General features: G+C 46.4%; 6 protein-coding genes and 1 pseudogene across 11 annotated transcripts in view; 3 read left to right on the top strand and 4 right to left on the bottom strand.

Annotated features, from left to right (window-relative positions):
* The window catches only part of LOC8034107 (protein C12orf4 homolog), a 106,968-nt gene extending 92,148 nt beyond the window's left edge, over positions 1 to 14,820 (bottom strand). Inside the window, exons 1-3 of one of the 3 annotated variants that reach the window (XM_029966659.3) lie at positions 14,253 to 14,820; positions 8,158 to 8,300; positions 1,281 to 1,462 (exon numbers count right to left, since the gene is read on the bottom strand). In XM_029966659.3, coding sequence (XP_029822519.2) covers positions 1,281 to 1,462; positions 8,158 to 8,300; positions 14,253 to 14,418 — 491 coding nt within the window. In that variant the 5' untranslated portion in view covers positions 14,419 to 14,820. Of the gene's footprint in view, positions 1 to 1,280; positions 1,463 to 3,920; positions 4,339 to 8,157; positions 8,301 to 14,252 lie in introns of those variants that run through there. The other 2 variants (XM_042294402.1, XM_042294403.1) reach the window with 2 other exon arrangements.
* An 82-nt stretch (positions 14,821 to 14,902) lies between these two features.
* LOC8034108 (ribonuclease P protein subunit p40) lies at positions 14,903 to 35,350 on the top strand. Its single transcript, XM_002407849.4, has 7 exons — positions 14,903 to 15,298; positions 19,015 to 19,156; positions 19,235 to 19,303; positions 23,267 to 23,362; positions 23,815 to 24,190; positions 27,759 to 27,899; positions 35,127 to 35,350. Exons 1-7 carry the CDS (start codon positions 15,185 to 15,187, stop codon positions 35,317 to 35,319), a joined length of 1,131 nt encoding a protein of 376 aa, XP_002407893.3. The 5' UTR covers positions 14,903 to 15,184; the 3' UTR covers positions 35,320 to 35,350.
* Positions 35,351 to 47,954: 12,604 nt separating this feature from the next.
* Positions 47,955 to 48,984, bottom strand: LOC8034103 (NTF2-related export protein 1). Of its 2 annotated transcripts, XM_040205268.3 has the most exons (2): positions 48,259 to 48,984; positions 47,955 to 48,118 (listed from the first exon to the last, which is right to left on the bottom strand). In XM_040205268.3, the coding sequence occupies exons 1-2, from the start codon at positions 48,643 to 48,645 to the stop codon at positions 48,074 to 48,076; spliced, it is 432 nt and encodes a 143-aa protein (XP_040061202.1). In that variant the 5' UTR covers positions 48,646 to 48,984; the 3' UTR covers positions 47,955 to 48,073. The 2 variants fall into 2 exon arrangements, with proteins under 2 accessions (XP_040061202.1, XP_002407895.2); XM_002407851.5 differs by having other exon boundaries at positions 47,958 to 48,984.
* Positions 48,985 to 49,041: 57 nt separating this feature from the next.
* Positions 49,042 to 61,228, top strand: LOC8034104 (probable ATP-dependent RNA helicase DDX56). The gene is made up of 3 exons (XM_029966699.4): positions 49,042 to 49,876; positions 53,831 to 54,076; positions 59,992 to 61,228. Exons 1-3 carry the CDS (start codon positions 49,499 to 49,501, stop codon positions 61,057 to 61,059), a joined length of 1,692 nt encoding a protein of 563 aa, XP_029822559.2. The 5' UTR covers positions 49,042 to 49,498; the 3' UTR covers positions 61,060 to 61,228.
* A 9,079-nt stretch (positions 61,229 to 70,307) lies between these two features.
* Positions 70,308 to 120,194, bottom strand: LOC8034106 (ubiquitin domain-containing protein UBFD1). 2 transcript variants are annotated; one of them, XM_029966700.3, is made up of 10 exons: positions 120,144 to 120,194; positions 111,562 to 111,711; positions 96,460 to 96,603; positions 92,339 to 92,374; positions 81,991 to 82,137; positions 80,667 to 80,695; positions 78,008 to 78,073; positions 75,220 to 75,325; positions 74,160 to 74,242; positions 70,308 to 70,673 (listed from the first exon to the last, which is right to left on the bottom strand). In XM_029966700.3, the coding sequence occupies exons 1-10, from the start codon at positions 120,175 to 120,177 to the stop codon at positions 70,575 to 70,577; spliced, it is 894 nt and encodes a 297-aa protein (XP_029822560.2). In that variant the 5' UTR covers positions 120,178 to 120,194; the 3' UTR covers positions 70,308 to 70,574. The 2 variants fall into 2 exon arrangements, with proteins under 2 accessions (XP_029822560.2, XP_029822561.2); XM_029966701.4 differs by having other exon boundaries at positions 111,562 to 111,708.
* LOC121045886 lies at positions 85,568 to 86,618 on the bottom strand. Its single transcript, XM_040499314.1, has one exon. The coding sequence runs from the start codon at positions 86,456 to 86,458 to the stop codon at positions 85,568 to 85,570; it is 891 nt and encodes a 296-aa protein (XP_040355248.1). The 5' UTR covers positions 86,459 to 86,618.
* Positions 120,195 to 120,358: 164 nt separating the features above from the next.
* On the top strand, positions 120,359 to 136,876 carry LOC115308646 (annotated as a pseudogene). Its single transcript, XR_003916558.3, has 4 exons — positions 120,359 to 120,578; positions 129,427 to 129,575; positions 133,596 to 133,716; positions 134,256 to 136,876. The product of XR_003916558.3 is annotated as a methionine-R-sulfoxide reductase B1-like (transcript).
* The last annotated feature ends 5,817 nt before the right edge of the window (positions 136,877 to 142,693 follow it).

Genomic DNA, 142,693 nt, shown 5'->3' with positions numbered 1-142,693 from the left:
TTCAAAATTGCGTCACAATCCTAATTAAATCTGCGTGCTGCTCAAAAACTGGTAGTGTCAAAGTCAGCCGTTGTCAAACGCAAGTGAGGGAACGGGTCAAGGTTTGTAGCAAACTTTTCTTTCCTTTTTTGGCTAGATTGTGCACTTTTTAGAGGTGTGCGAAAGACGCGCAATTGGCACGTCTTTCGCCGAATATAAAAAATATTTCAGTGACCAAACACTAGGAACTCGATTCGCGAATTGAATTATTTGGGAACTTTGTATCCAGTTCACATTCATATATTCGCACACCCCTTAAAAAAAAGTCAGGATCAGAAAACAAAACTAAGCATCTCTTTGTTTTGCTTTCCTCATTTCCGTGGTACGGGTTCTGTTGACCACTTTTTGTATTTTTAATGGAGATGATGCCGAGTCGAACACACTTTCATTTTCTTAACCGCTGAAAGCTGCAAACTTTTCCGTTTGTTTAGTGCAGGAAGTGCACGGGCAGCCGCGGTCTAAGGCTTGAACCGGTTTGTGTTTGCTGAAACCAGTAACCGTACCGATATTTTGAATGCATCACTGAACCAAAACTAAACCGGAAGAAAATGTAAAGCTATTGAATTCGAACTCAAATCGAACCAAAATAATACCCGGTTCGACTCCGACTCTTGCAAAGACTGTACGTGACCGGTGGCTGACAGGGAAGCTGCTTGCGCTTTAAGCAATTCCATGCGCTCCAAGTGGGTCTTTCATATTGGTGGAGACGGTACATGTACATTTACTGTGACTTTTGTTCAGCCGAATCCCCCAACCTTGTCGGGCTCCACAAAAGTTGACCCGGTTCAAAACTGCGGACAGCCTTCAATTCTAACGTTTTGCACCTTTTTTCAGATGCATAGATGAGCCCACGTAAAAACAAAAAAGGCAAAACACTAAGGGACACTGGTGCATCACTTTACACTTGTATCGGAGGTTTGTGTGACTGCGTGACAGAATCGTTCGTGCAACTCCGTGACAAACTTGTGACAATGACCCACAACCTGAATCTGCGCGACACACAGGCAGCTCCTGTCCCAATGTCGCACAATTTGGGGATTTTCGTAACAGACGCGAATATAATCCACGGGACAAGCGTACGGCAAGGGCGCATCACTTTGTGCTCGTGTCATGCGTCACGGCATGCAACCCGAGAGCACAAAATCGACGGTGCGCTGGCGCATCGTGGAAGAAAACAGGGACACGGCGCGAACACGTGCTGGCGGCGGGGGACGCCGAGAGGTCCTAGGGGTGTGCAAGACCTTTTCTGCAGCCGGCCGAGGGTCTCGTCGCGCTCCCGCACCATGTCTCCGACGGCCACGGCGTACGTGTGCTCTAGGTTCAGCACGGTGTCCAACGCCGGGGAGTGGATGAGCGTGTGGTACATGTGCGGGAACCGGGAGTCGGGCGTCTCCTCCTCGGCACTCGCGTAGCACAGGTGCTCCTGAGATCCAAGCCAGAGAAAAAAACACCGGACAGACTTAAAACTGGTTCAAACACTCCCATTTGTTTACGACCTCGCCATCTCTCACGACGTGAGAACAGACTGGCACAGTCCAAGAGGTGAACCCGCAATTCACTAGAGCAAAGATTTTGCAGTATCTGTAAGATCAAATGTACATACCGTAAAATAACCTAAAAACTGGGTTAATCCAGACGTGGGTGCTTGTCCGACTAAATCAGGTGGCTAAAGTATAATGTGCAGAATTCCCAAGTTTGAAAAATGTTAATAGCGGGCGCTTGAACGAAGTGGGCACTTCTGCGGTATATTACGATACATACTACCTATGAGAAATGATCACTTACGACATTGTCAAAAGTTTGCCCACGATGAAAAAATGATGAGAAAAAAAAAGGAAAACATATATGGAAATGGCAAGTGTTCCAAATCTGCAACAGATGGCACCAGTGCTTTCTCTTGTCATATGAGATCACAAGGAATTTTGACCAGGAGCGGATGCAGGTGTTTTTAGGGGGGTGGTGGGGGTCAGCATATGAGGTTCACAAAACTATCTTACGACAAAAAAGTTGTGTATGACAAAACCTAACAACTAATTCGTATTCGCGAAGCGAAATTATCGTAAATTTTGCATAGATTACAACGGAATCTTATGGCAGCTCCAGAGGTGTCTTTCTCACTTTTCATGATAAAATTCATGTGTCCAAAAACATTGCTTGCTTACGTCATTCTGAAAACCAACTTTCCGGGGGTAAAAGCCCTAAAAGCAATGGACTAGTAAAAGAAACGAACAACAAAGAGCACTTTTACCCTTGGAAACATGGATCACCACCTAGCCTAAGTGCATACCCTTCTACTGAAAACCAACAGGCATTTATTTTTCTATGTGCTCTTCGCACACGTCCCAACTTTGAGCGGCAAGAAAAAAAAAACACAAGTACTCAAAACTGAACGCCGCGAAGACTAACGGTGAAAACGCAGATACCCAAAAAAAGCTACAGCGGCGACGATATCACCAAATGCTAGGCCTAGCGAGGCAGTTTGGTGCAACGTTGCTCCGATGTTCCTGGCTAAGACCATCTTCCTTCAACCGGCTGACTTGCTGAATAGAATATGCTCGCACGACCTTTGTTGACCCTTCTCGAATGAACAAGTTGAACCCTGACTTCTATTTTTTGGGTAAAAGGGTTAGTTAGTCGTCTCCTCCTCCTCCTCCTCCTCCTCCTCCTCCTCCTCCTCCTCCTCCTCCTCCTCCTCCTCATCATCATCATCATCATCATCATCATCATCATCATCATCAACCCCCCCCCCCCCCCCCTTCCAGAGGCATACAGTTTAGAAAAGCTTTAGTGAATGCTGTCTTACGAACTCCAGTTTATCGAATCCCTTTAAAGAAACCTAGTTTCGAGAAAATGGCAATAAGCCTTAGCGAATTTGGCCTCCGTGGGGCAGCGTCTACAGTTGGGCCAGGTGGGTTAACATTTTTGTAATGAGCCGCCGCAGGCTGTCGCCATGAAGTGGCATAAACAGGGGCAGCTGGGTGGGTCAACATGCGCTGCAGTGATAAACGCGCGAAGTAGGAGAGCCCTTTTTCTAAACAGTGTGCCCTTTTCGAAAAACGCCAATTCTCTAAACTGAGGCTCTGCTTTTTTTCAACCAAGCTCCGATAAAACATGCCATTCTCTAAAACCCGTTTCAATGAAACGGTGTTCGGTCAACCACAGTAAACTTATCGCCCCCTTGTTTTCAGAGGCAGCAGTGGTGAACGCTCTTGTCGAAAAGGGACATTCTGCTCAATGTTATCTTCCTTCTTGTGTGTTATAGAGCTCAAATAAACACCATACGAATTGCCTTTGCAACATGGGTACATACACTTTCTTAAGTATGTCCCCTTTACTCCAACATGACGGTACGTCAACACATGTCGAGTCACAACAATTTTCGCGAGCTACGCAATGCGGGTCCAACCTTCCTCTGCCAAGCGTCACATCAGCTTCGAGTTGGAATTGTCTAGTGCCCCAGCGACTCGTATAATTGTTTGTAAAAGATTTTTCCCGAGGCAGTTACCAAGACGCAGTCCAACAGCATGGTGCCAGCGTGGTTTCACTCCCAATGTGAACAAGTATTTATGTGGCTCTTGCTGGCACTCTCGTAGTTCAAGCGTATCATCCTGGACGTCTCCGAGGCCACGAAAAACGCCACGGTGATTTGTTTTCCTGTGTGCCACTTTGCAGAGCGGTACGGGCCATCCCTTTTTAGCAACTATGGTAGTTGTGTTGACGTGGTAGCAGTCGACAAAGGCACTTTCATGTCCTCTGCGCAGCTGGGTGTTAGGGTCCGTTTAAACCGACATTTCGTAATGTCGACATTAGACCATACGGACACGACCCCAACCAAGCGTTGCCGGAAGGGCCACCTATGTTTCTTGCGATCCAAAACTCACGTGTTCCAATCACGTCAAGCTCTTCGATTGGCTGTTTGTGTTGCCGAAGGCGCTGTCACCATAGCAACAGGCCGCTCTCGCGGTGATGGGGAGCTCGCAGGACACCAAAAGTTCTTATTTTCCCGTACAAGAATATTCCTTTCCTAATCTCAGTTAAGAACGCATCCGTGAATACCAATTTCTCCACTTCCTACAATTTTCATAACTTACAAACTCCCCAGCTAAGTTTTTACCAGCCTAAGAAGTTCTTCATGAATCTGGCCTCAAATGTTTGAAACAAACTCGCTACTACACAAAGAAAAACAAGTCCCGACGCAGACTGTGCAGAGAAACTGAGGCCGTGTTCCAAAGTACACTCAGTCGCGCTCAAGGGTAGAGGTTTAGTGCCTTGGCGTTCGAAAGCCTCGGAAACCTACCGCATGCAGTGTTGCTGCAGTTCTGTTGTCACGTGACATGACCCGCCGGAATAACTCGCAGTAACTCGAATCCATTAGAAAAGTATTTGGGAACACATACGCTTGCTGGCAATAGCGATGCAGCTATACTGTGCACAGAAAGTCTTTTTTTTACTAAAACTACAAAAACAAAATCTAAAAAAAAAAAAAAAAAAGTTTGGAGTTTGGTTTTTTTTTGGGGGGGGGAGATTTGAGGTTTCGCCCGTACAATCGGACAACGTGACCGGAATTCGCGACTTCAGCTACCAACAGGGGTACTAATAGAGGGGCCAAAGGGTTATCTCAAGAGTGGCGGCAATCTGTTCCTGTGACATGAGAGTTTGTAGCGGATTCCCGCGTTTTTGTCCGCAACCTGTATGCGCAATATTGATTCCCATAACATGCGAGTTGGTCCCGCGTGTATATTGCATTCTGAAATATGATTCTGCTGCGTCCGCAATCTGCAGTATTCGTTCCTGTGACATACAAGTTTGTATCGGATTCCCGCGTTTTTGTCCGCAATCTGTGCGCCCAATATCGGTTCCCGTGACAGGCGAGTTTGTATTGGGTTCCCGCGTGTTCACTACACCTTAAAACTTGAATCTGCTGCGTCCGTGTTTTGCAGTATTCATTCCCGTGAGATAAGAGTTCTCGGCGGGTTTCAGCGGGTCCTTTACACGGTAAAATGCGAATCCGCTGCATCTGCACCCTGCGGTATCCTTTCCCATGATACAGGAGTTTGCACCAAATTCCCGGGTGTTTATCGTATCCTAAAATGTGAATTTCCGGTGTCCACAATCTGGAGTATCAGTTCACGTGTCACGTTGTTTGTAGCAAGTGCCCCATTGTTTATCATTAATTTTTTATAAAGTTTTGCTGCGGCCTCCCCAAAGATAGAACCCCATATAAATGGATGGCCTTCTTGACTTGCACTTCTTGAATCAATAGTTAACCAGGCTACAAGATGCGAGACCCATACCTTGGAGGGAGCTAAGCTCTTCTGCTAAAGGTTTTGTGTTAACAGATATATCGGTGCAAGTGATAGCTCATGGAAGTACCTCATGTGTGCAGAAGTACCAGTCACAACATCATAACTGGGGTTTCCTATTTTGAAGGTACATTTTTCTTTGAATTTGGGAGCGGTTCTTCAGGACTAATTTTTTCCTACAAATTCGTTGTTTTTGGTGTCAATATTTGGTATCAGACAAACGAGGACGTTTATTGGGGTTAACGTCAATGAAAACCGAACACGGGCAAGGGATTCTCTAAACTTTTAGCGAACATATGCGCGCGACCCAAATATTTGGAAAACGTCCCGGTACCGATAAGAGAAGAAAATTAAATAAGGCATTCCGAAAAAAGAAGTAGCCTCGTGGACAATTCGGTCTGTTCTGGGTTAACACAGAAAAGAAGTGAAACTTGGATTAAAACTTTTGTTTGGGCAAGCTGGTTCATACTGATTTAAAGGGTTAAAAAGTGCAACAAAACAAGGACAATAAAGAGACAAAGACGATAGGATGGGCGCTAACTCACAACTGATTTTATTAGAAAAAACACTGTCACTTTTATACACAAGACCGTATGCCACCCCCCCACTGCAACCAACCACCACTCTCACAAGCAGCTATCTAGAAACATTACTTCTTTCTGGAACAAAAAGAGAGAAGGCAAGCGAACGCATTTGTCATCTTTCCTTTTGATATAAAACGCCTCTATAATCTCTCTCTCGGTCTTACCTTTTGATTTCTTTAAAAACTTTGTTTCAGCCAAAAGAGGCTTACAGTCAGCACATCGCCTGCAGTGGTCTGCCAGGTGTCCCCCCGAGTTGTTGCGCACAGAAAGATTATGCTCACGTGCCCTATCGTTAAAACAGCGCCCGGTTTGACCAATATAAACTTTTCCACAGCTTAATGGAATTTTGTATACAACATTGGTCACACATTCAGTGTACTTACTGTACAGTGTGCTTCCTAGAGCAGAGTGCTTTTTTCTGCTGTGTAAGCATCAAACAGATTTTTTGAGGGTTTGCAAGGGGCCGAAAAAACAACATTTACATTGTATCTACTAGCTATCTTTTTAATATTGTGAGACATTTTACGCCAATAACGAATCACATGTACACGTCTTTTAACTATTTGTCTGGCTGCCCCCTTGTAAGTTAGTTCTTTTTATTTCTTGAAGTAGGCTCTCACAGCAGCTCGAAATTAGGTTGGGTGGGTACCCTACATTTTCTAATGTTTTTACTTGCTGAGCAAAACAGATGTCCATCTGATGCTTGCAACTTTTTGCAAGAGCTGCCTGAAGACATGTTAACGCGATACCTCTCTTGACCAGTTTGGAATGTGCACTTTTGTAAGAAACGAGGCTTTTGTTGGAACACGAACTATACTTCCAACAAACATGGTCGTCGGAAAACATGACCATAAGGTCAAAAAAACTAATGCAGTTCAGCACGGGCATTTCCCATGTAAACTTAAGTCCACCTGACGCTTCTTTAAAAACATTGACGATCCCCGCAACAACCTTATCCAAGCCCGAATTTGTGTCTAAAATTAAAAGATAATCATCAACATGTCTGAAGACTTAACTACATGCAAGTCAGGTAGGCATTCCGAAATGCGCCTGTTCATTGATGTAAAAATGTATTACATAAAACAGGGGCAACCGACGATCCAATACAAACACCAGATTTCTGCGCAAAAAAACGCTCATTGTAACTGACGGCAGTGGACTGGAGGTAAAAGACCAACAACTCTAAAAAATGTCTGCTACTAATGCCCGCAGAACTTTGAAAGTTGACCTCTCTGGACTCGTCTATTTTATCCCGAACGACTCGGAGTAACCCGTCGTGAGGCACAGAATAATAGAGGTACTCAACATCTACAGAGAAAGCCGAGAGGGCACTTTTACACCCCTCTCTAAACACGTCAATCACTTCATCTGAGTTTCGTACAAGAAAAGGGACACCGTACAAGGGACACCTGGCAGACCACAGCAGGTGATGTGCTGACTGTAAGCCTCTTTTGACTGAAACTAAGTTTTCAAAGAAATCAAAAGATAAAACCGAGAGAGAGATTATAGAGGTGTCTTATATCAAAAGGAAAGATGACAAATGCATTAGCATCTATTCTCTGTTTTTGCTCCAGAAAGAAGTAATGTTTCTAGATAGCTGCTTGCGAGAGTGGTGATTGGTTGCAGTGTGGGGGTGGCATACGATCTTGTGTATAAAAGTGAGTGTTTTTTCTAATAAAATCAGTTGCGAGTTAGCGCCCATCCTGTCGTCTGTGTCTTTATTGTCCTTGTTTTGTTGGGCTTTTTAACCTTTTAAATCAGTGTGAAACTTGGGTTTTTCTTATACAAGAACTCCAATTCGAGGATTGTAGGTTTTTCCCAATTTTCATAAAACTGGCCCAGAGGATAATATTGGGGTTTGGTCCCAAGCTTAAGGACTGACGACCAGTTCGCGCTCTCCACTTTTCCCCGGCTTCCTCCCCTCCCCACTTCTACCCAGTCCACCGTTGCCTGTTTCACCCTCCCCATGTTGAGGAGGATCTTCTGCCTGGCAGAATCTTGCATATGATCGCCAGCCTTTAAAATTAGCTAGTTGGTTTATTGCTTACAGTGGTCCAGCTGAACAAAGAATACATCACATACACAAAACACCAACATTCACACTGTTGGTGAATGTAGGTGCTTTGTGTGTGTGCAGTGTATTCTTTGCTCAGCTGGCCCATCGCATGTAAGGAATTGGGGGTTTATTGATGTTTACCGAAAACACAGAACCCTGAAGAAAACAGGCTTGCCTCTCGAAAATCACGGGTCCAGCGTGCTGTCAACGCCTCCACGTCACCATCGCGTTGAAATTTCTCTATGGCTGTCGACGAAGTCTGGTCAAAGAACTGTTCGGTCTCGTGGGCAATGAAGTCGGACAAGCTGGTCGTCAGATCTGTGTTGGAGAAAGAAAAATATCCTAATAAGACATAACGACTTGTCGGCATAGAGCGAGCCAAATTTTTATTTATTCAAGACTACTTGTACGAGAGGCAATAAAAAAAAAAAAAAAAAACCTTAGGATATAAATATACAGACAGAGATGAGGTACAATGGCAATGCACATACTGGGATATAATATGTACAAAGATAGCATATCCCAATGAAGCACAGACTGGCATTAAATATAGAAAGTACAAAATTTATCGCTAAATACCATCAATAAAGATTCCAAAAAAATATATCTTCCAGCATTTCTTGGGAAAGCAAGATAAAAACAAAATGGCTGCAGAAACCGCTATTGTTGGTTTTCTATGAATTGCGATAGCATTCGTCATGAGACTCGCGACGCAGCTCACTGTGAAAACGGCGACAAAAATTTTGAGTAAACACTTTTTTTTATGATTTCAATTTTCCCACTAATTAAGCAGGGAAACTGAATTGGTGCATAGGTCACGGGACGTAAATTTTCTGCTAAATCTAGCGGGGAACCTGAATTTGTCTGTAAGTCACGTGACATCAATTTTTCCGCCAAATTTAGCGGGGAAACTGAATTCGTGCTTAAGTCACATAACATTAATTTTTCAGTAAATTTAGCAGGGAAACTAAATTTGTGCATAATTCACGTGACATCAATTTTTTCGCTAAATTTAGCGAGGAAACTGAAAAGAAGGAGGCCAAAAAGGTCCACGAAATCGAGTGGGGAAATGGGGGGTTTCTAGAGAATGCTATCACATTAAAATAACCATGCTAAATATTGTTAAAATTATTACCTGAACATAAAAAGGAAGTTCAATCTTTGTCAAAAGCTCTTGGCCAGCACTGTATGCAGGATAACTGTTCTATGTCTCAGTGCACATTCCATTTTTCTCAAATCTATATGCTAGTGCAGCACCAACTAGATAATACAAGGTCCACTGACATCCCTTCCACCACCACAAAATGTCAGGGCCCTTCGCCCGGAGATTTGGACAAAATGATTCCGGAAAAAATGGCCCCAGACAAAATGGTCCCAAGTGCAAACCCAAACAAAATATCGTCCCAGACAAATTTTGAGGCATAGTTTCCATTCTCTTCGAAGGTTATTCCATTGTTTTGTACTTGACACAAATTGGTAATAGAGAAATGAAAATGTTTTACTGGTTATGAAACATTAAGCTTTTTAAAGTCTACACAGGGCATTTTTCTGAGCTATACATATTTGCTTAACAAAAAGCTGCAAAAGCTACACTAATGCAGTCTGCACAGGTGAGTTATATGGCCAGAGGCAGTGGCGTACCAACTTGTTTTCGAGTGGGGGGGCAAACCAGAACCCCCCCCCCTCCTCAGGGCCGGGGGGCAGTGCCCTTAGTATCCCTTGGGTGCCACCGGCCAGTGTTTGCCCTGCCCAGAGGCAGCTGTTTCAGGGGGGACAAAACACATGCCTTGCCCCCCCACTTTGAGAACTGGGGGGGGGGGGGGGGGGGGGGGGGGGGGCAAGCACCCTTTTGCTCTCCCAATTAGGACGCCCATAGCCAGAGGGACATAATATAGGGGGATAATCATTGCCGTAAGTCAAATAATTAACTACAATTTGTTCATAAACTTTAATTAGTGAAAATAAACATATGGCTCTAATTAGAAACTTGCTGAATGTCATGGAAAACCACATCAGCATCAAGATCGTCCGGTGGGCTAGTTGATAGAACATCCTATGAATTAGATAGAGCAACAAGACAAGGAAAAGAAAAAGACTAAGTGTGCAAGCGAGTTGGTGGTAGCCAATCTGCATCTGTTCCTTCGACTAAAACTTTTTCTTTTCCTGCACCACAGCCTCGGGTGTTAAACGACAAGAGGAGGAATAGGAGAATCCTTCTACTTTCCTTGTCGTGTTGCGCTATCTAATTTATAATGCTCTAAATCATGAATTTTCAGAAAGACTAACCGCCAGCCTCATGCTACGGGCACAAGGCTGGCGGTTAGAAAACATGGATGATAAGGGACAAAAAAACTGTGCGTGCACATTCTCGCACCGGCTGCTTTGCTTCTGCTGCTCAAGTGATAACTTTGGCACCCCATCGTGCTCCAAGTCTTTTTAAAGTTGACTGATATAGTGGTCAAATCAAGTTTTATCAAATCAAGTTTTATTTGTTGTCACATCTCTTCTTCAATGATACTAAGCAAGTTTCTAATTGGAAGCATATGTTTATATTCACTAATTAAAAAGTTAACATTTTTCACTTAATTAGCCGACATATTGTGACCATAAGCCCCCTATATAATGTCCTTCTGGCCGTAGAACTTGCCTGCACAAACTGCACTGTGTAGCTTCTGCGACTTTTTCTAAATAAATCTGTAAAGCCTGAAAAACACCCAGTATATTCTGTAGACCTTATTCACATTTGTGCACCATCTGTCGGACGTTGCGCCAACCTTTTTCCGTAGCCCCGAACATGGCGACCCATGTTTGAGGTGACGGGCAGAGCACTGCCATGGGAAAGTGATGCCGCACTCCTGCCGTGTCTCGCTGCACAATCAATGGATAAATAAGAAGCCAACTGATGTAAATATATGGATTGTTTTTCTTTTCAGTCTGAAGTTTTTACGGCGAATCTTGAAATAATTGTAGCGTCTTACTGGGACTATGAGAGCGGCAACTGAGTATTTTCGATTATTTCCTCTTTGGAGACCACGTACATTAATGAAAGTGTGCATGACACATATTATCAAATGATGTATCTATACTATTTTACATATTTAGCATAAGAAAAAGAAAAGGTTGCTTAATAACACACCATCACAAATATGTACTATGTGCATGATAATGACTGAATCATCATCTACATGCACTTTCTTGCAGCTCCATTTCATTATTCTAAATTCCAGGAAATACTTTTGCAAGATCTGACTATTTTCATCCCACACTAATACAACATTTCACTGAAGTCAGAGGTAGCCGACACGAACGCCGGAGTTCTATGTTTGGCTCTCGCATTCAAACATATTTGACAAGCGCGGTGGAAACAAAAGCAGCTTACTATGCTTTGGTGTCTCATCCATCCAGTCACTGACTATAGCGCTTGTGCCGTCTCTTACTTTATGTCCTTGTCTTGTGGCGCTTTCGTCAAAAAGGAACAATGTACCAACTGGCCCCCCTCTAACTATTCATATAGTTAACAGATTTTGACACCGAGTTTCAACGACATATTTTCGAAAGGTGTCTAGGCCTTCAAGCCCTATCACTTCGTCGAAACTTGTTTCGTGTAATTACTTTTCGTGGACAACTTTTCATGGACACACGTTTCCTGGACACACATTTCATCAACACGATTGTTTCATCGACACTCGTTACGCAAATTGCACGCTGTAGGGACAATTTGTCGCACGTGTATCACTGGGGTGAGCATTAACCCACCCCCTCGCCCGAGTTCACGCCACTTCGCGGAGACAGTCTGCGGCGGCTCATCACAGAAAGAGTAAAGCTATACACTCACTCATGTTTACAAACAAACCGGAGCGCCCCTAGCAAACGCCACCGACGCTGCACATGCGCGATGGGGGTGTGGGCAAGAAACTCGCCATCGCCCATAAACAAACCGTTGGAATGGGATGTTGTCAACGTCGGTATGAGTCCCCGTGCTCTTTTTTGCGTTGGAATTGTTGATTCTACGTCTTCCTGGCGATGTCTGACTACTTGAGCGGCCTCAGCGAAATTAACGAGACGCTTTACACCGCAAAACTTCGCGTGAATAATGTGACATGGGGCGATAGCCTGATTCACATGGTGAGGTTCTGCTCACTATTTTCAGTCATGACGTCGCTCGGGCTGCAAAAGCCGGAACCGTAGCTGAGATGTCGACGTCGATACTGAAAATCGCAAGCAGAATCGGACCGAGTGAATCGGGAATAACAAGTCGGTGATGGCCACTGGTAACAATTATCAACATCTTATTTCTACTGTTTACACCGAGCCTACTTACCAGAAGCAACCTTCAAACTTAAACGTTTTTGAGGTCTGCACCTCTTATCGCAATTATCGGATCGACGTTTGGTCTACGGGCCGCTGTCGTTTGAACGAGCAGACGACAAGCACAAACGTATGAGAGAGCAGACAACAGCTCGAACAATGAGGCGGCCGTTTACACGTGACGACGCACTGAACGCAGTCCACAGGTGGTCTGTGTAACTTTACGGTTTTCCCGCGTTCATGTTGGAACAAAACAAATAAATCTGACGACCACAAGTGTACATGAACTCAGTCCAGAGTGCTTCCCACCGAAGCAATCGTGGTCCAACGGCGTCTGTTTTTCCTTTTTCATGGCCCTTGTTCACGGTCTCGGACGAACCGAGCAGGCAGAAAACGCATGAAAACTGACTGTGAAACCTTTCCCGACTCTTTTGCTGCAGCCCGTCGCAGCGTTTTGATGAAAAGGCAGGTTTTTGTCCCGTTTCTTCCAAAGTAACGCAGGAATGCACGTGCCCCATGGCGACATCCGCCCACAGCCCCAGACCGGATGTGCACCCGACGCGCCACCACCGCGCCATGACGTAACAGAGATGAGTTCGTGTATACGTACTACGTAGTGCACTTCGGCGGAAATGGCTATACACACTACATGGACTACATGGAGAGGTCATGCCATTTGGGCCACCCTTTTCGGATGGCGCGTATATCACTGGAGAGCTCGTTAACAGCCGCCGCCTCGCCTCCTCCTCCTCCTCCTCCTCCTCCTCCTCCCCCCCTCCCCCCCCTCCCCCCCCCCCGCCTGCGTATAAAGGGCCCCTTCGCAGCGACAGTGTGCGGCTGCTAATTACAAAACTTGACCCGTACATGCCGCTTCGCGGCGTTCAGCCAGCAACCTAGGCCCCGCTGTCCCCGATTGCACCTCTGGAAAGGGAGTCCCATAGCATTTAGTTCTGCGAAGTTTCGCCAATATCGCCAAATGCCTCAACTAAAAAAAGAGTAAAGCTATACGCACTCTGGAGTGCGCTTCGCGCGGAAATGGCTATACGCACTCCTCCGAGAGATCATGCCGCTCGGGCCACCCTTTTCGAACGGCGCGTGAATCACTGGGGCGCTCGTTAACACAGCCCCCCGCCTGCGTTCACGGCGCTTCGCGGCGACAGTATCGGCTGCTAATTACAAAGCGTAACCAGTACACGCCGCTTCGCGGCGTCCAGCCGGCAATCCAAGGCCCGCTGTCCCCGATCGCACCTCCGGAAAGGGAGTCCGATACCATTTAGTTCCGCGAAGTTTCTCGACAACATTCGATTTTTTTTTATTTTATTGTTCATCGCAAAAAAGGAAATGTCGTAAATATCGCCAAATGTCTCGACAAAACAAAATGTTCGAGGAAAAAAAAAAGTAGGCCCACCGCGGATCGAACCCGCGTCTACGTGCGTATGAGGCGGACACCCTAACCCCTATGCCATGGCACCGCTTAGGAAACTCGTTGTGTCCACTCTTTTTATACGAGAAAAGCGGAGTGCGTATAGCCATTTCCGTCCGAAGCGCACTCCGGAGTGCGTATAGCTTTACTCAAACAAAATGTTCGAGAAAAAAAAAAAAGTTGACCCACACCGCGGATTGAACTTCCGTCCACTTGCGTGTGAAGCAGACACCTTACCACTACGCTACGCCGCCGCTTTGAAAACTCGTTGTAACCATTCGTTTTATACGAGTTTCGCGTTGTGCGTATAGCCCTTTCCGGCCGAGGTGCACGACGGTACAAAAATACTAACCCACCTGGCCAACCCGTACACACCGCTTCGCGGCGACAGTCTCATGCAGTTTATTACAGAAAAGAGCTAATTTGAGCTGTCGATGAAACATCGCGTGTCGATGAAACGTCGTTCGATGAACCGATTGTCACCGCACCAGGGTCGCGTTTCGATCGACCAGCTCGAAATCCAGCGAAGGGCAACTTACCGTCTTCGACGTAGCAGGGCAACTGTTCCTCTTGCATGAGACGGAAAACGATTTCCTTGACTGGTAGGTCGTTCGGGACCTGAACGCTACGACGGACGCTGAACTTTCGGTTGCCGTAGGGAGCCGGCGACCATACAAAGCTCTTCTCCACTGAAGCGGTAGACATCGCCGTCCCTAGAGCACCGTCTCCTCAGGAGGTGCGTGCTAGCAATTACATATAAAATTCGCGGAGCTCGTGGGGTACATCATGCGTGACAAATATTGGCAACGGCTTTCAAAAGTTCGGTGACTGTTCGGAAGCGGTTCAGTTGAGGAACAGACGGAAGAGACAGTCAGTTTCGGAAGTGTAAAGCCAGTCGCCTCCATCCAAGAAACCCAAAAAACACCATGAACACGCCTCCTCGATGGATGTACGAGCACGGTGGCACCTGGTGGCACGTCGTGCAATGACATTTGCCTTGCGGGAGAAAGATGCAACCTATGTAGTTTTGGTGGGGTTTAAAATCGTGCTGCATGTTTTATGGTTCATGTTCAAGTTTATTTTTACCCAATTTAAAGACATCCCAAGGAGGCTGAGAAATCCTCAGTTTTCATTGGTCAAAGCACTGATAAAGGGTAAATTAAAACACACTAAATAGGTAGCGCGAGATGCCACCCAGTTCAATAGTGCCTCGTTTGTTGTACTTATTGATCTATTAATAATGTACACCACGGTCGTCCACGTGCAGTGCCGCGTGTTTGTTGCTGTTTGCCGCAGATATTTAAATCATCGTCAAAATATCGAGTCGCCTAAACATAAATAAATTAACATGTTACTGTCGGTGGGCAGGTGATACAGACCAAGTGCGCCGGGACATTACTGCCGTGGCGGCTTGCAGATGATAGACTCCAGCCAGCGAAGTTCTGTCGGCTGTTGACATTTCGGCGTAAATATGTGGCCCGATTTTCCGAGCCTGTACTGGGACGTTGACGTGTGTGTCTCGCACTCTCCAAGCACCACGTGGGACAGCGAAAAGTCACTCGGGAGCCTCAACTTCGCCCATGCTGTAAGTCCGGCGGCGGAGCGCTTTCCGGTGAAAAACTGGCGATACGCGGGTGCATCGGGCGGCGGAGAAAGGCTCACCGCAAAACTGTCCGATGCAAAGGAAAGCTCACCTACGAATCTAAAAATGGAGCGTTCGCTGAAATACGTTCACGCAACTGAAGTATGCTGGGATACCCTATGCGCATGCGGTCATTTTGCACTTCACTAGCAGAATTTATTTCAAAGCGATAGTTCCACGGGCGACACTTTGCGGGGATTTGTCATCGCCGCGCGCGCAAAAATGAGAGAGAAAAAAAAAACTTTTTTGTTTATGGCGCGAGGCCAGTGAAATCGGGTTTTCCCGTCGGCCGCACAGCGCCGAGAAAGAGCGGGGTGCCCCGGCATCCCACCAGTATCGACGCGACGAAGGGAGAGTCGTCCTGTCGTCTGCTTGAAACTTGTTTTCAAACATTACTGACGTTATGTGAAATCCCACTTTGGCAGCATTCAGTTGCTACCCGTATGTTCGATGATTTTAGAAACTTCAACCGCGCTTACCGCTGAGCACTCGTGGCAGTCGTCAGTGGCATTCTTGATGCCAACCACGACAGCTATGAGGATTAACCACGTTGCACTTACGTCCTCAGGTATGTGACATGGGTCCATATCACAAGAGCAAACGACATTTTAGCGAACAGCGACATTTGAGCGAATGGACGTTTTAGCGAATGACGGGGGCGCGCGTCAACCCATCCTTCGCGCTGCGCTTTACGCCGCTTCGCGGCGACAGTCTGCGGCAGCTCATTACAAAAATATCAACCCACTTGGCCCACCTGAAAACGCCGCTTCGCGGCGTCCGACTATTCGCTAAAGTGTCGTTTGGTGAAACGTGGGCGTTCGCTAAAACGTCATTCGATCAAGTGAGTGCCTCCCATGTGACATCACCATTCACCACTCCACCTGCATTGCGTGAACGTGCTACAGCTATTGCTTTCGTTTCTTCGCACTTTGTAGGCGTGAGGTGTTGCCCGACAAAAAAAAAATTAAATAATTTCAATAGAATGTTTTTTTTTAAAAAACAAAGGGGGGAGGGGCATCTTGGCATCTTGAAAACGATGCCAAGACATTACCCTCAAATTTCGAAACTTGGGAATTCAGTATTTGTAAAGTAAAAAAACAATTTCCAAATGCCGAATTTGAAGTTCCTGCGCGATCCGCGCCGGTGCAATGACGTCAAATATTGCGGAGTCCTGAGAGTCCACTTTCTTTCACAACTTCGTGCTGTTGCCATCGCGACCCAAAGCAAGGAGGAAAGGAGCGAGCGCCGGCGGACCGGTTTTGAGCGGTGTCGCCTGTTTTCCGTGGGAGGATACAAATCCAGGAGACGGCACCGCAACGAACTACCGATTTTTTTGGTATTTCAAAAAGAAGGGCCGTAGTGCGTTCGCAATTGCGTTAAAAACATGTTTTACGTTTGCCGTTATTAAATGTTATAGAAATGTCACCTGCAAAGCTTCTAAATTTCATGATCCTGACATCATGAATCAAAAGAAGCGAGGAGGCTAAAGGCGGGAGAGGATAAGAACAAAAATAAAAAAGCACGCGCGCGCGTAAAAAATTTTTTTTTTACAATGCCTTTTTTTTTTTGCGTGTGCATCGTTTTAGACAATAAAACAAATAAGACCCATTGGTGTGTCACTGCCCCTTTAAAGTACATTGTGTCCAAGGTACTTACTATTTTACTTGAAGTACATAACTTCTCATTTACTTTGTATTTTATTTCAAGTACTTTTTAGGTGTACTTTACCCAGCGCTGCAATTCTTTGCATTTCACCATTTGTTTAAGAAACAGTGGTTTCGATTCTTACCTCATTCAAACAGAAAATAAAAAAGGTTGCATTTCCTCTATCCTGGCTATGTCAGAATTGAATATGGTAACCCACATTTAATGGGCTCACAAAAGCGGAACAAAGGCTACAGCCAGGGTGAAGAATAAAAATCATGATGACTTATGACGTTATTTATGTCAGACCGGGCTTACTGGGATGATTTAAATCAAACCTTTCCCGCAAAAATAATCCCAATTTCTTTTTTGTTTTTTTTAATAGTTTGTTTATCACTTGATGCTTTCAATGTGTGCATATGTTCTGTATTTAAATCAAAGAATCATCACATAAGAAAGATCTGTATTGAACTTAACACGAGCAAAAAGCAGCGGTCTTTGGAGCAAATCGATGCACTGAGCTTTATTTCTACTTACGACTTCTTTCATCAGTTACGTCACATTTCTTTTGCAATAAAATTAAAGGACAGAAACGAAAATCGGGAAAGTATTGGGTTGCAAGAAAATCAGATCGTGAAAAAGAAAATCCATTACAGCTTTGTTGCTGACAAAATACTAAGCTTATTATGGCGGCGTTTTTATGAACAAATAGTTGTTAATATTGCTGTAATTGTTTTTTCCGCATTAACAATAATATTCATAATAAAGGTGCAGCTAACTGAGGATGGCAAAGCCCTTTTGAAACCCAACAGCTCAACTGGTAAATCGGATTATCCTAATGTTCAGAATTGAGGGAACGTCATTTTTGAAAACTGCCTCATCGAACATTTTTTGTCAGGCAGTTTCTAGGCGCGTTCATATCGTCAATTATGGCAGGTCCCCATCATGATTGATGATACGAACATCAATCGTACAAAATAGGTTCCAGAAGCTTTATTCTTTATTCAATGATTACCCTGCATCGCCCGAAGGCATCGCAGCAGGGAGTTACAGTTTTGCAAAAAAACAAGTCTTCATTGGCAGAGGATACTTTCTCTCCAGATGGCCGGTTCCACTGTTAATAGTTTTAACAAAAAATGAATTTGCATAAATGTTTGTCTTGGCATGGCATTCTCTGACTTTAGAGACATGTTCATTCCAATGAGAAACATAATATGGTTCTTTCAGATAAGTTGCACTATTGAATCCTGTTTTGTTATTAAGTATAATAAAAACAAGAACTTTAACCGCAATTTTGTTCATCAAGATTTCATTTTTTAGGGACACTGTCCTTCCGCCCTTACCGCCCCAAGACAAACCAAGCAGCTCTATTCTGTATTTTTTCCAGTTTATCAGTCGGAATTTTTTGTGCAGGGTGCAATGGCACAGGCATATTCTAAAATCGGCCTGAAAGATGTTAGATAGGCAGTATTCTTTAAGGCAGTTTCTGAGCACTTTAGATTTTTCTGAATAAAGTTGAGCGCCCTACCGGCTTTAGCAATCATATCATCTATGTTAGGATTGTAATTCATTACGATAAAACAAACTACACCGACTTACCAAAACTAACAATTTCGACTTGGAGTATGCATCGACCTTGGTGCTTGAACAAAGGTGGGGCCCACGAAGACACTTAGAGTCATGGTGCATCTGTAATGAGTCATTGGCCTGCCACACCACCTGCTGTGTCCTTCCTGAAGTGTGCGTGGACCTCCTTAGCTTGTACTACAGGTTGTGTCCTCTCATTCGTGCCACCTTGGCATCACTGATGATGTCTCTATTTTCATTAAGTCAAGTCGGTCCATTTCGTCTTATCATCAATCGTTTCATCACTTATGATGATTGAGGTTATGAGCAGGTCCTTGATGAAGTGCGAACTTGCCACGGATTCACACCATGTGTAAACACTGTACAACCCATATCTAAATGTTCCTTTCGTGCAACCCATATTTTATGCCAGTTTTCGTGATTTTCAGTTGCAGGTGTGCATTCCGAATGCATACAGACTGCCAGACTATGTGAGGAACCTGTTCTTGGCACAGCAGTACCAGGTTGTGCGGAGCCTGAGCTTGAAGGAGCTCGTTGCCTGGGATTTTCTGGTGGCCTTTGTCAAGCGAGGTTGGCGCTTGCTACATTACCGGAGTTCGATGCAATCCATGTCGTTCACTACATCAATGTTCTTTCTCTAACTTGCAGGAAGCTTGTTTGGACTCTCCGTGAACACGGACTTGTCGACTGGCCAGTGCGTTGCCGTTACGCCCGATGGTACTGAAAAACATTTCTTGTAGCTCTCCAGCTAGTACCAGGCATTCACCTTGTAATCTATAACAAGCTAATAGACTTTTCTGCAATGTTGGGTGTTGCCCCTTAGTAACAGTGGTTAGTATTTTCCTGTTTGCTGGAGTTGCCTAGCCCTTTCAGGGTTGCCGCTGAACCTGTATGTCGGAGATAACACAGTTTTAGCTCCCGCCTGAGCGGGAACTAAAGCTGCATGCACCCTGGGAGGTGGTGATGTCTTATATCTTGGGGAACTATAGTTGTTATGTTTGCACCATGTTTCGCTTTGCTGGGGCCTTTATAGCTGCGAAATGTGACTCTCCGCACAAGTGATACGCTCGAAGTGGCCACTTCACGTGTTAGTTCTTCAAGGGATAGTGGCTATCGGAGCGATGGCTCTTTCGATTCAGACTCGATGCCCCTCGGAATTAAATAAGGAGGACGAGAGCTTACCATCCAATAAAGAGGCTCTGTAAAGTTCCTCCGGTTCGGAGTTTGAGACTGAGAATGTGATGGAATCAGACTCGCCAAAATTTAACTGTATGGAAGAAATGCGACAACCTTAGGTTTTTACACGTTTTCATTTTATGCTTCTCGATCTGAGCAGCTTGCAACTACTATACATTCTCCCATTAGATAATCTTTTAAAAATTCTGTACATTGACTTGCTCTTTGTACTTTCCCTTTGTAAAAAAAAACAACCAACCACTAAAACTAATCTTAAGGAAAAAAAAAAAAAAAAAAATATTGGCCATTAAAGGGTTAGAAATTAGGCACTACTTTCTTCTGCTTTTTAGTTGTTCCCCGGTTGTCCGGAAAGTTACCAGAAACTAAATGTGTGATGCCCGACGATGTCTTTGCCTCCTTTACAGTTCCAGCAAGGACCTGTTTACTTTGGAAAAATCTACAAAAGTTGTAGTACAACTTTGAAAGTAAAACCAGAAGTTTGAGTTAAGACAAACTATTTTTCACTTTTGGAGATGTCCATTTGGTGACACCACTGCTGCATTCCGAAACCTGCTCGAGGGGAGTTGCTCTGGGGGTCTGTCACCTGACAGCACAGAAAGTGCCAAAACAACTCCATCTAGACTAGAAAGGCACTCAATCTCCGTCGATCTACGGCCGAGCATTGACCCATATTGGACCTGCGTTAGCGTCAGACACAAATCGAGACAGCTGGCCCAATCACTGAGTCAGCGCTGTTTGTAGTGCAGAAAGAAAGATGGGGCAGTGAACAGACCTCGAGTGAAGGTGGGGTTGGCCGGACACTTTTTAAATGCCACGGTACAAAGATTTTACTCCCGAGGGAGGTTGAGTAAATTTGAGGATGCTGCGCATTTGTAGCGTGGCTAATGCCACAGGGAATGAAGCTTCTGAGGTCTGCCAACAGAACATATAGAATGCCGGCCTTTTGGCTCAACCGAGCTTGCCATTCGTGCAATTTAAGAAGAATGCAATTGCAAGAATTTTTATGGGCAATTCATGTACTTGTACATAATGTTCTGGAGAACTGGCTTCAGAGGAAATGTTTATAAAAAAAACAAAACTATTTGCAAAAAAATGTAATGTTGGGTTTTATTGTGTTTTATTATTTCTGAATCTTTATATTTGATGTATAAAAAAATAATTAGTGCCGCTTATAATCACGAGATTGGTCAAATATGCATTTGAAGACCTCCAAGCAACCTAGAATGCCATAAATTTGAGCCATTTTTCTCTGCGTGGTTCTTCAAGTTGCGACGTTGCCCGCCATCGCATTTGCACTGACAAGTAGGCCTAGCCGTCTACCCTTCATAGTCTTTCGTAGCTTCCATTTCTCATAGAAAGTTAACAAAATATTACTTTGCATACCGCAACCGCGTTTATCTTTTTATGTAATTTTGAGGCATCTTCATGGTTTGTGCACAAGAATTTCTATTCTCAAAGGGGCACTAAAATCATTTTTGAAAAAGGACATTTTTGATCTTTTATTGTTAAAAATGTGTTACTTCCCACATATACCAACTCCTAGGTTAGAAAACCGCCGACCGTAAAATCCCGAGAGATGCCCCACCCATGAAAGATGGCCCACCCCTATTTTTTGGTTGATTTGCTATATTTTTTAAAACACCGAAAGACAGCCCACCCCTAGTAATAGTAGTGTTGGGATCAGTGATGGCCTCGGCATAAATGAGGCTAGTTTGTTTTGGCGGGATATTAGGGAACATTGCTGACTGGGAAGTACAGTCATCTTTGCTTCGTTGCCCCTCGCCACCATAACAAGCTTGGAAGGGACACACCTAAAAATAGCAATTAAAGATAGCAATTTTTAAACTTTTCTTGATTGTACACCGATAATTAGCCCACTCCATATTTTCAGCCAATTTGCTCTTGATGTTAGGTGGGCTATCTCTCGGGATTTTACGGTATTCATCGCAGGGCAATAGAAAAACACGTGGACTCTTTTTTTCTCGCGGACAACATTGTGTGGACCAATGAAAGCCCTACAATACGCACAGATTCCGAATGATTTTATTATAACTCGTTTTGAAGAAAGTCTGATGGGTACACATTCGGATAAGTCTCCTCTTTTTTTCCCGGGGGCAAAGCCATCGCTTGCAACTCGCCGACAAGCGCCCTTCGTCGACCATTCCACTCTCTAAAAGGGAGTGTCGCGATATTTGAGCACGCTTTTAAAGAGAAAATAAGCTACTCACGATTGTAATTTCAGGTTTGTTGGGATGCTTAGAGCGTCTAGATTGAGTTGTCGCCACAAAAGGACAATCTCAGAATCAACTTCAGCGTCCCTTTAAAGGGCAATTTCGGTCGGAAACGAAACCAAAATAAATAACTGGTATCGCTGTAGTGGCACTAAATATGATCACAGCCGAAATATTACATCAAAGTGAAGCCACTAAAACCGATTTTAAAGACGCGACCAGTTGCTCTTTAGCGGGCGGCAAACAGGTTAGCTTTTGGCCAAGGAACACTGGCGCGGCACCCTTGTGACATCACGTCGCGGTGAAGCTGAGGTTGGTTTGTTGCACCATATTCCGCAGCACCCTTGTGGAGTCACGTCACAGCTGTATGGCTGATGATCAGTGTTGCCACCCCTCTAACAGGTAGTTTCAGTTGTGCTGTAGACGTCCGAAACCAAACTTTGGGCCATGATATTTATATATAACTACACACAATATCGAAGAAAAAAATTATACCTTGTAATTGAGGGATACTGCTCTAGCTGCAAACAGTTGTAATCCCAAATTAAAAAAATATTGACCAGAGTTTCCCTTTAATATGGTCCTCTCACAACCAAATTTGACACTTTAGAATATTTAATACAACTATCTAGGTTTGGTTAGAATGTATATTTTTTTATATTTATGAAAAATTTAAGAAACATTGTTAGCCCTTCGAAAATGGCACTTTTGCTATTTTTAATTATTTTAAAATTGAAGAAGTGTCACACACATTATTTTTGTTGTTCATTGCACTCAGTTGTTTAAGAGGAGCAAATTAGTTTATTTTACTAGGCTTTCTTAAGCGTGTTGCCATGCCTCACATGTACACAAGAACATGGTTTTTCTGCATGTACATTGCATCGGGAGCCTAAAAAGCAAGCAATATTGAATTTAACGCCAGATTTATAAAGAGAAGATGAAGCACTATAAAGAAAAATTAAATTTCAATATCGTAAATAATTTTTTTTTTATTTTTCCTTGGCGCATGGCCTCTCAAATTGAGTAGGATGATAGGCGTTAGGGCACAGAAGCTGCAGTAAACTGAATAGGAGCTCTAAAGGCATGCAGAGTGTCTTGCGTTGTGCACCGTGCCGTGATGCATCGCATTCGTAGATTTCATCCCATTGTTGAAAACGATCGTTGCCCCCTGTGTGGGCATCACTGTAAAGAGTCCCTCCTAAATAGCGGCTCTAATTGATGCCTGGGAATTCATTTGTTTTTCTGTAAATAGGAAAGCTCCACCTGACATCCCAAGAGGACGTCTTCCACTCAACGGGCCTTGAAGGCTCGGTACGCGCCAAGAGCTCAAAGAGCCACAAAGTTTACGGTGAGTCTGCCGCTTGCAACGCCCGCCGGTCACTAACGTTATGGTGGTTGGAACCCGTCTTAGACCGGCGTGTTTACCGTTCTATCTTTTTCATGCATTGAAACGGGCCCCAAAGGGGCAACAGATTATGTTGCGGGAGCCACACTGCTGGGTGTCGCAATCCTCATGGATTGCCGTACGAGTTACCTCAAAAAACAAAGAGTAAATGAAAGTCACTTCCGTCGTCGTGTCCTGGTTGCTTCGGTTTCCATGGAGTGTCAAGCTAGAGGGCAGCCTGCAGCAGAAGAGGCATCTGCCGCACTTCCCCCTGCCATTGGCAGGCAAGACCGTGACTCTCTTGTGATGTCTAATAAAAATTAAGGAACCAAAAATGAGGACATCGTAAACACATCAGTCGGAAACATGTCCAGGCACCGTACTAAAATACCATTTTGCATTCTTTTCTTTGCCAGAGTCTACCATCGACCTCGTCAGGGACTGTTTCTACCCCGGAAAAAAGAATTATGAAAGGGTGGTGCAGGCACTGACAAGAGGGGAAGCGGACTTAGTCTGTGACGTCGCTTTCGTCTGGCAGCCGCCCTCGGAGTCTGGGAGCGTCTCGCCGCTCTCGGTGGGAGAGTACTTCCGAAAGAGGGGCTACTCCGTCGACCGCTGCGAGCCCGCTTACGCCTTCGCTCAGCAGTTCTCGCTCCCTGTACCCAAGATGGCTGCCATTTTGTCGGATGACGCGGTTGCTGACGGCAAGACAACAGACAAGTTAGCAGACGACGAAACACTGCTTCGAGTCCAAGAGTGGCTGGGAGCTGTCGTCTGCGGCGTAGATTGCAGGTTGGTCTGCCTTTGTAGCTCTAAACATTTTTTCTAGATAGGAAAACAAGTGAGACATTGACTGGTGGGCTGTTCTTGTGAAGGAGGCAACTTTGTGTACCTTGTTGCAACTTAACCCGTCACTAGGATATGAAATCGAAACTTAAACGTAGAGGGGACAGAAACAGGGAAGAAGAGACGTCTCTAACGCAGCTAAAAGATTTATTCTGTCCAACCCCCATATATACACACAGTCACAGGGTCACCAACCGCACAACTTGCCCTTTGCTAGGACACAATACACCAAGACAGATAAAGGAACTACCAGAACAGGACAAAGGGATGCCCTTTCTAAAGGATAACAGCCAGGACAAACTTTTCCAACTTAAACAAACCCACCACTTTTATAAAAAAAGTTTGTTTTGTGGAACATTTGACATTACACCTGCTAACAACATTGACCCAACCATAAATACGAACACCAACGCCCTAAAAAAAAAAATAGTAGAACTGGAAAGAAACCTCTGACTATACCAATTTGAAACACCAACTTAAAAAACAAGAACACTCTGGATTTACATTAACAAAACGCTGTTGCGCTTCCTCTTCAAAAAAATTGAAAAAAGAACACGCACACACAGACATACACAATTGTTTACAGTCTCAAAAATGCGTTGGCATTGTACCCCAGCTGCAACGAAGGCTGACTGGTACAGTTGCCATCGATTTTATTCAAACGATTTCCCTTACTAGTCTTTTACTGTCATTCACTTCTCTGTGTATTATTCCCGTTCCTGACCGCAAAGCAGTGCAGTTATTACAATCATTTATCTGCTGCTTTGCTATTTCCGAATTGGTTGCATTAATCCTTACATTTCTCCTGTGTTCTGTCAATCTATCATTAATACACCTCAAAGTTTGGCCTTCTAATGCAAAACCATATGCCATCGGAATTTCGTACACTACACTATTCTTGCAAGGGATCAATTTTTCTCGGTGAACTTTCCTACACTCATGCACTCCCGTTTCAAAAAAAGTTAGTCTAGACAATTAAAACTTTGAATTGGGCTAGTGGGGTTCATTGGGATTTGCCTCAATCAAATTAGTTGAAAGTTAGCGCCAGTCCATGTTGTATGTGTCTCTTCCTCGTCCAGGTTTTTTTCACTTTCTTTTAAGTCCTCCACATAGTCTACTCAGCCTGAAATCAGAACTGGAAACAGTTTCCACTCCAAACTGCTTAGCACATGCCTTCAAGTAATGTGAAATTCCATGAAAATACAGGATCGCAGCCGTTCATCTTTCCAACATGTTTTCCCTTCTTTTTTTTCTACTGTGTGTATGAATTCAAATGCATTTTGATGAACTCATCTTCATTGCCTACCCCACCTAGTCTCTTCCATTGTGTTAGAAATTAAACTCTGTTTAATTTCTAACACAGAAATGCAGAAGTTAAAAGTTAAGCTCTGTTTAGGAAAGTTGGAAGCTGGCAAGTGCCAAGTTTATAGCAGCAGTGAAGGCCCCTCTTTTCACGTCTAAACACTACTGTAGTAGGGTGGTCAGTTGGGTGTGTTGCTATTGATTAAGAAAAGACACTACTTAAGGAAAAAAAAAATATATATATATATAACTTTTTTTTTACTTAAAAAATTTATATTTTCTGAAATTTATTTTTATAGTAACTGGCAACAGGTGTTCCAGTATGCATTCCACCAGAAGAATATCTGGTTATCCACACCATTTCTCAACTATAGATTCATTGAGCAGATTGCATGCTTTACTTCGTTCTGGGGGTACAGTACCTCATAAAATCGGTTCGCAGGGCTGAAATTTCGCATGCCCTCCTTCTATATGGCTACAAACACCACCTGCAAACATACACCGATTGAGTGAGTGGTTTGAAAGTTGACATTCCCAGGTAGTGTCCCCACATGGATAAAGATGCAACCAAAAGACAAGGACTGAGAAGAGAGACACGTAACCAACAGACAAGCACACTCTTTCAACTCACATGTATTAGAATTAATTAAGAAAGAAGGAAAGAAAGAAGTACAACTGGCAGCGGAAACCATACAGGAACGGGCACACGAGCTCGATGGGGGCACTCAGATTCAGCCAGGTGAAAAGAATTTTAAAAAAGCCATTTCCTTCTTTGTTAAAGACACAGACGGCTTTCTGACGCATCGATCGCCCGAACTATGGATGTTAAATGCTGCTACGATTTTCCAGGTGTGTTTGTCATGATATTTGCCTGTTATCTTGGTTTCTTCTAAGGATGATGTACACGACCAGGCTTTTTCTTCTCACTCCTTCTTTTCTTCTCAGTCCTTTTCTTTTTGTGCACATCTCTAACCGTGTCTAAGCATTACTGGTGTTGTCTGAATAGTCACTAAACTTCTTTTATAAGTGTGGAAAAAAAAAAAACTTCACATGTTTCTAACATGGAGGCTGGTGCGCAAGTCTATTTGTTAGAAACTTACCCTATGTTTGGGTAGACATACCGTAGTTGACTGCTCCATCTTAAGATATACTAGGGACCTTTTCCTAAATTACCCAAGCCACAGGGAGCATGCCGAAAGTATAGTGATAGTGACACATGCTGCATATGCTGGCATCTGCAGAAGCTTTTCAAAAGCAAATTGCACTTTGCACATGCATTAGTCAATGCCTTATTTCGATTATTTACTTCAAATGTTTTATACTGATAAGGCAAGCACACGCAGAATGAATACCCACGTTCCCAGCCTTCCCCCTTGTCCTTGGGTGATTCGGCAAAAGGTCCATATGCAATGAGCAAGTTTGTCTGCTCTTGCACAGCGGGTACAGTGATGCCAGTGCGCCGAGCTTCGATTGCAAGGATAGTAAGTATATACTCAAAAGCTAGCTTCCTTTGCCTCTACTGACTCTATCCGTCTAGTGGGAGCGAGCAAGAGCCTCATCTGCTCCTTGCACAAAAGAACCAGTGGCATCAAGGTAAACGTCTGGACGCCAAATGCCAGCATCATCTGCTAGTAGTAGCAATGGCTGTCTTGCCTTTTTTTTACAGCTTTTGGAATTCCACTGGTTCTTTACGAACGTGGACTTTGTCTTTGAGAAAGGGGAGACAAAATACTTAGAAGGGAACATTGTTTTTTTGTTGACAAACAAGTGTCAGCGTGCTCCAACAAATGAGCAAATTTCGGCCTAGATGCCATCTGCTCTCCATTGCTACCACCGTCGAAGAGCAAAGAACAGCTGCAGGGGCGGAGCTTTGCTGCGTTCGTCGAACACACGATCACTCCCTCCCTCATATGCGAAGAACCGTGTTAGGTAGACTTGCTATCTGTCTTAGGGAACTGAGGGCAGCAGTAACAGCCCTTTGGTTTTTAGAGCACATCAGCTGTGGGAGTGGAAGCGCCTGCACTACCTATGAATGTGTGCCAAAATAACTTTCATTGCGTTACTGCTCTATGGTTTGCCCGAGTAGTTTTGACACTCTATTTTATGTCAGAACTGACTGGTTTGGATGGTCTACTACTCTATGGCTGCGCCTACTACACACAGCCTTGCGTCACTTTGTTTGGGCTCGTAATGGAATTTGGGGACCTCACAGGCCATCCAGCGAGGATGCTGAGGAGTTTGTCAGCTCCTACAGTTGCCCGGAACCCAGCGAGGAGATGGGACAGCTGTACGTCGGACAGTGGTCGGGCTTCTTCTCGCGCACATGCGTTCAGCAACTTCTTGATGTGCTTCGGTATGTATTCATGCCCCCCTAAAAAAAGCATTAGCTTAATACAGTCTCTGCTCGTTACAACAGACCTTGTTACAACAGACATTTGGATATAACATACTGATTTGTGAAGTTCGGTTGGTTTTTCTCTCCATACTATTGACTCAACTTCGTATCTGCATACAACATACTTGTCTTACAACAGACCGAAATCTTGGTCAAAATCAAGGTCTGTTATAACGAGCTTAGACTGTATTTGCCTTTTGAGACTTATTTGAGCAGTTCTGAAAGCTGCTTCTTTTTCGAGGTTGAATTCTAGAAATAAAATCATGTTTCGAAATCGGTCCTAACTCAAAATAAGTCTTCTGACCTAAATATTTTGCTAATTATCTTGTTTTTTTGGGGGATGTATATGGGGACATAAATTTCATATTTCATTTCGTAGTCAGGCAGTAAAAAAAAAATGTTTTTTGGGGAGTTCATTGTCTAAAACCTGGGGGTTAATATGGAAAGGTCATACTATATGCAGGTTAGTTTTGTGGTGCCCATCTTTGCAAAATATGGACCTGCAGAAGTACCGTTTGGAAGTGATACATTGAATAAGCTGCATGGTGCTGGCTATGTTTGTCTCTGGCTTGAGGTTGTCCTATTTTGAGCATCACTATATTCTTTAGTGTTCTTTTTAAAATGTCCCTTGGCTAATCACGGAGCTGGGTTTGCAAGACGGTAGCTGTTCGAGAAGGTCCATGTTAACTATTGAGGGGGAGGGTCATTTAACTATACCTGAGCACAAGCTTTCTTCTTTTGGTGACACTTTGTTGCATGCACAGCCAACACCTGGCAGAAAGCAACAAACGCGTGCCGTAGGCAGTTCTTTGCCTATCACTGGCTATAGGATTGTCTCTCGTATTGCGAGTACCGAGTTCATTTTTGTTACGCAACCTTTCACAGATCTGTTTCTAAAGCTGGCTGGATATACTGCAGTGCAACACACATATAATGATACCACATACAACGATGTACCACTTATAACCGTCAGTTTCTAGAGGACCATGCCTTTTTGCGTTGTGTATCCAGTCCAGATACAACGATAATCGCTTATAACGATTGCATTTTCGGGATTTCTCATTATCGTTATAAGGGGATTGCGCTGTCTGGTATTCATTTATATTAGTTTCTTTAGGGCCCGATGGCATTATGGGGGAGTTGGATACAAAGTATAATGTCTTTGTGCATATGTTTATTCTAGTTCAGCTGGTAATATGTGAAGTATGAACCATTAAGCTCAGCTTAAGCCTGTTAGAAAGTATAATGGTCAAACTAAAAAAATAACAAATCCTAGAAATGCAAATATGCATGCTTCTTAAAAAATGCTAAAATATTGATACCGATTGTTAAGGTAGTTTTTAAAATGGAGGCTCGGGCAAGCTAGTAATAGATACTGTTAGAAGACATACAATGTAAAAGGATGCTTACGTCTCTCTTTGCTTCTCATCCTTTTTTGCACTGTGCATCTTTTAACAATTTTTTTTTTTTACCGCAGATGTTAGAAAGCGAATTCATAAATATGTGTGTGGTTTGGTGTATGAAGAAACTGGGAAACATATTTTTCAAGGGTGTATGCACATTTTGTGTTGGTGATTGCAATGTTACGATACATAGAAAGAAGGTGCTGCAGTGGCTTGTCACCCAAAAGAGGTTTTACTAGACAAACACAAATGAGATTGCTCCTGACCTGGTGCAAGAGAGAACAGGTTCAAACTTGATTTCATGGATATTATGCTGGCAGTGCGGTGGTAATTAGTTAAGTAGGAAGTAAACACAGGGTGGTTCAGCTGCACCATTTGCGCCATTTTGATAAATTCTCACTGTCCTGCTTCTTGCTGCTCTCAAGGGGAAAAATGGCACGAAACTGCGCCAAAGCGTTTATCTGTGAATGGGTCGTTCTTTTGGAAGTTTCTGTTTTTATCTGGCAACCGTAGCAACCCAGTTGCAAGTTAGTCGTCCTTGATGTGCACAAGGCTTTCTCCCGCACTCCCGGAGGGGGAAACAGATTTAGCCAGAGCGCTGGTGTTTGCAGACAAGAATGGAAGAATGGATAGGTGCATTTTAATAACAAATAGGTGATTGGAAGACTGGTGGAAATTATCTAGGGGGAATTGAATGGCGTACAACTAACTAGCACAGCTGGGGACAGGCGGGACAGAGGAAAATTGGGACTCCCTTGCCTGGGGGGAAGAGGCAATTGGGTGATGTTTTTTAGTTTCTTTGCCCGATCCCTCAAAGGTCATCCTGCCGGTATCCCACACTGTGTGGTGATAGTTGCAAACTTGCAGAGGGGGAACCAAATTGGCTTAGAAGGGCGAAGGGAGGAATCTTACTTTTGGTTTTCAGTTTCTAGGCTAGGTGGCGCAAGCTACTGCCCGTTATATAGGGTACAACCGTTGGCCTCCGTCCATTCATTTAGCTTAGGCATCACAATTCAATCCAGGTTTCGTATTCTGCATTGGGCTCCATGGCATTGTCACAACCGAGGGACGTTTCTTTGCCTTGGGCTCCATGGCATTTCTTTGCAGTTTCAATGCATTAAATATCCTTGTTTGTGAGTAAACACTATTTTTGGCAAGAACACCATAGAAGTCCAGCTTTCATATGGAAAAGACTGTGCACATGGACGAGAATCGGAAAGCCCCTCCTAATTGAATGGGAAACTGAAACTAAAATTGACATTCGTTTATAGAAAGTCACGTGGGCTTGCTTGCTTTGTTTCTTGACGATTCTTGCCCCACCCCAATATCTGACGCTGGTTCGTGTATTGCAAGCATATCCAATTCCTCGCTCGTTTCACAGTGTCCACACGCCGACAACAAAATGACACTCAAAGAAAGCGTTCAAAGCTCGAAACTCAGCAAAGGCATGCAGGAGGCCGGGTGGGCGTGGAAGGCTCCTTTTAGTTGCTACCACCGCCACCGGTGAAATCAAGTGTAGTGGTGTGGAAACTTCAAATACTGTAATATCCAGAGAGATAGCCCGCCTAAATTTGAAGGCAAATCGGGTGAAAATATGGCTTTGACTAACTTTCGGTATGCGATAAAAAAAAGTTGAAAAAGTGGTCGTTCTCAATTTTGTGATCTGTAAAGGCTTGTGATCGCAGGGATGAACCAAAGACGACTGTCCTTCCCACAATGTTTGCTTATCTCCCGCCGCGGCTAAGTGACTTATCTCTGCTGAGGTTACCATTGGTCAGGGTTCCACAATTACTAAAAGTAAAGCATCTCGGTGTTTCCGAAAAAATAAATGGCGAATCATGCCAAAAATTAGGGTAGGTTATCTTTTAGGGGTGGGGCATTTGTCAAGACAATACATAGGTTTTTCTCAGTTTCACTTTTTTGCAGCAACTTTCATTTTAGGAAATCTATCATTTCAATGATTTGCCAAATTTATTATAGTAGAAAAACTCAGAGACGAGGAGCTAAAAAGGACAAGAACAACATTGTCTCAGAACCAGCACAACAATAATTTAATTTGACACAGTCTTCCTTCTTCTCTTCACATATCACAAGCACAACCCCCGGTCATCGGCAGGCATTACATTTGAAGGTCTCAAACAAAAAGACAAGTGCACGACTGCAGTCTTAAGTGTCCGGTGAATTCATCAACGCTAGACCTTCAAAAATGGCGGTGTCTCATCGTCCAAAACAAACCTTAGTTCCGAAACAACGGTTTGGTACAATTTCGTGATAAACGAAAATAAAGAAATCATCCCACTGGACAAAGAAAATAGACTAGAAAGACAAGAACGTCTGTGTCTCCTCAACCTAAGTCAAAGAAGGACTACTAATACAATTTCCGGCGCTCGTAATCCTAATTGTCTTCTTGATAACCCTCTTGAATGGATATTTTTCTTTGCTAACAACTGTTGTCTCAGCCTAGTCTGGGTAACGATTATTGCACTCACTGAAATTGTAAACCATCTCAGTGAGTGCAATAACCACGAGCCCTCCAGCAACCAGCAGTGTGCCACGGTCCCCCGGCCCCCGACTACAGACACGCCAAGGTGCCCGTCGAAGTCCGGGAAACAACCCATATCTACGACCAGCTTATTCCAGCTTGGAACAAGCGAGCGATTTGTAGAGAAGTTGTTGAAGAGATTAGGAAACTGACAGGAAGTGTAGATTTAGGAAACCTATCATACGTTTGGCATTATTTGTCATTTGCACAAACACAAAAATAATGGTGGGTTTGTGCTTTTTGTTTGAATCTCCAGCTGACTCTACAGACCCTTTTAAAAAAACTATTCCACTTGCCAATTAGCTTTAAACGTGTTGCACATGACATGGTGGCTGTTTCAAAGCTGAAACTTATGAACTTGATCCCAGAGGACACTTGGTTTGCAGAGGAAGCATGTTTTTTGTGAGTGGTAAATTAAAACACATTTGTGGTTTCTCCTTGTGAATCGGGAAGTACCCTAGAATACCGCGCATCCGCCCATTCCACACCAAGTGCCCATTCCCAAATGCGTAAGATCTGAGAAAATATGCACAGTACTACATTGATATGTAAAATTGATGACCGGGTAAGCACCCATCCCCCATTTTTTCGCAGTTATCTCAATTTTGAGTGGGCGCTTGCCTGTTATTTTACGATATATACATTAAGGTGTACAGTGCGTCCCCCATTTGTGACACTGGAGGAAATACTTTTTCAGAAGTGTCTGTTGGAGTGCTAGCCATTCTCAAACTATGCAGAATTAGTGTAGCGCAACTGTTTTCTGCTCTGGCTTTGGGAATTTCAGGTGGCACAGGCTTTCTGAGCAATTAGATCTAGGACACCGAGCTCGGTTGCATATACCGGGAGAAATCCACGGTAGAAAGCATGAAACAGCTTTCTAAATTCTGTGTGACTCGGACATTCAAAAATAAGGAGTTGATGTTACGCTCAAACTTCACCCGCGTACAGAGTATCCGTTCCACGCGTGAAGCATTAGGTTTTTATTGACAAAATTTTATGGTTCTACGCTGTATTGATCCGACAAAGGTTGGAAGAAACCTAAGCACTTGTTATGAGTTGTGAATACGAATGCATGAATGTCCGACGATGTAGAGCTAGAGGCGGCGCCGTGTTCGTCGGCGTCGAGACCAGCAGAAGCACCGCCGACGACGTGGATGTTAGAGGCGACGAGACGAGCAGAAGCCTTCGAGCGCGCACCAATGTGTCCGTTTTAACCGGCGCGGGGCCCGTAGTGGCATGGGGTTGCAGCGGTTAGTTTTATCGGCACTGGCGGCACGGACATGCAGCACTATCTGGCGGCAGTCAATGAAACTGACGCGCACAGCGGCCAATGGGAGCCTCGTCAGCGCGCCAGCCAATGGGATTTTTGGGATCAGGGAAACTAGGTGCCATTTTCGCGCTTCAAACTGATAACGTCGGCTCGCTCCATGGGACCCAGTTAATGCTTTCGCATTAAAAAGTCTCATTGTTCGCTTTGCAAAAATGTGCCATACAACAGGAAAAAAGGTTTTGTATCTCGTGATAAAACAAGCATTGTTTTGTATTGCTGTCTTGTCCCATAAAGAAAGGTTCTGTTACTTATGGTATTATGGACCGTTCCAATAATCACCTTCTTGATACCGCCATCTTGGTCTACTGGGCCATCTTGGTCCACTGGGTAATTCTATGAAACGAGTTTCGACAAAATGATACGGCACTCACAGTTCGGCCATGCGGGGGAACACGCAGCCAGCTGTTTCTGTCCACCCAGCCAGCTGGCTTCTTCGTTTTGCTTCTATTTTGAGCAGGGACATTTCCCAAAAAACACAAGGATTTCTTCTAGCTTTTTTTTTCTTGCAGCCGCGCTTTCGCTGTTTTTGTTGTTTTGGCAGTCTGAGCAATCGCAAGGATCAGGTAATTGCTTCCGTGGGGAGAGCCGAAGCGTGAGGCGTGGAGATGGTCTGCGTGAGACGAAAGCCCCTCTTGAACGAGGCACTGCCTTCAGATGTAGCAAGTTGAAGGAATGAAGTATCCCAGCTCCCAAGACAAGAGGAGTTGAAGTGCCACTATCACGGTGGCCGTTGGAGACATCAACGAATCGCAGCATTCTCACCTGTATTTCTGCATCTAGTTTTCGAAACACCATTCGGTTCTTGGCGAGCCAGCCTGCTACGTTCAGGCGGGCACCCTATTATGCGTCCAGACTGTTACCCTTTTTTACAGCGGAACTGTTAAGGGCTAGTTTTCCCAGGATCATGTCCCCCACAAAGATATGTCAACACAAAACTCTGGACAGCTACCGCCATCTATGAGCGACCGCGACAACCACCGGCCTCACTCATAGATGGCGGCAACCTTTCCAGCCTTTCCACCCTGGTTTTCACCAGAGTGGAAAGGCTGAATTTTTCTGGGCGTCGTCCTAGATGTTCTCTTAGAAGTCCTCCTCGAGGTCATCCTTGATGTTGTCGGAGAGGTTGTCCTCGAGGTCATCCTAGAGGTCGTCCTAGACGTTGTCCTCGAGGTCGTCCCTGAGGTTGTTTTAAACGTCGTCCTTGAGGTCGTCCTAGACATCGTCCTCTAGGCGTCGTTTTTGGGGTCGTAAAAAAAGTCGTCCTTGAGGTCGTCCTACCATAGTACAGCTTCGCTTGTCTTCCTTCTTCACCAGAGTGCAAAGGCTGAAAGTTTTCAAAGACGACCATAAAAATAAACATGCTGAAATAAAAAGGGGCATTGCCAGTGAAGGTTTACCACCGAAGGACAACCGCATCCACCGGTGGCAAACCTTTGGCAAACCTTTTTAGGAATTTTGAAGAATGTGTTGTTATAACTTTTCACAGGAACGGAGCTGCGCCGAGAAATTTTACGGGGATGCATGCACGATTAAAATACACCTTCGTTTAAAATCTAAGCTTTATATATGCGGGCACCCGATTTTCCAGTGCGCTTAACGTCGACACCGTAGATCGACGCCACCATATATAGCCACTAGTATTGATCAGATTGTGTCACCATCTTATTGAATGTATGGACGCATGCTATAAATAGTAATATCTTGGTAATGGTTTTCTTTTTTTTCTATTTTAATTTTCTTCCCCCCCCCTTTATCTCGACCGCTAGCCCCCCACGTAAAATACACTTCCAGGGTCACTGTGCACAGGCGTCTTCTAGTCGAACGTTTGAACTTCTTGCCCCTGCAGCTTAAATCAGTTTCTGACATCTCATGTGAAGCAAAATCGTTGATTGGTGCACCTTCGTTTTCAGGCAAAACCTGCCGAAGGAGGGGTTTCCGTTCTGCGGCGTCGTCGTGCACGGCTTCGACGACGACCCCACGCGAACGCTGACGGAGAAGCACAGCCAGCTGCTGGCTCGAGCCCCAGAAACAAGCATAGTGCTGCTTCCCGACGGGCGGTACTGCTCCTTCCGTTCGCCAAAAGACGCGGTTCGGCGGTCCTGACGACATAAAGACAACACTTCCTATGTAACAAGGCCGTAGTGCTACTATGTCTATGTCACCTACCGGAGAGACAGTGAGTGTGCAGGCTAGCTGAAGGTAGGTAATCTTGTTGCGTAAAACCAGAGACTGTGGTGAGAAAACAAAAACTATTTTGGAATCAAACAGAAAGACACAAGAGGGAAACACCTCAAACTCGGCTAACTCGCTTATTTTTCTTTCTCCTTATGTCCCCACAATGCTGTCGCCACTGGCCTTCTTTGAGGACACTTCCTTCGTTAACGATGCAGTGAATAGACTCTTAAAAGCTATGACCTTTAGAACAGCAGATGTCTTTCACATAAGCTGCATAGCCATCTCTCACAAAAAACACACATACAAAACGACAACAGGGTACAGCTTTTATGAGTCCATTCTTTGCTTCATTGAAAAAACATGAACAAGTCAAAATCTTTTTTCTTTATTTCTATCCGAAACAATTGAAAACGATGCCTGGACATTACCCTCAAAATTCGAAACTTGGGAATTTAATATTTGTGAAGTAAACAAACAAATGCCGAATTAGAAGTTCCCGCGTGACCCGCGCCAGTACAGTGATGTCAAATATTGAGCCGTCCTGCGAGTAGTTTCTCTGACTCCTCCGAAGTGTCGTGTTTGCCGGCGTATCGCGAGCAACCAGTTTCCTCCGTGCGTCACGCCTATCTCGCTGCGAGCAGACGACACTTGACTTTCAAGTTTGTAGTTCTTTTAGGACCCTTTCAGTGATCTCAAATTCTTTCAAACGGTGTGAGGTCAAAGAGAACGCGCAGTGAACTTTTGTGAGCGACGTGAGTGGCTGCGTCGCGCCAATTATGCATGAAAGGCTGCCCCTGCGGAGTCGCTACTGAAACTACGATACACAGTTTCAACCATTTGACGATTTTCTTTACGAAATCTGAGAGGTCACCGGGCATCTAAAATGACCACTTGGTCCGTCTCCCCGACTCACCAATCATCCTCTGCTGCATGCATTGAGCGACACCATGTTTTTTGAGGAAGGATAAAAAAGCCAGGAGGCGACACCACGCCGGACTCCGATTTTCGGTATTTCAAAAAGAAGGGCCGTAGTGCGGTTGTTTGGGCGAGTTGGTTTGACATCTTATACAATCTTGTGCGCATCAAAGACGAGGACTCTTCTCTGCTTTTGTCCTCGTCTTTGTTGCGCACAAGATTGTATAAGAGGCCGTAGTGTGTTTGCAGTTGCGTTAAAAAACATGTTTTACGAATGCCGTTATTAAATGTTATAGAAATGTCACTTACAAAGCTTCTAAATTTCATGATATTTGACGTCCTAAATCAAAACAAGCGAGGAGGTGAGGAGCGGGAAAGAAAAGCGCAAAAAACAAAGGCGTGCGCTCGCGTAAAGTTTTTTTTTTTTTTTTTGCATTGTTGTATTTTTGGCGCATTCATGACTATAGTTTGCATCGTTTAAGGCAACAAAAAAAAATGTTACTTTTGGGCTGTCAGTGCCCCTTTAACAAAGGGAGCTTCCTTGAAGAAGGGCATTGGCGACAGCATCGTGGGTATACGAGCAGCAATGGAAATAAACAACTTATCAGTGATTGAGGTGTCTCCTTCCCTTGTCTTTTTGTTCGACTCCAAAGTTGTTGTTTTTTTCTAGCCACAGTCAAAAGCTTTACACAATATGATTGTCTACTAGAGGACATAATGGGACGTACATTGGGCATGAGTGCTGCATTTGGCCTGGACTCTTGTCCAATTGGTCAAGACAGCAGTCCCAGCCACACTTGCTCTTCAATCTGTGGCCACAGCTGACCTCCAGTATTTGGCGTGAGAAATGCTTTATTCCAAGAGGTGTGAATAAGGATGTGCTGCCAAGGTTAATTCCTTCGTCGGCAGTTCTCGACGTTCTTGTATCAACCATTTTGAGTTCTACTGCAAGAAAGTTGACGTATTGAATGGTACAGAGCTCCCGTGTGCATAAAATGCAGACAGGACATTAAGTGCATCTTGATTATTGCAGTAATAACATCAACTATGCCTAAAATAAATGTTGCCAGTTTTTTATTGAATGATTCGAGGGACCATGAAACAATCTGGGAGAAGTAGCTGATCTCCTGCTTCACCTTCAGCTAGTCTCACCTAAAAGGTGGGTCCTTTATTGCCCCACAATACTTGTTGTTTTGATTTAGAAAGTAGATTTTCTGTGACTTTCGTCGCATTGTGCATGTTTTCCTATTTGTATGATAGAGCTAGCGGTCGAGCTTGGTTGACACCATTAATAGTGAACTGGCACATGTCAACTTTACCGGCATTTTCTGCACCAGCGCAGGAAAGGGTAGGGCAGTGTTAACGTTGGCTGGTGTACTTCAGGTTTTATCTCAATACACGTACCAAAAGTACAGCCCTGCACTTTTCGGCACCAATGCAAGAGGTATGGGTGAATCGAACGAGCCTGAAAACAACTTTCGTGCTTCATGAGCGTCCAGTTTGTCTTCAAGGACTAGGCTGCCAAGGTGAAAAAAATTATTGTACAATTCTTCTATCTGAATCCTATGAAGATTCATGCTAATGTCTGCTGTGGGAGCAACATAAGGTTTGTACACTCGAGACAAAAATCTCTTTTCCCTGAGGGAAGACGTACATCAACCAGTGGAGATTGTCAGTAGTGTTCTGTCGATAAATTGTGTCATTGACACCCACACCCAGGGTGTTGGAACGAAATGTTTTTCGTTCCGTTTTCATTTTCGTTCCCTACAAAAAAGTTCCGTTCCGTTTTCGCTCCGGAACGAAAAAATAATGCTCCGTAACGGTTCGTAACGGTTTCTTTCTATAAAAAAAAAAAAAAAAAAAAATCAGCAAAAATTAAAAGGAACGTAACGTTTATTTTTACACAAAAATAGATAATTCAGGCGCTCTAGAGGAATCCGCGGAAACGACATTGCTTCTGAGATCATGTTCATTTCCTTGAGAATGAGAGCATGATCAATAAGGCACCGAGCATGATCTCAGAAGCAGCACGTCATCAAGTGTGCTCGGTGAAAGGAGAGACCTCTGGTCCGATAAAATAAATTTCAGCGCCGAGAAGGCCCTGAAGGCCCATAGGGATGAAGAAGTACACTTTTGCAACAGAGTCTCAGACTGCCGTATCCGTGGAAAAACAAAAGATGGACTTCTACAACGCCGGGTCACAAACTTCCCGCGCTTGCCGTGATCTTTTGTCTGTCTGTGTCGTCCGAAGAAAGCATGGAGGGAGGGGGCGCAAGAGCCAAGGAGAGCATTGGGCGCGTTCAGTAGCGCCTCCCTTGCCTCCGAACCGAGTGCCTCGAGTCGGAGTCATCGGAGCGCCTACTGAACGGCAAAAAAAACCGCGGCTCCAAACCTGCTTCTACGCAACTTCCGCTTCCTCCCCTGTGCCAGACGGTCTCCGAATAAACTGGAGGCAGACGATGGCGAGCACGATCGCTTTTATTTGACGCCGGTATTGAAGAAGTCTTTACAAGGTCGTTGAAGAAAAAGCGGGTGATTGTACACATCAGCGCTGCTGTTCGAAGCGATGCAACGCGATTGAGCCCTTCGCTTGGCGGTGCAAAGTCAGCTACTGTTATAAAAGTCGACAAAAATCGTCGTCAGTACACGCAAAATACTGAGCTCAGCGAATCTACCCCGCCGGTTGCGATACTTTTATACGGCCATAAGTTTGTTCTGCCCTTCGTAACGAACTTCCTATAAAATGTATTTGTATACAGACGGGAAGTGATTATAATGCAATTAAATGCAAAGGTGCAAGCGAGCTGGACAAGAATGACGAAAATAATCCCTGGAGAAGGGGAACAAGAGGGACAAAGGACAAACACAAATCTCCAAACACAGCTAGGGGACTGGTGCGCGACCGAAAAAATCCGCCTGGTCCGGGTATCGAACCCGGGACCTCTCCATTACAGGTGGAGCGCTCTACCAATTGAGCTAACCAGGGGTTAGACATCAGTAGAGCAAACGGGTTTTATCAGCCGCCACCAGTCTAACACCAACAAGGGTGAAGCTTGCAATTTAAGGTTATGATTATAATGCAATTAAATGCAAAGGTGCAAGCGAGCTGGACAAGAATGACGAAAATAATCCCAGGAAAAGGGGAACAAGAGGGACAAAGGACAAACACAAATCTCCAAACACAGCTAGGGGACTGGTGCGCGACCGAAAAAATCCGCCTGGTCCGGGTATCGAACCCGGGACCTCTCCATTACAGGTGGAGCGCTCTACCAATTGAGCTAACCAGGGGTTAGACATCAGTAGAGCAAACGGGTTTTATCAGCCGCCACCAGTCTAACACCAACAAGGGTGAAGCTTGCAATTTAAGGTTATGATTATAATGCAATTAAATGCAAAGGTGCAAGCGAGCTGGACAAGAATGACGAAAATAATCCCTGGAGAAGGGGAACAAGAGGGACAAAGGACAAACACAAATCTCCAAACACAGCTAGGGGACTGGTGCGCGACCGAAAAAATCCGCCTGGTCCGGGTATCGAACCCGGGACCTCTCCATTACAGGTGGAGCGCTCTACCAATTGAGCTAACCAGGGGTTAGACATCAGTAGAGCAAACGGGTTTTATCAGCCGCCACCAGTCTAACACCAACAAGGGTGAAGCTTGCAATTTAAGGTTATGATTATAATGCAATTAAATGCAAAGGTGCAAGCGAGCTGGACAAGAATGACGAAAATAATCCCAGGAAAAGGGGAACAAGAGGGACAAAGGACAAACACAAATCTCCAAACACAGCTAGGGGACTGGTGCGCGACCGAAAAAATCCGCCTGGTCCGGGTATCGAACCCGGGACCTCTCCATTACAGGTGGAGCGCTCTACCAATTGAGCTAACCAGGGGTTAGACATCAGTAGAGCAAACGGGTTTTATCAGCCGCCACCAGTCTAACACCAACAAGGGTGAAGCTTGCAATTTAAGGTTATGATTATAATGCAATTAAATGCAAAGGTGCAAGCGAGCTGGACAAGAATGACGAAAATAATCCCTGGAGAAGGGGAACAAGAGGGACAAAGGACAAACACAAATCTCCAAACACAGCTAGGGGACTGGTGCGCGACCGAAAAAATCCGCCTGGTCCGGGTATCGAACCCGGGACCTCTCCATTACAGGTGGAGCGCTCTACTAATTGAGCTAACCAGGGGTTAGACATCAGTAGAGCAAACGGGTTTTATCAGCCGCCACCAGTCTAACACCAACAAGGGTGAAGCTTGCAATTTAAGGTATTTAAGGTCCGGGTTCGATACCCGGACCAGGCGGATTTTTTCGGTCGCGCACCAGTCCCCTAGCTGTGTTTGGAGATTTGTGTTTGTCCTTTGTCCCTCTTGTTCCCCTTCTCCAGGGATTATTTTCGTCATTCTTGTCCAGCTCGCTTGCACCTTTGCATTTAATTGCATTATAATCATAACCTTAAATTGCAAGCTTCACCCTTGTTGGTGTTAGACTGGTGGCGGCTGATAAAACCCGTTTGCTCTACTGATGTCTAACCCCTGGTTAGCTCAATTGGTAGAGCGCTCCACCTGTAATGGAGAGGTCCCGGGTTCGATACCCGGACCAGGCGGATTTTTTCGGTCGCGCACCAGTCCCCTAGCTGTGTTTGGAGATTTGTGTTTGTCCTTTGCCCCTCTTGTTCCTCTTCTCCAGGGATTATTTTCGTCAGACGGGAAGTTCGGCCGCGCTCGGCGATCAAGGTTTTGTCGGCCGAAGCGAGCCTCAGCCAACGTGCACCCCGATTTAGCTACGCAAACAAAACATTAATCGGTATCATGCTCTGCGTGAGTGTCCAACCGGCTTCCACAGTCGCGTTCTTACCCTGTTTTTCTCTGTTGAGCGCGGACAGGACTATCGTCAATATTACCGAGTTTCCGTGCAACGGCGATCAAGAGACGGCGCGTCAAATGAACGTTTGCGTTGTTTATTAGCATATTCAAACCAAACAAAATACGATCCAATGCATTTTCCGAAAGAGCCTTACCTCAAAAAGATATTCGAACGCGTTATTCGTCTTACCTTGAGCACTTTTCATTAACAAAACCGCGCACCCGCTACAGAACCGAAGCAGCTTATCCCGCCATATTGTTTGTTTTTTACTCTTTTAGCGCCGGAAATCGTCACCAGTCAGGAAATGACGTCATTTTAGCTCCTTTGACTCTACGTGCACCGTCTCCGGACTCGGTGCTTCGGAGCTTGACTCCGAAGCCCCGGAGTTACGTGCACCGGAAGTGACTTTTGGCCGTCCAGTGGAAGGAGTCAGTGACTCCTTGACTCCGGGGCCGCTACTGAACGCGCCCATTGCGAGCGTGTGGAGGTGTCGCGCCACCGCGCTCTCATTGGTGGGAAGCAATAGCGCCTTGCGTCATGTTTTTTGTTTCTCGTTGTATCTTTTGTCTTTGTTTTTGCTATGCTTGTTCGCCCGGAGTTTAGACGCAGGGGCGATGGCTTGCCAACGGCTGTCTCTTCGCTGCGTGAAACGAATTACAGAAATACCTGATATTTTCCCTTGAACCGAAAACCGATAAGAAATTTTTTCGGTTTCACTCCGGAACAAAATAATAAATAACGTTTCGATTACGTTTCCGTTCCGCCAAAAAATATCGTTTTTTTTCGTTTTTCGTTTTTGGTTTTCGTTTTGTTCCGATACCCTGCCCACACCAAACCCTTCGTTCCATCGAAGGCTACTCGAACAATGTTTCACAAATATCTTAAATATATTGCTCATGTACAGGTGCCCACGAGCGCCGTTCTCATAAAAATGTGTTTAAAAAAGCCATTGAATTGATTCCGATTAAACCTTTCATTGTTATCTTTAGGTTGTGCATTTATTATACTGAAATTTTGAATCATGTTGGTTTTAGGAAAAACAAGAAACTCAAAAGGTGTTAATTCTGTGCGCAAGAAAAAAAAAAAAACTGGGAACTTCCCTTTTCTGGCTCACCCTGCTGCTCGCAGGTGGCACCGCACGGTACAAAGGTTTCCTTGTTTCTCGGAAATGAACACTCGAAAGCAGGTTCGAGCATGTGTGCTACCATCCGTGAGCGGCAGTTGGCTCGTTAGATTTACCTGCACCGGTGTAGAAAAGTGCAGGGCGGTGCACTTCCCATCATATCTCGATACACATACCGGAAGTACACCCCCCTACACTTTTCTGCAACGGTGCAGGAAATCCAGCACATTGTTGACAAGGTGATTTATGTGGTCCCTTCAAACAGCCATTGATCCCTATGACTCAACTCACCGTTTTCAGTTGAGTCTGTCCACTGTCTTCTGTCCCTTCTACTTTGTCTTCCTTCCTAGTTTCAGGGTTTGAACATCATTATGGCTATAATTCTATATTAATTTGATGCTGACAAATGTATCCTTGAAATACTTCCCTTTGGCCCGCACCAGGCATTTCGTAACAACAAAATGGCGGACATAATGTTCTAGCTTAGCTCGGTTACTGCAGTGCCCTCTCCTCTCCCTCCTCCCCCCCCAAGCTCCCTCCCACTGCTTGCTTCCCATCGCTCAACACACCACCGTTTTGAGGATGGCTGCTATGGTAACTGCAATGTATTCTATCGAATACGGGTTTCGAAGCACAGCGATTAAATGGCATATCACCGAACTCTATGGAATATGAAGCTCTGATAGCACTTCAACGACGAGGCAAACTGAAGGGGGCAAGGTTCGTACCCCCTTCATGCAAGCCCCACTAATGGCGAATTCCACTGGGCGTTTTGGAGCGCGCCGGGATCAGTTGACCAGATCCGGATTGGAGCACAAGATCCGAACGGGGTCGCGCCGCCTACGGATCCTCAGTGGAACATGACCACTGCTCCGGGATCGGCGGATGCTTTCCCGTCATTCAACTGCCCGGGAATCCCCTTTTCGCGGCCGCCGCGGTCGTTTCGAAGACGTTTTCGCTACGCGGCGCTAACACGTGTTCGACGCACGAGTGGCAGGAATGGCTCAGGTGCTTCTAGCAACGATTGCCGGAATGCCCGTAGCGCGGCAAATACCTTCTCTTCTCCTTCCTGGAAAACGAACCGGCTGTCGAGCCAATGGATAAGCAGGCGGCCATTACGAATTCTTCTGATGTCGAGACAATCTAGGAGCCCAGCCCGCGACGTGCTTCTTCTTCTTCTGAGGCGAGATGGGCGAAATCACAGTAGGCGAAATCAGGCGAGATGCCCGACGAGAAAGGAAGTCACGTGTGTGCGCCGAGGGCTCCGAAATCGTTGGAGCGACTTTTCTCGTGGCGAATTCCACGGGTCGTTTTGGAGCGCGCCGGGATCGATTTTTCCAGAGCGAGCCTATTTCACGGGGCGATAGGGATCGAGACGAACTTGTTCCACTGGTAGTTTTGGATTAGCTCCCGCTCCAGATCTCGATCTGGATCCGAGAAAAGTCGCTCCCCCGATTTTGGCGGATTCAACCGGAAGCCAGCCGGGTCAGCCTTCGGCGCACACATGTGACTTCCTTTCTCGCGGGCATCTCGCCTGATCTCGCCTCAGAAGAAATGGTAATGGCTGCTTGCTTACCCCTTGGCTCGACAGCCGGTTCATTTTCCAGGAAGGAGAAGAGAAGAGAAGGTTTTGCCGCGCTACGGGCATTCCTGCAATCTTTGCTAGACGCTCCTGAGCCATTCCTGCCACTCGTGCGTCGAACACGTGTTAGCGCCGCGATCTCGAAAACGTTGATGCTTGGAACTTGGAACCAGCCGCTACCAGACACCTGATTTGTTTCAAAAATACCCAGGACGTTTTGGGGGAATGAATCGATCACATAGCAGGCGGTAGACAAGTAGACAGCGTTGAAAAATATTGCCGCGCCCAGGGCTGAGAAAGCAACGCTCGGTCACGGACCTCCAGAAAGTTCTCGTTTATTCATGTACCGCAGCGCCGCGACGGCAGAAATCGCGCCGCTTTGGGGCCAAAATCGCTGCATGTGAAACCCGCTTAAAGGGCCACCCACACTAGCGAGAAAACGCGCCCGGCGCGCCGATAAATCGGTTAAGCGGCAAGATAAAGGGCGTGTGTCTGCACGCGCTCGTGGCGCTGACTGTGCTTCGGCGACATTTTGTTACTTGCCGCGATCGGCGTGCCACGCGCGTTTTCTCGCTAGTGTGGGCGGCCCTTTACCCTGTCACACCGCGCTGACGGCGTGGACAACACGGGGAACACTCCGCCATCTTGATTGTTTACCTTCGTTCGTATGCGGCACGGAATCGCTGGAAATGTGACTCTACAAAGTGCTAGTGCGTTGGAAGTGCCGGGAATTACCACGGTACGACATCAACCAGTGGCTGTAATTAGAAAACTTGACACGGGGAGTATTTTTCGCTCTTTATTGTATCGAAACGTTCTTCATTCGCTGACAAAGCAGATAGCCCTAACCGAGGAAAGTGACATCGCTGGTATATGTTCGGCATTTACGCCACAGTATGAAGTGTTTCTGTCCGGATCTTTCATGCAATTCCTATTTCTACTGTGAAATTGCGTTAGCACCGGCAGTACCCCAAACCGTCTTTTGTAACGTGGTGTTGAGCTGAGCTGACAGTGCTTCAAAACTGCGACACCGACACCATCGGCCTTCATAACAATCGGTGGAATAAATATTGTCACGGGTGGTGACCAATAAACAAGAAATAAACAGAAATAAATAAACGTTTAAGGTGGCGAACTTGTGCCAAAAATAAAGAAGGAAACAGAAGAAAGCAGAGCGTCGCGGGCGTCGAAGTCGGCGTGTCAGCAGAGTCGAACGCTGGGGCGAAAACTGACTCGACAAGGTCGCGGGCGGCCTCTTATCTAGAGTGCGTCGCTATCTCGAAGATTCGGCGAAAGCAGCTCGAGCGTCGCGTGATCGGGCGAGAATGAACACGCACTTTCTAGAAAACAAAAGCAGGAATAAATGATAGAAGTTACGGCCGTGCCGCAGAATTGCTGGTGCTGGCCTGAGCGCCGCGACGGCAGAAATCGCGCCGCTCTAGGGTCAAAACCGCTGCATGTGAACTAGGCTTTAGGGGTGTCGCGAACCGGCCGCGGTTCGAGTTCGACCAGGTTCGACTTTTTCGAACTTTTAGTGGAAAGTCCGACGAACCTTGTATCGAGGCTCGACTCGTGTGCGCATGCGCGTCAGGCTGGCTCGTTGGCTTCGGATTGGATGGGAATGGCTAAGAGATGAATTAAGTGCAGCGCTGATTGGCTATTTCAGTTAATACAGTACTAAAATTAAGTTATTAACTTCTTCAGTGATTAGATTTAGTTTCTTTTAATTGCAGCTGTTCACAAAATAAAATAACCCTTTGCATAAAAAAAAAATTCTCCAAACCCACACATGCTTGTATCAAGGGCTGGCCACACCGTCCACAAAGTCGAACCGGTCGAATCTGGCGAAAATATCGAAGGTTCGTCGAACCGGTTCGACCCAGTCGAACCCCGAAAGTTCGACCAAAAAATCTGGTTCGACAAAAGTTCGCGACACCTCTAGACAGGGTTGTCGGACAACAAATCGGGCAACACTGTTGCCGGGCGGCAGCAACATGTTGCCCGACTGTTGTTGTTGCCGCGATGTGACAGGGTCGCCGGCAACACGACTTCCCCGTGTTGCCGGATAGATTTGTCCAACTGTCCCCTCAGTGTGACAGGACCTTTACCTCTTGGCTCGACAGCCGGTTCGTTTTCCCGGAGAAGAAGAGAAGGTTTTGGCCGCGCTACGGGCATTCCGGCAATCTTTGCTAGAAGCTCCTGAGCCATTCCTGCTGCTCGTGCGTCGAACACGTGTTGGCGCCGCGATTGCGAAAACGTCTTCGAAACGACCGCGGCGGCCGCGGAAAGGGGATTCCCCGGCAGTCGAAAGACATGAAGGCAAATGCCGATCCCGGAGCAGTGGTCATGTTCCACGGGGATCCATCGCCGGCGCGACCCCGTTCGGATTGTGAGCTCCATTCCGGATCTGGTCAACTGATCCCGGCGCGCTTCAAAACGCCCAGCGGAATTCGCCATCGGATCCAGATCAAGATCTGGAGCGGGAGCTAATCCAAAACGACCAGTGAAACATGTCGGTCGCAATCCCGATCGCCCAGTGAAATAGGCTCGCTCCAGAAAAGTCGATCCCGGCGCGCTCCAAAACGACCAGTGGAATTCGCCATAAGCTAATCTACCGGGTGTCCCAGCTTGCGGCCAGGCTCTTTGAATCAACCGCAAAATTCAGTTTTTTAGCCTATCGCACTACGATTTTGTGCAGCGTTGCCCACAGATGGTGCATTTTGTTTTTTTGTAAAATTTGTTAAGAGTAAATTTACCTCAGGATAAAGTAAAGAAAGAAAAAGGCTTAGCTCCTATGGAAATGCAGCGAAGCCACCGGTCTTCAAACGATACGGTACCATTTCGCACGGGAGACACAAGATGGCGCAAGCAGTTGCGACACCAACTGCCGCCAACGAACGAGCATACAGCGCCAAGAGCCGGCATCTTTAGCAGACTGTCTTTTTGGACTCAAAAGCGGCGCGAGCTTTTTTGATATCAGTTGCCAATGCATTATTTTATCATCCTTACTAATACAACACGCTGAATGGACACATAATCGATTAAAAAAAATGGTTTGTCAAATTATTTTGGCTGTTTTTTTTTTTTTTTTTTCGTGGTACTTATGTCGTCTGCTTTCCAGTTCATTATTGTTACTGCACCAGTTATTGTTTCTGCGACTGTCGCTGCCACGGGCCGCTTTTGAGTCTAAAACATTGTCTGTTAATGACGCCGGCTCTCGGCACCGTATGCTCTTTGTTGGCGTCGCCCGTGCGAAACGGCACCGTATTGTTTGAAGACTGGTGGCTTCGCTGAGTTTCCATAGGAGCTAAGCCTTTTTCTTTCTTTACTTTTTCCCCAGGTAAGTTCGCTCTTTGCAAATTTTACAAAAAAAAAAAATGCACCATCTGTGGGCAACGCTGCCCAAAATCGTAGCACAGTAGGTTAAGAAGCCGAATTTTGCGGTCGATTTAAAGAGCCTGGCCGCTACTTGGGACACCCGGAAGCAACTTTGGTGGTAGCCCAGTGAAAGCAGGGTCAGGCTTGGGGGGTCTGCAAAAAGAGATGTCACGGGCAAAACATTGCCCGGATCTATTTTGTTGGCCTAATGTTTACTATGTCTCCTAAAACTAGTGGTGTGTGTCAATATTTTTTTTTATTAAACATTTAACCTCGGAGCAGGGTCAACTCAAGCACGTCACCTCCTCCCCCCTTAAATCAACCCAGGAGTGGAAGGAGAGAGTGGAGACCATGAGCCTGATGAACACATTCATCTCGTTCCGAAGAACAGACCTTAACCGAGTCAACGCAAACTTGCCAAGAACAATGCTTGGAAAACGTTGAAAATGTGCGAACGTGAGCCACATCCTCTGCCAAGTTCACGAATGCGTCCAGTTCGAGGGAACAACGCACGCCCAGCACAAAGTTCCAGCTAGTCATCCGACGGGCGCCGGCTCTTGACAGCGGAACGTATCGACGACGATCTTCCACACAGTCCCCTGGGCGGTAAGCGAGAATACGTCCAGTTCGTGGGTACAGCAGTGCGCCCGCCCAGCACGTTCCAAACAGGGGTCAGATGGGCGCCGGTTCTTGACAGCGGAACGTCTCGACAACGATCTTCCACACAGTCCCCTGGCTGCCTGGGCGGTAAGCGAGAATGCGTCCAGTTCGTGGGTACAGCAGTGCGCCCGCCCAGCACGTTCCAAACACGGGTCAGATGGGCGCCGGCTCTTGACAGCGGAACGTATCGACGACGATCTTCCACACAGTCCCCTGGCTGCCTGGCGGTAAGCGAGAATGCGTCCAGTTCGTGGGTACAGCAGTGCGCCCGCCCAGCACGTTCCAAACACGGGTCAGATGGGCGCCGGCTCTTGAAAGCGGAACGTATCGACAACGATCTTCCACACGGTCCCTTGGGCGGTGAGCAGGAAGGACTCGCTGAACGGGGTCCAGCGCTTCCCGCTGAACTTGATCCGTCCCGCGGCGATGACGTGTATCGTGGTCTGTCCCTGGACGAAGTCGTCTCGGATCGGCTGCGAGTCGCAGGCGGCCAGGTCGGTCTCGCACGTCGGCAGGCCTTCGTAGAACTTGCCGATGTCCGCCTTGCCGCTGAACGCGTTCCCGTTCCAAAGCACGTTGGCGGTGTCCAGGAACAGGTTGCTGAGGAGGTGTCGCCGCTTCTCCAGGGTGTCGTAGAAGAGTTTGGCGAACTCTTCGCCCGCCTTGGTGGCCTGGTCGTCTTTTTGACGCTGCGAGTCCACGGTAGAGGCTGCGAGAGCTGCCATGTTTTTCGAATTGTCTGGCTTTGGCTCGTGAACTTGCTTGGCTACTCTTTAGATTGCGAGCATTTTTTTTCAGTCGCGCGCTCTGTCGCGCGCCAGTTTGGAGCGCCCACTGGAGTACCGTTTGTCCCCAATGTCCATGAATTGCGCACTCGCGTAAGGTTAAAAAACTTAACAAAGGACTTTAGCGTGGACCTAACCTTCTGTCTACCGTTGCTGGCCTTGGCTCAACGCCTTGGATTACTTGGATCTGCTTGCACCGCCTTCACACTGCCGAGCAATGCTGCCTTGTGGGCAAACTGAACTGTGCTCATTAGAATTAATCTAATTATTCTTCATTGTATTATTATTTCCGCCACCACGCTGCGCCGCGTTCCCTTTTTCTCCTGCCACCTGCGTTGGCTTGGCAGACGAGAAGCGAACGCACCGTGAGGTGACATCTTTAGCTTCGTTCGATTTACCTGCACCTCTTGCACCGCTGCAGAAAAGTGTTGAGAAAAGTAGAAAAATCGACGAGAAAAGTTTGGATCTGTACAATTCCGAGTAGACAGCCTTACACTTGTCTGGTGGACACAGTGCGTGTGTCACTAATCTCTATGGCGTGTGTCAACCAGGCTAGGTGGCGCATAGTACCGGTACCGCCCGTTACAGAAGGCATAGCCAATATTATTTATCCATCCATTTATCCACGTGACGTAAAATCCACCGCCTGCCGTTATGGAAGGAACGAACGCACCATATTCCTGCATGGCGGCGTCAAAATCCATGTGCTTGCGCATCGTTGCATCGTTTTCGCGTTCTGATTTTTAAGGACGTGCTACGTGCTATTCATATCAATCGCCGAACGCAGACAGTCATGACGGGCGACGACGCCGGAGCGCCGCCGACGGTCATGTTCCACGAGATGGGCCTGGACGATCGGCTCCTCAAGGCGATCGCCAAGTTGGGCTGGACGAAACCCACTCCGATCCAGGAGAAGGCGATCCCGCTGATCCTCGAGGGCAAGGACGTGCTCGCCAGGGCCCGGACGGGCTCCGGCAAGACCGGCGGATTCGCCGTGCCGCTGGTCCAGAAGTTGCTCCACGCCAAATCCACGGGGGAGGAACTCTCCCCCGTCGTCCGAGCCCTGGTGCTGGCGCCGAGCAAGGAGCTCTGCCACCAGATCCACCGGAACCTGGTCCAGCTGACGTCGTCGTGCTCGGACTCTGTGCGCTGCGTCGACGTCTCCGGGCAGGTAACGTGGAAAACTTTGAAGCGGTCGTAGACACCAACTTGGGTAGTGCTTCGATCGATCGAGGTAACACGCTCGCGCTAGTAACTTTGGCTTGGCTCGCACTCGTGGTGGAATGGCGCACAAAAAGCTGCGGTCATTGGCAGCTGAAACGCCTCGTTTGGTCTTTGGACAATCTGGTTGGCGGCTGCGATCGTAAGACACTCACCATGCCCTGTGTCTACACAGTGCTCAGTCTACAGACACTGCCTCTTTTTTTGTGCCACATTGGTCATACAACAAATAGTCATGCTCCAAGTGAAACGAGCTTGGAAGGTGCTGGAGGCGCTGGTAATTTCGTATAGTGTCTGCAGCGATTACCATTTGGATGATGGATGTGGCACTGCAGCTTGGACTGAGAAGGCTGCTGGCAAGCTATCAGTGGCTTTCAGTGGGAGATAATATTCTAGGTTTCATTTCTTCCAGGCACATACAGCAGGGGTGGAGCTGCTCTGCCATTGTGCGCCTAATAACTTTTCATCCGCCACACTGATACAAAGGCATAAATAAGAACGAACAAAGGTGCGCCCAAACTGAAGTTATGAACAAGCCTCGTCAAAATTGGCCGTCTCACCGTTCTGTTGGCAACATTGGCATAAGAACTTCCAGCCCAAAGGGAACGCCTGCGGATCCGAATCCGAAGCTCTGTATCCAAGGGTCGCTGCCATGGTTATACTTTGTTTCAGCTTATAACAGTTGTTACAGCATATATAAATAAAATGAGATGTTCTGCTACCAGACCTCTTTAAAGCCATTCGCTGTCGCTTCCCTTCGTCGCTTTCCTTTCACACCTTCCTTCACTTTGCTTCCACACGTAGATGATGCTACAAGCACGAGCTCAGGACTTTCAGCGTCTCTGCCAAGAAAGCGCGTCTTTGCAGTTCAAACGCTGTTCAAGGCCTCATGCTGGCGCTTGTAGCATCGACCGCGTCTGGACATAGCTGCCGTTGCTGCATGCTTTTCTGAAGTCCTGGAGTCACTTCATTGGAATAGTGGAGAAAACAGCGCCACCATGTTGCGATAAACTCAAATGTATTTAAGTTGGCGTGCCTCCCTTTTGGGTGTGTTTGCATGACTAGACATTTCCACTGTTTACAAAGATCACAGTCCACACGGCCAAAATCAGTTTATCGAAGGCCAGGTATCGAACCTCGACCTTTTGCATGGGAAGCATGCAAGATAACCGTTAGGCCGCGAGTGCACTGCCTACTTGGCCAGCTGCACGCGCGGCAAATATTTATCTTTTTGCTAGTCAGTTCTATCTCGTGTCACACTGTCGCGCAGTTTTGCTTTACATGTTGTGTGTAATTTCATAAACAAACGTTCCAAATAAAATGTTACTTGAAGCTGCCGTTAAGTTCACATCAAATTATCTGCATGCCATCTTTTCCCTAGTTTTGAAAACCAGGTGACATTTAGCCTTTATTTTAACATTCTTAAAACTCTACTCTGGTCCCAACTTGCTCCAAGACCTTGTGTTTGCTGCTCCGAGCCTGCTCCAAACTGTAGTTTTTTCTGCTCCCAAGGTTGCTCCAAAGCTGCTTTGCCCAGTTCCATCCCCAATACAGAAATCTGGCCCACAGGAGCAATAAATGCTTACTGTATAAACGAGCTGTGGCATTCGAATGCATTTTGTAGAAGCTTGTTTTTTATGGCGTATTGTTCGTTGGTCTTTAGTCAACAATAATTGCCAGTTCTAGAACTCGCTCAGCTAGAAATACACAGGCACTATTTTCTCTCCAATTTAACCTATGAAAGTAGTCAATTGCATGGAGATGCCGAATGTTACCATTATTGCTCTTTTTAGGTGTGTTTTGCGTTATACTTTGATAAAATTTTTAAGTATTTGGGTGTAGGAGACATAATAGAGAAATTATTGTTCGAAAATGACATCCGGTAACATTTCTGAATCCACCCGAGTGCCCCTTTAAGCCTTGCGTTCATATTATATTATAACACAGATAGAGTGATGCTGGATGGAATCTAAAGGTACCGAACCTTGACTCTAGAGTGAGATTGAGTAAATTGGAGGGGGTGGGGGGGGGAAAGGTAGGGGTGAAGATGCAAGTTGAATGCGGTAAGTCTTAAGCGCAGACATATGTGGACCCGAGAGAAAGAAAGCAGATGAAAGTTTAAGCATGTTCGTTTTGCCGCGACGTATCAAAGTTCTTTGAGCACTTGTCGACTTTATTTTGTATTACATATCGCACGATGCAAGAGTTTTAGCACAAAATAATAATAATAATATACTTTATTTTCTGGTAGTGTCCGAAAACGGCCACGAAGGCCTATTTATTGGTACACTATAAACAAAATAACCATCACATCAAAGATGCATCTCTCTGTTGAGGAACTGATTGAGGCACAGGTTAATCAATACTAGCCACAAAATTAACAAACTCAATGCACACATATATCAAGACGCTACAGATAACACAAAGAGCTAAAATCAAAAGAAACCACAATGCTAGAAAATAAAGCTGAAGAAATCAAGGTAGAAACCTTGGACGCAATGTTTCGCTCCTTCTTTACACATATTAAAGCGTCGCCAGCAACATTGACCCTCTAGAATTACCAATGCCCACGTCTATGCCCCGCCATTTTAAAGTGGCTGAGATGTGCCAGAAGATGGTAGACCTCTAAATTTATTATGTGAACTCCAGGGAGTTTTGAATGTGGCCTCACTATAGTGGCTGGAATCTGACTGGTGTGTTTAGCACCCTTGTTTATGGATCAAAAGTGGTCCCCAAGTAGCCACAGACGACGTGACGGCAGCTGGCACATCCCGCTGTCGGACGTCGCGATTCTGGTGGTTGTCGTAACAGTTCCGGGAAAACATAGGAGCGAATGCGAGAGTTGCTGTTGTCGCTACGACCCTACTTCTAACTGCAGGAGCTTCCGTGGGCTATTAGACCCGAGAATGACCTGCAGCAGAACAGGCGTCTGCTGTTTCCGCCACCGCTGCCTTGCCACTGCCAGAATTGTGGCAGGCAGCAGCATAGCACTTCTGTGACCCCGTAAATGCACCAGTCAGAGACACGGCCCAGGGGTTCAGTTTCAGTCGAGACGAGAGCATCGTCTGATTGGATGTGGCGTCACAGCTTGCGCATAATCAACCAATGAAGCACTTCTGACCCATTCGCGAGTTCACAACTGGGCAATATTTTGGTAATAGTGTTTCACCAACATACAGATAGCCAGAGAGGTTTTGCTGCCTCAGATGTGCTTGCATTTAATGCTCCTGCATCCACCAGTTGATTCAGCTTTTGTACGGCAACGGAACAACTCGACGTTTGCAAACTAAGCGTGGAATGTCAGTGGCTTCCAACTTGAAATAGCGGACAATCACAATTTCAGCCTGCATCTGTTCTCGCTTCGTCGCGTTACTCGGTTCGTAGCAGACGATCAGGTGGGTTTTTTTTTCTGTCTCTTAGTGTGTGACGTACAGTATTTTGTCGTTTTATTTCCATCTGAAAACGGCGCTTCGTAACAGACAAACCGTGCTCTTTGCTCACGTTAGAACACAAACCGTCTACAAATGCTAGCTTTGCTCGCTCCACGAGAAGAAAATTTGATCTCTTGCGGTGACTGAAATCAGACATCAGGCACCGTAGTATTCTGTAATTCTGTGCCGGTCATTAGGCAGAAAAGGAGGAACCACATTTGAAGACGCGGTAGACAGACCAACTGGAGAGTGCTGCAGGTACCATAGCCATACAGAACTCAGCCTGTCGTAGGGAAGCACCTCATTTGAGGACACAGTGGACGCATCAGTCGGAGACATGCTGCAGGCACCGTTGCTTTATGGAACTCTGTGCCCGCCACCAGGCAGAAATGGAGAGAGCACACTCGGGGTAGACGGACCAGTGGGGGACGTGCCCCGTAGCTTCCACAAGCTCTGTGCACCCGCCCGGACAGGTGGACCTGGCGGCCCAGCGGCCGCTGCTGGCCGAGCAGCCGGACGTGGTGGTGGGCACGCCGGCCAGGGTGCTGGCCCACCTGCAGGCCAGGAACCTGGACCTCAAGGCGGGGCTGGAGCTCCTGGTGGTGGACGAGGCAGACCTGGTGTTCTCGTACGGCCACGAGGAGGACGTGCACGAGATCCTGCGCCGCCTGCCGCCCATCTGCCAGACTATCCTCACCTCTGCCACCCTCAGTCCAGAGGTGATGGGACGCTGCATTGCTTTGTTCTGGTCTCACTTTTTGCTGCGCTTTTTCTCTTTTAGCCGTAATGATTTTTGGGGGAAGTCCCCGAGGTGGAGAGTATTTATACTGAGTAAAATTGACTTCCACCTAAGATGGAGCGTAACTTGCACCCTCTAGGCGACTATATTTCATTTAATTTTAAAGGGCGACTGATCCTTTTTTGCTGGGCAGGAAACCGGTTTTCAGTTTTCTTTCCATTTCTTCTCGCTTTGTTCTCCTCTCCCCACAGAAGCGGGTTTCTGCGGTATTTCCAGCAGAAAAGTAGAGGGTCCCTCTTTTTCTCAAATGGGGGAATTGAGGGAGAGTTTCTCCCTTTCTCGACGGCCTTTTAAGTTGCAGCTTGGTGGATGTTAAGAGATGGTATTGCCAACCGAGCAGCCCCAAAAGCGCGGCGTCGCAGCGTTTTTCTGTGCTTCTGCTATAGACCACTAGACCAATAAAGCACAGTAAATGTGCGGTCCATTTGTGCCTTTAAAGGGAAGCTACGGAGATTCTCGAAAAAAATGAGTTAGAACTGAAATCTAGTGTATCGTTACCCCATGAACCCGAATACCCAAACCATTTGCTGTGCAAGTATTATTAAACGCAAAAGACAGTCACTGTATGTGACGTCATCGACAAACCTTTTGGCTGCCCAAGGCTAGGGAGGCGGGGCTTCAGCTCCATTTTGAAATTGCTCTTATGGCTCTCTGGCGTGTTGCATTGAAACACAATTGTGATACCTGTTATTCTAAAGGCCAAATTAACGCAATTCGTGTTTTTTGCTCAAATGCAGAACTGCCCCATCTTCCCTTTAATATGTTTGTTCATGTTTGTATGTGGGCTTTGACTTGTCTGGGCATTGATCCCATGACCTCTCAGAGACTAGCAATCTTCCAATTTAACTCAGTTGGTAGAGTGTTCCGCTACAGTCAGCGACAGGTTAAGAACTCGGCGAATTCTCCGCCTCAGGCACGAGCTTTCCGTCTTTGGCGAGACTTCGTGGGACGCGCAGCCAAAGCCTGGCAAAGGGCAACAAGTGCACGCGGGGCATCCACTCTGTCTCAAAGTGGTCCCGAGATTGATGCCCAGGTAGATTGTGGCCCCTAGTTGGCCTGGCGGCACGAGTTGTATTGTACTCCATTTCTGGTGGAAGTCAATTTATTCTTTTCTCAACGCATTATGATAAAAGGCCACCCTCCATTTCCTAAACATTTGTGAGAAAGGGCATATCAAGTGCCCCCCCCCCCCCCCCCCTGCAAACTTGTGAGCCCAGCAAGCTAATCGAGCTGCTTCTCCAAGAAGCCAGTGCAAAGTGGCGATGCTTCGAGGCTGCTTCACACATTTGCATCCAACTGTGCCCAAGTGTATTGTGTTCACTTGGAACCTCTTGCGACGAGAGAAGACACTGGTATCATCCAGCCCTGGAACTGCATTTAACTAGACCGAGGGTTTTGCTGGTTTCACACCTATGCACGACACGCGAGAAATGGTTGCTTTTTATTAGTAGGCCTTAGATTGTCCTGAGTTTATTTATACATTGTTTTTTTTTTTTTTTTTTTAAATCAGTATATATCTGTAATTGGTTTTATATGGATGCTAAAAATATTAATTATTAGCAAAAGGACTTATGAAAAATTACCGTAAGAATTTATTTATTTTTCATCCGTATACGCCCTTATAGCGCTCGTTATAGGTAATTTGTGGTGATTCCACTGACTTGAGACTTGCAGGGTGCTTGATTCTAGTTAAAGGTATGTGTCTTTTTTTTTTTTTTTTGTTTCAATTGATTTTGTATTCTGCATTTTTCGGTTAAGATCAAAAAGTCTGCAACCCACGGTGAAAAAATTGTGTGTAAAGATCGCTAAGACAATTATGCCGAAACCGCCAATGTAGCTGCGCCGATTCTCGACAAAATGTGTCGGCGTTTAGTGCGGGGGCTCCAACTCAGCAAAGGATGGAGACTGCAACCTTGCAATGGACAACATACTGTCATCTTGGGAGAGCCAGTCTGTTCTCCTGGGCATCGGCGGTTTGAATGTAGCCACCGCAGCTTCTCTCAATCACCACCTACGGTCCACACACCGTTCGCTCCGCGTTCACGAAACATAGATCTTGCACCAAAGTACGACGAGCAGGAAGCCTCTCGAACCTTCGGACATTGTGCGCACCACTTAGATATATGGAGTTGCATGAACTTTATAACGCGAGCGCAGTTTCAAAGTTGCCGCGAGCTAGCGGACGTTGCGGCAACCGGGATGATCGAGGCCGCATACACGGGCTCGGTCGTCCGTTCCAGCATAGACGCACTGTGCTGGCAGCAATTTGAAAGATGCACAACAGCTCATGCGTAGTGAACCATGCTGCATGCATAGGGGTAATAAATGCTAAGGCATTTAATATATGTCGGAAGTGCTCCTGAGCTACCTCATAGATGGCGCCTGTGTGTTCTCTCGTTGCAAGATAACTCAATGCCACCCGAAACGCAAATGTGTAAGCCAGCCTTTACGCGCGAGTGCTGGCGCTAAGCAGTGAAGCTGGAGGTGAGAGCACCATGGTTGCTTTGAAACCGGGGGTTCCGCCATACCCCTATACACTCTGTGCGACGCGACTGGCGCGCCGCCGCGCGGCCGGTACCGAAGGTAGGCAGTGAGCACCCCAGAGAAAACGAAACCGAAACCACGCCGGCGTACGTTGGTACGCGTTGAAGTCGGAGTGGTGCTGTTGCGCTGGGTTCACAGCATGAAGTGCTGCATGTGCTGCGTCATTAAGTGCTTCAATAGTTATGCGTCGTATCTCGTGGAGACAAAGTTTCACAGTTTTTCCCCTCGCCGATGTTTTGTGGGACAGCGACAACGATGGACCCGTGCCGTACGACGCGAGAAATTTGGTGTCCCGATCATGTCTGCCACTGTGTCGGCACGGCTGACATATTCTACACTGCCGCTTTGCGCTCTGCGTTTGTTTTCGTACCAGTAACGCCTATATGTGTCAGCGCCGATGGGACGAACTGAAATGCCATCCCACACTCGCGGGTATGCAGTGCCGATTTCGTTGGAGGAATGCCTTCCAAAGAAGTTTCGTCCCCATCGTACGTGTCGATGATATTTCCGGACAAATATGGCACGCAATCTGTACTTCATGAAGAAAGATTTGAACGGTAAAAAAAAGTTACAAATATAAATCTAAAGAAAACAACCATGAAACTCGGAATCACTGGAGAGTCGGCGTTTGAGTATGGAAGTTTATGTGGTGTGCTTTCTTTCTTGATAAGCCTCCTTTTGGATGTGGAAACACTGACACCCCGAGTTCTGTAGACAACAATTTTTTTTTTCTCGGCTTTAGAGCCACCTATCGCAAAGTGGTTCGAACTGGAAGTACCGCCCACTGGTCCCTTCCTACCTGTAAAGTGTGCACCTCCCACGATGAGTGGTATTTTCTGACAGCCTTTGACGGTCAAAGTCAGTTCCCATTTAGTTACGCCGCCCAAACTAAATTTCCACCTGGTTTCGCTATGCCAACTATTTTTATAATAAGTGTTGTGCCAAGTGACGGTCATGTCAAAGTACCTGTGGGCCGAAAATCAGCAGCTCGCACAACAGGTTATTACACAACAGGTGACCGCAAAAGCCCTTGGCTGCCAAACCGTGTGTTGGCCGACAACTTCATTTTCTCGGCTTTGGAACCACCTTTCGTAAAGTTGTTTCGATTGGAAGTACAGTCCACTAGTCCCTTCCTACCTCTAAAGACTCCACCTCCCCCGACCAGTGGTATTCTCTTGACAGCCTTTTCATGGTCAAAACCGGTTCCCATTGAGTTACGCCGCACAAACCAAATTTTCACCTGGTTTCCCTGTGCCACCTTCTTTTTTTTTTTTTTTGTATAATAAGTGTTTTGTCATGTTACTGTCAAGTCCAAGCACCTGTGTGCCCAAATCTGCAGTATGCACAGCCCGCTATAACGCAACATTTTGGGTCCAATATTGGATATACCGTACAGCTTTATTTCTTCATTCGTTAGAAACAACCTTCACACCTGCCGTCTTAATGAAACTTGGCACACTTCGTGCAGAAACTTCGTGGACATCTCACTCGCCTCCAATATCATTGTTCCAGCAGTCCTACGTTTACAGCGACGAGCGAAATAAATTTCCCACTCAAAGCAATTATGGTGGCGGCCGTCTTGCTTTTCGGAAAATTGCTCCAACTCCTTTTTTGGCCGCAACTAGAGAAATTCCCCCGAATAACGACTAAAACTCAATATATAAGAAGAGGAGAACAGCTAAATGCCCTTCTTAGGTCTGCCCCAGCATTCATGCAACGTCACCCTCAACGTATCGGCTCAAAAAGCAAAAGTTTCGTCCGTGCGCGCTTCCGCCGCCACAGCTTGGCATGCGAAAAGGCGCCGCAGGCTGCTGAACGCGACTCACGGTCGAACGCCAGCTCCTCCGCTGGCGGCGCTGCGCGCGTTTTTCAAAGCGCCCCCTATAGTTCCCGCACGGAGTGTATAAGATATTGATGCCGCAGGGCGCACCAAACGTAGGTTCGGTGGCTAAGTGGATTAAAACAAATTAATTAAAAGTGCAATGTCCACAACTCACTTTGTGCGGCTGTCGGCCATGCTTTTCGTTCTTCACCGGCTCGACGCGCGGTATAATAGACGCATCGACGTGTTTCCACCTAAATTCTTAAACCGTGGGCTTCTTAGATGGCACTTAACCAATAGGGTGCTTTTTTTTTTCGTTAAAAAAAAATTCTCCCCTCCCCCCCAAAAAAAAGCAAAAAAAAAACATTTTTGGGGCGGGGGTGGGTCGGGGGGGGGTTGGGGGGGGAATTTGATGTTGGGAGTTTGAAAACAAATCAAAAGGCTGTAGTGAGGGACTGTGTCTCAAACATTGCTCCAAAGAGTTATTAAAGAAATATTTGTATGCGGTTCATTCCCTGCCAGCACAGTGCATCTGTTCCTTATTGCCAAAATATAATGTACAAACGCCGAAAAGAACGCAATTAGCTCAGTATTTGCTAGTTTCTCAAACACAGCTTCAAAGAAACCAATGATCCCTCGTGTCCGCAGCGTCTTTCAAACTTCTTTAGCCCTAGTGGCTCAAAAAAAAGATTCTCTCAGCAGTCTTATTGTGGCAACCAACATTTCACCCAAAGTTTAAAAAAAAAAAAGTACTCGAAATACCTGAGGATGGAGACAAACACACAACAACGAGGTCTTGCGTCGTTCAGCTTGTCTCTGTCTTTGATTTTTGTGATCACTTTTTCCAAACTAGAGGATTAACCGTGTCCTGTCGTAGTCTTCTGCTTTGTCCTCATTTTTTGTGTGTATTACGTTGAAGATGACAAGTTCTTTCAACCGGTGTCGTGTTTTGTTTAGACTGCCCCGAGTGTTTGTTCTAGTTTGAGCACGGTTTAAGCATGCCCTTGTAACGCATTGATCTATGATTATAAGTCCAACATATACCTTTCTCCTCACAATGTGCATAATATTGTCAGCAAAGTTTGCGAGCTTCTGAGCCGCTTTATTGCTCAGCTGTCCGACTCAGTCAAGGTAGCCAAGATTTCCCAGAGATTAAAAAGCTTAAGAATGCCTCATCTTGAGGCCCAACATAGGATCAGTGTTTCAAGTTCTGATTGATGTTTTCCGACTTGGCTGGCAAAGATGCAAACATTTTCTACCCTAGCTTTTCTGGGAGCGCACAATATTACACTGGTGCGCATCATACAGAAACGTTTGATTCGAGTCTGGAGATTGGAAAACCTGGTATGTTGTGCATTCCCCACTCTCGGGCTGCCTGTTGTTTTTCAGGGGGTCCATCTGAATTCCAGGTGGGCACTTGCTAAGTATTTTCCCGTAAGTGCCAGCATGCTTTCGTTGTGTCTCTGCAGGTGATGGACCTGAAGCGCGTCGCACTCCGGAACCCGGTGACGCTCAAGTTGGAGGACGTGCCACAGACGGAGCAGCTGGCCCAGTATGTGATCCGCTGCGAGGAAGACGACAAGTTTGCCCTCCTCTGCGCCCTGTTCAAGCTCCGCCTGATCCGTGGCAAGACGCTCATCTTCGTCAGCACGGTTGACCGTTGCTTCGTCGTCAAACTGTTCCTCGAACAGTTCGGCATCCGCGCCTGTGTCCTCAACTCGGAGCTCCCGGTCAGCTCCCGCTGCTTCATCGTAAACCAGTTCAACGAGGGACGCTACGAGATTGTTGTCGCGTCCGACGAGAAACTGGACGCGCCCAAGACCGCCGAAGCCGGCGCCACCAAGGCCAAGAAGCCGAAGTCGTCGCGGAAACAAGACCGCGAGTATGGCGTATGCCGGGGACTCGACTTTCAGTTCGTCACCAACGTCATCAACTTGGACTTCCCGACGTCTGTGGCAGCCTACGTCCACCGGGTGGGGCGCACGGCGCGCGGCGACAACCGCGGCACCGCGCTCAATCTGGTCAAGAACCGCGAGGCCAAGCTGCTGGAGGCAGTGCAGAAGGAGCTTCCGGAGGCAGTCTTTCGGCCCTACCAGTTCAAGATGGAGGAGATAGAAGGCTTCCGGTACCGCAGCAAGGACGCACTGCGGGCCGTGACGCGCATCGCGGTCCGCGAGGCCAGGCTAAAGGAGATCAAGACTGAGATCCTGACGTCGCAGAAGCTCAAATCGTACTTCGAGGAGAACCCGAGGGAGCGTCAGCTGCTGCGGCATGACAAGGCACTGCACGTCATCAAGCACCAGCCACACCTCAAGCACGTGCCGGAGTACATCGTTCCGCCAACGTTGCAGAAGGCCGTCCGCGCGGGCACCAAGAGGAGAGGTCACGCGATGGACGACGGGGAGATGGCACGTGGCGCTCCGACGCCGTGCGGGAATCGGATCGGCGTCAAGAAGGGCAAGAGGGCGTCTTCAGCAGCAAAGAGGGACAAGCGGAAGAACAAGGATCCGCTGCAAAGCTTCAGCTTTGACGATTAGAACTGGATAGGTTTCAGAGACTGACGCTGCTTCTTCCTCGGTTGAAAGGGTGCCGGGGTGCCATTTTCGATTGCATTAAAATGGCGTGCTGCCCGGGCAGGAAGCAAGCTGTGAGAAATTACATATGCTGTACACTTGTTCTCTTAAAGATCATGAAACGATTTTTCAACTTTTTCCTTCTAAGCTTTCCTCCTCAACTCACAAATTGCGCATTGTACCAAACTGTTCAAGACGGAAAGGACGGACTCCCCTCCTGCTTGCACCCTCGTTTGTGTACCCGGACAGAGTCATTCTCCCCGTAGAAGATTAGCCCGTCGCTCAAAATTCAGACAAAAGTTGCTTTCCCTACCCCGTTCACCCCGAAGCTGACAGTGCTGTGGAGGCTACGTGCTCATTGGGCCAGCCACACTTGCCATGTCGTCGCACTCCCTCGCACATACTCATGCACAGAGAATGAGGTCAAGTGATGAAAGGGAGGCGGCTGATTGATCCAGCAAGCACATGGCTTCCACTGCACGGTCAGCTTGGGGGTGAAGGGAATAAGTGAGATCCGGTGCCGCGTGACGTGCGTTTGAGTCGGGTGACGCGCTTCGGGTATCGCAGATGTATCACAGTGAAAAGGCAGAGAGCTTTCGAAGGGAAGGAGGTACGAAATAGTCTGCTGTGTTTTCAAATTTTCTTATTGAAAATCAGGCTTTTGACTTTCTACCTTCTTTCTTCTGGCCCACTAAACGATATGCTATTAGTAAAATCCCAATTTAAATTCATTTATCCCACCCCAAAAATCGTTTCATGGGCCCTTTAATTGCTTGCTAAGAATGGTGTAGCTCCTTGAGTATCAGGGCAACAGGGGGGGGGGGGGGGGGGGCTGTTGCTTGTGGGAGTTGCAAGTTCAGTGTTTTCTGGTTCTTGAAAAACGAGAAGAAATTGGTGTTCATGGAGCCATTTTTTGTAGGCAGTTATATTGACAGATATCTGCACTATACTTAAAGGCATTGAGTCTCGTGCATCTGTTACATCTCTGCAGAATCCCCTTTTTTTGCTGGTGTCTGGAAACTCTTTCACAAAGCAGTTGGTTGTAAAAACTCGTAAGCTTTGGCAGGAACATCATCCCAGTGGTTCGTTGAATATATTCTTACAGTCGTAAAATATGCAACCACTTAAGCACCAATGACTGCTAAACTTTGAAAGCACTGCTTCTGATATGCCTTTGTGGTGTTTGCTTTGACACAAAATCCTGATCGTGATGTAGAATACCCGAGTCTTTGGTAAAAGCTGGGAAACTTGGTTGAAGAAAAAAGACTGGAAAAGAATGTCTCGTTCCCTTCCCCCGTCTTTTTTCTTCGACCAAGTTTCCCTGCTTTTACCACAGTCTCGGGTATTCTACATCATGATCAACTTCCACCAGCTCGCCTGCGCACTCACCGTTTTTCATTGACAAAACCTTTATTTTTTATATAGTTTATTTTGTGCATATTACATTATCAGCTTTATTTCCTTTGCTGCAGCGATACTTCCCTGAGGTTTGTCAAAAACTTGCATCAGTTTAGTGGTTACTCTGAAAGATGTGTTTGAAGTATTTCTTGATTGAGTGCTCACAATATACCCATACATCAGGTATTGATACACCCTTCAAGTAGGATTATTGGTTGGGGTGCGCCAATATATAGTGGTCATTATCCAGGGATGTACTAAAAGGTCAAACGAACTACCGCAGCAAACAGAGAAATCTGAGACCAGTTAGGAAATCGCTGAAATGTTTATACGCCTGAAAAGGTGTATTAAATTGCAGCAGAGGCGTGCAGTTTAGAGAAACTTGTTTTAGTGAGGCCATTTTACCGACCCCAGTTTATCGAACACCCTTATAGAGAAAGTGGCGTTTAAAGGAAATGGCACGAGCCTCCTTTAAGCGAATTTGGCCACCATGAAGCGGCACATACGGGTGGGCCACGTGTTGCCATTTTTGTAATGAGCCGCCGCAGACTGTTGCCGTGAAGCGGCGTGAACGGGGGGTCAGGTGGGATAATACGCGCCCCAGTGATGCATGCGCAAAGTGGAGAAGTCATTTGGCCTTTTTTTAAACGGCATCCTAATAAGCAGGCACAAGGCATTTTGCTGCTTCCTCCTTACAATAGAAATGTGCATAGAGGCTGTCTAGACATAAAATGGATGGGGAACGATCCACAGATTCCTACTATTCAGTTGCGGAAGCATTCGGTTTAGAGAAGCTTTTTTTAGCGAACGCTGTTTTACCAACCCCACTTTATCGAATCCCTTTATGGAGAAACCCAGTTTAGAGAAAATGGGGCGAGTTAACATTTTTGTAATGAGCCGCTGTGAAGCAGCGTAAACGCAGGGGTGCGGGTGTGTTAACACGCGCGAAGCAGGGAAGCCTTTTTTAAACAGCATTCTTTTTCGATAAAGGGAGTTTCTCTAAAGTGAGACTCCGCTTTCTCTAAACCGAGGTTCGATAATACATGCCTGTTCTTTTGTAATGTAATGGTTCAGTTGTATTGAACCATTACATTTCTAACGAGTAGTCCACTAGATTCTAGACCTCTGGGGAGATGCCTCAGAAGGTTCTAGAGAGTAACCATGTTTTGGTGTTTTCGGTTCTTGTGTTTCAAATGTGGAATACTTTTACTGGTTTTTATCTGAAAATAATTATCCAGTTTCTTTTTGGTGAATATACAAACAAAAGTTTGTCTTTTCCTGTGATATGTGAAGTATCTTCATTCAACCCAAGGCCATATATATTGTATTTATTTTGCACTCCTCTTGTGATCACTGGGCAAGGAGGATAGAAGGGCAGGAGAGGGCATGACGTCGGCCGCGTAGCCTCCACAAGCCATGCTCCCTCGACACCTTGCCTCTTTCTCATTTTCCTCCTTATTCTCCTCACTTAGCAGCCCAACATGACCACATCACGTGACCGCAGCTAGCCTTCGTCTAGCCTTCGATCTGATAAAACCTACCAGACAGAGTGTGCGCAAGCCTGCAAGGAATCGTTCTAGAATCAACCATCCACCTCGCACGTGACATGTCACGTGCACCAATTGCCAGAGAGATCTGCAGTCACGTTGGCCACAACATTGTTTAAACTTTTTATGACTAGGCTTCACCAATATTGCAACGTGCCCCCTCCTAGTACTTCTAACCTCCTTGTCACTGGGTGAGTAATATATACTTGGGGATAGCTTTTCTTGGCAGGGAAGCCGAAGCGTGCGGTCTTCAGTTCTTTGGAAATGCCAGGAAAAGTCGTCCCCAAGTATAGTTTGGTGGTGGCGTCACCCAACTGAATGCAACTAACACAAGGAAGGGTAACATTGACAATCAAAAAGGACCTAAAATGTGAAGCCGTACAGATGTATAGCTTTGCCATATACCATTCGAAAAGATAGACCATATTCAGTTAAAATCAAATTTTGAAATTGATTTTTGAATTTTTTTGTAAGTTTGAGTTTAAAATGAAAACACCGATCCCTGTGTGTAGCCAGTCAGGAGACTGGTTCAGTAATGAAGTAAGCAAATGCATTACAGACTGGCATCACGTGGAACGAGCTTGTACAGCAGATACGTAAATTGTGAAGCTTTGCATTCTGGTCTCAATATTTAAGTATTTATGCTTTCAGGTACCTTAAAAGTATTTGTGGATCCTACTTGAAGGGGAGCTGTACAGATAGTAAAATAAGAGTACTGCCTTGAGCAAATATATATAGTGACCACAGTAGATCTTGTACTGTAAAATGAGCTGGAAAAATAGGTTGCCTACACATGGAAAGCTCAAACTTTCATTGAATCTGCATTGAGCTGGTGCATCTTAGCTGATGGAATTTTAGGCCATAGCTCCTTTTCTGTGAAAAATGAGACCAAAAAGCTTGCCAGGGTCATTGGCGAATCTGGGTCTGCAGTCTCATCCGATGTTTGTAACGTGTGGTGCCAACTCCCGATAGACTTGGCAAGCAGACGACAAAGTGTGTCATCTCCTCGTTGCACATATTGGGACATGGCGCTATGCATAACAAGCATCGCTTATAGCATCCTTGATCATCTGCACCGGTGCACCGATGTGTGCCCCGTCATCTTCCATGAAGTGCACCGGTGCACACTGGGCATCCTCGGTCAACGGAGTGCACCCTCCTGGTGCGGCTTTTCGTTGCCCCAAAGCGCACCAAGAAAATCGATGGTGCGCCGGGGTGCAGTCCCCGGCGCGCCGAGGACTGCACTTTGGAGAAGATGGCGGGAATAGCAGACGCACAATCTATCGAGATGGCAACCTTTTGAAAATGTACACACCTCGCAGAGGCACTCGATGAACTCCTTGGCTCTTCCGACAGCGAAGACGACGAGATTCTTACTATCGCCACGAATACTGGTGATTGCTGCATTGGCAAGAAGTGCTCGAAAGTTATGAACTTCGTGGAAAGCACTGCGAGGCATTTCGATGACACCTAAGGTACAGTTATTATCTGGTGCTACTCTTTCTTGAACCAGCAATGATGAGCTAAATATACCTGTGAAATTATCACCTGCTTTGTGACCCCATCGGCACTCTCGGAGCAGTCAGCCAGCCAACCAGACAGCCATAGCCTTTTGATCAAACACTTTCACATTTTTAGCTGCACTATCTCTTGACCCTGCCAAGTTTGTTGGTCTAATTTTTTTTACAAAAAGGGAGTTAGGGGTTAAAAATTTATCAGCTAAAATACACCGGTTAATGCACATTCTTTGAAAGTTAGAACTTTCTATGTGCAGGTACCGATTTTTCTGGTTCGTTTTACAGGGCAAAAATTATATACAAGGTAACAGACAGGTCGATAAATTATAAGATGCGTGATAGAAGGTACAGCAGCAACCTCTCGAAATCGTAATGACCGTGTTAACGAGTGCATACTATCACGAAATGTAATTGTACTCTTGCATTCCATCATTTGTTAACCACCAAACCGCAATTTACTCTCTTATTTCACAACTTCCAAACTATCAAACCGCATTGAGAAGAAAAAACAAAACTCTCCAAAATGTCCTGCCACGCTCTTGGACGCACTGAGATTACGGAGCACGCACACTACTTAGTGACAGGGTGGGTAATTTATCACACGTAAAACGGCCCCGAACCTCACGTATGAAAGGTCGGGGTAGCTGGATGTGAATGGATTCGAACCCAGAACCCTGAGACGCACAACACCACGCAAACCGAAGGCGCCTCATTCCACTACACCACGGCAGCAAACGAAGACGTGAAGGAATTTCGACGTATGATAACCTGATAAGCTACGTAGGTTAGGATAGACACCACATTGATTGTTCCTGGCGTACTAAACCTGTGTTCGAACCAATGCGATTCCTCTCACCCCTTCAGACAGCGGTCGAGAGTTGACGAAGCGGTGTTTGATTTTCGGTTTGAAGTTTACAGAAAATAGTTAATAGCAGTCACACCTGTCACACCTGGTCACACCGTGATACGTATTGATACGATGATATAAACAGCATTCCGCAGAAATAAACCGCAGCCCGCACGACCAGACGAGCAAGTAGGGTTGGCCAGGATTGGCTGCGTTCCTGGCATGCCCTCTAAAAAGTATTAAAAAAAAAAAAGCGATGAGCGAGTTAAATTAATTTGTGAGATACGTGGATAGGTTTTCGCAGGCTTTTTGAGCGCCAAGGGGCCAAGGCGCCAAGGTACAAAACTTCGAGTAAATTTTGGGACTCGGCCCTTGACCCCAGACCCCAGTCCCCAGTTGCTACCGCTGCGGCGCTGCCCCCGCCACAACAAGGCGCTGTGGCTCTGGCTGTGGTCGAAACCATTGAGATCAGTGGTCGAAACGAAATGAACCGTTGATGGGGTTGGCGGGAGGTAAAAATGTTTGATAAAAAAGTAAATACTTTTTTGTAAGCGTTGTGTGTTCTCATTGTATAATCATGAAGACTCTTCTATCGTCTCAGTACCATAAAGCGATGACAAAAGACCGTAATAAAGTTTCACGGCGGGTCTGGCCTTGCTAGCACAGCAGACGACACGACACGATGGCTTCGCGGGTTCAGCGGCTCTTTCCGAGGGAGTACGCGACTGCGTTGAATGAAGTTGGTGACGACGAAACTTTTATTCGCGAGGTCGACTTCCTGTGGGACTGGGATTTGGGAAGCGAAGAGTGCCCGCGCAGAGCTTTGATCGACGCTGGAGGTGCACGAACGCCTTCCTGTGGAGCGCTTCCGCAATATTTGAGAAGGTGAAAAGCACCGGTGTAGAAAAGTGTAGGGCAGTGTACTTTTACAGCCGAGGTGTTAACAGCTAGTTTTCCCAGGAACGTGTCCGCCAACAAATAAATGTCGCCACAACACTGTCTACCGCCATCTACGAGCGACGGCGGATGAAGCCTGGAAACAAGCCAAAATAAAACTAATCTACAAAGGAAAAGATAAAGACAAGAAATCATTAGACTCATACAGGCCGATAACAATACTAAGTAATGTTTACAAACTCTTTGCATCAATTCTGCAAGACAGACTGCAGAGACTCTGTGAGAAAGCCCACCTTTTCAGCGAGGCACAGAATGGATTCCGTAGGAACCGGCGGGGCAGCGACAACTTATTCACTGTCACACAACTAATAGAGCTAAAAAAATCTAGATAGGTCACCACTCTATCTGGCTTACCTTGACTTGGAAAAGGCCTATGATGCAGTGCCCCATGAGAAGATGTGGACGAAGTTAGAAGCGATGGCACTGGATGTTCAGACAGTATCGCTCTTCAGAAACATGTACGCCGGATGCAACGCCAGATACACTTTGGGAGAACATTTATCAGGGCAGGTGAACATGATTGTGGGTCTGCGCCAAGGCTGCCCCCTTTCTCCAACCCTGTTCAACATCTACATCAACAATCTCATTCTGGAGCTGCAAGCCAAAGGGCAGGGTGTTTCTTTCACAACCATTACCTCATAATGACATGGAAACAACTTATATTCCAGTACTGGCCTTTGCTGATGATATACTCCTGTTATCAGAGAATGAAACTCACCTTCAAGACATGCTCGATATCATGCACTCGAATGGGATTCAAATTCAGTAAGGAAAAATCAAAGTGGATGGGCTATAACATGTGTTGTATAACCTTTGTAAAACATATTAAAAAAGTTATGGTGCCGTGAAAGGTTCGATAAGGAAATGACGACTGTGCAAAGTAGCATTGTGAAATCTTCTCAATTTCCACACCTCAAGCTTCTCTATTTTGTATCTCAGCGAAAAAAATTGTTACGGCGTTCATATCTAGCTGAATGTTCCTCCCAAAAACATGGCTTTCATATATATTTTTAACAAAAATATCTAAATTATGACCCGGACCATCATTGCGTGAATTGACGTGGAATCACCCCCTACACTTTTCTGCACCGGTGCAGGAGATGCAGGTAAATCGAACGAGCCTTCCGTAGGTTTGTTGAGCTTTCTTTTACAAGGGAGGTGGAAACCCTGCGAGTGTGGGTCATGCTATCTCATTAACTCGCAACGTTTTGTGGCTATCGATGTGTGCTAGTTGTTGTTCTGTGTAAAAGCTGATATATATATACACATAGAATAAAAAGAAAATCTCACAAAAGTTTAAACTTGGAAAAAATAGCTCAACCCCCCCCCCCCCCCCCCCCCCCCACACACACACACACACACAAACAGAAAAACAAACATGGGTGGGTATTGCTTAAACGCAGCCCACGCTACGAGCTGATGGGACCAATCAAGCAGCGTCAAAAGTGCAAGTCACTGTGCCTTTGATTGGTTCAGTGATGATAGAACACCTACAGAAACATGACAAACAATACGACTGTGCCCTTTTGACAGAAATCGGGAGTTTTGAAAATTCACAAGTTTACCGTAACGATCCGGCCCCGTAGCAGAGCCCGAGCTGTTATACACATTTTAGTATTAATAAGGTCAAACCGTGATTTGGTGCAATGTTGGTGCAAACTTATCACATCTTGGCAAAATGTAGCAGGATGTAGTGGGGAAAGCACTTTGGAGCAAATGGTGCAACAACCACATCACTGCAACAGCATGCTAAGGCTTCCAAGAACGGCGGAGTCGCTTTTGGGACTGGCTTGGCTCGGCTCATGTTGATGTGGCCTCCAATCAAGGTCTGAAATTCTGCTACCCTTATGCTGGTCTTGCCCCTCCTTTTCTGCAGGATGGCATTAATGTCCATCCCTGCTCCAAGTATAATGATTTCTGAAGTCGATGTGCTCACTGCTTCTTCATCCTGCAGCTCACAAGATGTAAAGAGCAGCTTACCTCGGGCGTTATCTTGTAAAAAGATTAAAACATGTATGGATGAAGACAGACAGTGCAGTTCTTTCGAGGTAATTTGTTGTACGGATTACCATCAAACGGATTACCATGAGATGAATTACTATGAAACGGATTACCATACAACGCATTACAAGGGTATCCGGATAACGAAAGCTCGTCGACGTCGTCCAATGAGAAACACACTCCTGCCTCAGTTTTCCGTTTCCCTCGTCGACGTCGTCAAAAGAGAAACACACTCCTGCCTCAGTTCTCCGTTTCCCTTTCTGCTTTCAACTAGTTGCCTAACCTGTTTTGTTTACCCCTCAACCCCAGCTAGATAGTTCCCATATCAATGTGCGTCTAAAAAAAATGGTAAAACCTTGAATTGTCAAAGAAGTATAGACGGAGCAAACGGAACAAAAGTCAGGACTAAAATGAGAACACCTTCCAGTGACATAGCGAGATGAAAAAGGACTTACAAAGACGGGGAGAGCACAGGCGAGCTTAAGGTACTTCATCATATCGTGGGGTTTAGCACAACGCAATAGCAAAGGAAATTTTTCCTGCATAATGCAAGTTCCGCTTGATTGTTTGCGTCTGAAAGCTGCACCTCCCTACAATGGCCACTTTCACAAACATAAAGTTGGCATGCAAGTCGCACCTTTGTCACGCTTTTATGCTTGTACGGTTAAAGTGGCAAAGCTGGAAGCCCGCATATGTGTATTGTGATCGTGAAATATACTCAGGCAGGAGTCAGTCTCAATACCCTTGCCAACGAATTGAACGCTGCAAATTTCTAAAGTTTAGGCTAATACTTGTAGAAAAAAAACACTTAGAAGTTGCACTGTTGTATCAGATGCAACGAAGGCAATTTCAGAAACAAACCGCAACTTATATACCACCAGGAAACACGGTAGTAGCCAAGGAAAACACAGGGGGTACGAAAAGTAACAACCAGGACACAGAAGGTTTGAGAATGTCACAGAGTTTGGCAGATTGGTTTTTTAATTTCCGTCGCCCCACCCTCCCCCGGCGCCCCGACGAAACGCGGTGGCAGCACTGGAGCAGGGCGTCGGCGAGCGAGGAAATGTCGTTGCCGCTCGATGTAAAATTGCAAAAATACCTCTTCCCCCAGACTCCGGTTGAGGGGTGTCCCCTCTCTTCCCGTTAATTACAGAAACAAACAAACCAACAAAAAATCTTGTTTTCGTGTCTTAAGTTAACTTGGGGTAGCTGCTATTTCCCTAGGATGGTGTCCCTGATGGCGTCGACGTACTGAGCGGGAACCCAGTAGATCCAGTACCGGGAGGCTTCTGTGGTGCCCAGCTGCAAGGCCTGCAAGGTGCGACACAAATCGTTACCACGCTGCCTCAATGCATCTTCGACAACTGTGTCATCCTGCCGGCGCATCCAAACCGGTTACCGAGTGGCAAAGAGTCTCTCGACTTGCAGCCGAGGAACCTTTTCCGGACTCGGCATTTATGCGGGAAAACAGTTCCTACAGGCCCCATAATTAAGCACATTATGGGCAGACGAACGGTCCAGTACTCCTAAACAATTTGCTTAGGATCAGGGATGGTCAAAGGAATTTGGGAGCTTGTAGAACCCCAGAGGGAATTCTTAGGCGTCATTCACGCGACCATTTTTCCCCCCGTCCCGGCGGGAGTGACGGGCGTTGTTCCCACCGGGGAAGTGTTTTCGGACCGGTTAAGACCCAAATCACGCCACCGGACCTGAAGTTCGCCGGAAGACAATGTTCTACGTCACCGGCGCCGACGGAAGACGGGCGGCGCCGGAGTCCCGCCTTGACAGGAGAAGACCAGTCCCAAATTGGGAAACGTTCGCTCAATCTGGCGGATTCTCAAAAGTTGGGTGACCCTGGGCATGGCCACGGGAGGGGGGGATTGACTGAGCTGTGCCCCGAGGACAAAGCCAATGGAGCTCTTTTGGGGAAGGAGTGGGACGATGCGACTTTCGAACGACGGGTGTACAAAAATTTGAATTTACCGCTGAGGTGCTGCTCCAAATGGTAAGACCATATCAGTTCCTTTACGATAGATGTTAATGCAATTTTAAGGAAGAACAGCCAAAGTAAGAAAATATGATGGTCGATCATCAGGGAAAAAATGTGGCAAAACGAGTGATTGATGTGAAATGTGCTCGCAGTAGGTCTCGTCGTTTTTGTTCCGAAAAGTAGAGACAAATAAAATGTTTTTTCAAACCTGCAAGATTGTTATCGCCGACCTAAACACATGCTCCAGGAAACAAAACAGTTGTGGCGGCGCCCATCGACGCCGATCGTCCGGTCCGCTACATTTGGTGATCAGGGCCGCCCCAAAGAGGGTGTTACAAGATTGGTGGTAGAGATTGAGGGAAGTGTGAAACTGCGCACGAAATTTGGGTTATACCGATTATACAGTCTTAAAGGATACAAATGTTTAACACAGAATTTGAAAGGTGCAGAAAGGTTTCTAGGCTAGGTGGCATCCATCCATTCATGTAGCCACTGCCAGCAGCTCCGTCGCCGCTGGTTCGAACACTCCACCGTCCCAATGCTTGCACCGGGACGGGGCGAGGAGCCGGCTGAGTGAATGAGGCCTACGAGACCCCCAAGTTTTTAGGAACCCACTTTGAGTATTCAAGGCTCAAAGCACGGCTCTCCAAACCCCGGCCCAAATCCGGCCCTCGGAGGCATTCTGACCGGCACATGACTGGCCGCAGTCTTTGCAGTGATGCCCAGTATGCCTCCAGCAGGCCCGGCGGAAAAATAAGCGCGCACCAAACGCGCAAATTAAAATACCAGAAAGAATGAGAAAAAACTGCAACATTAATCGGGTCCTCTCATCATTTCATTCACTGCACACTGTCTTCACCAGCATCACCATCCTTAGTCCCCGTCCTATATCTCTGAGTAACTACACTTAAATTAATTTGCACTATCCTGCATAGTGCACTGTGTGAGCTGGCCAATGTTCTATGATTGATGTCTGGTGAGTTCCCTGTGTTACAATTATTATTAAATATAATATTTTAAATATTAAATTACAATGTAACTAACTGACACAACAAGGTGACTGGTGTGCGAGTGAATTTTTTTTTTTCCATTCGTGCACCAGTTATTGCTCTTTTAGGGATTATTATTATCATTCTTGTCCAGCTTGCTGCACCTTTGCATTAACTGCCTTAACATCATAACCTTAAAATGCAGGCTGTTCACCTTTGTTGGTGTTAGACTGGTGGCAGCTGTTAAAACCTGTTTGCTCTACTGACGCCTAACTCCTAATTAGCTCAGTTGGGACTGCTCAACTGAAAATGGAGAGGTCCCTGGTTCGATACCAGGACCAGATGGATTTTTTCAGTCACGCACCAGTCATCTAGTTGTGTACAGAAATTGGTGTTGTGTTTTGTTCCCCCCTTTATCCAAAAATTATTGCGATAAATCCAGTCTTCATAAAAATCAAATTAAATAATGCCTTACGAGTGCAGTGCGTGTGGTTTTGTGGTGTGTCCATGTGTGTGTGTGCAGCCATATGTGCATTTTTATGGGTCCTTGAAGAATTCTCATACCTTTTACTACCAACTTGTTCAAGGGGGGACACAAACCAAAAAAAAAAAAATTTCTGCAAAAAAAAAAAAAAAAAATAATTTGAAAAAAGTTGTAATTAAATCCATCAACATCTAGAGAGTATTTTCAGAAAGTTTCATTTATTAACAGAGCATAGTTATTTTTTTCATAAATTATTTTCAGTCCACCGATGCGAAAGAAAAGATAGAGGTTTGTGCACTTTCAACATGCGTTTCTCCATTCCGCTTTTTATCATAAATTTCCCTTTAGGAAAACTATCATTTGTTAATAGGACAAGAGAAAAGAGTCACTCATTGTTGTTCCTAACTGGACTTTTACGGGCAATGCAAGTGTGGAATTGTTTTTTTACTTTGTGGATGTCTTTTATAAAAGATGTTAATATTTTGCAACGACATAAAAAGCAAAAAAAATTATTTGATCTTTCACTGCAATGTTAGCATAAAAAAATTACTTTTTGGAAATTTTGTTTTCACAGTTGCACTTTCCAGGCATTCCGCTGCACATCTAGAGTAGAAAAATGTTAGGTATTACAATAGTTTCCTAACGATAGCTTTCCTAAACAAAGTGGGTATGCTCCTGATAAAAATGACTAATTTATTTACAATTCATGTACAAAAATGAAACTCTGCACTGCATTCTGCCTCAGAACTGCCAGTATATGCTGTGAATTTCATTCATATTAATCCATAGGTTCAAAAGTTGACCCTGTTGGGTAGTGTCCCCCCTTAAAGCGATGGTGAACCGAAATTCGGATTTCAGAAAAAAACAATGCAGGAGATGTAGGCGGGACGCTACAATCCCTACAACACTACTCGCAAGGCGATATCTCAAATGGACGGCCGTATTTTTGGAAAAAGAAGTCGAGATTGAACCAGGCCGGCGAGACGCATGACCGTCAAGATACCTAGTTTCCTCCTCTCTTTGCTTCGCTCCCTCAAGGCGGCGAGGCGGAGAAGACGCGAGGCCGTTCCCTCTCCTTCTCGGAGAAACATGACGTCAACACTCCTGCCAAATGCGCCTCTTTTTTGAAAAATATGGTCATCTGTTCGAGATATTGCTGTACGAGTGATGTTTTGGTGTTTGTAGCACCCCGTTGCACGCTTTTGCCGCGCGTTTTGGGGAATCCAGATTTCGGTTCAGCATCCCCTTAAACCAAAACGAAGCCTCACGCTCCCAAGAACAGGAATTAGCCCAGAAAGTTGGGCAAGACTGGCTCTATTTGGAGACCCGCTCACCATTATGTGGTACTCCTCGTGACCCTCAATGGCTTCGCTGATCACCTGCTTGATTGAGCTCATGTTGATCTTTTCCGTCCGCTCTGCAAACCCACATAGAGGAATGCTTTGAAATGGGGCAGCCTTACCTGGCATCTATACCGACATTTTGGACCGAAAATTTCTAAAAGGTGGCGCAAAACGCTCCAGGCACAGAGCTCAATCTGTAGCTCTCTCTAAGGCTTCGAAACAACCAAGAATATATTCAACTAGCACACTGCTTTGGTTTCAGTGCTTAAGCCTTCCACAATTCCACAGCAGAACATCTTGCAAGTATTCAATTTTTTTTGGAAAAAATTCTTCACTACGTAAGTATCTCAGACAAGTATACAAGCATTAAAAGCACGCTCCAACTCCGCTTCACAACACTAGTATTTATTGCAGAGCAGGGGTCCAAACTTTTTGACCTTGGAGAATGTTATCTATCTGGATAGCCAAGGAACTCCACTTTATGTCTGCACCGACGCAATACAACGGCGTAGAAGCTTACGGACCTCGCGAAACAATAATGCCCACACTGGGACCGTCTTGCACATTGCTTCTGCATCAATAGATGGCCCGGATTTTCCAAAATAGCACTTGAACCTAAAGAACTTGGGAAGAGGAGCGACCCCGAGGGTTTTCTTATAAAGTGCTGGGTTCCTATAACTCTATTCACTTTGTGTTCGGATGCAACTGATGTTACAAGCAAACGGGACCAATCAAACAGAGTCAAAAGAGCACCGAATCACTGTTCGTCATGTTTCTGTACGAGCTCTATCATAACTGAACCAATCATGTACAGGGAAGGCCCAGTGTCTTGCGCTTTTCACGCTGTTTTGTTGGCCCCATCAGCTCGAGACGTCAGCTGCGTATGAGAACCTGGGCAATAGGGAGACTCTACTCTAACAAGGAATGATTCGTATGTCACTTTTTGCTGAAACATTTTTAGCCCAGTGATGTAGTTAACGAGGAAAGACGGTGCATTCGTAGCTCTTGGAACTTCTGCAAAAAACCTGCAAAGGAAGTCCAGCGGACAAACCTTTTGTGCCGATCCAGATCTGATCCAGTTCCAGCTTGAACGTGAGTCTGACTTTGCCCCCCGACTTGTTCACCATCCCAGAGAGCGGAACGTCTGGGAGACTGTCCTACGGGAACAATGGTGATAATGTGAAAGGTGCATTGGCTATGCAATAGTCGATGCCAACTCCGTTTTGGCAGGCCTACAACAAACATTTTTTCAGTCAAAACTAAAAATTCCATCCTTTTTGCCTGCATAATTTGAGACAAAAACACCCATTTTGGGTAATTTATTCTGAAATAGTACAAAAAAAAAATAGTAGGTCGTCAAAAAAATTATTTAAAAAATATATATGTTAGCGGAAAATGTGTAGAACAAAACTGCCAATTGGAACTATGAAAACAAGTTTGTTCTCGAGGTTTTGGTTTAAGAGTTTTGCAGCTTTCACGAGTCACACATTTTGAAGTCTCGAAACGTTTAGATTCTTCCTTTCAAAGCAATGATAACATTTTTTTTTTACTTGTCTAAAACTTTGTATAAAGGGGTTAAAGTTCTCTAGAGGTGTGTTTTTAATTTTATTTTATGAAATAAAAATTCTTGAATCTTGCGCATTTGACAATAATGGACCAAGTTTGAATCGAGCTAGATTTTGATTTACAATTATTAAAGGTATAAGAAACATATCGAAAAAAGCTTGTTTCTAAGCCCATCTAAAAATTATAATATTGTAAATTTAAATATAGTTTATATAGAAGAAACAACAGTGTAAACTTGAGAAGAAAAGTGAAAAATACACAATTCGGCGTCACTTTAAGAAATAGATATATTTCTTTGACATACTGTAAACGACTCAATTTTCGCGAGGACCTATTTTTCTTGAATTTCGCGAATCGCCTACAATTCGCAAAAAATATGTCCTGCTAACAATTCGGGCAATATCTGAACGCTATAGAAGCTACACTCGATTCGCGAAAATTAGAACCCGTGAATGATTTAAAATTTTCAGCTTTGGCCCGATTTGCGAAAATTTGAGCCCGCAAAAATTAAGTCGTTTACAGTATATGGTTTCGTCATATTGCCAGAAGCGTCGACCTGCGAGCACGTGCGTGGCCTAATGGTTAGCGCACTTGACTCTCCCGCGGAAAGCCTAGGTTCGATTCCAGGTGGTGGAATGTCCTTTGGTTTATCCTTTCAACTTGGTGTTCTCGTAAGTTTGAGAACATTCTCGTATGATCGGGTTTTGATTGTTCTACGCGCCGAAAGTTCTACACCGAATGATCCAGAAACCCACGAGGGTACATAAGGGACTCCGCAAGGCGAGTGGAGTCAGTCTCGCCCCAGCGTACGATCCTGCTGTTACGACGCCATCGACGCCCGCAAAGCTCTGCTGTTACCTTTCGTTTCCTTTCTGTTTTAGGCACAGTTCGCCCCATTAAACGTTTAGTTTCTTCAGTTATCATCGCATCATCAATCGTCATTCGTGACAATACTAAGGAGTTTGTTTGAAAAGAAGACCTATTTGTATTTCCATTCTACGACGCATATGTCCATCATTTACTTTTTTTTTACTTAAATGTCAATTATTTTTGTAACATGATCATACTTTTTATTGGTTTCCAAACCATACGCAGTTCAGTAAAACTTGTACATTGATAGTATTTATAGCATATGATTAGGAGCTCTTCTGCACATTCAGTTTGCTTACTTAGTAAACTACAGAAATCGAAACTGTCGCAGTGTTTAAGCTTTGTCAAATGTGATTAACAAACATACTTAGGACGGCAATAATAATCCCTGAAGAAGGGGAACAAAGGGTACAAAGGACAATCACAAACCTTCAAACACAGCTATAGGTGACTGGCGCGCAACCGAAAAAATGGAACGTCGCCCGTAGATGGCGGCAAGCTCTCCAGCTATCATAGAAGAATGGATAGTTGCGCGCGTTGGTGGGAATTCATCGTAGGAAACAGTGCGGAAAACAGACCATGACAAAGAAGAAACACAAGTGACGAGCGGAGCGCCCGTCCCGTGTGTTTCTTCGTCCTTGTCTGTGTCATGTCGGACGAGAAGAAGCGGGAAATTGGTGCGTGCGTGTTGTGGATGTATCGAGTACGGCTTCGCTGGTCTTCCTTCTTCACGAGTGGAAAGGCTGAAAGTTTTTTTTAGAGAACTTTGATCCTTCTATACCATGTTTTAAAGCAGTAACCTTCTATGGTTCCAATTAGGAACTTGCTGAGTGTCATCAGAAACCACTATATCAGTAATTTGCAAAAGACTTCGAGCGCGCGAGAGCGTAGTAGTGCGCCAATGTTACTACTCATCGAGCAGGTACAAGGCTGGGGCTCTGATATGACGGAAAAATCGCACGGGCCCCTCATCGCAATTGCTAGCCTTTTACCCGCTCCACAAGTGCTAACCTTAGAGCACTACTACGCTTCCCACGGGTTCAAAGTCTTTCTGAAAATTACTGATTTAGTGGTTTCCGATGACGCTCAAAAAGTTCCCGATTAGAACCATATGTCTCTCTTCACTAATTAAAAAGATAATTAGTTATTTTTAATAAATTAGCAAAGTAATTAGTAAGTATCGCACATTTTCTAATGTCCGCTACCGCGAGTAATGCGGTCCCGAGAAAATTATCTTTTCACCTCGAATACACTTTGTTTTAGGAATATTTGTCAGTCCTCGCTGAAACACCCGGTATATATGGGCTTATAAGCCTCGGTCTCGGTGGCAGACAGGCCCATGGTGGCATGCTCTTTCCCGGGGGCAGTGCAGTCAAAGGCAGAAGCACCATGGAGGGCCTCACCTTGGCGTTGCGAATGCCCGGGATTGCATCTTCTGGGACGCCCTTGTCCAAGACCTTTTGATGAAGCTGCGGCACCGGACAGAAAGCAAACGACCACACTCTATTAAGGCCGAGGCTTCTTTTGGTTTAGCCTAAGTCAAAGAATTACTGTAAACAACTTAATTTTCGTAAATTTCTGCAAAGTGTAACTTTCCGGAGTATTTTGTGGGCACGGAATTTCACAATTAATTTTTCACCACGGAGCAATGTATTCATGCGATGCATTTTCCGCAATATTTTTTAAATCACAAAGTTAGGTCATTGCAAAAGTTAAGTCGATTACAGATTGCACAAATAAATCATGTTGCAAAAATCATAGGTCACTGCAAAAGTTAAGTCGATTACAGTATGCACAAATAAATCATGTTGCTAAAATCATTGTCAATCCAATAAAAGAATTTGAAAATACCAATTCAAGGTGCAGGTTTAAAACTCTACAGTACCACCTACTGAACACAATGCAATCACCTTTAAAATATGCACGCCCATTCCTGTCCAATTTTAAAAGCCTAACTTATTTTGCAATCCATTTTTGTAACGTCTGGGCCAGTCTAAAAACGTGATTTGAAATTTCCAGTCACTTCAAAATCTTTTGTGTGGCGAAAAGTTCTAAAACTCTTCGTTCAGAGAAGGACCGCTTGGTGCAACACCTGGGCTGAATGTGGTGAATTCGTAGCAACCAATTAAGTGAGGAATAGAGTAACTATATGCTCCGCTTGCGGAACAGGGTATCACAACTGCCTCAAATCTTGGCCTCCAAGTACTGCAGGAAGCGACCATTGCTCATGGAGGAGACTTGACGGAGGCCACAACACAAGGTGGCAATTCACCACGCATGTACCAGCAGCGCTGTCGTCTATCTCCCAAAACCCCCAGAAGCACATGCGTGCGATGTGTCCATGCTGTGTTGCCCGCCTGCTCATGGCCGCTTTATAACCATGCTGTCATCTCTGAGCAGCGCTGCAAACTAAGCTCTGACTAAGCTCCGACTAAGCTAACTAAGCCTGGGTCGTCTAAAACAATCAAGGCGAGAGGTAAGGTGTGCACACGAGCTACACTCGTCCTAAATGGTTGGGAGGCAGCTCTAGGTGGAAGAGCTAGGCTTGACCAAAATGGTTAAGGGGCTACACTGCGCTTCCCTTATAGAAATAATGCAATTACACTTGTTTAAGTGGCCCCCACAATGTCCAAAAGTTCAAGGAGCTTCCTGCTCGTCACTCTGCAATGCAAGATCTAGTAGGTTTCGCAAATGCAGAGCGAAAGAAATGCCCCGCCCCAAATGTGGTGCTTGGCAGGCCACTTCCCCACATGCACTTTGGGCACATTTGGCGCACGTGACCCCTTCTCTGCCAATGAGGAGTTGCCAGCAAAGGCAAAAGAGAAGGCAGTACTCTCGCTCCGCCATTTGGTTAGTCTAGCGAGAAGGACTGTTTTGAGTCGGAAAACTGCTGAAGATGATTGTCCGAAAGACTAGACTGAAAATAAGAAATTTGTCTTCGATCCCAGCTTTGCATTCTAATGACTCATCTAGCCATCAATTTGTCACTTCAATCTCAATGCATCGAAGTTAGGGTGACCACCCGTCCCGCAACTCGCGGGACTGTCCCGCATTGAGGGCTCATGTCCCGCGTCCCGCGACAAATTGCCAAATCTTCAAAATGTCCCGCATTTGACAATGTCGTAAAATTCACTCCGCAACTCATGGTGCTGCCGAACAACGGGGCACGGGGAAGCGCGCAGGTTGCTGGTAATCGCGTGAATCGCAAGGGTACTCGATTTTCTATTCAGGCATTGCGGGAAGCGACTGTTGTTCTTGCAGGAGATTTGAAGCACAAGCACCGTTGCACCTTTCTCCTTGGTGGCAAAATATTGTAAGGTTCCTACGTCTGAAGAAAATTGCCCCGCAAAAGTTTAAATTTAAATTATTGTAATTATCTTCATACCGTTCTGTCAATGCGAAACGGTTGTGTGAAAGTTCTTTTTAGTAAAGACAGCCACGCAAGGCAAAAAGCCTGCAACTCACAGCGGTTGAAAAAGAACCTAATGTTAAAAATGTGTGTAGAACCACGTTGATAAAAGTAAGCGTTGACCGGAAGTCACGACGCTCGGAAAAGCACATAATGTTAAAAATATGTGTAGGACCATGTTTATAGAAGTAAGCGTTGACCGGAAACAACAACCCGAAAAATATTTGCTGTTTCTTAATCTTTCTCAATTAAAAAGGTGGTAATTTTTGGTACATCACCAATTTCATTAATTCATGTGGTGCTTTGAGTAGTGGTGCAGTTGATTTTTAAGCTGTCAATTTCGACACCTTTAAAAACATCTTTGAGCTTAATTGCCGCAATACAATTTGGAAGTGTATAAACAGCACATGATATTAAATGTGTTAACAGAGCCTCGGTTCGTGCTGCGCGTGTTCATAAATTTCCTCTCCTCTCTCCCCCCCCCCCCCCCCGTTTCGCGTGTCCCGCATTCCGCTAGCAGGAAGGTGGTCACCCTAATCGAAGTGCAGAAACTACTAAACTGAGTCTTGTGGCTTTCGCTTTTAGCACTCCCCGATGTTGACAATGAAGACAGGTTTCCGCGCCAAATGAACCACAAGACGAAAGAGAACTACCTTTTGCTTGCATATTGGCTCCTTGGTGGCTGCAAAACAGTAGAAAGAAAGAACTATAAGAGGACAAGCACCGCTAGCCACTTTTTCCACATATGATTTGAAGAAGGTCTCTCATAGAGCAGCTCCTAACACCCCAGACTGGGAAGAACAAAAAAAAACACAAAAAACATAAATAAATAGACACCCCAACCAGTCAAGCTTTGCAACACCGCATGATGAGTCAATAATTACCGATACACAGCCAGTTTTGTACAAAAAGTATCCACCGAGTTTCCCGCATTATTCAAAATAAAATCGAGTGACCGACTAAAAAATTGCCTTACTTTTTTTTCTCACGTACTCAACTGGGTAGCACGCAGTTATGAGACGAACTCACATTGTGAACCAAATCTCGAAAATTAAAGTTCCACTGCATCCTCGGATAGGACATGTGGGACGCAAAATGCACTCCCCTCCTGTTCCCCCAAAGAAAAGATAAACGCAATCTTTGAGTATTGAGGAGAGCGTGTTGACAATAACATAAAAATAAGAAAACGTCTGCCTTCTTCTGCATGCCATTGGCTGAAAGGAGCACGGAAGAGAGGTACATCCTGTGCACAACTTTGTACTGCACCTCGGCCCTTACAGATAAGGAAACCAAAAGGATTTTGTGGCTTATTACAATTATTACGAAGACCTTTTAAGGGCTGGAGGAAACCAAAGGTTTAGGTAGGTAAAAGAATTGGCCAAGCAGCCTTTAGGAAACCCAGAAATAAAAATATTAACATTTTTTTAAAGTGCATAAATAGATATTTCACAAAGTAAAATTTTCATATAAAAAGTAAAGTAAAGCTCCCGGCTAGTCAAACTACTGCTCAATCCCGAGAGGTTTGCTATAAAGGAATTCTAGTGTAGTGGTAGTCCAAAGATGATAACGATACAGTGTAAACTATTTAAAACGGATCTTGATAGTGATGAAGATTTTGGCCTGTTGTAAGAGGAGTACGTAGAAGGCAGAAACCCCCACTACAGACTTTGAGGTGGATTATGACTAGAGTCTGTTCTAACCAGCGAGATTGACATTTACAAACTCTCAAAGAAGGTAGTGTTCTTTTATTGAGCTCGAGTGGTGAGCGACATCACTGCGTGCTTTGGGTCACATGGGGCTCAAAAGGCGCCGAGTACAATGGCAATACCAACTTGCTGTCGGAGTCTTGGACGGCAGTCCGAATGAATATTGCAACAGACTGTGTAGTTACAGCAGTTGGGTCAATGGCACAGCTAAAAAGACTCGAAGAAAGGAAGCATGTCTGTTGCGAGCGTTGTAACGAGGTCGTAACCTCACCCTGCGGTTTGTCGTCCTTGAGTTGCTCAGGCGGCGGGACTTCGAGGTTGAGCACGTCGTCGAGGGTAGAGCCCACCAGCATCAGCTTGGAGCCGCTCGACAGGCCCAGCTCTCGCAACGTCTTGGCATCGTCCAGTTTGGGGGCACCTGCCACATATGGCGCTTGCTTGCAGGCCCGTCAAACGTACACACTCCCCTGCCTGCCAAAGGGCAGTACGTACTGGGTATTTGGGAGGAAAGAGGACTCCATTCTTTTCACTGCGAAAATGAACTCTGCATCCCCCAACATCCGGTCTCCACCCAGATGCAGTACCAGTGTGTCAAAGTTTCCGAATCTGTCGTTACTTCATTAAAAATCAGCGATTTTTGGAAACTTAAAATTAGAAAATGGCGTGTCTTTCCCGTAGCATTCGCCATGTATTTGTACGCTCCGTTGGTAGCCACTTCCTCGTTGAAACGTACGAAAATCGAGAAGAGGTTACGAATTAATAGATAACTGCAAATTCCTAAAATACGCCATTTGCTCCACACAGCTAACAGTACATTTGGGTGGAAACTGAGCACTCGGAGATGCATGGTCTAGTTATGCGGTGAGAAAAACGTGGTTCCCTTTTCTCACTAACAGTCATTATAAATAAATAAAAGATTCACAGCTGTATTTCAATCAATTGTTTGATTCGTCATATGCAGAATTTCCATATACGAGAATCTGTGGGTTTTCACGACGTTTTCTGCTGGCACAGTAGCCACAGTGAAAAGTTGTGATATTTGAGATACATCAAAATGTAGCCAATAAGCTGCTCTTTAGAAGAAAAAGACGTACAGTATAGACCACTTACAACGTAACCGCTTATAGTGCAGGACCGGGTATAGCGCGGTTTTTTTAAACCACCGGTTCGCCTCCCATAGAACTCCATGTAATTGCATACCGCTTAAAATGCAGGCGCGCGATGGGAAATACCGGTTATAGTGCGGTTTCTGGCACAGCCCGCCAACCGCGCCGACGACCGGAGCAGCGAGCACGCTTCCCTGTGTGACACTAGAGCACTATATAGCTCCTATGGAGCAGAGTAGCGCAATCCTTTGAATCCCGTGTTTTGCCGACAACATGGCCGACAGAGCGGTGAGAGCGGCTCGGCGCGAGTCACGTGGTACTCAGGGTTCCAGGAGGCGGCCCACCCTATGGGAGAACACATGGAGATCGACATAACACGGCTGATTAAAAAACTAACGGCGAGTTCACATTTTTCAAAACTAGCCTGTCGTGAAGTTAGTAAAGCGCTAAACATTTTATCAAAGTTTTAATAATATCAGGTGTGTGTGCAAATTTTGCGAAGGCAATTTCCAAGGCAATGGCGTTTGAAGCAGACGATTTTTGCTCGCTGCGGTGATGGGCTTTTCGGGTTGGCCGGAGCGGGTCACGTGAATGGTGTGACGTCGCCGTGTCGTCTGCTGCATGATGCTTTTTAAAAAAAGTTACGTCCTTGTATGGCACAAAACTTATCGCATATTATTCTAAAATGTTTCATTATTATGTCAAAAATGATTTCCATTCCGCACATCCCCACAAAACTGAAGAAACAACGATTTTCCCACGTTCTCCATGCATTTCTGACCGCTGTTGGAACCTCCGGGCGTTCGCCGCCAGTCGCCGAGAGACGGCGTTCTAGATTGTGCTACTCTGCTCCGAACATAGAGATCATACATACTAACTCTAGAGGAAAAGGTCCGCCATTTTCCCATACATTCTGGCTGCCGCAAGCGGCGGATCATGTAGGCAGACCCTCGGGGTCCCAAACACGGTTACATCATCAGAGCAGTTTCGTGAACTTCAACAATCCACGAACTTACCGGTGGAAAGATATTCGCGTTCCTTTCGAAGCTTTCTTTTTGCATAGCGCGCAGATGTACGGCCTCGCGTTAACGCTAAACTAAACCATATACCCGGCTTCGCAAGTGGGGCGCGGGTGGCCGCAGTTGAGGAATACGAAACTGCGCAACCACCAGATTTCCGAGATTTCGACAGAAGGGAAGTTAATGCAGCGTAATGACTTTATTGCTTTTTATAAGCGTTAGAATAGCTCAGAATTTAGTTTACAACGTTAAATTATCACTGTTTATATTGCTGAGAGTTTTCACTCTTCGCGTTTACCATGGCAACGTTGCTTTCTTTCTCTCGTGTTCTGTCGCTCTCTTTTGCGATCGTTCACTCGGGACCCCGGGTGTCGGCGCACGGGATTTGCCACTTCTCCTCACCCACCTTTACCCCCCTGGCTCCGAAGGAGCTATATAGTGCTCTATGTGACACCAGATAACGGCGCTGACGGCGCGAGACGAGCCGCAAGGCCGCAAGCGGCACACGCGGGGCAAGGAGGTTGCTGGAAGAAGCGGGGGAAGCGAAGAGAGAAACTTCAGTTGCCATAGCGACGGAGGGACGCACGCACGTATCGTTCACGTGCGTGCGTCCTTCCGCTGCGTTGGTCGAGGAGAAGTGTTCGCGCGCGTTGCATGCCGGTCGCGCAGCTGCTTCTATCCGCGAACACATCGGTTGTATCGGTTGTGATCGTCGATGTAGACGGCGTTCATCTCATCGCGTAAAAGCGCTATCCTTGACTGTGAATTTTCGTTGTGTGTCGCTATGATAACCCAGCACGTGGGAAGATCCACCTACTCGTGCGACGATGTCGTGGCGGCGCTCTCAAGACGGCAGAAACGCCCGTGTCGTCGTGTTTGTTTACTTCGACTACAGTGGTGATTTCTAAGCATTTGTGTCCTCGAACATCGCCCGGATTTCTTATTTGGCGCATTTCATGCGTGTGCTCAAGTTAAAGGTATTACTGGCGCGTACCGTATGAAGGATGCGAATTTTCACGCGTTTTCGTCTCCGGAGAAAAGTGATTAGGGTTAGCAATCCTGAACGCTCGCTACGTCCGTCCGCAACCCGCGACGCCGTTAAGGGAAGATGCTCCCCGGAAACACTTTTTCTTTAATATTAAACCTAAGGTTTTGAAACTTTGGTCATTGATACAGATTTTAATGTCAATTCCAAATAGGTTCTTAGTTTTTATGTAGCTTTGTTGGTTTTTGTGTAAGAGTGTCTACAAAAACACAATATAGTGCTTTTTGTGCACAACTTTTTGATAAATAAATATATTGTTAGCGCAGCCTGCAATAGCTCATGTTGCTGCTTAGGTAAGGTAGTATGTTGAAAACTACTTGAAATTCATTTATATTATCCTATATTTGTAAAAAAAATCAGGAACACCAAAAGTGTTTATCTTAGGTGCTATGAGTCAACATTTACATTTTTTGCAAAAAATATAGAAGGGATATTGAAAATTCAAATAGATATCAACATTCTACACACTCTGAAGAAGCTGTGTGGAAAATTTCATCCAAATCTAACTATTGTAAGTATTTGAAATCTGTTGCACAATGCGTAAAAAATGCTGAAAACTACAAACGGAGAAAAATGCATTTGAAAGTTTCAAACATCTTCATTTCTCAAAAGCATGACCAAAGCACATGAAACTACTTGATAAAATAAAGCAATATGTCCCAAACACAGTAAAGTTCCTTAGAACTCTCCTGGCGTATACGTTGGCCCCTCAAGATCTTCCAGAGTGGAGTCTGTGAGACGTGCTCTCTTCACCATATTACGGCGATGTGCTCGGGCTTCAGCGGTTTGGCGGGCTGACATTTTTCTTATTCTCCTCTGGTCACGGGAGCTGCCCAGGGCGACAAGCTCTTCTGATGGCAGTATGCCAAGCTCCTGAAGCACTTGCTCAAAGCTTCCATGCCCCCTGTTATACCACAAAACAGCAATGGCAGTTGCCGTTTCCACAACAGTCCTGGAGGTAAACTTTGTCTTCGGGCATAGCAGCCAGATTTTGCTATTCAAAGACTCCGCTGCGTTTTGAGTTTTCCCTTGCAAGCAGCGGGTGAGCAGCTTTTCTTCTGTGAGACGCCTGTATATAGGCAGCAGAGCCAGCCCCTGTGCCTTTGTCAGAAGCGGAGTGTGGTCTGGTGCGGGCTCTCCGAGTGCTTCGGCCCGCCGGTGCTTACACCATGATTCCACTCCTTCGGGGCAGAACTTGTGGCTCTTGGCAGCATTTGTGGAACACGAGTGAAAGTAGGACGCCCAAATGGCACAATACATTTTCCTGACGTTGCCCCTGTTGCTGGTGATCGCTATCCGGTAGTAGTTTTGCAACTTTTGAATCTGCCCATCCTTCAACTTCTCACCACGTGGAAGAGGGGTCTTGAGCTTACGAAGTGCAGTTCCTAGGCGCTTGGCCACATGGTTTGTGCAGTCTTCCTTCGTGACAGATGTTTCGCCATACACTTTTGCCTCGGAGACTGCACTAAAAGCTTTACTGTCCCCGTCGCTTAGAAACTTGGTGAAGCGCAATGGTGTCTCCTGTGAGGGGGTCCGCGTCCATATGCGCACTGCTGCCTCTGTTTCCATTGCGTGAGAGGAGCATTCAGTGTTCTTCTCACAAACAGGGCCATGAAACGCTTGCCACACTTCCTCTTCTTCACTCCCGAGGTCTTGGTGCCGACTGCACGCAAGGCAGAAGTTGGAAAGTACCTCGAAATCGAGGCACAAGCCAGTGTCTACAGACACAGCTGCGCCAATGCCGTTATGGCTTTAGTGGCCCCGCTTTTGCCACGTCCCGTCGAACATAACGCCAACATCGCTGTCATCCACCATCTCCTTCGTGAAAACTCTAGCTTTCTCCATGTTTTCTGCCACGGCTTTCATGGCCGCAACATGAACTTTTTTGCCGATCGCTGCAAAGTTCTTATGATGTAATGGCACCGGCAAGCCAAGAACGGCACAAAAACGCGACAGCTGTTCGTGCCCGATGCCAATCGCGCGCGCTGCCACCACCGCCTTGATGTTCACGGCAAAGCTGTCGCGGGAGCTCCCACTCTGATAGTCTTGGCTTCCGCTGGCGCCATCCGCAAGTTCACCAGGCACAACACGGCTCGAGGTGTGCACAGCAGAGAGTACCGATGCAGGGCACTCGGTATTCGCACAATGCAGCTCGAGAAAAGACGAAAGGCCCTTTCGTTTTTCGGTCGCTTCGCGTACCGCAAGGGTACTGGTGTAGCACATTGGGCAAGCAGCCCCGCTTACCAGCACCGTAAGCGCGCTGATGTCGCATATCGCAGTACTACTCGTGGAATCCCGACCGCTTGCTGCTCTATCTTTCTCGAACAGTCCAATCTTCACCTCTGAAGCGCTGACAAAGTTCATCGCGGCGTCGATTTCGTCCGAGTGGCCGTCGCCCTCGTTAGGCCTAGCTGGCGGCGGCGGGCCAGCGCTGGTCGGGCGAGTGCTTTCCGCTGTCGTTTTCCGTTGAGGTTTGCGACGGCGTCCTCGGTACTTATTTTTCGTCCGAGACTTCCGAGCTCGGAAGTCACGCTTTGTCGGGTCGTTCATTGTCAGGGGTGGAACTCACGAAATGTACTTTGGAGCAGCCACGGGAGCAGCTGAAACAGCTGTTTTGGAGCAGGTTGGGAGCAGCTAAAACTACATTTCGGAGCAGGTTAGGAGCAGCTCAGATTAGTTTTCATTGCATTTCAGCTGGAGTTTTAGTCAAGCACGGGAGCAATTTCAATTGTGCTTAGCAGCACATATGAACACGAGTGCACGGTTAGGGACCTCGTTAGATCGGATGACATTGTGAAGGATGCGAAAACTTGAAACTGTGTGAGCCTTAATGAGAACCAACAGGGAATAACCACATGTTTCTGAAGATAGCGCCCTTGATATCTTCTGACTGGCTTTCAGCAGCTCAGAATGCAAAGCAGCATTGCTCATCGCAAAACCCACACGTGCTCGACATAGTAATTATACGTGTGAACCACGTGACGTGCTTAAGCAACGGGCGTGCAGGTGCGCGAAGGAACAGGTAAACAAATTTTGAGTTTATCCTATTGGGCAACTCAATATCGAAGCAGCAGACTACGATTAACGGAGTTATCGTATTCGAAGCAATAAGGAACAAGGTTAAAGTACGCCGAGCAGATCTACCGCTTGCGTGAGAGCTGCTGGCCGGCAAAGTTTCGGATTGGGCCGCGTTTCAGAAGTTATCAAATCACGATTTTTCTTGCGGGAATGCGGTTCCAGCTTCTAACAATGAAGTACTAAAAGGAATCTTTTGCCCATTTGTTTTTAACTGGCTGACGTCCGGATCCCGGGCCGCAGAGCCCGAGGCAATCTGACGCTTAACGGCTCGACCTCACTTCGGCCGACTTGCTTAGCCGCTTATGGTTGAAGAGTAGTAGCAGGTGATGTAGTGCTTGAAATCAGACCTCCGATTTCTTTCGCGCGCTTCAAGATTCGGGGTACACAGGGAGAATAAAGAGATAAAATTATTGCAAGGTCGACCCAGCTAAACGCGCTCATTGTTGCCAATCGAGTCGATAGAAACCGAAACCAAAACAAAATACTAATTTTTTTTTTGGCGCACGTTTTGCGATTTGGTGCATAATGGCGCCAGGTATTGGTTGTGGCGCAATTTCCGCAACATGGCGCAGGATGGCGCAGACAAATGCGTATGGCGCAAAATGGCGCAAATGGCGCAGCCGTTCCACCCCTGATTGTGAATTCAATCAACAAAAACAAAAAGGCCAGAGAGGTTGATTGAGATGCCGTAAAATCCGAGAGCAGGAGGTAGGCTTCGCCGCAGAAACGCATCAGTCTCGGCCAATGGTGGCCTCGCTAGAGCACCACGTGATTTAAAGGTCCAGTAGCAACGCTCGAAACGGGCGCAAAAAACACAACTTTTTCATTATTTTCAGCCAAAATGCGAAACTGCGGGAGGAGCTGTCTGTAAGAAAAAGGCTTACTCAACCTCCCCAACCAAACGGCAATGGCGGACAGCGACGCGTTCTCGAGATGCAGACGCTCGAAGATTGACGATGTGCGCGGAAAATAGCACTTTCTCGAGCAACCGTAGTTGAATAAAATAAACTTTTTACTAATTTGGCGTTCGAATTTTCGCATGATCTTTTGGGAAGTTGTAACTGAATGTCCAAGGATATTTTTACGGGCAAAAATTCAAAACTAAAAAGTTGCGCGAAAAACTCGCTTTTTCGACGCGCATCTCCCCTTAAAAGGCTGCGCCAGGCAAAAACCGCTCATTTCTTTCAAAATGTATGACACACTTGAGACAGAACTGTACTAGTCTGGTGAAATAAAGACTCTCCTCAAAGTAAGCTTTATTTTTCATCTAGCATAAAATAAATTCTTTTACAAAGGTAAGTTGTCTCATGACATGTATTTTGGCCTGAAAAATTGATGTTTTGGTTATAGCGCCGTACCGCTTATAATGCGGATTTTCGCGACTCCCGCGACATACGTTATATGCGGTCTACACTGTATACACTAATGTGTGAAATTTTTTTTGTCAAATTGAACTGCTGTACTTGAAATTTGTGCAAAAATGAGAACAAAAAGTGTAAACATTTCCAGCTATATTAAATCATACTAGGTATGTTTTTTTAAGAATCCTAAATATACAAAGTGTACCACTTACATAGCACTATTACTTGTGTAAGTTAGAGAGCTCTAGCTGATAGTGTCTTTTTTTAGTCCATCTGCAATCGTGCTTCCATGGCGTCGCGCCATTCACGGACGCAGTTGCATCTGGACGTGTATGTCCTCCAGAATACCTCTTTTTGACACAAAACATTGGTTCGTCATAGCACTGCCCTAACTTCTCTGCTGGTGTTATTGTGGCTTGCAGCACACATGAAATATGTGCTCCAGCTCAGGACAACCTAGAACGACGCTCTCCAACGAGCACCCACCGATATTCTGCACCTCAAAGACGAAATGTCCCCGTAGGAGCTCAAATGAAATAATCTAATATTATCTACAGCCCCCACTGCTGTTGTCACCCAAAAAAACAATTGGCAAAAGCAGTTAGATAGTGAGATTGAGAATATCTTTCTAGCAATCCCCAATGTCAGGAGGATGCCATGTCTGACAAGGACCACCGTCGCGTAGAGCTTATTTCTGACAGCTCACCAGCCTGGGAGAAAGTGCAAAACGAAATCGAAACGGTAGTTCTTTGAATGTCCACGAGATGACGCCATGTGTTACTGCACACCCAATTTGAATTTCGGCAGCGTGTGCAAACCATGGATCACGAGTAATCAATGGCCTATGGGTACGGTACGGAAAGTGGTGACCACGTGACATCCTCTGACCTCGTGTCCCGTGGTATGCGACGTCGTGCGTCGTGCTCGCGACTTGATGCCCAACGTTACTGTACTCGGCGTCGACTGACTTGCGCTGCCTTGTCGAGGCAAGTGTAGCTTCCACAGTGCTCAGACTCTGCCAAAGCTGGTTGCGCGAGACAAACCCACCAGCTCTCACAGAAGTGCGGGACTGCAGCACTGTGGAAGCTAGCACCGACGACATAATACCAAAAAGTTGACGCCCAGTATAGATCCAGTCGATATTGTGATGTCACGCAAGATCATGACTTCGCACCGCAAGTCCCGTGACATGCCACGCACAGTATGTATGAACACAAAGTTAGCTTCTGTTAGAATGCAATTATGCATTAAAAGACAAGTGTGCACGTAAAGGCTGTTGTGTGTACGTTTCTTGCGTGTAACACGACGCATGGCTGGACACGTGGTGCAGCGAGATATGATTTGTACCTGCCCGATCATTACCACAAATGTTCCACAATGTCTCGCTGCAATAGGTCAAGCTATATCGCAGTTTGTAGCCATCAAAAACTTTTATTGCAGTGATGCGTTTGTGGTCCGAGGTTTTCGTTGCGACAAGTTTATGGCCATTGCAGGAAGGCAAACATCTATCTTTTTAAAACACGTTAGAGTCCCTCATGTCTACTTGGAAAAGGTTTTATGTGACAAATCCTTTCAAAATAAAGTTGCCGTTTCTATGGCCTTAAATATAATTCAGAAACCATTTTACTTCAAAAAGTAATGACGATAGAATGCATTAGGCTCCAAAACCTCAAACAAGCATTAAGATGATTCATTCATAGTTCTGATTGCCGCATTTTGTCTGTTGAGAGAATACACCTAGCACTCGTGGGCTTTCTACGTAACCGAATTGAACCCCAAACCCCATTCTGTGCACATACGAGATCCTCAGTGTCTGCACAGACCTACTGCAAACCCTGATGATACACCACAAGGCCCTTAAAGGACACATGCAAAGGAAAAAGACATTTTTTTTAAACGGCTTAGATGAAAAAAGGACGCCATAAAACAATTTTACAACGAAGAAAAAAAATTTTTAGAGCTATATTTACGGCGCAAAACGAATGTGTAGTTGGCGCCCGCGGGCACCGCGGAAAAGTGGTCTGTATTTATCACGTGACTGGCCTTTATTTATCACGTGGTGCTTGCGCTCTTTCGGAAGCTTCCTATGGCCTCTAAAAGTAACTTATTCATCTTTGTTTGAAGTATAACAAAAAACCAAGACGAATAAGTAACTTTTAGAGCCCAAAGGAAACTCCTGAAAAAGCGCAAGCAGACGTGATAGACCTGTGCGCCGGTCAGACGACGGCGGCGGCGCCCCGAAGCAGACGAACTTGTGCGGCGGCGGCGACGGCGGCGTGGAGAAACGCGTTGAAGCGGCGTTCGCACAACGCTCAGCGTGCGGCGGCGACGCAGCGCGGTGGCGCGCGGGCCTACCACGTGACCAGCGGCGGCTCCCGCGAGCGCCCAACTACAAATTCGTATAGCGCCGTAAATATAGCTCTAAAAATTTTGTTTCTTCGTTGTAAAATTGTTTTATGACATCCTTTTTCCATCTAAGCTGTCGAAAAAAAATTTTTTTTCCCTTTGCATGTGTCCTTTAAAGGAACGCTAAACTCCCAAAAATAAGTTTTTCAAGCATCTGGATATGTCACAAAATGAACCCCCACCCCCCCCCCCCCCCCCCCCCCCCGCTACTGCAATTTTCAATATTTGTTACGAAATTCTCTATGAGTTAGGGGTGATTACGAAACACACGTCCATTCGTCAATGTCTCGAAGAGGTAGCAAGTTGTGCAATCACTCCCAACTCAAAATGAGCCTTGCAATGTAAATATTGCACTACTGGAAAGAGTTCATTTTACATTCATAATTCCTATCCTAACACATCAAAAAAAAAAAAAATTGGAAAAAGGGGGGGGGGGGGGGGGGGGGGGGGGATGGGGGGGGAGGAGGCTTCTCAAGAGTTTTTTTAAGAGACTGCAGTTGAATGAAGCCCAAAAGAAATGCCGCAATTCCGCTGACCCCCGAGGCTGGCATGCGTTGCCACTCAATCCCCTCTGACCAGAGCAGCACAGAGGAACAGACCCTACCTTTGTAGATGAGCTTCTGCATGGCAGGAGGCACACCTGAAACCAGACAGAGTGTCGGTAAGCACCTAGAGAGGAGATCCGTCAACTCTATTTGTCTCTCGCCAAATGCTTCGTCGAAATTTCTTAACTAAATCGGACCAAAGCTAGAATATGCAGCCTCAACCCGGGATCCCGGTCATGACATCCTTGTCACTACATTAGAATCCATCCAAAATAAATAGATTTGTCTCATTCTAGAAAACTATCACTGCACTGAAAGTGCTACATCGATAGAAATAAATTAATCATTGCCATCTCTCTCTATCAGAAAAATTTCATCTATATTCATTTCACAAACTTTGTACTTTCATAGTTCCATGTTATGCAATCAAATGATATCTCTCGCCTCTTGCATATCGTCTCGCGTGAATCGTCGGCATAAAGTTAAAGTCCCAAGCTAATTACCGACGGCATTTCACCCATCTTTCCTCCCTCGCACGGCACAAGAATGGAACCATCTCCCCAGTTTGATCGCTAGTATCACTGACCCTAACCTGTTTCAAAATGCTATTACTAACCATTTTTGCAATGATCCACGACCTATCTGATTTCTGTTTCATTTCGTTATATTGTTATTATTATGGTTTACTTGTGTAACGGTTTTACTACCTGCTTTTGTACCCACTCCCCTTCTCCCCCCCCTGACTGCGTCGGGCCATGAGGGTATAATGGATACACGAATAAATTAAAAAAAAATAATCGGACTATTAATTGCGAGGACAATGATATGCCACGGTAGACACGGAACTCTCGAGAGCTCGAGAATAAGAATTTGTCTTTCTTTGTCAGCACAGCCAAGAACTCCTTTCATACTGCAAGGGCTCTCAGACTGGGTTCCTAAAAACCCAGGGGTTCCACAGAACCCCGCCGTGGCTTCCCCAACCCAACAAATAAGATAGTTTCACAGTTTGAACGTTATTCGACAAGATCACGGCCAGGCAGAGCTACGTCCCTAACAATCTCCAGCACGTGCCTTATTGTTTACAAGGTATCTAGGCCTGCACACTGCTTTACTGCATCTATGCCTAGACCGGGAAGGGTTCCTTAGCTATTAATCTAAAGAGGCAGGTGTTCTTAAGGAGCCCTGGCGTACGGCAAGCCACGCTGTGGTAGCTTGCACGCGGTTCAAAAGCACGCACATTAAGGGGATAGCTGGAAAAGATGAGCACTGATGTCCTCCCAAGCTACAGTTGGGTAGTGACAGGCAGAAGGACACGATCGAGATGGTGGTCAGTGTGGCAAGCAGAGGTGCGCTTCCGTACACTCCCATGTAACCTTTGCTGCTCTATACGGTGCAGTGTACACTGAATAACGGCATTGCGGGTGTATTTCCCATATGCTGCGATTTGCAACTCGGTCTTTCGAGTGCGTCGGTCCCCAATAACATGTAATACACTGATCTTTAAAGGGGCACAAAGACAATAACTCAACCAACACGACACAAAAAAGAATGAAATTAGGATCGTGTGTGGCCTTTTTCCTCTAATAAGAGTGAGCCAATATTCTAAGAAACCCCCTTTTCTAAGATATATCTAAAAGAAAAAGTGTTGCGTCGCAACATTTGGTCGCCTTTTCAAAAGGGGGAAAAAGGCCACGCATGACGCTAATCTTGAATTTTCTAAGATACTTAGGATGCATAGATTAGGTCGCAAGAAGTCAGAGTCAGATACCACCCAAGTACTGCTTTAAGGTTAGAACACAAAAATGAAATGGATAGTTTACTTTTGAAATAAAGAGCTCATAGGCTACTTAGTATATATACCAAGTTTCACAATTTTTAGGGCTCTAATAATTGCAATATTCAATTTACAAATGTTGATTATTTTCATGCTAGTCCCACCGTGGTGCCCATAAACAATGTTATTATGAACGATCTCTCATTCTATTCGCGACTCCAGCAAAACGGACGCCGCCAAGCGGGAAAACCGGGAACCAGCCGGTCCAGGTCACTTCGCGCCCCTCCGCGTCTCTGGTGGCTTTCGTGGAGACGTGTTGTCGGCACGGTGGCGAACAATGTAATTTGACGAAGGTCCGAATATTTCTTAAGTTTGCCTGAGTGATCATTAGTGTGTTGAAGCCTCAGTAAATTGTTTTCTTCTATTACGTGTTTGAAAGCTCGTTTACTCCACAGCACACGGTCGCGTGCTTTCGATTTCTTGGATGGGGAGAAATCACGGAAAAACTTTGATTTCTTGTCTGTCTCGAATCACATTCAAAGTGACGACTGCTTGGTAACTGATACTGGAGGGAACATCAATGTTGCAGTCAAGTAAATGGGAAGGTTCGATAGCTGCTTTTCTTGAGTTGTGTTCGGTTAGCTTCAAGTTTGAGCCACCCACGCCGGTCGGTGCGTTGGCTATTCATCTTGGCTGCTTTTCGCCGAAAAAGCCTCTGGACCACACTGAAGGAGTTGGGCTGATTTCGCAATTCATTGATTCAGGAAAACTTGCTCGCTGCAAATGATGAATGAGGGAAATTATCTGTTTTCAAAAGGTGGGAGACAAGTCTCGCAACGTTAGATGCTGCCACGACATTTTGACCTATCGCGCTTCCAATATTTATATTACCAGGACGTCGAAGCCAGCAGTAATATACGTCTACATTGGTCAGGTTGACCGGCCACAAAAAAATACTAATTTTATCCGTTCAGGATTCGAAGCAAAGTTCAATGCAGAGAGGTTCTGCGTGGATCTTCAATGAAGACTCTCTTCAGTTTGTCTCCGTGCTGCCGGCTATAGAACCATTTGGCTAAATTTAAGTAGTATGTCTTCGCCAGTCAAATATACTTTTATTCAGCAGCTCACCTAATAGCTAGTCAAGTAAGCTCCTATTTCAACCCGAAGGATATACTAATATTGCTTTAGTGGGACCATAGTATGTAATATAATACATAACCCGCTCGTCAAAATGACTTCTCGATTGCCACTAAAACCTGAATTGAAATACGAGTATCAGCTGCTTAGTGGGGCGCCGGCGGGTTAACATGGTCCTTGGCTCAAAAAACGGTTGCTTAATTTTCGTAATTTTCCTGCAGCCTGTGTTGATGGCCGAGCAGACGACTGGACCTGTTTCGTAAACGCGGATACGCACAAAAGCTCGATTCTGCGGACAGATAAGTCGCATGGTCGAGGCATGCGAGTTAGCTGAAAAGTTACTATCTGTGGAACAATTCTATAGTCATCGCCGCTTTCCTTAGATGATCAAAACTGATTAGTATATTACCGTCTCTCCGGAGCCCATAGTTTCGGTTTTGAACGAAATCTCCGAAACAAAAATTTGACACGAAAAGAAAAAAAAAAAAAAAAACCACCGGCAAAACAAAATTATGCTTTGCAAGTTTATCTGCACCGGCTACACTTCACCGTCTCAGTTCAAATACCTATAAAATTGGGCATTAAGCAAAAGAAAATCTGTTAAATTGAACGCGCCACCTGTTCAGGCGGCCCGGCCGAGCCGCCGCGACCTGGACTCAGCCGCCATGTTTGTTTGGTGGTGGCGCCCCCTATAGGTCGCTGGAGTCGCGAATAGTCTGCTGCAACTCAAGAAGGTAGGGTGAAGGAAAGGAAGGCCGGGGAGGAGAAAGCAGAAGAAATGCTAGAGAGAGGAGGAGGTTTACTCCTCTCTTCTCCACCATTTTGTCTGCTTCCTCCTCCCCAGCCTTCCTTTCTTTCATTTTACCTTCTTAGGTTTGCATTGGACTATAGGCACCCCCACGATCGCCCAAGCTCACCTCGCCACGGTACAATCAGAACCTCTCGCGCAACACGGTTACTTCAACGCTACTCTCGCCCCTGGCCCTGCAGAGAAGTTGGAGCACCGAACACTGGTTCAAGAGATTAGTGGGCAGTCGCGAAGCAAGCTGCCTTTGTCTCTCCTTTCTGCTCCTACACAAATGCCAAATGCCGGTGTTCAAACACCGAGTAGAAACAAAGGCAGCTAGCTCTGCGTCTGGTTATTCTAATCGGAGCTCAGTACTCTGGCATCCCCGCGCGCTCTCCCTCATTTTCTCTCCGCATAGTTTTTTTTTTTTTTTGCGAGAATTCAATGCTCCATGCTGAGAATGTAAGGCAGCTCCGACCCACCCGTCAACCGCTGGATCTCCTGCCGTAGGGCAGCCATCTTTGCCGAGAGTGGCAAGCTGACGTCGTGCTTCTTCTTGTTGAAGATGATCACCAGTGGCACGGGGTCCTCTATGACGTCCGCCAGAGACGCTGCATCACCGTCCTCTGCATTTCGCAAACGTGGCGACCGCCTTTTCTAGGCCGAAAGGGCACATTTCAGGTGCGCCAGTCATCTGCGCTGCCTTTGTCTGATCTAAGATAAAACCTGTCTTTTTTTTACTTTTGGCACATAGAATATCTATAGCCAAAATAAAGCTGAATGGAAAAATGGGAGAGCCTCAGGCGTGTAGTATAAAACAAAATTATACATTTATTTTTTCCATGATTCGCACATAGAATACCATCGGCCTAAATAGGGATGAATGGAAAATTGGTGGACCCTCAGGCTTATAATATGAAAAAAAAAAAAAAAAAAAGAAGTGTAATATTACAATTATTGTTTTATAAAACTATTTTGAGGGACACAATATCACAATATAGCCATATCACAACAATTTCTCATGGCAAGGATCGGCAACCTTTTGCTGTGGCGCACAAAGTCGTCACGAAGCTACCATGGAGGGGGCCAGACGGTGGCAGGTAGCGAAAATGAGAAGAACAGGGGGGGGGGGGGGGGGGGGGGGGGGTGTCATTTGACATTCCTGTTCAAGATAGTTCTATGTATCTGCTTAGTCGCTTTGGCACCGTTCCGTTCCTTCCTCTCTTTTAGAGCGCAGCTCTTAGGGGCCCGTTTCCGGCTTGAGCGGCGTCGCCGTCGCCGTCGGCGTAACCGCGCGGTGCATCATGGGAAATATCCCATAATGCACCGCGCGAGCCCCCCACCGGGGTCACGTGACTTCGTGGGGAGGCACGTGACCCCCCCCCGAGGTCACGTGACCCCCCCGAAGTCACGTGACTCCCCTGAGGTCACGTGACCCCCTCCTCGAGGTCACGTGACTCCCCTGAGGTCACGTGACCCCCTCCTCGAGGTCACGTGACCCCCCGAGGTCACGTGACCCCCGCCGATGTCGCGTGACCCCCGATGACGTCATCGACACTGATGACGTCACCGGCATCCACATCGTCATCGTCATCATCAGTGATGACGATGACGATGCGGATGCCGGTGACGTCATAAGTGATGATGACGATGACGATGTGGATGCTGGTGACGTCATCAGTGATGATGACGATGACGATGTGGATGCCGGTGACGTCATCAGTGATGATGACATCAATGATGATGACGTCATCAGTGACGATGACGATGTGGATGCCGGTGACGTCATCAGTGATGATGACGATGTGGATGCCGGTGACGTCATCAGTGATGACGTCATCAGTGATGATGACGATGACGATGCGGATGCCGGTGACGTCATCAGTGATGATGACAATGTGGATGCCGGTGACGTCATCAGTGATGATGACGATGACGATGTGGATGCCGGTGACGTCATCGGTGATGATGACGATGACGATGTGGATGCCGGTGACGTTACCGACATCCGCATCGTCATCATCACTGATGACGAAATCAGTGACGTCATTGATGTCGTCACCGGCATTCGCATCGTCATCATCACTGATGACGTCGTCAGCGACGTCACTGATGACGTCACCGACATTCGCATCGTCATCGTCACTGGTGAAGTCATCAGTGACGTCACTAATGACGTCATCAGTGACGTCAGTGATGACATCATCGGCATTGGGGGTCAGGTGACCCCCCAAGGTCACGTAACCCCCCCCCTGGTTAGTCTAACCCCCCCCCCCCCCCCCAGCGCCCTTCCCTCCTCCTCCTCAAGAGCTGCGCTCCAATTCGGCGTTACAGGGAGTTGTAAGCGGCTTTCACTTTTTGTCCTTTTCTTACTCTTTTTTCTTTTCAGCTTGCCTTCAGTGTGCATATGATGGCTTCTGGGAGTGCCTGCTTCATACTCTTTCTCAAACCCGCCCAAGACTTCTTCGCCAGTTAGCATGTAGAATGTGTTCTTTGCTGCCTGTACAGGGCTGTGGTCCACTAGCGTATCGGTCACCTCTGTAGCTCCAGTCGCTGCATATCTGTCCTTCATTTGATCCATGTTCTGTGATAAGACAATCGTTCATGTAGTCTGCTGTCACATCGGTGACAGTTTCGGGTTCATAATTGTTACGCGACGTCACATTGTGGGAATTCGCGTACCGCCGCCGATTCGCCGTTTCCCACGTGGTCCGTCAACAACCCGAGTCCAGCCTGGTTCTTTCACGGGAGCGGGATTCCGCTCCCAGTTTATTGGTACAATAAAACACAACACTACAAAACACTCAATCTAAACTACAAATACAAGCTACATTACACAATTATTTACAAATGCACGTTAAGGCTAAAGCTAAACACAAAGAAGGCCCTTAGGCCTCGCGTCCCGCGATATCCTAGATCCGGTCGCCACCCACTTGCCTGCCAGTGCCTGCGTCTCGGTCTCGTCCGAAGTTCTTAGAGGCCTCTTGCCCCCTGCCCCACCGAGTATATATCTATCGATGGGCGAGGAGGTTTCTCCTCGCCTGCCACGGGGGCGCCTGCAGCGCCCTCCAGTGGCTAGGAGAGAAAGCGGCGCGTCGGGAGCCGAATTCGAGATCCCGATCGACCCCGCGGCAACACGACCATGTGATCGTGTCGCGGCCAAGATTGGCCGAATGGTTTGATGGGCGCCCTCGTGAATTCACGGTGCGCCATACTCCCCTCTCCTAAAAATCGAAGTACGCCGGAATTCAGACGTACGGCTAGGCTGCTGGGAACACCGTCGCTTGGTTTGGCCTGGAGACCCCCCACCCGCACACACACACCGCTGGTCCCATGGGTCGTCCTCACTGAGGTCCATCAGTTCGCCCGAGACCTGGGGTGCGCGGCCACCACACACCTCGCAGTAGACTGTGTCGACTTCGGCTTGGCGGCGGCCTCCGGGGCAACGGGGTCCTTGAGCAGTGTGCCTGGCCACCATGAGACTGGCCCCTCCACAGAGTGGTGCACCGGAGAGGGACTGTGGTTGCGACCCAGCTGCGACCGCCCTCCCGGAACGATGCGGGGCTGGAAGTCCAGTGTCACTGAGAACTGCACCCCGGCGTCCTGCGTGGCGTCGCAGACGTCCCACAAGGCTCCCCGAGCTGTGGTTCCTGCCGGGGAATACGCTGCCAGAAGACGAGGAGCTCAGACCAAGCTGGTGTTTGTCCAAACGGCGACTCCTCCTTTCATCCCTCCCAGAGAGGACCATTCGATGCACACCAAGTTGCGTCTCGAAGCAGCAGCCGCAGGGGCGATGACGCACAAGAAAAACAAAAAACAAAAAAAAACAAAAACATTCAAAGCACAAACAAGAAAAACAAACACTGAGGGTTCCGAGGCACCCTCCCCCCCACCCACAAAGAAAAACAATAAAAAAAATGCCGGGAACGCCGATTTCGGATCGCTCCCCCCTCTTCTTCCCTTTCCCGGGCCACGCACTCTACGAAGTTCCGATCCCATCGGGTTGCCTCCGGCTACGCGTGTTGTAGCTGTGCCGCGGTGGTCCCAGGAACTCCTGAGATCGTTGGCGCCCGCGAATGCCCCTTTGCGGCCGCTTGACCGGCTCATCCCCTTCCCTGGGGAAAAAGGGTTTCAGTTCGCCGATGTGAACTGTCCCGCGGACGAGATCAGAATTCTGGTCCCTCAGCGTGTATGTCAGTCGAGACTTCTTGGAATCGATGACAAAGGGGCCAACCCACTTGGGGGCCAACGCCGCCGAGAAGAACTTACTCGCATCGCTCTGCACGTGACTTCGCCGCAGAACGGTGTCGCCCACCTCGAACTGCGCATCGCGGTGCGCTTTGTCATAGGTGTTCTTCTGCTCCGCCCGCGCGCGAGCCCTGTTTCCGCGGGCGGCGTCCAGCGCCCGCGACAGTCGCTCTCTTGTGCGCGTCGCGAAGTCCTCGTACGAGGGCACCGCTCTGGCCGCGCTCTGTCGCGGGCGAAGAACCGCATCGGTCGGCGTAGAGAGTTCTCTGCCGAAGTTCAAAAGCGCAGGCGTGAACCCAGTGCTGCGGTTGAGGTTGGACCGCAATGCAAACGAAATCGAATCCAAATGCAGATCCCAGTCCCGCTGCTTTCGAGCATACGCCCCGAGCAGCGGCTTGATGTCGCGGTTCCGCCGCTCGGTCACATTTGCTTGTGGATGGTAACACGAAGTCTTACAATGCTTAATCCCGAGGGCCTGGCAGGTTGCCGCGAAGACTTTCGAGCAAAATATCGAGGCGTTGTCACTCACCAGTCTCTCGGGGAACCCGTAGCGACACCAGACCTCGGACAGCCTGCTCAGGACTCCCTTGGCTGTCACCTTCCGCATTGGAAACATCTCGACGAATCCGGTGAAGTGGCAAGTGACTACCAACACATGTTGATAGCCTCCGCTTGACCGCGGCAGGGGTCCCATCAAGTCGCAGGCCGCGATCTCCCATGGCCGCGTACTCACGATGGGCTCGAGCAGGCCGGGTGGTCTGCCGCCCCTGGGCTTGCGCTCTTGGCACACTGCGCAGCTACGGACATAACGGCACAGCTGCCCCTTCATGCCCGGCCAGGTAGCAAAACGGCGCAGCTTATGCCACGACTTCGGTGCACTGCCGTGACCGTCCGCATCGTGGTAGTGACGCAGCGCTGCCACTCTGAGATCGCGGGGAATCACGGTCTTGAACGACTCACTTGAATCGCTCTCTTCCGGGAAGTAGCGCAGCAGGACGCCGTCCCCATCGATCAGGTAAGATTCCAGCTCACCTGCTTCGATGTCTGACTCCTGGGCGATGGCCCTTGGCCCTCTCGGTGTTCCGGAGTGCCGGAGCGTCTTTTCGCCCGTCTGGTCAGGATCCATCTCTTGCCTGAGCCGGTCGAAGATAGCGCGACAAAACGAATCGCTCTGCTGTGCTTCGTACAGTTCCGTTCGGTTGAACGCCGGTCCCAGTGAGGTAATCGCCTCAGCCAGCTGCGCGACGCCGCCACAGTAGGGGGCGGAGCGCGAGGCGGGATTTCCCGTCTCCTGGGGGATGGCCCCGCCTCCGTAGCCTGCTGCCTCGCGCGGTGGGGGATCCACGGGCGCGCGGGAGAGCGCGTCGGCCACCACATTTGTCGTGCCCTTCCGGTACCGAATTCGGTACTCGTACTTCTGCAGTGTCAAGGCCCAGCGCGCCAGTCTTCCGGCGGGTTCCTTGATTCGGGAGAGCCACGCGAGGGCCATATGGTCCGTCTCGATCGTGAATTCCGTCCCCTCGACATAATGATCGAACTTCTTAAGAGCAAAAATGATGGCGAGGCATTCGCGCTCACTCACCGTGTAGTTCTTCTCTGCCGGGTTCAGCGCCCGGCTGGCAAATGCCACCGGGCGGATCTCTCCCCCTGTCTCCTGCAAGAGCACCGCGCCGAGTCCTTGGTCGCTGGCGTCCGTCTGGATCGTGAAGGGCCTATTCAGGTCTGGCAGTTTGAGGGATGCTGTACGCGCCAAGGCCTCGGTCAGCTGGAGGAACGCCTCCTCCTGCGGCGCCTCCCAGCTCCAGGGAGCCGCTTTCCTCAGCAATTGCGTGAGGGGTGCCTGCATGGCTGCGCAGTTCGGGATGTAGGCTCGGTAGTATCCTATCATGCCGAGAAAACGGCGCACTCCCCCGACATCGGTAGGGACTGGGAACTCCAAGATCGCCCGCAACTTGTCCGCGTCAGGGGAAACTTTTCCTCTCTCGATCCGGAAACCCAACAAGCTGATCTCAGAAGCTCCAATTTGGGCTTTAGTCGGGTTTAGTGTGAGGCCGGCGATCCGTAGTTTGCGCAACACGTCCTCGAGGTGACGAAGGTGGTCCTCGAAAGTTTCCGAGTACACAATGATGTCGTCCAGGTACGCGAGCGCGTGCTGCCACTTGGCATCTCCGAGCACCCCGTCGATCAACCGCTGAAATGTCATCGGTGCACCTGTTAATCCGAACGGCATCCGAGTGAACTCGAACAAGCCTCGGTGACACACGAATGCAGTTTTGCTTTCGTCGCCCGGGCTCATCTCCACTTGGAGGTAGCCTTTGCTTGCGTCGAGGGTAGTGAAATACTTCGCCTTCCCCAGATTCGAGATGATTTCTTCGATGCTCGGAAATGGATACGCATCTTTTACGGTCACCGCGTTCAAGCGCCGATAATCGACGCAGAGTCTCGATGTTCCGTTCTTCTTGGGCACCAAAACCACCGGGAATCCCCAGGGTCCAGATGACCGGCGAATGATTCCCGACTTCAGGAGCTCATCGACTGCGGCATCTATCGCGTTTCGCTTCGCCAGGCTCACAGGACGCGGATTGGACTTCCAAGGGCGTGCGTCCCCAGTTTCAATGCGATGTTGCACCTGCTTAGTGCAGCCCGGCTGTTCGGTGAACATTTCGTCAAAGTTGTGCAGCAAAGCCGCCAACCTCTCTCGCTCTGGTCGGGACAGTCCATCGGCATTGGCCAACGGGTGGCCCATTTCGTCGCAGTGCTCGGCGGAGCTCGGAGTTGGGTGACTCATGGGCATGGCGTCGTCGCGGTCGGTTCTTTTCTGTTCTGTCGCTTTTCCCAGCGCTGCCGCCATGGCCCCCATGGAGCGCTCTCGGAAACTTGAAAGGGGCGCATGTGCCCCCTCTCGGTACCCGCCACTTGCCACGTCAATGATGATGCCAGTGTGGGCCAGGAAATCCCGTCCCAGAATGATGGGCACTGTCAGCCCGGCCAAATGGACGAACCGCTGTCTCTGCGCGCGTTGATTCCAACGTACCACGAGACGCACTGCTCCCCTTGAAGTCGTCGACCCACAAGCCAACTGGAAAGTGGTCTCCCCATGCCTCACCCGAACGGACTTCTGTTGGAGATGCCTGAGGACCTCGTCCCCAATTAGCGACGCACTAGCCCCGCTATCCAGAAGAGCTGCGAACTCCTTTCCCGCCACCGTCAGGGAAATAAATGGGGCCGCGGTGCTTGTCGCTGCTCCGACTCGATACGCCGTCGGCACGCACACGGTCGAAGGGGTGTCGGGGACCCGCTCGTTGGTCGGTTTCGCCGCCGATAACTTTATCGGCGGCCTCCTCAGTTTCCCGGAATCTCCCTTGTGCAGTCGCGCCTATAGTGCCCGATTTCGTGGCACCGAAAGCAGCGGCCTCGCCAACCTGGGATAGGATTCTCCCCAGTGGGACGTCTGATGCGCTCACCCCTTTGTGGCAGCGGGTCGGCGGCAGCCTGCTGCTGGGCTGCGGCGATCCGTGGTGCGCCGGTCGGACGGAATTCCGTCGCGTGGACGGCCGCGCTCCCTCCTCGGCGCGATCCTGGCTCCAAGGCGTCATCCGAGAGCTCCCAGGGATTCCCGCTCGGCTCCCCGCTGGCCTCCGCCATTGCGGCCTCCCCCCGTCGATACCCACGTGGCACCGGCCCCCGCCCCGCGCATCGGGGTTCGAGCGTGTCGATTGGTGCTGGGGGAAGGTGGTACCTGCGCTCCGCCAGTATGTCGGCCTGAACCCTGCGCGCCTCCTGTGCGAGCTCACTCAGACTTCCGAATGGGCGCCCACGCAGATACCGCGAGAAGGTAGGATGCGCCTGCCTCACCACCCGCTCGACCTGCTCCTGGTTCGTAGCATTCGGATCGGCGATCTGCAGGAGTTCCTGCATTGCCCGCAAGTACTCTCCGAAGGGCTCAGCGGGAGCCTGCGTTCTTTCCTCCAGTTCCCTGCGCATTCTTGGCAGGTAGTCTGCCGGCAAGAACTCTTGTCGGAAGAGGGCCGTGAACTCGTCGAGTGTTCCGGCTGACTCGCCCACAAGGCGATGCCACCTGGCTGCTGGGCCTACAAGAGCCACCGGCAGAACTCTGCCTAGCGTCTCCTTCTCTGTCAGGCCGGTAGCCTTCCGATATCGCTGGATTTCCAGCAAGAAGTCGGTCGCGCTCAGAGCTCGATCGCTGTGTCCGCTGTACTCCGGCACCGGAATGCGGATGAGGGTTCTTGGCAGCGGCGTTTGCCCCTGCATGCTCTGTAAGGCCTGAGCGAACGCCGCAACCAACGCCGCGGACTCACGGGACATCTCCGTGCTTTGCGGCATAGACACCGCTGGCGATACCGTCGGCGTTTCCGGCACTACGGTCATCTCCGCGGCGTTCCCCTCCGTCAATCGCGAGAGCCGTCGCTCTTTTTCCGCTTGTGTCGTCGCGACGTCCGCCAGAAACATTAAATCTGTTAGCGCAAAATTACCCGCGGCCATCCCGAACACTTGTTTGGACGTGCCCTTTCCACCTTCACAGTGCCGCGGTATAGACCCGCCAACCAGGGGGACCGCCCCGCGTGAACTTTCACGTGGTGTCGTCGACGGACGTTGCGACCGTAATTACGGCTCGCCTGCCCCAACGTTGATGCGCCATTTGTGGGAATTCGCGTACCGCCGCCGATTCGCCGTTTCCCACGTGGTCCGTCAACAACCCGAGTCCAGCCTGGTTCTTTCACGGGAGCGGGATTCCGCTCCCAGTTTATTGGTACAATAAAACACAACACTACAAAACACTCAATCTAAACTACAAATACAAGCTACATTACACAATTATTTACAAATGCACGTTAAGGCTAAAGCTAAACACAAAGAAGGCCCTTAGGCCTCGCGTCCCGCGATATCCTAGATCCGGTCGCCACCCACTTGCCTGCCAGTGCCTGCGTCTCGGTCTCGTCCGAAGTTCTTAGAGGCCTCTTGCCCCCTGCCCCACCGAGTATATATCTATCGATGGGCGAGGAGGTTTCTCCTCGCCTGCCACGGGGGCGCCTGCAGCGCCCTCCAGTGGCTAGGAGAGAAAGCGGCGCGTCGGGAGCCGAATTCGAGATCCCGATCGACCCCGCGGCAACACGACCATGTGATCGTGTCGCGGCCAAGATTGGCCGAATGGTTTGATGGGCGCCCTCGTGAATTCACGGTGCGCCATAACGTAAGGCCGATTTTGTCTCACGAGGTGGGGTCTGATGGAGCTCCTATCTGGCATATTACCTTGTTTAGATAAGTGATGTTTTTCTTTCTCGACTTGTTCCAGTTTTGTTACCCACCGATTGACTAGTTGAGCTTTAATCTCCGGCATTGATAGATGCCCCACAAAGTGGTCATTTAGTCCCATGATGCAAGTGTATTCTTCTACAAGTTCTTCAGTGGGTACGAATGGCTCGATAGCATCGCCTAGGTACTTAAGGGGGGACACTACCTGGGAATGCCAACTTTTGAACCACTCATTCAGTTGGTGTGATATATGCAGGTGGTGTTCGTAGCCATATAGAAGGCGGGCCTGCAAAGTTGCAGCCCTGTGGACCAATTTTATAAGGTACTATACCTCCAGAACGAAGTAAAGCAGAACTTTGCATGGAATCTGCTCAATGATTCTATCATTGAGAAATGGTGTTGATCCCCACATATTTTTCTGATGGAAGGCATACTGGAATACCTGTTGCCAGTTGCTATAAAAAGAAATTTCAGAAAATATGCATCTTTCAGGTAACAAAAGTTTATGAAAACATTTTTTTTTTCAAAATTTTTGAAGTTTTACAAATTACAATTTTTCATAATAAACAAACAAGAAAATGCAAAAAACTATGTTCATAGTAACCGGCTCCATAAAACTTTGGCATATAAGCTGTAATTATTAAGTGTCTCGATAGTTTAAAACTGAAACAATAGTTTTATTGAGGTGGGATTTATGCCAAAAGCGGATAGGAGAAAAACGCATTCAAAAGTGCTCGAACCTCTATCTTTTCTTTAGCATCTGTGGACTGAAAATAATTTATAAAGCAATAACTACGCAGTGTAAACAAATTAAAGTTTCTGAGAATACTCTCTAGATGTTGGAAAATGTAAATAGGGCATTTTTCAACGTTTCTTTCTTCCAGACTTTTCTTTTTTCTGGGTAGTCTCCCCTTAATCAGTAGCAACACGCCCAACTGACCTCCCTACTGCAGTAGTGTTTAGACCTGAAAAGAGGGGCTTGAACTGGTGCTATAAGCCTGGCCCTTGCCAGGCTTATAGCACCAGTGTTAAAAATTAAACAGAGTTTATTTTCTAGCACAATGGAAAAGACTAGGTGGCACATGGTACGAAGATGAGTTCTCGGGGTGGTGCCGGAGCCCCACGAAACTGCACATGGGGATCCCGGCACGTTTCATGGGGACCCCGGCACGACCCCTTTCTGGGGTCGTGCCAGGGGCCCCATGGAACTGCACCGTGGGTTGCTGACCCCTGGTCCAGTGCACTTGAAGCATTGCCTTGCCTTCAGAAGAATCTGCCTTTTGTCATTAAGAGATATACTTTCAGTGCAGGTATCGGTGTCGTGGCCTGGGGCTGTCTGTCCGCAAGTTTGATTATGTGGTCGTCAGTGAGAAGCTTCCCATTGCCAAAACGGATTTTAAAGGGACATTGACAGGTATTTATGCTCGCAGAGGTTTTTAGATGTATGTGACATATGAGAGCCCAACTACCCAGAACAGAATTTGCAGCTCGAAATTCGGTTTCTTTTCGCCCGAAAAGCGCCGATCAAGAACTGGCCGGTTCGAGTCTCGCTCACTCTCTTTTCTGTGGTCACAGGCCATTTTTTAAGGTTTGGACACAACCACTAAATTTAATCAAAGTCGTGGGTCATTGAAGGCACACACTCAGTACTAAAAATAGAAAAAAAATATGAAACCCAGTTTTTGTGGCTTCTAAAAAGCTGCAAATAGGTTGATTGAAAAAAAACTTGCACGGAGAACCGGAAGCATCCTGTGCGTTCACTACGTAATTCTCAAAATGGCGGTGTTTTGCGTATTGTGGGTGGGACTCGTGGGGACGGCGATGGCAGCGGACGACGGGCATGGGACTTCCAACTTTAGAACTGCCGTTTGCGGTACTGGAGAATTTTGTCTTCCTTTGAAAGAGAAATTTTGGACCGATCAAAAGACTTGCTTTTCATCCCGGACGACATGCCCGACCACCAAGCCGATTTGCATGGAGACGTCGCCAAGCCGTCACCCCCTTCTCGCAGCTGAACACATCGCTCACGCAAACGTCAAGCACGAAGTGCGTACTTCGAGTTGAATATGCACGTGTACGATGTCTTTACTAGGTGCAATTGTGGCCAATGCGTGGTGCTGCCCGACTTCGACCCGGAAGTGCTTTTACTGGAAGAAAATCGGCAACAAACTTTCCAACCTACAGTTGAACGGCTGCACTATTACAATCGAAGTGTTTCCCCAGTAGCTCAGTGGAAAGACGTCCACTTAACGCGCGGTGGAACCAGGTTCAATCTTGTGTGGGCCCACGGTGTTGTTTTTTTTTTTCAAACATTTTGCGATATTTACATTTCTTTTTTTACAATTATGACTGGAAAAACACATATCTTGTGGATTATACGTTGCTGAACTAAATCGTATGGGATTTCCTTTTTGACACCCGCAAACTCAATGCAGTCACTTTCCACAAAATGCAAGAACCATATAAATCGGGTAGCATCCGCTTTCCGAGGTGCCCGTAAATGTTCTACAGGAATTGCAGCTAGCCATTGGTCCCGCTACCGTTGATCCTTCGGAAACATGCGCCGACTCTGCCGCACACCGACACTTTTTCTCGGACGCAGGACATGTGAGCCAGCTTTTCACGCAACACCTTAGGGGCATTTTTTTCTTAGAGGCGATTACAGAAATTCACCACGGGCACTCATTACTCACATCCCACACTTGAATGTACGAAACAACTCATCTTGAAGTGCAGAACAGCGAGCGGAACAAACAAAACTGCAAAGGAATAATCATACGGCAAACAGTTCCCGCAACGCATATCGTCTACTGTGAAAAAAAAAAAAAAAAAATTGCGCGGGTGGGTGTAGTTATGGTGACTTCCGCCACTCCACTCTCTCTTCTCCACATCTCCGACCTCCGTGCGTGGGTTTCAGTTTCGGTGTTGAGCAGTTGCGTTTTTTGGCTTTATTAAAAATATAAGGGACTGTTGCAAAATATTAATTGGGTAGTCTTCAGACACCATAATAAATAGCCTAACAAAAAATGAAAAAAAAAAAAAATCTGTGGGGTGTTAGTATTTTTTTAAGCATGTTTCGAGCGTCCTGACAGCATATAGCCGTGGCTGGTAGTCCAGAGAGTGCTGCCAAAACTTCTCCAGAGGGCAGCTCTCAAATACCGTATTTACTCGCGCAATGAACGCACTCGCGTAATGAACGCACCCCCCAAGTCTGCTCTCAAAATTTCGACTTTTTTTTTCACTCGCGTAATAAACGCACCCCCAACTTCGATGTCAAAATTTTGACCCCCTCCCCCCACGCGCGCGAAATGAACGCGCTTTTCTATCCTGGTGCAGCGAGGTCGAGAATGCATGGGCAGCGTGGGCAAACAAAACGCCTTGCAAAAGGCGTTTAAAAGATTCGAAAATATCAAACAGAAGCAAGAAAAAAGTACATGGAGAGGAGCTTTCTTTTTTTTTTTTTTTTGCGCGGCGCAGTCTGGATTTTGGGTTCGCGCCGTTGCGCGAAAGGACGTAAGAAAGAGAAGCGCTCTAAGCTAACGAAACAGCTAGCAAAAGGCGGAAAAAAGAAAAAAAAAAAAAACACGAAACTAAGAGAAAACAAAAACAAAGGGAAGCTTTTGTTTTTTTCTTTCTTTTTTTTTTTTTTTTTCACAGCGCAGTTTGGTTTTGGGGGTTTGCGCGCCAAGCGCAAGGAGGTAAATAAGAGGAGCGGAGAAGCCCTCTAAGCAAACGAAACAGCTTGCGAAAGGCGGCAAAAAAAAACAAAAAACAAACCCACCGAACTGAGAAAAAAAAAAAAATAAAAAGATAAGATTTTTTTCTTCTTTTTTTTTTTTTGTACAGCGCAGTTTGGTTACCGGGGGTCGCGCGCCGCGCGCAAGGAGATAAGAAAGATAAGCGGAGAGCCCTCTTCTAAGCAAACAAGACGGCTTGCGAAAGGCGGCAAAAAAAAAAAATCCCAAGGAACTAGAAAAAAAAAGTTTTTTTTTTTTTTGCACAGCTTAGTTTGGTTACGGGGTCCCGCGCCGCGCGCAAAGAGATAAGAAGTTACTTCGATTTTTCAGGATAAAAGGTCCGTTCATTATGCGAGTAAATACAGACACAAAGATTTTACTTCGCGTAATGAACGCCCCCCCCCCTAACTTTGCATCGATTTTTCGGAAAAAAAAGTGAGTTCATTCTGCGAGTAAATACGGTAGTTGAACTTGTCGAGGGACGATAGCTCTTGGTTTTTGTCGATCACCCATTCAAACTGCTCCCAGAGGGGATGCCATTGTCGACGGCCGCCACTGAACTTCAGGAGCTTGATATTCGGAAGCTTAATTTACCTTGACCATTGGCCGTGGGCATTCACTGCCACTTTGGCGTGTTCAATCGGACCTCGTGGTTGTTCCTTCGCTTTTGATGTTTACTTTAAAGCCTAACCGCGCAGAACGTGTGGCGACCCGGCCGTCGTATTGAATGACCCGCTCAAACTCCCACCCCGCTTCTCCATCAGTTAGCAATGGCTCGATGGCAGCATCTGTGTCCTTCAGTCATTCAACTGTGTATGTAATCCAACCGAGCGAGAAGGATCCTAAGCTCCTCTTTCACGAGTTCTTCGCGTACCAGGGTAGAGTCAATCTCAGAAAGTAGTCTCGATATCTGCGTCCTTTGGGTCCCACGCTTCTGTTTTAGTCCCTCCACGTCGGCGCCCTTAGGCCTCATTGTTTCGATCTAAAGCTTGGTAGAGTCGACGCTTCGACGTCTCACCGTCCGGTGCCACCAGGTCCCAGGTTTCGGCCCCATGTGGTAAGAACGGCTGACTGGTCGTTAGTTGAACGAGGTCAACAACAGCGCTTATGTACAAGTATTTATGTTAAAAGTGTTCGGCATTGTTCGCTCATGGCCAGGCCTCGGTCCTTCCTCCAGGTACATTGTTTTCTCGAGATCCCATTCCTTCCTCTTTGTCGGGATGCCCGCTTTCAAGTTTTAACAAGCACAAAGAAAGTTAGCCGATGACAATGATAGTGCCCCCTAATGGGGAGTGTGCGCTCCCTCGCAGGCACAGAGTTAATGTAATAATCTAGAGGGAAATGCCCCGTGCATTTCCGCCGCTTTGGAAAGACGGGGCGCAGACGCAGACATCGGTGGTCCTAATGGGATTGTATTGCTGGAAACGCTTTGATATACAAAAGAAAGCAAGAAAACATCACTTGCAAGGTCTGTATCTAGTGCTTTTATAACTTTGTTTTGCATGAAAACATTGGCGTCGCACATTGTATAAAAATAAATCAAGTTGACAAGCGCTCGACTAACTTCAATTCTTCGCGACAAAACGAACACGCCTAACCAATTGTCTGCTTTCTTTCTCCGCTTTTCTGTCACTCTCCTTTTCTTTGTTTCTCTCGGGACAACAGCTATCAGTGCTTACAGTTTGTGCGTTCTGCTCCTGTCTTTATCTCCTAGCAAAGTTTTACAACTGTGTTGATCGAGTAATATCGAGTGAAAGTGAATTCTACAGGCTCGATCGTGTTGACAAAGACCAGGAAGCGCAGAGTATATTCCGCACACTCTGTGCGTCCTTTGTGCTAGATTTTTCTCTTTTTATTACCTATATTTTACTTCACTACCTTATTTTTAATTATTTCTTAGTTATTGGCATATTTTTCTATTTATGCCTGTATTGAAAAATGCAGCTGTCACCAACACTTTTGCAATCAAATAAAACCACAGAACCATGCATAGCAGCTGCGTTAGTAGCTCAGTGGCTATAGCAACCGACCACCACAGCACCGACCCAGGTCCGAGCCTCGCCGGAGGCTGGAACCTGGTGTTAATTACAAACTTCATATATAATCTTAATGTCCATTTCTTTATTTATTTAGCTCGGGAGGGTAAGGTCGCTGTGAAACAGGCGTTATGCCCATACCGAGAAGGTGCACAGTGCCTCTTAAAAAAGAAAATAAGAGGAAAATAATAAGAATAAAAAACTGGTTCATGAAAATATTCTTAGAGCGAATGCCCTATAAAAGACATTATGCATTAATAAATAACAGGGGAAAAGGGTGAGCACCCACCCTGGAGGCAGGTGGGGAGGGCTGCGCCGTTCCGGTCTCCCTCGGCGCATCCTGTTTTGGGGATCTTGGGTTCCGTCTCCCCGCTCTCCTTGTCCGCGTAGCGGCCCTCCTTGTTCTGGCTGCCGTCGCATCGTCCCGGCAACTCCGCTGCTGACGAGCAAACGCAGAAAAACTAGTGACGCTTTCACGGTTTCATAAAATGTAGGGACGCTTTGTGCGGGCTTTATTTCTTCCCCCATGGACGGGATTCTCGGCGTCCCATTTCCGGTGTTGGAAGAAAACAGGACGTGGGACTCCCCAAGTTTGGGGGAACGAGCACGTGACCCAAATACTGAAAAAACAAGCCGGTACCGGTAGGAGAGGGGAACCAGGTTCCCAAAGAAGGGAGCAGCCTCGCAGACAGTTCAGTGAGGGTTGTGTTCAGAGATACAAAATGAAGTCCTAAAGACTTCTTCCCAAGTTTTTCTGATTTGAGACCAGGTCTAATTTGGCCTTCTTCGGTTTCCCCACCCTATTGTGGCCAAACTGTCTCGGGAATTATCTTTTGGGGTGATATATATATTGAAACAGTATTGCCATTAATTGGTCTGGGTCTTCTGTGATGATCGCAGAATCAGGAGGGAAACATTTCTGAGCCCAGTAGGTCTTTCGTCAGTTCAAATAAAAAATATCCAGCATTAAGTTTTTGTACACTCTTCTTATTTTGAACAACAGTAGCCCGACGGTTCTTTTCAACTCCAGAGGTGAAATCCGCGACTTTTACACTATCCTAAATAGCCTGCCCCTTAATGTCAAGTTTTACAACATTTTACCGAACAGGTCCAATGATATTTGCCATTTACCGTCCTTCCAGTGTGCCGTTTTGTTTGTTAACCTTCTTTTAAATATTCCACAAATACACCGGGACGCGACTATATTTATTTCTAGCATTCCTCCTCGTTTGGAAAATAATTTCAGACGTTGGGAACCTTGCTTTTAGAAAGAAAAAAAAAAGTTGCCAAGAGTCTTAGTGGGACTGATGAAGGACCTACCAAGTTTCAAAACGTTTCCTTCCTGGTTCTGTGATCGTCACAGAAGACCCAAACCATTTAAGGGGATTTAAGGAGTTCTACAGCCAGGAGGACATAATATAGAGGGCAACGTCGGATGCATACGGTTTACAGAAGCTTGTCCTAGCGAACGCCATTTTACCGACTCCAGTTTATCGAAACCCTTTACAGAGAAACCCAGTTTAGAAAAAATGGTGATGAGCTTCCTTTCAGGGAATTCGGCCGCAGCGAAGCGGTGTGTACGGATGGTTCGGGTGAGCTAACATTTTTGTAATGAGCTGCTGCAGACTGCCGCCGCAAAGCAGCGTAAATGGGGGGGGCGGGTGTTAACACACGCCGCAGTGATACACGCTTGAAGCGGGGAAGCTTTTTTTGAACAGCGTTCCTTTTCAATAAATGAAGTGTCTAAATTGAGGCTCCGCTTTTTCTAAACCGAGCTTCGATAAAACATGCCTGTTCTCTAAAACATGTTTAGATGAAATGGCGTTTAATCAACCGTAGTAAACCAACCCGGCTAACTCTCGTGGTAAGATAATTAACAAAATTTTTTATTAACTTTTTAATTAGTGAAAATAGTCATGTTGCTCTAATTACAAAATTGCTGAGCGTCACTGAAAATTTCTAAAGATAAAACTTGGGCGATTTGGTATGACATGTTTGAGAATTAAAACAGTGCAAAGGACAAGATGAAGAATGACACGGACAGTTTAGATCAATGCATTTTAGTTCCCAGTCAGCGCTGTGCCTGTGTCATTCTTCCTGTAATCCCTTGTCTTTTGCGCTGTTTTGATTCTCAAATCAGTCCCTGAAATCCCTCAAATCAGTCAATTTTAGGACGACTTCAATCATATGAGAAGCGCTGGGGTGCGCCAAAGTTACCCTCGTGCTACGGGCACAATGCTAGCGGTGGGAAAGCACAGATAATTAAATTATCAAACGTGCCTTCTCACTGCTAGCATTGCACCTGCGCACAAGTGGCAACTTCGGCACACCCCAGCTCTTCCCACACACTTTAAGTCATCATAAAATTGACTGCTTTAGTGGATCATCTATTGGCGTATATAGATACTGTAGAATCCCGTAAGGACGCCATCCCCCGAGATGTCGGCCATCCCGTTTTCCTGGCTAAATATCTGTAACATCAAAATTCCGAAAGCTCGCCCGCCCCTTGATTCCCGTAATAACCGCGCGATCTGCGGTACTGGTATGTGCATGAGTTGTTCCAGCGTGTGTATTGCATCAGGGAACGCGATCCTACAGCGTCCGCGATCTGCAGCATTTGTTCCAATAACATGCGAGTCTGTAGCGGAATCCTGCACTTTTGTCTGCGATAAGCACGGGCAGTATCGGTTCCTTTGACAGGCAAGTTTACAGCCGCTTCCCTCATGTTTATTCCACCATAAAACTTGAATCTGCTGTGTCCGCAATCTGCGGTATCCGTTCCCGTGAGATGCGAGTTCTCGGAGGGTTTCCACAGGTCCCTTGGACTGTGAAACATGACTCATCTGCAACGTGCGGTATCCTTTCCCGTGACGCAGGAATTCGGAGCGAATACCCACACGTTCATCGTAACGTGAACTGCGAATTTACCGTGTCCACAATCTACGTTATCAGTTCCCACGTCCTGTGGTTTGTAGCGGGTGCCCTGTGTCTATCACTAACTCAATAAAGTTTTGCTATTACATCCCCAAAGATAGCCCACCCCATGGTTTTTTAAACATTTCTCTATCCATTTTGGGTGGCCATTCTTTCTGTATTTTACGGTATATACATGCAATCCTAACCATAGCTACGTTTATGGGATCTCCAAATAGAAAAAGGGAATCTCAAGCCATGAATCCTGATGACAATTAGGTAACATTCCTCACCTATTTGATCTTCCATGCATTTACGAAGAACAGTAAGATTTGAGTTGGGTGTTTTTTACATTGGTAATGCCTAACACTTACTCGCTTATTGTTGACGGTTGTACCGGTACACCGAAAAATTGCGCTATACCTCGTTTCAGCTTAAAGGGGCACTAAAGTGCTTTTTCAGACCCTCGTTTTCTTGTCATGACTCAATCCACAAGCTCAAAAGCATCCTAAAAAAAAAAATTACATTTATGTGCACCCATTTTGCATATTAAAAAAGTGATCAAAGATCCGGACACTTACTGTTAGCACAGAACGACAAATGGCACCACCAAACTTTGCTGAATATGGTTGAACAATGAGCGGCGCACGTCAGCCAATCGCGAGCAATGCATTCCCGTGTCGACGAACAAGACTAGTCGGCGGCTCGTCCACGCAAGAACCCAGCCGCTCGTTCGATGATATTCAGCAAGGTTCGGTAGCACCAACAGTAAGTGTCGAGATCTTTGATCACTTTTTACACATGCAAATCCGCTGTACATGAATGTAACTTTGGGATTGTTTGGATGCTTAGAGCTCGTAGATTGAGCTATGAGCATAAAACGAGGATCTCGAAAAGTATTTTAGTGCCCCTTTAAGTCCACACGCAGCCGACGCTATGAGCCCAATCAGACAGTGTCAAAGCGCACCATCATGATGTTTATCGTGTTCTATCACTGCTGATCCAATCATAAATAAAGGATTGCGACAAAAGAAAAACTTTCGTCACGCTTTCTTTGCTTCTGGAATGTTTCAGGTTAATTCTATCTTTGCTTTAAAAATGTTTCAGGTTAGTTCTATATTTTACAGGCTAACAACCCTTTTAAGGTGGCAGACATCCTGGACGGTAAACACATCTGGACATCCAGCATCTCTGCAAATTCCGTGGGTGATGAAGATGCCCTGCATGCGGCACTAGCAAAAACACCGTTTTATGGGAGTGAAAACGATTGGTGTACGCACAGGATAAGCGTGGCTGCTCCACATCAGAAGACCCCAATAAAGCTGGCCACCAATCTTCCCTTAAAGGGATACTGAAGCGAAACTTGAAATACACCTATTATGGTCAGAAATAGGTTCAATATGATCAATGATATTCATAAATCATAATCGCGCGTTTGTATTTTGAACGGATGGCTATATTTTTCACCCTGATGGGCCCGATTGGGCGCGCGCTCAAAAATCGGCCATCGGAGAGCGCGATGCGTCTTGGGATATTGGGCGCATTCGTGACGTCACTTGTGCCGGTCGGGAAAGGCTACGGCGTGAATGTTGTGGTTACGAGCGTTGCCACTTGGTGGCGCGTCGACGATTTACGACCTGTGACAACGTCGCCGTTTGAGATGCGCAAGGGCTGCACGCACGCTGCATCACGGCAAGTCGGCAACCACGGCAGCACTGACAAAACCAGCTCTGAGGCCGGATTCTCAAAGCGAATTCACGACGAAAAAAGTGCGTACGACAAATTTGAGAGAAAACCCGTGCTCTCGAAACGAAATTGTCGTAACCTTTGCGCAGGTTACGACAGAATCCTACGACAGCTCCGAAGCTGTCTTACGCACTTTTTACGATCAAATCAACAAGGCCGACAGCGTCGTTCAGTTACTTGGTATCGGCCACCAACGGACATTTATTTTTCTTCGTGCTCTTCTCGTGCGTCCCGACTTCAACCAGCAAGAAAAAGGAAGGAGTACTTAAAACAGACCACGACGATCAAGAACGCAGGATCCACAAACACACGAGAAGAGCTACAACAGCCACGATTCTGCCGACCGAGCGAGCTCGGCAGAATATAGTAGGCCTAGCAGCAACATCGACTCGGCGCACCGTTGCTCCGGCGGTCCTTGGCCAAGACCGTCTGTCCATGACCGGCTGGCCTGCTGAATGGAATATGCCCGCGCGACCCTTGTGGACCCTTACCGGATGAGTAGTTTGATCCCTGAACTAAATTTCAGAGGTCAATATTTCCCCCTTGTCATCTCGATCTCCTTGTTTTCCGAGACAGCGGTGACGAACGCTGTCGTCGAAAAGGGACTCTCATTGATTCTATCTCCTTGTTTTGTGTGATATAGAACTCAAATAAACGCCATACGGATTACCTTGGCAACTCGGTATGTACACTCTGTTATTAGTATGCCATTTTTATTCTGACTCGACGCTACGTCAGTGTCGAGCTATAGCAGTTCGTGGGAGCTACGCGATGTCGGTCTAACCTTTCTTTGCCGAGTGTCATGTCAGTATCGAGTTGCAATTGTAAAAGATCGGTCCAGAAGCGCTTACCGAAACGCGGTCTAAGAGCGAATCCAGCACTTCGATCAAACGCGCGCGTCCGCTCCGAGTGTGAACAGGTATTTGGCATTTGCGTGGCTCTTGCTGACACCCTCGTAGTTCAAACATATCCTTTTTAACGTCGGCTTGCAGCTCGCGACTCGCAGCAACTAATACCGGCCGTGCCATTAGCATGCTCGGGCCGTTTCGTGCAAAGAGCCGCAACGAGAACGAGCTCACTGTGGCCAACTACGCTTTGGCTTCCTCCGCCAAGGCTTTGCAAACGCGTTCAGGCCTAGGCGAATTCTGCCGGCACGCCGTATTGCCGCAGAACGGCGCTGCTATTTTGGCACAAGTGATGTCACGAGAACTTCCCCCCATCCACCAGATGAGAATTTGAAATCGTTTAATTATGTTTAAAATTAGTTCTCCTGTGCTTTACAGCGCAATATTTATATTTCCGAGGTGGTGCCTGTCCCTAGCCCATATTTATGCAACAAGATCGGCGCTAAAATTTCGTTTCACTACCCCTTTAATTCGTGAGACTGTCACTGCAATCAATGTTACAAAAGCCCCCACCACAGTGGTAGCTAACAAACTTTTCTCACTCTAGATTTGGTGGACAACCGGAAGAAATAATAGGCATTTCTCACAATTATCCAAGTACCAAGGAATGTGCTGCGAGTGTAATTACACGCACTTCACACGCCGGCCCCTGCAGCAATAACTGTTCTAAAGCAAACATTCAATGCAAATGGCACTTTGCATGTGCATTCATCGACTGCTTATTTTGGTTCTTAGAACCTTCCATACAAATAAGAAGAGTGCACACAGCACGCATACATATTTTCCCAGCATTCTTCTTCGTGCTCGGGTAATTTGGCAAAGGGGTCCTTTGGCACCAGTAAAGGCGCACACCTATAACACTGGGCGGATGTAGGTATTGCCCATTTCTCTGCCCAAGCTTTTGAAAGCAATATAATCCCATTTATTTTAAGATGCGTCCACAGGTTGCTTTGAAGGCCATCATGTGATCCTGGACTGTAATCAGGCGTAAGGTGAAACGGAATACAGCCATCTCGTGCTGCAAGCGTATACTTACTGCGGCCAAGCTTACGCTTGCTTGTGCCTGCCATAACCGACATTGTGCATTCAACTGGAGAAACCAATGTCGCAACACAACGAGGACTCTATTTTAAAGTAAAAAATAATACAAGCTTGATCATGCTGACAAAGACTGGTAAGCACGTAATGTGTGATAGGCCTTCCAGGGAAGAAGAGAAGGGCATCTCAACGGCAGCGCCTAGCAAAGATCCGCTCTTATTTCCGACGCATGCCGCGAGATGGCGCAGAATGGTAGCAAAGGCCCTAAATAGCTCACTTGGCTCACCATCTCACGGTGGTAAATTCAAATTCTGCTGGGGGGACTCGAGCCTTCTTATATGGTTCCCTATGGGTGTAATGCTTTTCGGTGTCGTACAGCCGGCCTTTACAGCCAAATGTGACAGAAATCCCTGGAAATCGGCTGACAAAACACATTCCGCGTTAAAATATTTGGACAACTTCGGCAGTTAGAAATGGACTTCAACGTTTCAATCTAAATCTGGTAATAAAAGATTAACAGTTTCAGTGGGAACTTAGGGATTCACATTTTCTCTGTTCAGGTCATGTTTTGACGAAAACAGAAACTTTATGCCTGCCTGCCGGTAGGACCAACATGCTCAAAGACATAGGTATGGTGCGCTGCTTTGACCCAAATTAAGTTGCACATGTCACAATTGTTTACACAAAATGGCTGTTCCGGGACACATTTCTTAGAGCGGAAAAATACTGAAAAGCCATCATTTTTCCAACCTCAAAAAAAAAAAAAAAAGTAAAAAAAATTTAAGCCAAAATTACTGGGTACTTCGGGATTTTACACTGAAATTAGAAAAAAAACTTTTGCTGGTTTTGTGGGCGAGCGCTTAGAATGGTCCCTCCATTTTTCACGGTTCTTCAGAAGTGGTGACCACCGGGAACCTCAGAAACAAACGTTAGCTTCAACAAGAGGAGCAAAGGACTCCAGCGACCCGTTCCAGTTGCTGCAATCTGTGGCCCTCGTCGCGAGGTAAGCGCTGTATTTAGACGGATGACGCAAGCACTTTTCCAAGCGCACCGTTCACGAGGTCATCTCCCCGCTTGACATCGTGACGCTGCGAATTTACCCGAAACGAATTCGAAAAAGCGCGCGACCGTCGCTGTATCATCGATTTAAAAACAAACGCGGCACGACACGAGGCCAGAAAGACAACTTGCGCAACGTCGCTAGAAACCGACGCTCGACCGTCCTGTGGCCGCAGTCTTGGCTTTTTCTCTTCCACATCGTCGAGTTCGGCTGACTAATTGCGTACATCTGTACCGCGAGAAAGCACTAAATAAAAATGGTCATGGAATGAAAAGCGAGTGGAATAAAAGAAACAAAGAAAAAGGGCATCGGAAAACATCTGTGAACACGGATGTGCCTGATCGAAATGCATTTTTCGGTCGTTTCAAACAGCTTCCAAACGTAATTTTATGTTCGTTTCGTTGGAACCTTATGGAACTCGCTTTCGGTCATTAATTAGGCTAATTACTCGATCAAAAAATGGCCACGTTCTGGGTCATGGAACTGTACGCAAGTTGGATCATGTCGTTTAACACCAGAAACTGTCGTGCAGAAAAGGAAAACACTTTTAGCCAAAGAAACAGGCGCAGAAGGGAATGTCTCGAACTCAGCTAGCTGATTAATTGATCAAGCATCCGATTTATGCCCACACAGCCACTTTCATACACTTTCTACGCAGAGATCTCCTTTGTTGAAAGCACTTTCAGAAACAAAGCACATACACATTCACAAGAAAACAAACGGTCTAACCGAAAATACCATCATCGTCAACCGACCTCCACTTCTCTGAATATTCCTTCACCAAAAGGTTTTTCCTTCGTTGTTTGCGTTACAGTTTGAGGTGATTAGCTACCACCAGCTCGCGTGCGCACTGTTGGAGGAGTGAATGGGCATTTTTGAAAAGTAGGTTGGAAGAGAGAAAATTAGGCAACGAAGAGTGAAATAAGACGCTAACGTTTTTTTTATAGTACAAAGAAATCTCCAATGAAACGCCACCAAAGCAGGGACGAAAATAATTGCGCAACCTACAACGGTCTTTCGCGTGGTATTGCAGCCCCAAACAGCTGAGTGAGTAAGCATGGTTCTTTTTAAGGCGGCACATCGCATCCGTAGAAATTTCCATTCATTTAATAATTCAACATGGGCGCAAAATACATTACGTGTACGTAAAAACGGTCACTAAATCACTCAAACTGCGATGAAAGACCAACAAACAGGGAAAATCCTCACTTTCCGTTGAGCCCGTGTTGTTTTCGGACGCCATCGGTGAAAATTTACTGCGAATCTACTGTAGCGCGAGTGACGACATATTTTTGTTTCTTTTAACTAAAAGATGTAAAAACAAAACTATAAATATTTACGAGAAAAAATCACGTGATTATTATTAGTGATACTTATAACTTGCTTTACTTTAGTAGGCGGTAATTTATTTTATTTGCCTCGGTCCGGTGCTCTTTAATTATCGGCACTTTGTTTTTATTTTGAGCTCAGCTGGCTCAGCCGCTTAGCGATCAGCCTCTCTGCTGTGACGAAGTTTATCGCAGCTGTCCGCGATCATTCAAACCTTCGCCCGCTTGCTGTAGCTTGACGGCTGGACAGGCAGCGAAAGCATGGCTTACTGCGCGTGGAACGGATCGGAGAAGTACAGAGACACGTTCGTTTCAGGTAAGGCGCCATGCATGGGTAGCTTCGAGCGATACGCCTTCGTCACAGTCGTCACCCGAGCCGTAGCACGATCGGCTACCGGCTCGCGCTCTGTTGCCACCTCTTATTGATTTTAGAGGTTTCGAAACCATGGTGCTTTCTACCTTACTCGGTTCGCTTTTTTTTTCTAAGGCTGTCGAGGCTGACGTCCGGTGCGCCTTTTACACCTACGCTGTGAACGAAATTGTCGCGTTTCCTGTCGTCGGAAGGAGGAAAGAAAAAAGAAATGCCGGGAAATCCCGTGCCTCGGCACGTGTCTGCGATGTAGAGGCGGAGAAACGCTCACCTATGAATCTGAACAGGAGGTTTCATCATCTGGGGTAGTTAATTAAGATCAACTGCTGGGCTAGTTGGTTAAGCATCATATATACAACAACGCAAGAACATGAAAGGGACGGCGCGAACTGGAGCATCTTTAGATGGAACGCACTAAATACGCCAAAAGATACAGAAAGAATAAAGACGACAACAACGCAACACTTTTGTCCCATTCCTCTGTCCGTGTTTTGGCGCTTTTAGTACGTGATGAACCGACTATCGGCCCCTGCCCGTTTCGATCTGAATGAGCATCGTACCGGCGTGCGCTCGTGTATTACTATGCTGCGTCACGATCGTTAAAGACCCCAGGCTAGCAGCAGTCGTGCTGCACTCCTAGCTAAAAATCCCATTAAATTCAATTGGAATTCGAACTGGTTTTCACTGGAAAAATTTGGTTTTATTGGTTTCCAACTTGAAGCACACTGGCCAATGGGTCTTACCAATTGGAATTATTTTTCTAGTTTGAACCTGAATGGGGTTCCAAATGGTTCCCATCAACAGTGACCAATTAATTGTCCAAAAACCCAATTGGTACCAATGGGAAAATTCCAATTGAAACTTAATGGGAATTTTAAATTGGGCTGGCCAAATTTTTCATCTACAGTGTGTAACGATGTTGCCATACTCTGGTAGACGATACTCCTGCTGTCCAATCATCTCATTTGTTTTTCTTTTGAACCCCAACTCACCAATTTGTTTAGATCGAAGCCTCTACACTTGAGTATTGGCGTCATCAGAGTGATACGGAGCGAAGATACAGATAGGACACGTGTACTTCGTCGGCATTTGGCTGAACCTCAAATCAATGTGTAGAAGGACGCTCGGCATCGGGTTCGATAGACTACTTTCAGAAATCCCTACGTGCAACACTGCATGCATTACATTTTGGAACCTTTTTGGCCACGGAGAGGAGTTGCCATGACCTACTGTAATCCTGACCTGCCCACAGAATTACTCCCTATGGGAGACGCCATCGCCGATGAAGTGCCTCGCTCTGCCATTGGAGGTGCTCTGTAAAGGCCTTTCTGCAATCCAATTGCACTTCACAACCTGTCTAGCGCACGGTCAGCATGGCCGCATTGGGAGCCCCCAAAAACGTGCCTCTGTTTTATCTGTTTTGGTAGGCAGCACCAACTGTATTATAAATCTGAGGAAAGTCACAGTTAAAGCAGAAGGAGCGTGAATGTTTCTAGGCTAGGTGGCGCAAGCTGCTGCTCGATACAAAGGGTATAGCTGCTACCATTCAATCATCCATCTTGCGATGCAAGACGAGCTTGCTGGAAGTACTTTGGTTGTCTTCACAATGCCTCACAGGCATGTGGCCACGAAGCCGGGGGTGGGGGGGGGGGGCAGGGCAGGGCAGGGCAGGCAGGGCAATGGAGCACAGGTCCCCCCCCTTCCCAAAATCTTCCATTTTGCTGGGATCTCCTCTCTTCCCTCCCCCTCATACATCATTTTGTCATGGGTGGGCCCCCCCCAAAAACAAAATCCTGGCTACGTGGCTGCCTCGCAACAGGGAATGAACGAACTGGAAAGGGCGTCACTGAACAGAAGCGGGGACCCACAGGGGCTCAGCGTGTTCGTCGTTCCAGTGAGACGCCAAAAATAGAGAACATCATTTGGGCCGCACATAGAAGAATGTTCCAAACATATTTCATAGTAGGTTCCAAAGGTCTGTTCAGGTTCTTCTTTTGTTTGGTCTTTTTTATGCTTCTGCAACTTTCTCTTTTAAGAATGACCCATTAATTTGTTTATCTGGTCTGCAGTTACAGAGCTGAATACAAGATTTCTCACATACTATATCAGCTTGTGAGGCTACTAATTTTCTGGTGCTTTTCTCTTTCTGAAAAGCATGGCCTTACGAAAATAGGGAAAACCTATAAAAATAGCAGACGGATTTTTTTATTAATGCAGAGGGATATATTTATGCTTAAAGGCTGCGGTCCCACGGCAGCCATCTTGAACAAGGCGTTAGTTCAATCAATAGATGGCGACACGCACCCGTGGGGTGGCCGAAACATTGGTTCACAGTGGGATGGCTCGAGCACCATCACGTTCTCCTCGTGGCCTTGCTCGCGCCGCTGCCAGCTGTGCTCAGCTAGCTCAAGTAGCGTGGCCCAGCAAACGGATGTATGCGAGAATGTCAGGCTGGGTATAAATTGTTGTCTGATATAGGGAGATGCGGTCGGCGGTTGTAACGTGCTTTCGCAATAAATCTTACCAAGAAGGAATCAAATGTTGATTGACGTGTCAATATTCTATCAATGAAAATTTCCTCTGCAGGAATGCACGCTCAGTAGACTCAACCAGTGGAAGCGGACGTCGAGTAAACTGCTTCGCGATTTACGGTACTTACCTCACCATTTTAATGACGACTAAAATAACGCACGAAATATTGTGTTTCACTTGGTCCGGAAGATGTTGTAAAAGTTGTTACATTATAGTTCCCGGAAAACAAACGCCGTTGCAATATTTTCGGAAGTACCGACACACATTATGTTGTAAGTACAGCTTAGGGAAACCATCAGAAGAAATAGGAAGACGTTTATTTGCAATAAAGACGCTATGAATGAACGGCGTTTAGCGACGGCAAGTTATGAGCGTTCGGGAATTTATAAGTTGAAGTGATTGCTAACCATGGACATGTGGACAATGAAGACCAGTTTTGTCGGGAGATGGTGTTGTGGTGATGACCGGATATCGGACGACTCATGGCAGACGAACAAGCAAGTTTCTCCTCAGCGATTGGTAAGTGTCCAGTTTCAAGCACAACACGTGGCTACCGACGTTGTCGACGTTTCGAACACTTACCGCTTTCGACAAAAGTCCTGGCACCTGGGCTAACTTTGTGGAAAGACTCGAACAGTAACTGAAAACGATCCACTATTCAGTCGGTGGGTGGCGAAACGTATCCACATCTGCGGAGTCATGTACGATGCGTACTCTAAGTGGCTGGAAGTTTACGCGATGTCTGCCACGACGTCCAAACACGTCATTGACGTTCTACGGTCTTTTTTACCTACTTTTGCCCTACCGAAAATACTTTTCTCTGATAACGCGCCAAATCTTGCTTCAAATGAAATAAACAAGTTTTTGAAGAAAAAAACAAAAAACGGCATCAGGCATCATATTAGTGCACCATACCATCCTGCAACTAACGTGCAAGCAGAACAGATGGTGTGCGAAACGAAAAAAAATAATTCCTTTTGAAGCTTACGGAAGAAGCAGTTCAGTGAAGAATCGCCAGGTTCTTGTTCCGGCAACACGCGTCGGTCTCATCTTACACGGAAAAAAACCCGCCGAAGCAATATTCGGCGGAAGAATAGCCACACCCCTCGATCTCATGATACTATCGCTTACGAACAAAGATCGAGAGATAACCACATCGGGAGTAATGGTAGTTTATTCGGTCGGACAACTCGTCTACGTGAGGAATTTCAGCGGAAGTCTGGCCTTCCATGTAAAACTTGAGTAGAAAAGGCTCTATGTTGGTTGACCAGGAGGTGTCATCTCTCTGAATAGGTTGGATATCAATGCCCTTATGTGTAAATATAACTAAATCACAAACCTTCCTTTGTGTATTGTGTAACTGCCCTTGTATTTGATAGTAGAAGCTACGGTGGTGATCTGGACCTTTCACACCAGACTCCTTTTTCTTATTTTTCGCCTCATACTCCTTTGCGGTTTAAGTATGCTTCAAGAATCTTTTGGAACGGGGACACTTTACGTCAACGAGGCCATTTGTTCCAAGTAGTCAATCAGGGAATGCTGCTAGAAATCCGTCCCTCATATTAACGAATAAGCCGCGCTTCTGCACAGTGCAGTTTTCCTGTTCCACGTACAGTTGTAAAGCAACATCCTCATTGATTCTACCATATACTGTTGCGGGTGAAGAAAGTCTTTAGGTACACGATACTTGAAACAAGTCTGGCACTGTACGTTGTGGTTCAACACCCATTAATGTCGTCGTCCTTATAGAGCCTCATCATTTAATCACTACCTCGTCACCTCATATTGCTCTTCATCAACAGTAAGTACAATAGGCTACCGCCACATTACAATCCAAGAATTGAAAAATTAAGTCGTTCAGTCCTTCAACCAGTTTATAATTTATATAATGTTATTAGGTTTCATTACCTCGAGACGATCGACGTCCATTGTCGATCTTCAAATACTTATACCTGTATATAAATTAGACGCACAAGGGGGAGTTGGTTGCCGAGTGCATGGTCTAGCGCACACCAGCTCGGAGCACTGGGAGCGAAAGCTCGCGCTGCAGAACCCACCCCGCCCCTGCCCGTTTCGATCTGGAAGAGCATCGTACCGGCGTGCGGTCGTGCATCACTACTGCGTGGCGCGCGTTGAAGACCCCAGGTTTTCGGTTGTACCGCACTGGCTAAATTGGTCATCTACAGCTGAGACACCAGACGCCCACTAAGGCAGACTAACTTCCGGCTGAATAAACGTACGCACAACAATTTGCAATTAGACGCATAATAACAAAGAACACAGTGTGCCGCCTCTTTTCCTTGGATGCCTTTTTTTCTAAACCAGCGCAAGCTCGTGCGTTCTCTCTTTTGAGACGGTTAGAACGGTCGCGTATAAAACCCGCGTTTCTTCTACCCGCCCGCTTCCTCCTCTCATTATGTGTATTTGGTTATAACTAAATAAGCTATAATAATGGTGTATTATTTATATTTGCTTTCAGTTTCAGTCAGGGAAAAGGAGTTTCGCGGCATCTAGAGCCAATAAATGAGCTGCGCTTAGAGTATCGGCACTCTCTTCCCCGACAGTGTTGTGAACGCCGCCATTTTGGTGCTTGTGCAGAGCAGGCGCAACTGCTGATCGTCATGATTCAAAAGTGCGACATCGTCAGCATTAGATTCGGTGTTAGGAAGCTCATGTAATGTTGCTTTGCTTTGTCGCAAACTGTTTAAAGTGGGGGACGGAAAAGCGTTTCTTGTGATTTCAGATAAAGCTTCAAATAACTGGCAACCATAATTTTAAGCCATACTAAGGCCAAGCGTGGCTACTCTGAAGCGTAGCTTATTTAATAACACTATTCATGCTCTTGTTCAAGAGGCTTGTAATACCTAGGGTGCCTTAATGTCCTTCTGTTTAGGGTGATGCCACCCTCTGTAGTACCCGATGCCTACAGCACGCGCTCACGGAGAAAATACAAAGAAATCGACGAAAACAAAATGTCGCCATAGCACAATCAGCGCCACGAGCGCGTGCAGGGACACGCTCTTTCACGCGCTTCTGAACAAAAAATAAAAATAAAAGAGGGGGACAAAATGGCCAGATGTCGTGCTCCACCCTAAGCAAAGGGCACATGAAGTGCTCCACCCAGTAATACCTGGAGGGGCCATATCGTAAGCCCCGTGGATTCCACAAGCCACTACCTTTTGACACCTGCCTCTTCTTCATTGTTCCCGCTTGTGCCAGTAAATTAGCTACGGTTCAGAGTAACGACACTTGGCCATATTGTGGCTTAAAATCATGGTTGCCAGTTATATGAAACTTTATCTAAAATCACAGGAAACGCTTTTCCCTCCCTCACAAATGTTTAAACAACCCGCGACAGAGCATTGCAATATTGCATCAGCTTCCTAGCACCGCATCTAATGCTGAGGAAATCGTACTTTTAGATCACGATGATCGGCAGTTGCGTTTGCTCTGAGCAAGATCCAAAATGGCGGCGCCCAAAACAATTTTGGGGAACGGAGTGCCGATGCTTTAAAGCTCATTTAGTGACTCTAGGCATAAAGTGAACTCGGGTGTATTCTTTTCCTCTTCGTCTTCATTGTTTATTGATTTCAATCATATCGAATAATGAACACATTATATCACGCTACGGTTGTGTAAATATTGGTCTTAGATTTATTAGCCTGACCCAGTACTTAAACCATTCAGTTATCGATAGTAAATCTTCCAATATATTTTTTAAATGTGAGGGTAAAAAGACACGGAGATTGATGATGATACAGACGCCAACGCCGCCCTCGGAAATTTTTTGAACATTAGAAATCAGCAGTTTGTCTGCCATCCGCCAGGTAGCGCAACAAAACACCCAAACAGTTTTTAATTGTTTTTAAAATTAGCTAAGCTCTACACCTATTAAGAAACCAAAGCAATATCATTGTGAAAATTTAATACATCGCAATGTATATCTATTCCAAACTATAAATGTTATTAAATGCCAATAAATCTGTTTGATGTCCAAAACAGATATGCGTCAAAAACAGGTAAGTTTGAAGGGCTCCTGGAGCGTTATGACTTTGAAAATGAAAAAAAGCCATCGTCCACCTTTTGGGCAACCATTGTAGCTCTAAATGTTATAAAAGATTTTATCATAGTTTAATTATTTCTTCAGCGGCATTTGAACTACCATGACACGAAGCACAAAAAAGTGCTATGTTTGATATAAAATATCTAAACAAAAAAAATTCACACAACATTAAATTTTTTTCTGCATATTACCAATTATAAGCACTACATCTGTAGCTAATTTCATTGCCCTAGCTCTTGTCATTAAAAACATATTTGTGCGGAAAAATGTCAATTTTAGGGCAATATTTGGAGGGATGAAAAAAACAAAGTAGTGCAAATATCAAAAAAGTGGATCGTTAGATTCTGCTCCGACATCATCTTAACAAAACGGCTATATTGGAACCGTGTTATCTTCAATGGATTGTTCATAAAACATGAACTAGGGGAGCAAGTGAGGGTCCGCGCCATCATATTCGCAACGCTACAAATGCGCATGAACAGTAAAAACCAACACATACATAATATGAAATGAAAGAGGATTGCGTTGCCTTTCAAATGACATCAATCCCACGAAACAGTATTTAAAAGGAGATGAGTAATGGCCTGCCGAAAAGTACCTAAACTGCCACATTCAGTGGGACCGTGGCCTTAAAGTGGCAATATAGGCCATCCTCTGAAACCTTCTCAACCCAGGGTCTGCCAGATGATTCACATTGGGTGAAGCAGCAATATTTGGGAGATTCAATGGACAGTCCTTAGATGTGACTCTGACCAACAGAAAGAAGGGAAGTCGTCCTTTCTTTCTTTACCAGCCTGATTGTGCTCTGTGCATCTCTGTTCTTTCAGCATCTTTGAAGGTCATCGCAGCTGGTGTGGTCTCGTTGAAATGGTATAACTACCCAGACTTGCTCTAAGCTTGGCCAAAAGAATCGGCGCCTGCCCATAGCGTTTTCAGATGTTCCTGAAAGGTGTATTCCAATAGCACCTTTTGCCTCCTGACATTTCTGCACAAGGAGAGAAGCAAACTTGCCAGGGTGAACAGCGAGCAGACGACGCCATTGGGAGGTGGCTCCACAAGCATATCAGTGTGCCTAGATTCGAAAGTGATTCCAACTACTCTCTCTGGGTTCCATGGCTTATAGGCCGTGTTTGCAATATGTGGTACGACAAGGTGGCCAAACTGTCGAGCATCTAGAGGATTTGCTCAGCCTCTCTGCTATGTTCCTCCCGACGCAACAACTGCTATATTCACCTTTTTTTGTTTGGCAACAAACTTGATGGCTATTTGGTAGGTTGCCCCCACTTCCAATTTGCGTATATTTACTAATTTTTTACTCATCATTCTTTTATCGTAAGAGAGAAGCCTGACAGTGCTATAAGTAGCCATTTCCAGAAGATGGCGCGACTTGGCAAATACTGCAAAACCCGCTATGTAGTTGAGAACCGGAACTGGTTGGGAGCTCACACTGGCGTCGCCATGTTTCAACTCGCACGAGAAAAAGAGAATATGCAAGAGCAACCAATCTGCACAGGAGACGCTCTCCATTAAATTGCAAGCAAAGTTTGTGGTTTTAGGTGCTTCCTCTCTCAAGTCTAAGCTCTCTGCGCTCACTAGCTAGGTCGTCCGCACTGTTGTGTACCGTTGACCACAGGAAGTTTGTTCTAATTTTTCGCAGAAAGTGAACTATGCCTTGAAATTTAAGAAGTTAGAATTCACCGCTCCAAATAGACCTTGGATGAAAATTGGAAGATTGCTACGTGCAGGCACCGGTTTTTACGGGCAGTCTTAAAGAAAGCCTATGTGTTGAAGCCACCCCATACTTTTCCTTCTGTGCAGTCCAAAAGTGTGCCTCACACTAACCGTCGCTAACAGACCTGGTCGTAATCGCCCGCAAGTTGACCATTTTCGAGAGTGGGCTTTCCAGTAGCCGCTGGTTCAATTATCCGAGGTCGCCGCATTGTTGGCGCGCACGTTGGGATGCATTGGACACGGGCGCTGCATCGGCATTAGGCCCGTATTCAAGTCCGAACATAGTTGACACGAGCGGCACGTCGGTGCTCAATGTGAACTCGAATCCAATCGCACGTGCAGGGAGCCATGCCCATTATATGGCGGCCACCAGCGTGGCTCGACCGACTTTAGAAAAGGCTCTATTACGACCCTAGAACTGCGTTCCGAGTTCTCAATGGGAGTAAAAAAAAGGCCGCTTTCCCGCAGGGACTTACGTGTGCTCGCAGTGCGGGTACGAGCTGTTCTCGAGCCGCTCCAAGTTCTCCCACAACTCCCCGTGGCCGGCCTTCACGGAGACTGTGCATGCAGACAGTGTCACCAAGCGCCCCGAGATGGGACGGCCCGGCGCACTCAAGGCATTTCCTCTCGCCTTTTACCTGTTGTGCACCAGTGTTTGTTTTTCCCCATAAAACACGCCAAGCCGCTGTCGCACTGCTCGTACGCCATACACGTTTCATGTGTGTGGACGTACCTCAAGCAGGCTTGCATGCTTTCAGTACGTCTGCAGACAGTTCATGCAAGACTAGGGATGCCGCGAACTTTTTTCGAATCGAAGTTTCGATGATCGAATCAAGCGGTTCGAAAGGTTCGAAAGATTTCGATTTTTCGAATTGTTTATATCGTAAAATTCGACGGAGGTCGAATTTTCGAACTTGTTAAGCTAAGAAGTTCGACGCTTTTCGAACCGTCGAACTTATTACGCTAAAAAATTCGATCTTTTTCGAACTTTCGAATTTATTGCGCTGCAAGGTTCGATGCTTGTCGAACTTTCGAACTTGACTGACCAAAAAATTCGATGAATTTCGAAATTTCGAACTTATTTATCAAGATGATTCGAAAAGTTTCGAACTTTCGAATTCTGAAAAGTCAGAAGTTCGACGAACTTCGAACTTTTAGGGTAAAAGTTCGACGTTCGTCGAACTTCGAAAGACCGGCGGACGGTTTCATTTGATTTCAAGTAGTGGGGTACATTCGTAATTTTTTTTCTCGAACTTTTACGCGCGGTGCTGCGTTCCTTACGAAAGACAATGTCATTTATTTCAATGTTCTGGCATGCTTAGGTTTAAAGAAATAAATCCCCGAAGGGGCGAGAACAGACGACGGGTTTTTGACGATTATCGTTTGTGCCTGATTTGAAGCACGCTGCAGCCGGAGCTATTTATGGTAGATATGTTATACTTTTTTAAGAATGATCTATGTATAGCCTAGGTAAGTGCCGTCCTAAGATGTGATTATTGTTATTCAACGTGAGTTTCGAAGAAATGTCCAAACATGTATCTGCATGCAATTATGACCTAAACTTGATATTTATTTTCGTCTAAGTTGTTTGAGGTATCGCATTTAAATTAACACCACAGACAGTACATATCATTGCCATCTGCAGAATACAAAATAATGTATTTATTGTTTTTCACGTTAAGGAATAAATTAATTCATGGCAGAAGATTTCTAGTAGTGTTCAAGTTCAGCACGTCATTAAAAAAAAACATTTTTTTTTTTCGCTTCACGTTTTTGGGACGTGTTTCTTTTAGCCTGTACACATTTTGGTAAAAGAAACTTGTTTCGAAGTTCTGAACCTCTGAATATGCAAGAATAGAACACTTCCGACGAATTCTTGATAGTTTTTTTTTTCTCCTGCTTTTTATTCCCGCATTTATTCTTTTTTTTTTTTCTTTTTTTTTTTCTTTTGTTACTATCGGCACAGGTGTTTAGGTCGAAAAGACAGCTTTGAACTTCCGAACCACTAAGCATGTGACGAGCAGTGCCTTCTGACAACGAGTTTCTAACAATGACCATCTACGCAACCTTTTATGCAGTGAAGAGCGACAGTAGCTATACATATGCATAAATAATTTCAGATTAAAATAAGCACCGGATCGGGGTTTTTCTGAGCCTCAACCTCCTGCTCGCCACTGGCCGTTTCGAACTGGATGAGTCTCGTAAAACAGTGTGTTCGTGCAATCACTACTGCGTGATAAAGACCCCCCCGGGGCTGGCGGTCACAATTCTGCACTGGCAAATATTCTAGCATGTCCGGGACACTCGTCGTCTCATTTAATTGCCTGACCCAACTTCGCAGAATCTAGATATCACACCCTAACTTTTCTAAACTTGATTTTGTGAAAACCAGTGAGTCGGGAAAACGTTATTTGAAACTGAAACTGTAGAAAAACTTGAAAATCGGACTTCGAACTTTGAAAACTTGGACTAGAAAAAAATTCAAAATCTTCGAAGTTTTTTTTTTTTTTTTTTTTTTTTTTTAATTTAGCGTTAAAAGAGAATCGAAGCCTTCGAACTTTTCGAACTTTATGCAGAAAGAAATTCGAAATCTTCGAATTGGTCGAACTTCATGTCTATAAAAATTCGAAGCGTTCGAAGTTTTCGAATTTTTTTTACAAAGAATTTCGAGATCTTCGAATTTATCGAACCTGAAGTAAAAAAAAATCGAAATATTCGAATTCGAAATTTTAGAAACCGTGAAAGCTTCGAAATTTTCGAATTCGAAACTCCGCTGTGGACAAAAGTTGCGAATTTTTCGAAATCGAACCTCGGTCGGTACGAAAATATCGAAATTTTTCGAAATCGAACCTCACTTCGCTTCGCAAATATCGAAACCTTTCGAAATCGAACCTAGGGTGGTTCGCGACATCCCTATGCAAGACAAATGTGTCTACAGACTGCGTACATTAAAAGCAGTGTGCCTGTGGCTTAAAAAGAGCTTAACTTAGCCTACAGATGTTTGTTCTCGCTGCTGTTTCCTGGCTACTTGATTAGAGATCTTCACTGTGCGGTACTGTTGAAGCATTCAGGAAAGTGGAGAGCGAGAAACATCTAGAGGCAGAGTAAATTATTCCTTTATTTTTGTGCAAATTGCTAGTTTTATAAGTTTATGAGTCACCAAAAAGGTGTTATCGAGCACTTGCCACTTTCAAATAAGTTCCCATATTTATTCGTCGGCTAAGCTGGACCCGCGCGTGGAGGACACGTCGCCTTTCCTTGCGCTTGCAGACGTCAACCTTTTTCTTCCTGTGACAATAAAGCTCTTTTCCAGTTAAAATTTGAAACAAGCAACAAAATAACCGAGATAGGGCAGAGCACTAGTGGTAGCGCCGCTATCTGCCACGAGAGTGCGCAAAACAAGCTCTGAACCCACACCTGAGCCGCACTCAAACACTGAACTACCGAAATACTCTTTTTATTATTGCCTGGATGGAACATACCTATCACAAATTATACTTTCCTAAGAAAGAAATAAAATTTTATCGTAATATATACATAATGAGGCATATTTTGAGTCTGGAACGATTCCAAAGGATGCTTACCCTGACAAAACATTTACACCTGCCTGGACATCACAGTCTACAAGGGCCAACCTATTAAAAGGTAACTGCAAAGAAAAAAAAGTGTTTTCTTAAACAGCCTAATTGGGACAAGCATGTCACAAAACAAATCTTCCGCGAAAAAAACAAATTTGTTTAGCAATATTTACGCCACACGACGTAATTTAGTCGGAGTCACAACCTATCCACATTTGAAACTCCCGCTCTTTCGACGCGCACGGAGTGGCTGGAATACGTCACTCCGCGACGTATAATACCAACTTTGTGGCGCGCAGTTTAAAACGGACGAAATAGCCGCAAACTAAAATCAGTCCCGCGCGATAAATATTGCTGTAAAAAATTTTGTTTTTGTTGGAAAAATTGTTTTGTGACATGCTTGCCCCAATTAGGCTGTTTATAAATACACTTTTTTTTCTTTGCAGTTACCCTTTTAGAAAAACTGCTCTCGACAGTAAGGTTATAATTTTTGTGTTGGGCCTTCGGAAACCCAGAAGGGCCGAGCGCAAAAATTACCATTTGCGAACCGGCTGCTCAAGGAACAGAACTTGAAAATGTCCAGGAATTGGTCCCAGACATTGAGGGACGTAATTTGCAAAAACTTACTGCATTGGATCCTTTGTCTCATGTATGCATTCAGAAGATGCAAACACAGCTTGCCGGTACTTTGCAGCTCACTTACGACAGCTCCTCCATTTCACGTATACCAAAAATCTGTTACAGCAAAGGAAATGACAAATTTTGAGTAGGGCTTACCACAAGCGACTGCTCGTCAACTCGTAGCAAACCCCCGGCATAAGACATTTCACAAACCTTTGGAATTTGTCACGAGTGGGTTGCACCGTGTTTCTGTTAAGAGGTCAAGAACAGCATGAGCAGAGGCTCCCGATGCAGTCCTTATGTCCTTATTTTTCCGAGTTAAATCAATTTTTGTTAAATGTTCTTTTTGTTACAGAAGAGTGGCTGGCAGCAAACCACCAGGGGTCAGTTTACGACATGTCCAACAATTGCCTTGTTCCTCTTTGCACACGCGTGCAGGTGTTCTGCGGCAAGTGCAATCAGGGTCTGGGGCACGAGTTCCTAAAGGACGGCCCCGACAAGAAGTCCCGCTTCTGAATATTCTCCGAGTCCCTGCGCCTGGTCCCCAACTCGGAAGCAGGTGAAGCAAAGGAGTCCTCGTAATGTGCTCGGTCCAGCCGTGCATGTCTTCCTCGTGCGTCCGGCTCTAGTCCCAGCAAACGGGCCGCAGAGCATGCGCCTGCGTCCGCAAGGTGTCGCCAGTCGCCGTCCGTTTAGCCGATAGTCATTTTTTCATAGTCTACGGGATCCCCGCATACGAGGATTGTCGGAGAGCGGTCTCTCTATGGTTCAACTTACGTGAGACTTGCGTCCACTTTAGTTCTAGCCGAGTCGTTGATAGTCAGTTATTTACTCGAGACCATGTTCTTACGTAACTGGAAAGTTGCCACAGAAGATGTTTCTACCAACAGCTGACCACTGGTGGACTTAGAAGCGCTGCGAAGCAGAATGCGAGCGCAGGCTTATTCGGGCTGCAGAGACGAGGGTGGCTTTCCACTGTCTGCTGGTGACATGTCCTTGGCTGTCTCTCTCTCTCTCGTGCGCTTTTGCCGGTTGCTGCTCCGCTGCTTTTCTCTCGACCTCTGGGTCTTCCGACGATCTAGGCCCCTTTCACTTCAGACGGGACTTCGTCCGAAGCGGGGAACGGTCCAACTCTCGACCAGACGCCCAAGCCGGTGGGACTCCTCTACCGGTGCAGCCTCATGTAGCGGCCACCAGCACCATCTGCAACCGTTGCCGGGACGACAGCTACAGATGCTTTCTAGCTTCCACCCGCTTCGCTTGGCGTGCTGTGCTTGCCGTATAATGGGGTCTTCAAAATGGTGCCTTGGAACGATGATGCCTTCGATATGTAAATTTGGTCGCAATTTCGGTGCCATAGACCAGTGACGGATGTACCGCCGCGGACAAAGTGGAGTGAGCCGACGCGCTTATCCCACCCGATCGTGTTAGGAGAAACCTTTCTTTGTCTGAATGATACATTTTACACACCACTACCCAGTTTCGTGTATTCCACTTTCTCTTGTGTGCGACACTTGGCTTGAGGTTTGCCAAAGACTGCGAGCGTGAACTTGTTTCATAGACTGTTTTGTTGCAGGGGAATGCAACTAAGTCATGTTGGGGCACAAATTCATGTATGGTCCCAGTATCCATTGGGCATTCTCTGAATGTCGTCAGAACCACGTATTCGCTTTGGGTGCATATAGGATTTTTTTTTCAAGAGCGGCCGTCTCAACACGGGCTTAAGCTGAGCTAGTTGGTTTATTGCTCTCGATGGGCCAGCTGAACAAAGATTACATCACACACAAAAAACACCATTCACACTGCTGGCAAGAAGGTTAAGAGTTACGAGGCTAGTTCTCTGAGCACGCCTTGTATCTCTTTTAACCTTCTTGCCAGCAGTGTGAATGCCACTTTTGTGTGTAGTATAATCTTTGTTCAGACAGTCATCTTAAGCTTAAACTGGCGCATGAAATACAGATGGCTTTGACAACTGTGGAGGGGAGGGATCCATTGGATACTGAACAAGACTCCCATCGGAACGCGTGTCTAGTCTGCCCCACGTTGGCCTTCTTCCAGCGACGCCCAATATTCAGCACTATGACTGTGTTATCTAGCAGCTGTTTCGTTATTCCCTCTCCTCTGAACCAGTAAACTACTTTCGAGTCGCTATTTTCTGACTTTCAGACGTCGAGAAGCAAAGTGCAACGGCAAGAAGTCTACCCCATTTACTGGGTAGACCTTTGATGTTTTGACGCTGTTATCTGCAATGTACAGGTTAACCTTCGAATGCACGTGGGTGGTCGGCGCGTTGGCTCATTTCCCGCCTTTTCGCTGGGAGTGGGGCAGACGACGAGCGGCTTGGCGGTGCCTTCTGCAGTAATGACGCAGCACTGACAAAGCCTGTCGAGTTGACGGGCGCAGTGTTGCTGAAGAAGCTTCCCGCAGGACACTGGCCAGGCTGTCTTTGAGGTTCTGCCCCGCTACCAGCTCTCTCCCTACCTCTAAATGTGTGCGACGTATCTATGTATAAATCAACTTTTGTACCTTGTGAGCATGCACTGCTGGAGGAAGGTGCGACCGGAACAACATTTTAGCGAGTTTGTTTCATGTTTTCAAGCGTTTTAGAAGGATGCATAATCATAAACTTGAAGCAACTTCGATCTTTAAAAAAATCGGGTGTGAAAAATGCACTCGACATCATGCTGAACAAACCCAGCGAAGAGGGAATAAACAATATTAAATGCCAAAGGGCACCTGTGGTTTTCTTTTTTGTTCCGTGATCTATAGCATTGAAGTATTATTGAAATGTTCCAAGTAGCCCTGGAACAAACACGACACTGTACTTCAAAGAAGGGACAAGCACTTGCGTCTGTTACCTCGCCTCTGGCCTTTGCCGATACGATTGCTTGCCAAATCATATTTCGATACTCAACATACCAAATTTCTGATGGCATAATGTGATTGGCTCAGCTTGCAAGCCAGTGAAATATTTTGTAGTCTTTTCCTTGTGACCTGCATGTTAAACTATAGTCGCCAGCGATTTCCCTACCCACCCCCTGGGGGAGGAAGGGGGGTAGACCCCCCTAGCTTGTCTGAGGGCACTCCCTGAAATAATCTTCTGCTAAGAAAAATAATTAATATTTATTTTGTGCAAAACCGTTGTTTTCTTGAGCACGCTGGCTCAAAAGTGGTTCCTACATGGAGTTAACGTCCCAATAGCATCAAGGCACGAGCTGTTTTGTCGCGCCTTTCCGCTGCTTAGCTCCTTGGGTGAAGGAGAACAGAGGAAAGGTTTGTTCATTGAAGAGGTGTGTTCGTTGTTTACATTCATTGCGGCATCGCAGTATGGATGCCGCGACTGATATTTTGATGTTGCTTTTTGCATTACTTTGTGCTTTCTTAAGAAAATTGTGCATTCTTCTTTAAATGCTTAAACATTAACGTTGAATGTAGAGTTCCGGAACCTCTGTCGGGCACACACAAAAAGGAACAGCAAAAAAATAGTGAAGTAAATAGAGAAAAGAAATTGCCTCCTTGAGCCTAACTCCCAGACCCCTGGAAATTCGACACCACCCCCCAATTTCTATTTCTAGGGAAATCCCCAATGGTCACTCCTCTTGTGCTAGTTCATTTGTTGTATTTTTCACCTCGATGAGATTGCAATAAGGATTGCATGTAATGATTGTCTTCTACCGTGCCTTATGAACTCTATTAAAAGTTTGGCTTATACAACTGTTCTTGTGTGCACTGTCGCTTCCTTTCGACGTTGAAAACGGCCACCTTGGCTGCTCTGGGGCAAAGCACCGGCCTATGGATCCCGGGGTGGCGGGTTCGAATCCCGGCCGAGGTGCCCCGGAACCTGGTGGAGGCTTAATGCGAGAAGGCCTAGATTTTGGTTGCCCATCAGAAGGTCCCAAAACTTCGCTAGCGCCAAACGCTAACAAAGTTTTGCACTTTATGGGTGCTATCTTTCGGAAATTGTGTGCATATATTAAGAGTTTACGTCCCTCTAAGGAGGATTTATTATGCACGAGAAGTGGCTAAATAAAGCCAAGGCAATCACTAAAAAAATGGCGGCTCCCAGGACCAGCCGCCGTTAAGAACAAGACGGCGGCATCCTTGCGGCTGCGATTTTCAGTACAGGAAGACATTGCGCTTCTTTGGGAGGTGCACGTCACAACCGGTTTGGAAGATCCAGCAAGGTGGGCTATGATCGCCTGCTGCTTGCAACACACTAACGTTTCTCGGAAAAGGTGGGATGTGTGAGGGTCGGTACAAGAGACCCCTCTTGCCGAGGCGACGCCAGCGGACACAACCGGTTGCGTTGCATTCTATTTTAACAAATCTCTAAACAACAAATGTTTTTTCTTAAGTTATAGCATTTTGTGCATGAAATAAATTTTTTGACTGTAACTTGATAGCATTGCAAGTGCGAAATGGTTGGATTTAGTGTGGCGGCAGAGAAAAGCTATTTAGAACTCTCTAGCGTAGAGTGCGTCAATGGAAGTGCTATATTTAGCGATGATCTGCGCTAAAGCTGCGCACATTATTCTAGAACTCCGTTAATTGTTTTCATGCCGACTTTGCATCATGAATTTCTACCCTATTGAAAAATCTCAAGGATGGAATTATGAAGAACCATATAATACATGCATACTGTGTCATGGGAAAAGTCGTGATGGCAACCAAAATATATGACAGATGCATAACATATCTATGATCAGCGTTAAGCTTTGTGATGACCATATCATAATATGGAACGCTGGAGTTCTTATATCAGTGTAGTAGTTTCAAACAAGCATGACCTCAGCACATTGATAGATGTGCTGTTGTTCGAGGTCTTTGTGGAGCAACAATAGTGAAGTAAAAGCGCAATCACTTTAGCACATATTTATTTCGAGAAAAATACATGCAGCAAAGCTTGGCTGTACTCTAAAGAGGGGAATTATAAATTCTTAACTGAACAAACGTACCCCTAAGGCCTGTCAGAGGAAACTCCCAATTCTCCCCAGGTCAGAAGCTCCTAGCTTGTGGGTAGAGAGCCAGCAGAATTCCGAAGCATGCTGAAAACACGCCTGCAATATAAAAATGAAATGTGAGATGAAGACTAAAAGCCTCACATTCCATAAAGACGGAATAACAATGAAGACAAACAAAGGAGGCTCTTGTTTGATCTAGTTGGTTGATAAATAGTGTAAATGAAGAGATTTGGGCAAAAGCGTGCTCAATGCACAAAGAAACATGCTGTTGTGTATACTGGCTGTGCAACGGGGGTTATAAAACGAAATTCCTTTTAGCCGTGGCCACACTCGCATTGGACAAGCTGGTTGTTGCTTCAATGACAGCTCGTAAACATCACCTATCAGCAAGAAGCAAGTTTGGTGGTCATCTTGCTGAGCACTAAGCACTGCGGCTGTGAACCACATTTGAAAGTGACAGAATTCTTAAAGAGAACAAACGACGAGAGAGAGAGGTAATAGAGGCGTTGTTTGTCAACTAGGCTGGAGATAAGTGCAGCAGCATGCCTTCCCAAAGTTACGAAAATTAAAAAGTGAAAGACAAGGACAAGTGGAAGACTACACAGGACAAGTGCTTACTCGCAACCGACGTTTTAATTCGGAAGACAATGAAGACGAAGGCATTAAATTCCCTAACAATAAAAGATTCTGAAAAGGTGTCCAGATAAGCGAACTCTAGAGATTTTTGAGGCTGACGTGATTGCGACCAAAGGAGACGCCCGCATCAGTGCTCCTTCGGTGACCTTGTCATCAGAAGAATTAGAGTACATGAAATATTTTCCTTGGATATTCTTAATTTGCTTTACCTTCCTTTTTCTTTTTCTTAATATATTTACTGTCATTTCTTTTCACTGTTAATTTAATTGTGCCCCATTTCCTATTGTTTTTACTAATTTCCTTTCTTTACTTTATCAATTCTCACTCTTTTCAGATCCTTTCCCATAAATATTTGTAACATTTAACGTTAGTGTTCTTCATCTTCCTCATCTTCCGAATTAAAACGTCAGCTGCGAGTAAAGCGCGAAACACATGTACGACGAAACCGTCCGATTCGACGTCCGAACAGGCAATACGACGGTCGGAGGCGAGGGTTTTCAACGCTCTCAGATGCTACGAAAACCCTTGCCCCCCAAGGTCATTCCGGCAGTCCGCACGTCGGATCGGACGATTTCGTCGTACGTGTGTCTCGCGCTTATGCGCTTGTCCTGCGTAGTCTCCCTCCTGTCCTTGTCTTTCGCACTTTTAATTTTTGTGATGTTTACCCAACTAGGCCTTCAAATCATTTTGCTACCTTCCCAAAGTGTTTGTGCTGAGAGCATAAGTTCTGTTGCACCTTGATCGCGAGTGTGAGTAGGATGTTTAGTGTCACTCTGCAAGAAGCGAGCGTTTCTGGTTGTGCATCAGGAACACAAAAATGTGGTGATTTAGAGTTTTTGCGGCATTACAATATCACAGTACCAACAAAATCTATGCAAATTCCTACCCATACACCCTTTTCCGAGCAAAAGCTGGGGACCAAGATGGCAGCTCGCGAGGATTGGTGGCCATCTGAGCTGGTGTTTGGCAACAATGGACTCTGTGTTCTTGACAGCTGACATGTTTTTCCAGAGCTCTAACAAAATCAGTTGAGACCCGTCTGTTTTTTCTGTTACTTCTGCTCTTCTAAAAAAAACCCAGTCTCAGGGTAAACAACGAAATGGTTAACAAAATCATGTTTTTTTTTTTGTTTTGTTTTAGTGTACATGGGTTAGTAAGACAAATAATGTTAAGTAGTGATAAGGTGTTAGTGTAGCTTTTGAAGTTAAGTTGGATTATTTAGCCTAGCATTAAGGAAGTTGGATTATTGGGGTCACATGACAAGCTTTGTTTAAACGTTTGGTAGGCTGGTTTGACAGTTTTTTAGAAGTTTGTGACAACTGGAACAGATTGCGTTTTTCTTATTTACCCTCATTTAGGTGGATAGTGCGATCCAGGAAATAGTTTGTGATGACAAAGACTGGTTAGTTTTTTGGTTTCTGTGGCTTTATTTCCGCAACACATAAAGGCGTAATGTGGCGGATTATTTTGAATGAGGGGAGGAAAAAGGAGACGACTGAACACTTGATAGTTCACGGTGTGGACAGGATGAATGATGGTGAGACGAACGCAAAACAAGGAAGAGGACGAGGAGGAAAAGGAGGTGTGTTGCGACCTGCGTTGGAGGTGGTGCTATTTGGATGATACCTTGTTTTTGAATGTGGGGGTGGTGCAGGAGGCAGAGTTCACCTGCAGTACGAAGTACAACTAGCACAGCTGGGGCACAGGCGGGAAAGAGGAAAATTTGGACCCTCTTCTGCGAGGCTCTAGCCCAGTCTCAACCCTGAGTCCCAGTGGGTCTGGTGTTAGGTGACGACAAGGTTTGACCAGAGGAAAATTGGCGACTCTCTCATTGGGGGAATGAGGTGACGTTTTTTAGTTGGTGACAAAGCAGGATGGGTCTGCTGCACAGAGACAACATCAAATCCTACCGCCCCATAATGGTAGCATCTATCCTACACAGACTAGCAATGCAGGTGGTTAAGGGTACAGAAGAATTGGCAGTAACAGAAGAAAAGAGAACTTCAGACAGGGGCAGATTCAGGACTTGGTTTTGGGGGGATTATAAAGTAAGATAAACAGTGACTCCGGTTGCGCCTTTTGTTTTAGCTGCTGCAAAACCACACCGCGCCGATTTATTAGCTCCAAGCTGTGCTTTGAAACCGCTGCCGCGGACTTCAGCCTCGGTTGAGGCGGCGGAATGGTTCTCCAAGTTCAGAGTACAAGCGTGCCTGCTAGGGTGCGACCTACACTATTTTGAACCCTCGTCCTTGAGTACTGAGCCTTCTACCGCCTGGCAGGCCGGTAGCCAGTTTTATTTTGGGGGGGGGGTCCACCCATGTCAAATTGCCCTCCAAGGAGGGGCGGGGGGGGGGGGGGGGTGCAACTTGCCCCCGACTCCCCCTCCCCGCCCCCGCCCGCCCCCGCCCGCCCCCGCCCGCCCCCCGCCCGCCCCCCGCCCGCCCCCCCACTTTTCTTGGAGGGTAATTTGCACCTGATTTCAGAATGGTTTTTGGAAGGATTGGAGACTAGTAGGCCCTGGAACCTGAGGGCCCGGGAACACTTTGTCAATAAAAAAAAAAAAACTCGGGCGGCCATCTGCCAGCGCATTGTAAAGTGCAGTTGCCACCCCGATTTGCGAAGAGCACGCATTCTCGAAAGAGCACAGGAAGTAACGGAAAGAAAACTCGTGAAAGCCGACAGTTCACGAAAAAGAAAGGTCACGACTCCATAAGCATGCAGTCGTTTCACTATCAAATAAAGAAATCACTTTTTTTTTTTTTTTTTTTGAGCGATGCTATATGCATTACGCGGAGAGCTCATGCCGCTCGGGCCACCCTTTTTCGAACTGCGCGTGTATCACTGGGGAGCTCGTTAAAACAGCCCCCCGCCTGCGTTCACGCCGCTTCGCGGCGACAGTATGTGGCTGCTAATTAGAAAATTTAACCAGTACACGCCGCTTCGCGGCGTCCAGCCGGCAACCCAAGCCCTGCTGTTCCCGATCTGCGAAGTCTTGTCGACAACATTCGGTGTTCTTTTTCTATTATTTTAGTGTTCATCGCAAAAAAGAAATATAAATATCGCCAAATGCCTCGTCAAAACAACGCTCAAGAAAAAAAAAAAAAAAAAAGTGGGTTCACCACGATTCGAACCCGCGTCCACTTGCGTACGAAGCGGACACGCTAACCCCTACGCTTTGCCACCGGTTGGAAAACTCGTTGTGATCATTCATTTCATACGAGACAAACGTAGTGCATATAGCAATTTCCGGCCGAGCTGCACTCCGGAGTGCATATAGCATTACTCTTTTTTTTTTTTTTGGACGGTCATGTTTAATTTTTTTTAACGTCGCTTGCCGATTACTGCTAGTTATACATGGGTTGCACTGACGTCACGTCACATATTTTTGGCCTCCATGTAAGAGGAGGAGAGGGAAGCTGCTTTTGTAAGAATTTTGAGTGACGGGTTTATCTTCTATAATCTTCAGGGAGGAGAATAGCGACGACTGTGCAAATCCGGAAGGCACAAAAGAGGGTCCTGATAAGAGGGGAGCTTCTTCTTGCCCTCCTCTCTGGTGGTCATCGTAGCGCTCTTTGAATGACGTCACGTGCAACCCATGTATACTGCTGTGTCTGCGCCAAACATACTGTCGGAAGTCAGCACCCCGAGTGTGTCGTACTTGTTTTTGCCTCGTCCTTTGCGCAGTTAATCTATTTCCATTGAGCGTGCCGTGACTTCCACCTGAATTGCTCATAATGGTGTAAATAGCGCGCATCTTTTATTTTTATAATTTACATTTGATAATATTCGATAATTGAAGAGGGAGCGCTCTGCTGTTTGAGGTGAGGACGGGAGTCTTAAGAACAAAAACATATAGGGCCAAATATGAAGACACAGATACAATGTGCGCAATATTGGAGGACAATTAAGCATGCGACTCTAAAGTGTAAGGAGCCTAGT

Source organism: Ixodes scapularis, unplaced genomic scaffold (assembly GCF_016920785.2).
Source record: "Ixodes scapularis isolate PalLabHiFi unplaced genomic scaffold, ASM1692078v2 PGA_scaffold6__148_contigs__length_123643588, whole genome shotgun sequence".
Lineage (NCBI taxonomy): Eukaryota > Metazoa > Arthropoda > Arachnida > Ixodida > Ixodidae > Ixodes > Ixodes scapularis.
Note: the sequence above shows the minus strand (reverse complement) of the source record. Positions and strands in the feature narration are given on the sequence as shown.

What these genes read in the sequence shown, in the direction of transcription:
- LOC8034103 (XM_040205268.3), bottom strand. Translation starts at nt 48,645, where the DNA reads ATGGCAGCTCTCGCAGCCTCTACCGTGGACTCGCAGCGTCAAAAAGAC. An exon ending in CCCAAGGGACCGTGTGGAAG is followed by an intron (nt 48,119 to 48,258) that starts ATCGTTGTCGAT and finishes ACTGTGTGGAAG; the next exon opens with ATCGTCGTCGATACGTTCCG.
- LOC8034108 (XM_002407849.4), top strand. Translation starts at nt 15,185, where the DNA reads ATGTGGCCCGATTTTCCGAGCCTGTACTGGGACGTTGACGTGTGTGTC. An exon ending in GCCTCAACTTCGCCCATGCT is followed by an intron (nt 15,299 to 19,014) that starts GTAAGTCCGGCG and finishes CGTGATTTTCAG; the next exon opens with TTGCAGGTGTGCATTCCGAA. An exon ending in AAAGAGCCACAAAGTTTACG is followed by an intron (nt 23,363 to 23,814) that starts GTGAGTCTGCCG and finishes TTTCTTTGCCAG; the next exon opens with AGTCTACCATCGACCTCGTC.
- LOC8034106 (XM_029966700.3), bottom strand. Translation starts at nt 120,177, where the DNA reads ATGGCGTCCGAAAACAACACGGGCTCAACGGAAA. An exon ending in CAACACGGGCTCAACGGAAA is followed by an intron (nt 111,712 to 120,143) that starts GTGAGGATTTTC and finishes TTTGCTCGTCAG; the next exon opens with CAGCGGAGTTGCCGGGACGA. An exon ending in ACGAGGAGTACCACATAATG is followed by an intron (nt 70,674 to 74,159) that starts GTGAGCGGGTCT and finishes CGCACCTTGCAG; the next exon opens with GCCTTGCAGCTGGGCACCAC.
- LOC8034104 (XM_029966699.4), top strand. Translation starts at nt 49,499, where the DNA reads ATGACGGGCGACGACGCCGGAGCGCCGCCGACGGTCATGTTCCACGAG. An exon ending in GCGTCGACGTCTCCGGGCAG is followed by an intron (nt 49,877 to 53,830) that starts GTAACGTGGAAA and finishes CCGCCCGGACAG; the next exon opens with GTGGACCTGGCGGCCCAGCG. An exon ending in CTGCCACCCTCAGTCCAGAG is followed by an intron (nt 54,077 to 59,991) that starts GTGATGGGACGC and finishes GTGTCTCTGCAG; the next exon opens with GTGATGGACCTGAAGCGCGT.
- LOC121045886 (XM_040499314.1), bottom strand. Translation starts at nt 86,458, where the DNA reads ATGGAAACAGAGGCAGCAGTGCGCATATGGACGCGGACCCCCTCACAG.